Source organism: Anabrus simplex, chromosome 11 (genome assembly GCF_040414725.1).
Source record: "Anabrus simplex isolate iqAnaSimp1 chromosome 11, ASM4041472v1, whole genome shotgun sequence".
NCBI classification, from domain to species: domain Eukaryota; kingdom Metazoa; phylum Arthropoda; class Insecta; order Orthoptera; family Tettigoniidae; genus Anabrus; species Anabrus simplex.
The window spans coordinates 122,238,691-122,382,869 of record NC_090275.1 but is presented as its reverse complement, the minus strand read 5'-3'; the positions used below and the strand labels follow the sequence as shown (position 1 = coordinate 122,382,869).

Genomic DNA, 144,179 nt, shown 5'->3' with positions numbered 1-144,179 from the left:
TAGCACTGCTTCCACTTACTTGTGCCAGGATCCTCACTTTCATCTATCCTATCCGACCTCACTTGGTCAACTCTTGTTCTTTTCCGACCCCGACGCTATTAGGTTTGCGAGAGCTAGGGAGTCTTTCCTATTCACGCCCTTCGTGGCCCTTGTCTTCCTATGGCCGATATCTTCATTTTTAAGTGTCGGATACCTTCCATTTTTTCCCTCTGATTAGTGTTATATAGAGGATAGTTGCCTAGTTGTACTTCCTCTTAAAACAATAATCACCACCACCACATCTTACGCCAGCTACAATAATCTTTCATGTAAGGCAGCGTTTCGGAAAGTATTTTCTTAGTAGAGTTGTCAAAGCGCTTGCTCCGAAATGTAAAGTACGCAGGTACTCTTTGTCTTCTTAATTTAAATTCATATTTATTTTAATTCCCTGCCGATTTTCTTAACTCTCTTTACGCGCTTCCCTATACGCAAATAAACACATCTTCCTTATGGATTTATTGGTTTTGAGTATTCTATCTGCAGGCTTTGTGAAATGATTAAGATATATCCACGATCCTCTATTTGCAACTATCTCCATGACCTCGTTTAGTTCCACATGCTCGTATTTATTGATAATATATTTCATTCTAATGTTTAACATTATGAAGATACATCTGGAAGTTAAAGAACAAATTGGGGTAAATGTCCATTTATAGAAAGAGGAATTCGTGAATGGAACAGTTTATCAAAGAAAATGTCCGATAGATTTCAAAGTTCTTTGAAATAATTTACGAGAAGACTAGGTAAATAATTGATAGAGAATCTGCTACATGGACGACAGTGTTAAATACAGTCAATGATGAATGGAATTAAATTTGTTTCAAGCACACACATGTCTTATGGTGACGATGGGGTGTGGAAAGGCCTGGGAATGTGAAAGAAGCGGCCGTGCCATTAATTAGGGTACAGCCGCAGCATTTTTCTGGTGTGAGAATGGGAAACCAGGGAAAACCATATTCATGTCTGCCAGCAGTGGGGTTCGAACCACTATCTCTCGGATGCAACCTCCCAGTTGCGCGCCCTTAATCGCACAGCCAACTCGCCCGTTAAGATTGGAATTAATCATAGCATCAATTTCTATAAGTAGCACACATATAAAGCATGTTCCTAGTAGACATAATACTGTGATTAAATATTTAACTCAAATACATTGTCAACAAAGAAAAAAGAACGTATGCGAAGAGACACACAACACGCAATTATGAAAATTAAAACATTCGGCATAACGGGAAATCGAACCGTGGCCTTAATTAATTTGCCTGGTGTGAAAATGGGGAAACCATGGAAATCCAGTCCTATATGCAGTCAATGGTGTTTGGAATTACAATTTGGTTTACGTCACGCCGATACGCATATGTCAGGGCTGCCTTCAGTGGGAGTTCGAACGCATGGGGAAGCTTTTGTTGACCTCTACTTGAACTTTGCGTTCCGAAAGGTAGCTAGTTAGGAGGTTTGTATACAAAGCCTTGTCAAACGCGTGTATGCGGGAGTTTAACTCTCAGAATTAGGCTACAAGATCCCTTGGGGTAGCGGCCGGCGTGTAAGGACTCTCGGACAGTGTCCTCCCTACTTCTTCTCAATATTTGAAGTCAAAAACTGAACTCGAATAACGCTAAGAAAATTACATTTCATCGTAAAACTGTAAACTCTCATCAATAAGGAAGACTGTTAGCGCGCAGTTCGCTGGTAAATATTTTCAGGTTGAAGATAGGGCACGGACTCTCGAGTTTCCGTCCCAGGACATAGTGATGGTGAAGGGAGGGAGATGTAAAGGGGAAGCACGCCGATAGAAGGTTTCGGTGGGACGAAGGGTGCGGTAAGAGGCTTTAAGCTCGGCAGAGTCCGTAGGAGTAAAGGCATCTTCACAAACATCTCTACGACCATGCGCCAGCCATCGCTTCATGTAATGACATTAAATCATTAATTCATGACCTTGTTTTCCCTATTTTTAATTATATTTGAAGACGAAAAATGACAATGAGTGATAATGAAATGTAACGTTTGAGACCAGGAATGTCGATTCAAATTGCAATGGTAAAAAAAGTAACACAGGCCTCTGGTTTGCATCACCGGTTTCGCGAGAGTTGGCAGCAGTGAGCGAGTTCGTTTTCGCGCGGAAGGCGAGAATGAGTGCAGTGATACTGGTCTGTTATGTTCGTGCCTCGTGGTGATTATTCTGTACGCTATTAAGCTTTGAAAGTAGTGTGTGTTAATTTACCGGTGCGATTGTGATTTGAAACCACTTGAGGTGATAGTAATATCCTCGCGTTTTTTATCTGTGTTTATTGTGGTGATAATAATAATAATAATTAGGAGAGTACCAGGCAGGATTTAGAAAAGGACGCTCTTGTACAAAACAGATACTCAATCTGCAATCAGTATTTCATCAAGCAAAAATGGCCGGTAAGAAATACGTTGTCATTTTCGACGACTTGACAAAGGCGTATGACTCAGTAGACAGACCTACTCTTATGAAGATTTTGCAGGAACTAGGACTTGATGAGAAGACCCATAACCTAATCAAACAGACTTTAAGCAACACCAGGTCACGAGTAAAGTTCAGAGAAACCATATCAGAAAGTTTTGAAATTAAATCAGGAGTGAGACAGGGAGATGGTCTGTCCCCTCTCCTCTTTAACTGTGCCTTGGAGAAAGTAATAAGAGAGTGGCGAAAGGAGTTAGCTAGAATGGAGATTCCAAGTGGCATTTATTTGGGACATAAGCGCAATGAGATTAATGTTGACTGTCTAGCGTATGCCGATGATCTGGCCCTGATATCTAATTCAATAGAAACTTCAGTGAAACAACTAAATGTTCTCAGACAACAAGCAGCAAAGGTTGGGCTACATGTGTCTTTCGAAAAAACACAATTCATCACGAACATCGGTGAATCTCCTTGTACGTTGCATCTGGAACAGGGAGAGATCAGGAAGACCAACAGGTTTAAGTACTTGGGAGAATGGTTGGAATCCAATCTCTCTGAAGGAACAACTTTGTCAACTAGAGTTAACAGGCTTGAAATGGCCTACCAACTGACCAAGAATACGTATAATAAAAAGTGTCTCTCTCGTAATACTAGGATGAAGCACTACCAGACAGTCATCCGCCCTGAAGCCTTATATGCTTCAGAATGTTTAACATTCAACAGGAAGGGACTCGTGGAAAAACTTGAAATCCAGGAAAGAAAGATAATGAAGAAGATACTGGGACCAGTCAAGGAAGGGGGCAGTTATAAAAGACGGCCTAACCAAGAGCTCTACAAGTACTGTGAAAGAATAACGAATGTAGCAAGGAAGAGACGCCTAGCATTCTATGGGCACGTCTACAGGTTGCATCCTGCCAGGTTGACCAACCGGATTCTCAGCTACTGGCAAAATAGGAAGACCAAGTCACCATGGTTGATGGAAGTGGATAAAGATCTACAGGAACTGGGAATAACAGAAGGAATCTTAAAGGATCGTACAGCACTCAGGAAGATGCTTAAACATTAGAAGTTCCAGGACAGACTACCAACAAAGAAGACTGGCGCCTTTTGGACAAAGGAGAGGAAGGAGCAACACAGCCTGAGGATGCGCAACTACTGGGCAAACATCAAAGCCCATTCCAAAATGCAATAGTTGAATGTCGTAGTCCTTAGCTGGCTTATACGAAACAACAATAATAATAATAATAATAATAATAATAATAATAATAATAATAATAATAATAATAATAATAATAATAATAATAATAATAATAATAATAATAATAATAATAATAATAATAATAATAATAATATTGCTGCTGTGCTCTAGAGTTGAAGCTGGTGACATGACGAATCGTCATGCTGGTGAGTTGTACACACAGTACTTAAATTTTAAATGTCTTTCTTTTTTTTCATACTTATTCTGACAATGCTTACATCTTAGGGTGGTTAATTATTCCTGGTTTTGAAAATGAGTTATGTGGATGTGGACGCTATTTTCAAGAGCGAACGCCTTTCTTTTGACGGTAAATTAGAACTGAAAAGCTAGGACGTCTGAAACTCGATTTAAATATTATACATGTTCAGAATCCCTGCAAAAGTAAATCGCGCATCGTACAAGCATGCAGACTTCTTGTGTAGATGTGAGATAAGAAATGCGTTCTTTTGCTACACGGGCTTGGTTATGAATTCTCGTAATTTCGAGTGGACATTAACTGGTGTTACGGACCTAAAACTTTTGAATAAGTTTAAAAAACATAAATCTAATGAAAAGCATATAAACAATTTGTATTCAGTTCGCGATGCTTGGTAAGGTAGACATCAGGTGCCAGTTATATAGTGCGTATAGGTTGAAAATGAAGCACCTCAATGAGGACGTATCGAGAAACCCTTACATACTCAGTAAACTGATTGATTGCATTGAGTTTTATGAAATATCTGAGTTTGCACTGCAAGGACACAATGAAAGCAGTTAATCCGATAATCCTAGAATTTTTCGTGGGTTGCGTAATTTAATGGTCGAGCTAGACTCTACTTTAAAGAGGCACATTGAAAAAAGATAACAGTCGTATTTTTCTAGGACTATTTAAGACTATAGGGAACGAGATTTTAGACTCAATCTATTCCGCGCGCTTTCAGTTGATATGTGACGAGATTTATCTGAGACATCCAGAATAACCATTACTGTCATCCAAAATCTTTACTCAGTTAATTTAAGGAGACGAAAACAGTTGTTACGCATCCTGCCCTAAAGTTCCATCTAGTTGCGGAAATTTTCGGGACTCGTTTCCGAACGCTCTCATGAGTTCGACAGTCCGTTTGGATGATTTGGAGAAAAACGTCCAAAATCTTCTAAATCGCTATTTTTAAAATCTTTCACTTCCTTGTTAAGTTACCCAGCGCTTGATGGGGGTAACCAAGTGCACATTTTTGTAGGCCTATGCGGCCTGTACACTTGTGCGTTTCCCTCCTATCATATTCTAACCATTTACTGAGCAATTACTTTTCCAGGAGACTTATTTACTCCCAGTTAATCTAGTTCGGCAAATAAAGCTTTACTAATTCCGTATGTACGTAATTTTCACATCAGATCCTCAGCGATGGTATCAATTTAAATGTAATCATTGTATATTGAAACAGGAACGCCCGTACTTCAGCTTTGTGGAGAGCACGGATAACGCCAAGGCGTGTACGGTTCATGCTTTAGAGAGTACGAGAGAAGGGTAGTGAAATGAGTTCATTTTTAAAGTGGAACTTGCAGTTTATTAAAAAGAATGCATGGAAATTATATCACCTTTTTTACAGACGAATGGTTTGAATGTCCTCGAAGATGTGGAGAAGGCGTCGTCCCACGTCGTCGGTGTCGGCGTCGTCCCACGGCGGTTGTTAGCCCCTGATTTTGAAGGAGACTCGAACCTGAACCTGGGGTGGTCGTCTGATGATAGTGCAGCGTAGAATAGTTGTTGAGTTTTGTATTCCACTAAGTCCCATGAAAGGAGCAGAGAAACGTAAAACCTTCGAACAGAGTGTCAATAGAATCTGATACGACACTTCTCTACCGTACTGCACTGCAAATCATGGCGAGACACTGTTTACTGGCCGAATAAGTTCTACCAGGAATGGTGTTGGACGCACATTTGAAAAAAAAGATGAATTCAAAATCACAGTTCTATGAAAATAATTAATATTGTTCGTGCAATAGTCACTGTCGAACTCAAAGTGATAGGTAATGAAAATAATCGGGAACTTCCTGAGATACGATGGTTCACCACTTCATTTAATCTCAGTGCAAAAGAAAATAAATTAAGTCCTTCGGACACAGTTTCTGCACTGTTTGTAATGAATACATGCAATGTTCTAGCACACACACACACACACACGTAGAAATAAATTAAAGTTTCTGTGAAGACAGAAAAGAAATAGTTTATGACACAGTCTCGTGAAAAAGAACGAAGTTCTGTTACGACTCAGTCTTAACAAAAAAAATCACGTAGTTTCTCGGAGATAAATTTTCCACTGAGGCATATTTTTACACGTAATTTAATACAACTTTTCGGCGATAAATGTAGACACATTCCTTTATGAGGGGAATTAACATAGTCTCTTGAAAAGAAATTAGGTACCGCATTACACGAATCAGCACAGTCCTTGAAAGGAAATATCGGCACAATTTTATGAAAGTAAATGTTAGCACAGTTCTGTGAAATGGATTTAACACAGTCTTTTGAAAATGAAGGTTGACACAGTCTTATGATAGAAAATGTCGGGGTGAATTGGCACAGTCCTTAAAAGGAAGGTTGTCACCATCCTTTATGAAACAAATTGATACTGTTCATAAAAGGAATTGTATTTTCACTAGGGCACAATTTTACGAAATAGCATAACACAGCCTCTTGTAGAGGAAACAACTAAAGCACAGTCCTTATGCCCTGAGTCCTTTAAGCACAGTTTCAAAATATCAAGTTATTACTGTACAGTCTCTTCAATTGCAATATTCACAAAACGAAATAATGTTACTCGGCTCGATAGACGGATATTATCAGTGAATAAGCTTTCGCTTACACGCGAAGTTAGAGTCCACAGAGAAGGCTTTAGACACTCGTATTACGTACTTTCAAACCCCGGTCCGTAGTCGGACAGAGTAACGAACTGTATCACATCAGCAAGACGACTGGTTCATGACGAAGTACTGTGACACACACTGTGACACACTGACACACTCTGATCTCCTCGAGGCTGGCGACCCCCTTATATTGCTCAAGGTCGGATGGCGAGACTGGAAATATGAGCTTCTAAAAAATTCACATCTCGGCCATCCATACGCCGATTTTAACGAAACTTTGGGTAGTAGCTTTTGTTGTCCAGGCCTACTAGGTGACGTTCTTGAAATTACGATTTAACCTTCCGTTCGTGATGAAATGCCATAGAACTTTCGGCGTGACGTCACTTGGCCTTGGCTGGTACTCTGTAGCAGCGCTTGCTTGCATGCTGTCCCGCATGATGCCTGCGCGCTCGGCGCTCGGTTTGAATCTATACAGTCGTGTGTTAGTGCGTTCTTCTCAAGAAATACATGAACGCGAATGCTCGCAGGGAATTCCCGTTTCAATATCCAAATGGCAAAAACAGCTGATACGGGCAGCGTTAAGATCTCAATTTTTTATTCTCTTTTATGTCAAAGTTGTCATGAAAGAGGTGTGTGAAAAAGTACAAGGCCCCACCTCCACCACCGACCTAACAGTCCACCGGCTGCTACTGCAGTAAGTCATAGCTGATGTCTGAACACTGAAAAATAAAAGTTAGAAAATTAAAGCCCATTTGAGATGATTTCCTAATAGTTTTTTTATCCTTGTAAAGTTTCGTCACGAAAGCTAATATAATATCTCCCCAACACTATAGATGTGATAGGCTGATGTGACCGTTGCAATTGAAGGAAAGCATTCATGTTCAAAATCCTGCAACACACTACCGATCACTATTAGGGTGTCATGATTTTATCAATATACTAACCTAATTAAAGCTGCATATCACCAACACTGCAGCTGATCAAGTTCAGCTCTCAAAACTTGCCCGGCAGGTAAAGTGTTATCGATCCCTCGAAGAGATAGATAAAACACGCGCCGGGTAACTACGATTTATGCTGCCGACAGCGCTACGCGGGAGTGGTCGAACGGAAATATATTTTTACGCGGAGAGCAAGTTGTGCTCTACTTTACGCGTAGGTGATGGAACTGGCCCTGAAATACTGTATATAGGGTAGATAAGTCCACCCTGGGGGGACTTCCTGACCTCTGTTTGAAGTTTGCGTCCCGAAAGGTGGATAGTTAGGATGTTGATTGTGTGGGGGTGGAGAAGGAATTCCTAATAATTTTAGTTCGCATAAGGCCTTCGTGCCATACCTTGTCAAAAGCATGTGAAATACCTAGAAAGCAGACACCCGTGTCCGTCATATGGTTGAAGTTTTTAGTTATTTCCTTCGTGAGCTTAGGAAGTTTGTGCACCGTGGACTGCTCACTTCGGAATCCGAAATTTTCGTCATTCAGGAGGTTTTTAGATTAGGTGATTGTGTTGAGCCTATTGAGGAGTAGAGATTCGAAGTAAAATTATGAAGTAGATAGGAGTGAAATAGATCTGTAGTCCTGTGGGTATTTTGGATATGGGTGTGGTTTGAGGATTATGATGGCTTTAGGTAATTTCCAGGACTTGGGGAAATGGGAATATCGGAAAACCCCGTTAAAGGATTTTGTGATATATGTCAGGTCCTTCTTCGGGAGATTTTAAGGAAAGTAGGCGAAATATTATCGAGTCAACGAGTTTTCCTTTTTGAGCCTCTCGAAGGCGACGAACAGTTCACGATGGGTGATGAATTTGAAATCGTGTGGGAGACTGGAATATTCAAGTTTGTCAACTTCATCTTCGACAAGATCGATGAAGTCAAGGTCGTAGGGGTCAATGTTTGGAGTACATGCAGCCTCTATGGTGTCTGCAAGTGCGTTAACTTTATCTTAGGTCAGAGTCTACCAACCCTCGAATTCCGTGAAGGGATGGTATGCCAGTCCGCTTTCAGGTGAATTTTCTAGCCATCCTGCTGAGTGAGTTATCAGCCACGTTTAATTCAGCTAGTCTGTATTTCCTGAATAATATCCTGAGATGTTTAATTAATATTGCAAGGTTCCTCTTCTGGCGATTCATAGAGTCTTTAGGCAAGGATTGCCGGTAATGTACCAAAGCTTGCAGGTCCGTTTCTCGATTTTGATGAGGTCCAGGATCATTGAAGGCAGCGTGTCCACTGCCGGTTCTATGGCGGAAGATTGAGTGGCCAAAATAACGGTGTTGGTAATTTCGGTCGCAAGGTGTTTTCACATTGGGATTGCAAGCAAGTTGCTATACGTCACACCGACACAGGCAAATCTTACGCCGACGATGGACATGAAAGGTTTAGGAGTGAGAATGAAGCGGCCGTGGCCTTAATTAAGGTACAGCCCCAGCATTTGCCTGGTGTGAAAATGGGAAACCACGGAAAACCATCTTCAGGGCTGCCGACAGTGGGATTTGAACCCACCATCTCCCGAATACTGGATACTGGCCGAAATTAAGAGACTGCAGCTATCGAGCTTTGTCACACACACCGGGAATGCCATTGATGTGATTAGATATTTATTCTCTAAAGGACTGCCAGTTAATTGTACGGTTGTAGAAAGGTGTGGATAAAGGGAAAATTTTGGAGTGAGGAGAAGATCATGGGTATAAGGAGGTGATCTGAATCCAGGCCGTCAAGTGTAGTGTGTTGGATATGGTGAGATGGGAATATCCATCGTGTCAGGTCTAGCATTAGTGTTGTGGGGATAGTGATTATGACTATCCGGACGATATCGCAGATTCCCGTCGCATTATCTAGCCAGGAAATTACCTCTAGGATCCATCGGGGTCTCTGGACATTAAAATCTCCCGCAAGCAGGCATTAACTATCAGGTTAGATAACTTTATATAAGTCGGCTGGATCAAACGTGGTTGATGGAGGTATATATAAGTCGGCAGGATCAAACGTGGTTGATGGAGGTATATGATGTGACATTTAGGTCTATCGTAATTGACAGCGAATTTTATGTGACAGAACTACACGCCACGTGTTCCACGCTGAGTGGTCACCTGTGCAATCAAAAGGGTAACTTTATTTCTTCTTTTTCTATATAACCTGCTGAGGGGTGAAGAACAACATCATCACCGCAGGAAGAGACGGATAAATTTATTAATACTGCTGGACTCTCCATCCACGAGAAGGATTACATCTAAAACTTCCCGTAATATCAAAACTTCAGATTCAGCGTCTTATCAAACATTCTCCAACGAGCGTGTATAAAAAGATTTGATAACATATTTTAGGAAGGTATAAATAATATTGTGATATAAAATTAATTATGGAATTAATTAACTAATTAATTAATAAGAAATCATGGGACGTGTTATTTACAACATTGAGCAATTTAGGACATCAACTGAACCACGAGGTACGCTGAATGTCAGAGCTCAGAATATATGTGGTGTACTATACGCGAACTTTTACTTAAGCCCGATTTTTACGGGGTATGGGGTAAGGAGGGAGCGCTGACGGTTCCGGTTATACTGCCAACTGGATGGAAATGAAATCTTAATTGAATCGATAATATGATCGATCGATATGAATTTTCTAAACATTTATTATCTTACGCCAACAACTCTGTCGCACATACATTATTTAACATTATATAACATTTTTCGATGCGAATCTTGTTCCTAGCATGAATTGTATAGTTTGGCTTTGCTGTGTAAACAACATCAGAACTAGTTCGTAAAGTGTACGCCAGATGTCGCACAGAAATGCATAGTTTGTGTTTCAAAGGTTGCCAATATGGATGTCGAAGATAACCGAGGTCTACCGATTCAGCACTAGGGAGCTCAGGGCTCAAGAAAAGGTTCGCGTATAGTACACAGTGAAGGATACTCTCGCTTGCTACGCGTCGTTTTCTTGCTCACATGCTGTGAGGTCTTATAGACCTGGACAGCTGGTGCTCCGCACCACGAGGATAACAGTCTTATTTCACGATACTTTAACATACCATCTAGATTCATAGCAAATGTCAATAGTGTTCATGAAGAAAGTACGTATCATTACGTGTCAATTGTTAAGCCACGAGTTGAGAATCCATACTAATATTTTCGTGTGAGTTTCAGTGAACATCAAGAGGTACCATTTCGTAACCGGACGAGGCAATGAAGATCAGCATTAGGAAATTTATTTACCCCGAGGACATCACCCATATCATCATGCAGCACTAAGAAGGAGGACCGATGCCGACTGCGTCCTAATGCCAGGAATTCAGCCTAGATGGAAACCAGGGTCATTCAGACATCCAAGTTAAGTCGATAATTCATTTATACTGGGTATTAGCTGTTCTACGTAGCTGTAATAAGTTAACTTTCTTCTTGAAGGGATTATTGAATGAACTGTAGTTTGAGTAGATTTTTAGCAACTTTACCACGTCATTTTCGTGCGTTATACGACGTTGAGTCTGTATTTTCTTCAATTATGCGATTTTAATGTGGGTGATGACTTAATGTCAACATCATCGACTGTGCGGGTTTAAGTAAGTCATGTCATCGGACGAGTATCTGGTTTAAATATCAGCCATCGGCTAACCTTTAGTAAATGTTATTTTTCCATTCAATTATTAGGTACGGTACAATATTGAGGAATGTGTACATGTAATATTATTTATTTTTCGGAGTTTATTTTTCCTATATCTTCCCAAAAGTGTTTGCTACATTTTCTTAAGGGAGTAAGCTCCTCTGACGTTCGAACGCTACGCTAGTGATACGTATAGATTACTTTTGAATCCGATTTGATAATTTTAAGGGAGGAGATTGATTATACATTCATGTGTGGTTCAAGTCATTTATGTAATTTTATCCGTTATATTTTAGACGGATGTTGGGAATTATATCGATAATTTTCATCTCACGTTGTGCCATGTGGAGAGATGTTTAATTGGATTATGATAATTTTATGTGCTATTTGGGGACGAATCTTCGCGTTACTCTGATCAGAAGCACATGTAGTCTATTTTCTGCGATAGTAGATATAATGGAGAGTTCTGCGGCCTCCTCCGGCTCCTAGGAGCCTGCTCCTCCTCCCGCGGGAAATTTGAATTGGTAAACAACGCCACCTGCTTTTTGACAGACAACAACGCATCGCTAACCTCAGTACTGCCATCTTGACGGGCTTAAACCTCATTGCTACCAACTTAACCTAACTAGCGCGAGATTTGAATCGGTAAACAAATCCACGTGCTTTCTGACAGCCACGTGCTTTTCGACAGACAACAACACATCGCTAACCTCAGTACTGTCATCTTGACGGGCCTAAACCTTAGTGGTACCAACTTAGCCTAACTAGCGCGAGATTTGAATCGGTAAACAAATCCACGTGCATTTTACAGCCACGTGCTTTTTGACAGACAACAAAGTATGGAAAACCTCGGTGCTGCCATCTTGACGGGCCTAAACCTTAGTGCTGCCAACTTAACCTTACTAGCGCGAGATTTGAATCGGTAAACAAATCCACGTGTAGCTGTCATCCGCCATCTTTAAACTAGAGAACACCGTGCTGCCCTCATGCGGACAATTTCATCAGCTGTCATCCGCCATCTTTAATCTACAGAGCACCGTGCTGCCCTCATGCGAGCAATTTCGTTAGCTGTCATCCGTCATCTTTAATCTACAGAGCACCGTGCCGCACTCTTGCGAGCAATTTCGTCAGCTGTTATCCGCCATCCTTAATCAAGAGAGCGCAGTCCCGCACTCTTTAGTTGAAATGTGGTGGCGGCAAGTTCCACATCCGCCATCTTTAATCTACAGAGCACCGTGCCGTACTCTTTGTGGTGGCGGCAAATTCCACATCCACCATCTTTAATCTACTGAGCACCGTGCCGCACTCTTTGTGGTGGCGGATAATTTAAAAGAACATGTCAAGGAATACCTTTGTTCTAAGAGAAAAAAGGAAAAATATTAAGACTACAGTTCTGAACGGCTTGCGTAAGATAGCGATTGGTATAACCTCATTTTCCCTGCTCTGTCAAGGCATAGCTTTATCGAATACTTGAAGATTATATTACAAAAGATGTGATTAAGAATATAATCGAACACTGTACTCGATACAACATATGATCAGAACATCGATTGATGTGTTTGGGGTGCACCTTCGTTGTAAGAGAAAACAAGACTACAGTTCTGAACAGCTTGCATAAAATATTGATTGTTTGCTTAGCATAACTTGCACCTAACATGCTTTTGTAACTTATCTAGCTGTAAAACAGAAGCTTCTAACATTTACAGTGTTAAGCTTTAGGAACAGGCTATGTGCTCACACCGGGTTACATCATTTGTTGTTCGATTTTTGTTCCGCTGCTTAGAACACTGTCTTTGAAGTTGTATCAGTGTAGTCAGTCAGAGTGAGGTAAGGAATGCATGCGTTGACTGAAATTGTACGCTAGTCTTCCGGCTGTAGAAACCTTCAACGAGGACACTGCTTGCATGATAAGCTACTTGTAACTCAAAGAGCATTTTCTTAGCCGTGTTGGTAATTCCTTCTAGTGTAAGTTCCTAAGATAAAATATTATGATTGTACGGAGAGGGTAAAACCCAGTGCCCGCACATAGCCTACTCTTATCAAAAGAGCCTGCACGGTGCCGGCACATAGGCTACTCCTGTTGAAGGAGCCTGTACAAGGTTTAACATCCCCATCAACAGCGTTATATACACTTACTTAATGCTGGCTTTCTGCACACACTCTGGTTATTCGAAACTGCCTAAGAATGTAATATACAACAGTAGGGAGAGGGTAAAACCCGGTGCCGGTACATAGCCTATTCCTACCGATGAAGCCTGCACATAGCTTATCGCCTCCATCCGACAGGTGAATAACCATCAACATCTTGTACTCACAATCATTTTCGAAGGAGCCTGCACAAGGTTTAACGTCCCCATCAACAGCGTTATATGCTCTTACTTAATGCTGGATTTTTGCACACCCTCTGGTTATTCGAAACTGCTAAGAATGTAATATACAACAGTAGGGAGAGGGTAAAACCCGGTGCCGGTACATAGCCTCCTCCTACCGAAGAAGCCTGCACATAGCTTATCGCCTCCATCCGACAGATGAATCACCATCAACATCTTGTACTCACAATCATTTTCGAAGGAGCCTGCACAAGGTTTAACGTCCCCATCAACAGCGTTATATGCCCTCACTTAATGCTGGCTTTTTGCACACCCTCTGGTTATTCGAAACTGCCTCAGAATGTAATATGCAACAGTAGGATCACCTCCATCCGACACATGAATCATCCTCAACACTCTTGTATCCGCAATCATTCTCGCTACTTCGGGAGATAGCGAGTTTGAACCCCTACTGTCGGAAGCCGTAAAAATAGCAAATGCTAGACGGGGACCTGCGCGATCGTCACAACGTGTAATTACATGATCTGGCCGGATGCGGTCTTTGCTCAATACCTTTAAGTACCTACAGGCAAGGGATATCGCAGATGTCGGCTTTTTGCCTAGATTAGCACCCTCCCGTTTAAGTTCAGAGGTCGAGGATCGCGCGCTTACTTTCCTAGGTTCGATCCGCTGCAGAACTCTTAAATTCTGACACCTCGGCATCAACAGCAGGTTCGATCCCGGCTTAGTGTTTAAATACGTCAGCCTGCAGAACTCGGCGTAAGGCAGTCGGGAGAACTCTTGTTGCATAAAGATTTTATTCCAACTGTACTGCTGATGTCTGCAACTCCTTCATCCGCATAATGATAAGCTGCATATTTACTCGGTGCAGCCTGTGTCAAGCGCTCACAGTTCTCTGTGTGCGTTTATTGTGTGCGTATCCTTTACTTGCTCACCTACCGTCTAGTAGTAAAAAACAGAAGGTAAGATTAATTCCTTGAATACTATTATTATTATTATTATTATTATTATTATTATTATTATTATTATTTACGATTACGTGTTTTCTTTGTTTTTTATTATCACTGTCTGCTGTAAATATTATTCTCCAGTTTGCAACCTTCAACTTAAAATAAGCCTAAACTGTTAGTTAGTGTGTAACTTCAAACTCACAACAATGTCTGACCTCTATAGGTTGAAACTTGGTTTCTTCTAAACATCACAACTCTAGGCTAGCTGACTTGTCCTTTTGATATCCTATTATTACATTTGATTTTACACTAGGCGATAAAGGTCTTTGAATTAAAGATAGCTAGGTTAGCTGTTAACAAACCGAGTAACTTTTATAACATTTATTGTTGTTAGCATTTTACGATAGACAAGGTTAATCTCGTAACTTCAAAATCAGAACAGTGTCTGACCTCTATAGGTTTTAAACTTAGTTTATTCCGTTTTAGCATTCTAGGATAGGAGGATTAGAAGGCGTAGACAAGGAAGAGGTTAATCTTGTAACTTCAAACTCACAACAATGTCTGACCTCAATAGGCTGAAACTTGGTTTCTTCCGAACATTGCATCTCTAAGCTAGCTGACTTGTTCTCTTATATCCTATTATTACATTTGCTTTTACACTAGGCGATAAAGGTCTCTGAGTTAAAGATAGCTAGGTTAGCTGTTAACAAACCAAGTAACTTTTATAGCCTTCATTGTTCTTAGCATTTTACGATACGAGGATTAGAAGGTGTAGACAAGGACGAGGTTAATCTTGTAACTTCAAACTCACAACAATATCTGACCTCTATAGGTTGAAACTTGGTTTCTTCCGTTTTTAGCATTGTAGGATAGGAGGATTAGAAGTTGTAGACAAGGAAGAGGTTAATCTTGTAACTTCAAACTCACAACAATGTCTGACCTCTATAGGTTGAAACTTGGTTTCTTCCGAACATTGCATCTCTAAGCTAGCTGACTTGTTCTTTTATATCCTATTATTACATTTGCTTTTGCGCTAGGCGATAAAGGTCTTTGAGTTAAAGATAGCTAGGTTAGCTGTTAACAAACGAAGTAACTTTTGTAGCCCTTTCATATCCGATCATCACTATGTGCGATGTAAGTGCTAACGCTGCATTCATATAGTTTTGTTCTTTTCTAGGTACAACAAGAGTTATCGTCGACATTTATTCGAGTTACAGGCTTGAACGTGCACATTTTATTTATCCGAGTAACAGTTTGCGGTCTGCAACGTGAACATTTTAAGGTATGTTTCGTTCTTTTTTAATTGATCTTATATGTTTACATTCTTTCCTAAGAATCTAAAAAATAGTATTCCGCTCTTTTGTAGAAAAACCATGGAGAAGATTAACCAGATAGGTCATCTTTCAGCTCCAACTACCAAGCCACTGACAAGTCTACCGCTAAATGAGCAATTTAAAGTGATTTCACTACGAAGGTTAAAAACGAAATTTGGAGAAAGGATTTTATGCGTCTGCAAGGACTTTCAAGTTTTTTTACCTACTAGATTTAGTGTGCTAACTGATTTAGAAATAGAAGAACTAAATCAACGTTCTATTTGCATTATATATCGCGGAATAGAGAACAAATCTTGTGTTATTAGTTTAATTGAAACGTAATAAATTAAGAAACTACACCTCTTACACCTTGCAAAGCTCTTAATGCATAAATTACACTAAGCACTTCGAAGTATTTCTACATATTAGTTATATGCACATACAATTTTAATACAAACATACATCTATACCCCTACCGTTGTTAAAATGCAACAACTTCAGCTAACTTACGCTCTTTAGTTAAAATGTTGTTCTATTGCAGCAGGTTTAAGATATTGTCTTTCGAATGTTACACTACACTGCTCGCAGAATAACATAGTAGATACCTGATGATTTTTGATTTTATGTAGCGCGTGAGGCTATCCTGTCTTCCCTTTGTTACACTACACTGCTCGCAGAATAACATAGTAGATGCCTCATGTTTTTTATTTCATATGACGCTTGAGTCTGTCTCGTCTTGTAAAGGCTACGTTGCACTGTCCGCAGGGAAACGTATCGGATGCTACTCGATGTTTAGATTTTATGTGAAGTGCAAGGATGTCACGTTTGCAAACGTTTCGTTACACTGCGAGCAGGGAAACATCTGAAAAGTGAACAACCATTTATCAATAGAGATTAGGCGAAAGTTGTGATGTTCGGAAGAACCCAAGTTTTAACGTATAGAGGTCAGACATGATCACGAGTTCGGAAAAACCATGTTTTTACCTATAGAAGTTAGATATTATCGTAAATTTTAAAAAGCAGATAGAGAGATGAATGTTCTATACTTAACAAAGTAAAAGCACTCTTGCAGATAACGTTCGATAAGGGTGTTACTTAATGTCCTTCTCTCGAGTCGCAAGGTTAAAAACATTGATTTAATTAGTTAATTGATTTACTATCAAACAGTCTAAGTTTTGTATCGCTCGGTTGTTAGTTGTAGCATTGTTTACTACAGCATAACATGAACTAAACCTCATACATACAAGATTTGCATTATTAATTGTAAGATAAAGCATGTACATACAAGAATTGCATCGAGAAGGGAAAAGTACGCAAACATCATTACAAGTAAAATCATTCATGATAAAACTTGTACATACAAGACGTAAATAAATACTGTAGAATTGGCATATTCTTTTATTTTAGATTAGGTATTACCTTCTCCTCCTACTCCTTCCTCTCGAAGAAGAATATGAGCAAGAAAGAAGGTGTTGATTAAATTCGTAAGTATGTTATCGTCTAGCACAATAAGTATGTTGAGAAGAGATTTTTCTAAACAGTGCTTGATTCTAGTCTTGCAATACTGTGTTCTACAACATCGAACTATAGTATGTATATTTGTTTTTGGACGGTAGTATGTGTTCAAGTCTAAACTTGCACACTCTTGCTTTTGTAATGCATGTTCGATAAAGATGTACCTTAGCAGAGTAAGTAAAGGTAAAGGAAGTTATAAGAGTTGCTATCTTGCTCAAGCTGTTCAGAACTGTAGTCTTATTATGTTTTCTCTTTGAACGAAGGTGTACCCCCAGACATGTTCTAAACACATCAATCGATATTCTGATCATATGTTGTATGGAGTACAGTATTCGATTCTAGTTTTGATCACTTATTTAGTGATCCGAACACATCAATTAATGTTCTGATCACATGTTAAAGTTAACAACATCGCATGCAGTGTTCGATTCTAGTTTTGTTATGTTTCAATCTGATTTTCTTAGAACAAAGGTATCCCCTAGCATGTTCCAAATACATGTTGTATCGAGTACAGTGTTCGAATCTAGTCTTGATCACTTTTCTAGTGTTTTGAACACATCAATTAATGTTCTGGTCACATGTTAAGGTTAACAACATCGATGCAGTGTCCGTTTCTAGTCTTGCTATGTTTTAATCTGATTTTATTAGCACAAAGGTATCCCCTAACATGTTCTAAATACACGTTGTATCGAGTACAGTGTTCGAATCACATGTTGAAGTTAACAACATCGAGTGCAGTGTTCGCTTCCAGTCTTGTTATGTTTTACAACCTTGCTTTTGCAATGCATGTTCGATAGAGATGTACCTTGACAGAGCAGGAAGAGTTCGATTCTAGTCTTGCTATGTTTTAATCTGATGTAATGTTCTAATCACATGTTGAAGTTAACAACATCGAGTGCAGTGTTCGATTCTAGTCTTGTTATGTTTTACAATCACAGAGCAGGAAGAGCAGCTCAGTAAGTATGTTGAGAAGAGAATTTTTTTCTAAACACTGTTTGATTCTAGTTATGCAATGCTGTGTTCAACAACATCGAATTATAGTATGCGATCCTAGTTGTAATAGGTTTTCTAACAGCAGTACGTGTGTTCAAGTCTAAACATGCATCACTGCAGTTACGCGATACGTACGCTGTCTTATGCATAAGATCGCGTTGTATGTTCGATAAAGCTATGCCTTGACAGAGCAGGACGGTGCTCTGTAGATTAAAGATGGCGGATGAGGTATTTGCCGCCACCACAAAGAGTGAGGCACGGTGCTCTGTAGGTTAAATATGGCGGATGTGGAATTTGCCGCCACCACATTTCAACTAAAGAGTGCGGCTATGCGCTCTCTTGATTAAAGATGGCGGATGACAGCTGACGAAATTGCCCGCTAAAAGGTATCTAGCTAAAGAGTGCGGCACGGTGCTCTGTGGATTAAAGATGGCAACTTCTCAAATTGTCTGCCACCACATTTCAACTAAAGAGTGTAGCACGGTGCTCTCTTGATTAAGGATGGATGATGATAAATCACGTGGATTTGTTTCCAAACAAGAGCACGTGGAATTTGCCGCCACCACATTTCAACTAAAGAGTGCTGGACTGCGCTCTCTTGATTAAAGATGGCGGATGACAGCTGACGAAATTGCTCGCAAGAGTGCGGCACGGTGCTCTGTAGATTAAAGATGGCGGATGACAGGTAACGAAATTGCTCGCATGAGGGCAGCACGGTGCTCTGTAGATTAAAGATGGCGGATTACAGCTGATGAAATTGTCCGCATGAGGGCAGCACGGTGTTCTCTTGTTTAAAGATGGCGGATGACAGATGACGAAACTGTCCGCATGATAGCAGCATGGTGCTCCGTTGATTAAAGATGGCGGATGACAGCTGTCAAAAAAGCACATGGATTTGTTTCCAAACAAGAGCACGTGGAATTTGCCGCCACCACATTTCAAAGCTAAGTAGCTAAAGAGTGCAGCACGGTACTCTCTTGATTAGAGATGGCGGATGACAGTTGTCAAAAAAGCACGTGGGTTTGTTTCCAAACAAGAGCACCTGGAATTTGCCGCCAGTACATTTCAAAGGTAAGTAGCTGAAGAGTGCAGCACTGTGCTCTTCTGATTAAAGATGGTTGATAACAGCTGCACGTGGATTTGTTTACCGATTCAAATCTCGCGCTAGTAAGGTTAAGTTGGCAAAACTAAGGTTTAGGCCCGTAAGATGGCAGCACTGAGGTTTGCCATGCGTTGTTGTCTGTCAAAAAGCACGTGGCTGTAAAAAAGCACGTGGCTGTAAAAAAGCACGTGGATTTGTTTACCGATTCAAATCTCGCGCTAGTTAGGTCAAGTTGGTACCACTAAGGTTTAGGCCCGTCAAGATGGCAGTACTGAGGTTAGCGATGGGTTGTTGTCTGTCAAAAAGCACGTGGCTGTCAAAAAGCACGTAGGTTTGTTTACCGATTCAAATCTCGCGCTAGTTAGGTTAAGTTGGTAGCACTGAGGTTTAGGCCCGTCAAGATGGCAGTACTGAGGTTAGCGATGCGTTGTTGTCTGTCAAAAAGCACGTGGCTTTGTTTACCAATTCAAATTTCCCGCGGGAGGAAGAGCAGGCGCCTGGGAAGGCTCCCGGGAGGAGGAGGAGTGGGCCCCTGGGAAGGCCCCTCGGGAGGAGGAGGAGGAGCAGGCCCCTGGGAGCCGGAGGAGGAGGAGGAAGCGGCAGAACTCTCCATTATATCTACTTGCGATGTTGTGTATAATGATGAATTAATATTTAGAGATAATTTATCGTCATTTGATATATCTGCGAGTAGTTGTTTTTCGTGAGAGAACCAAGTATTATCGAACCACGAGGTAAACCACATGTCTTCTTATAAAATAAAATTGAGCATATGAGATCATTACAGCCTCGTGTCATACTGGATGTGCGTCATCACAATGATATTAAATCGTAGCAGTATGATACTACCCAATTCCTCAATATTCGACAGATTTTCGTAACGACTTGCGTTCGATGTAAGTATTGACGACCTTATCACTCACCAGACTATTTCTACCGGATTAATTACTGTTGTTCCGGCCATCAATTATGGAATCATTTCATCTCCATAAAATGGATGAAGAACGTGTGGACACGAGTTGTAATATTTGTAGATTGTATTTTTAATCGTAGTTGGTTACATTTCTTTCCTTGGTAGATGATGGTAATGGGAAACTTATTACGTGCATTTCTTTTCATTATTTCTACAGGTTGAGTGATTTTTATTTTATTGTAATTTATTGATGTGTGTGTTTTACTATCGTTGCCCTAAGTTTCGGCGTTGTGTTAAGGTCATTACACATGGTTAAAGATTTCATTTTAATTTTTTTTATCTTTCCTATTTTTGTCACGTGAAGTCACGTGTATTCTGAGGTTACGCTGTACAGATAACTGAAATGTCGAGTTAAATTGGAGGGGCATTTAATAAAGCAAAATTAAGTGTAACTTAATGTTTAGTGGGATTTTTTGTATTTTTATATTTTGACCAGTCATGTAACTTAAACATTTAAAATCTTGTTCCAGATTTTCCGGCATGATTTGACATGCGTACAAGCATCATTCTCTTAACAAATAAATAAAATTCATTAAATTCGAAAATAATTATTCAATGTAAAATTTTGTCAGAATTAGTAGCGATTTATTAACATGTACCATCCCATTTGTTTTATTTTTGGATGTAAATCAAGACTGAGCGTAAAATTTAAAATTTTAGTGATCAACTTACATAACCATAGTTTTCAGGATAACGAGAATTTTGTAATAAATCCCTACCATTGATTTGTATTTGAAGGTTCGTTATTTGCCGATATCTGCCCATTTCCTTGAATCCACACCCTTTTGTTTGGAACATGTCAATCTCTTACTGATCACCCCTGAGGGTGTCTTGTGTTTCTGATGTAGTTAGTCGCGGCATAAACTGGCAGAGTATACAGCAGTGAGCTTGAGAGGTCCTTTAATGGTTTTGGCATTATCTGTAGTGGCTTCGAGGGTGGTGAGGTCGGGAGGGGTTGAGATTCTCAGGTGGGAGAAGGTATGATGGGTTTAAACTGCTGTGCCTGCGTATTCTTGGTTGGGACGATCATTACGGTAGGATTTCTTGTCCGGTATATGTAAGAAATTACGGTGTTTAAGCGATTTCGATATTGCGTTCTTTAAGAACTTCACCGAATTCGACGTTCCAAAAAAGGACCCTCAATTCTCTTGGGTGTGCAGTTCTCTGCAGGCGATCAAGCAGTGTTGGCCAATTAGAATACAGCTTCAAGTAACATTTTCTTATCATTGAGAAGAGTGACAGCTAACATCCGGCTTAAGGTAGTTTTTGCAAATGTAAAAATTTTATTTAGGAAAGTATCAGAAATGAATTTGAGCAGTTCATAGTACTCAGAAGAAAGAGATGAAGTGGAGTGGAGGGTGTGTTCGGCGGTGCTTCCATAGGTGGCAAGGGGCCGTAGGGTTTGGCGAAATAGGGGGGAATCAGAGGGATCGACAGGGACAGATGCTTTTTGTGGATTGGTAGCATTAGGGAAAGTAACGTTAGGTCCCAGACGCGAGGGTGACTGTTGAAATGGTCCCTTGTGGGCGTTGTGGGCCTCGATAGGCAGCCTACTGTACTCTTCTCGGACAGTGATATTTGCCCTGACAGCCGTTGAAAATGCATCCGAATCTCTGACAACGGAAACACTGAGTAACGTACCTTTCAAAGGTTACGTCAGATATCGTAGATGTTCCGTTCTTCAATGGTGTCACCATTGTACGCGAGGAGAAACATTGAAAGCTTTTTCTTTGATTTTGCCACTTTATCTGATCAACTGAGGCGATGTTGAACCCAAGTTTATTGAGTTCCTCGCTGATATTATTCGAGTTCTGAGTACCATGAAACCTCTGACTACGATATTTCTCTACCTTCGATCATAAAGTGGGAGAGAGTGGAACTGCTCTTTGTAGTGGAGGAATTTCAATCCTCGCGCGTGCGTGTCTGGACTCTAATGACATCGTAGAGAATTTTCAGAGAGTAATCCATCTGAGTTTTTCTTAAGACAGTAATATATTTAACATCCATAACCTATACTGGTGGGATATTGAATCTTCTTCTGCTTTGGAGATTGGGGTCAGATTTGGACGGGTTGGGAGGGAGAGTCATGGTTGTGGCTGAGATGAAAGGTAGTGTTTGGTGGGGAGGGTGGAGGAGACTTGAGAAGGTTTATGCCTAGATTGGTCTTGGGGTGTAGGCCTTAGGATCGGTAGGGCGAGGGGCGCTGTCACGCCCCTTACATACCGTACTAGGCCTGGTAACAACATTAAACACGAACAAGACTAATTCACTCTGGCGGCCTCTCTACCTTTCGCAGAGAATTGCGATTCTACTCACAACATATCTGCCGATGGTTTGTACGAAATTCGATTGACATCCGCCGACCATTTCTTCTGGGTGCTCCAATTTCTTTTGTCAGGCTGTGCATTTGGTGACATCTCCTGGAATTTTCGGGATAGTAAAAGAATTGATTTGTATGTTTGATTATCTGTGGCCTTTCTTGGCCTTGGTGTTCAGAGAATAATAAATTGGTTCATGGCATTTTGTGGTGAAGCAGTAACAGAGTTACCATATAGCCTCTATTTGGTCAGATCTGGCAATTTCGAGTAGTAGTAGTAGCCATAAATTTCGTAAAAAGATATTAGTGGCACTTTGACCATTTCTAGTCATACATGGTTACAGGTTTTAATATTAGTAATTTGATGTGAAACCCAGTGAACTTCATAAATAACCACTAAGAATTCCGATTCGACTTTTCACATATTCGTTTCCCTTGTCTTGTTTATTTAGTTGAAAAAATCCGAATTTGTCACATGCAACTAAGAAGAATTAAATGAAGTGTATACAGTTTTCAGAAAAAATAGTTAAAGAAATTGAAACCACCTGGCTGACAACATTAAAATTCTCCAAAAATGTCAGTACCAGTTTATCATCTCTCAAAGGTTCGTTAGGATTATTGACAAATTTGTCAGTGGAGAAATATCATTTTTCAGAAGTGGGTAAATAGGTCTTCCACCACTAGCGAGAATTTAAACACTGGTTCGAATTGTTCTCGTTTGCTCCTTCAGCCCTAACTTTGCCACGTTTGCATATGTTAGCATCCTTATGAGCAAAAAAAAGCCGCATCGTATAAGGTCCATCGGAAGTTATTAGATTTGGAGAAACAAGTCATCAGAAAATTGAGCGACACTCTAAGTTCTTCAGGAAAAGTGTGCACTTGAGAAGGGATGATGATGATGGTCAATAACATTTAATACAAATTGTGTTTTTCTTCTTCTTCTGCGATGAGTGTGCCTACCAGTGTATTCTTTACTCCCTGGTGTCTACACTGTCTTATCAACCTACTCCGTTTAGCCTCTTTGGCAATCAGTTTTAGCTACTTTAATCAGTGTTGCCAACCTAGAGGTATTACAGCTAAATGTAGGGGGATTTAATTGTCCCAGAGGGAAATTTTGGGAGATATAAGAATCAGGGATTATTTTAGGGGGAACATTATATTTTAGGAAATCTGAGGAGCTATGGGGATGATATATTTAATATGAGTAGCTTATTTTCAAAATGACTCTTGTCCACTTTCCTAAATTTGTGGTAAATAACGAAAAATGTTTTCAGACCTAAAATCTCTACCAGACCACTCGGAAATACTTTCTTGATATTCTTTGTATCATCAGTTATATTTTTTCTCAATACTGTCTGTACAGACTCATCAGTTCTGCTATAATGTGAGAAATTAATTTGGACAAAGGTCATTTTGAAACTAAAGTATGGACAAGAGACAATTTGAAAACAAATACATTGGACAAGAGACTTTTTGATTCTAAAATGAGGATAGAAACACAATTGCACAATATTAAGCATGGTTAGTAAGTAATACGATTGCAATAAAAGTAATAATTGAGTTGAAAATTAAATTGAAGGATATAGTACTGAAAACAGCTTTTGTTAATGAATAAGCATACAAAAGTCAGATATTTATGTTTGTGTGGTACTCTCAGAATAAAGTTCAGGCTAATTTATTTAACACTTAGAAAGCGAGTTTCCAATCCTTAGAACTCAGCAGCATCCCCCTTCATACCCCCCTCCAAATCATCCTCTGACACTTCATCACTTGTATCTCGATTAATTACCGCACTGCAGAACTGCAAATCAGGATTTTCCTCCCACCGATCACCAAACTGAAGTTCCAGCAGCCTTTTTACATCAGAAATTTTTGATCCCTTTATTGGAACGGGAATCAATGGTAAAGGTAAACATGAAACATCCACACTTGATTTAAAAACCTCTGACATTCCTATGTCAGTAGTATACCAGGATTCACCTCTAACTAGAATAGGAGCAGATGGAGTCACCTCTTGAGTAATGATGAATCTCTTTGCTGTTGTAAATTTGAAATGCCACTGCCCAGGTTTCTTCATGCTTTGTTGTGATACAAGCTTCCAGTCATATACAGGCCAATCATTTCCCATTCTGAAAACTGTTCCATGGTTACCAAAGACCTCCCAATATCTTCCAGGCTTGATAATTGTGTCAATATCATGGAGTTCAAGTTCTATTCGTCCGAAAACCCTTTCTGGCGGTATGTAGGAATGTCCTGGCACAGGAAAAAGTACATGCACTTCCCTCATGCGGCGTGGAGCACAGTTTGCAAGCCGGTACATGATCATACATATCATTGAGGAATTTTTGTTCTGTCCCCCACATCCATCTGCTAACATACAGAGGATGGAGGAGCCTCCGAAATTCATTTTACTTTATTTGTGATACACAGCAGATGGAATCTGTGCTGATCCCTTCGCTCCATCTGCCTCAGTCCTTGTGTAAATGAAGACCTTGTCTTTGGGCTGCTTATCAGTGGAAGTAACTTTACATATTGTAAAATTATAGATGTACACCTGTCTACTGTAGTAGGCAGCCTGATCAGGTACCCTGGGGAGAACTTGATTTTTCTGACAGTCAAACGAAATTGTTTGAAAAAATGCATCACTTCTTTTCTTGTGTACTTCAAACTCTGCAATACGAGATTTATCTCCAGCTTGTATTTTATATTCATACCGAATACATTTTGAGCATTTATCAACAGCTGGTGAGCCAAAAGTTAAGTTGTATTCATTTACGAATACGTCATAGAAATAAGAATATGGGACTTTCAGTTCTACGGTAGTATTATCATTGTACATGGTACAGAGTTTCTGAATTGAAAGATAACTGGGCAAATATTGTCTCATTTTATTTGATGCACGACAATAGTGTTTCTCCAGTGAAACAAGTCTTTCGATGAAAGACTTCACGGCAGTCCTTTTGTTGACAAAGAGGTGAGATTCGTGGTCTTCACCCCTATTCTTTCTTGGCAACTGTCAACTTCTGACACTGTCTTCATTAGATTGTTCACTTACCATTCTGTAGGTCACCAGTTCTTGATCACTAACCTGGCAGAATAAAAAGAAAAATAGAAATTGAATAACTTTCACACTACAATCATTCATGGAGTAGACTGATGAACTATCTGATTCTTGAATAGTCTACATGAAAAATAAAAGTACTGTAGAATTTTAACTGTATTGCCTTATATCATACCTTCTCATGATTAAGATCTTCAAATAGAAAACTTTTGAATCCAATCACTGTTGAAATCTTCAATGTTATTCACTTAATCCACTAGAAAAGTGCTACTGTTGATCACCAACTTTCAGAGTAGTGTACAAACATATCCTATCATTAGAAAGTAAGATATTGATGTTCCAGATGATCGTCAGGCCTTCTACTCTGAAAATTTTCTATTATACAAGGAGAAGTCACTGAAATTTATATCAAAATGTGCTCTTTCTCCTTGGTCTGTAGGATACTTACCAGACGGACAAGGGACATTTTGAAAACTAACAGGCTGGATGCTTTCAATGTCATATGGGAAGATGAGCCATTTTGATCTCAAAATGAATGTATTATAAGTCAGACATTTTGCAATGGACAAGAGCCATTTTGATTCCAATAGCTGTATTTAAACAGCTCTTTTGGTAGTGTCTAGGACGTTTTGGTGCACAGTGATGGTAGTATTATGTATAAGGAAGCTGAAGGAATGCACTGAGACAAGAAACTAAATTTCGACCTAAGGTGGACATAGGCCGTTTTGAAACTGACCACCTCATATTATTTATTTTGTCGTTGCTATATCATGCTTGGTTGCGCTGGCGTGATGATTTTATCTTGAGGTTTATTTCTTTGCTGTTGGTGAGCTTGCCTGTCTCAGGCACTGAATTAATCATGCAACATCATGATTTTCTTTTCTATCAGCTCGTACCTTTCACGTGCTTTGGGATTCCTTCTTCTCGCAGCAGTCGCCCAATTCTACACTGATTTTACTGACTACCAGCTAACAACCACCTCGCACGGCGCAATGGCCCGCAGCAACCACTGCTCATCCCGATGGCCTGCATATTACGAGGTGTCGTATGGTCAGCACTACGGATCCTTTCTGCCGTAATTCTTGGCTTTCTAGACCGGGGCCGCTATCTCACCGTCAGACAGCTCCTGAATTGTAATCACGGAGGCTGAGTTGACCTCGAACCAACCCTCAGATCCAGTAAAAATCCTTGACCTGGCTTGGAAACGAACCCGGGGCCTCCGCGTAAGAGACAAGCACCCTACCCCTCACATCGCGGGGCCGGCATTGACTACTATATACAATCTACTGACTTTTTAATTAATACATTTACACACTACCGATACATCAAAACATTAGACATGCATATCTCCGTCTTCTCTCTCTGTCCCTCCTCCTCGATAACCGCAGCAGCATTTATTCTTTTTTGGTAGATGTTGAGGTGAATCATGCACTTCGGGTCTCACACATAGTTCGTTGGTCTGTTTGTAGAGCAAACGTCACTAGTTTTCAACGTCATGCTGGAGGGAAATCCCTCGCAATACGCGAATGCAGCAGTCTGATAACACAAAGCAGTTTTCACTGTGACTGCGCAGTTTATGCAGTTGTAAGGATATTTGCGAGGTGTGTTAACAAACTAAGGCGATATATATGAAATTCGAATATTTCGGCGGATTTATTCTTTTTGTCAATAATGGTACTGCTATTATTATTATTTCTTTCTTTCTTTGTCGTTTAGGCCTACTGAGGACCACGGGGCTCGTATCTACTCTTCAGTAAAGTAGTTGCTTTCTTTTTCTTCTTCTTCTTCCAACACTCCTTTATTTGCTGACTATGAGCCAGCTTTCTCTTCTCTGTCCACTTAGTTCCTGTAGTCTTCCTACTTGTAAGGGACGTTGGGAAAACTCCCTGTCGGATGGCTTGACGGAATAGTAGTTGGTCATGAGTTTGTCGCAGTGGGATATCTGGTTGTTCCATATCTGACTTAACTGACGCGATCCATTTGTTTCTAGAAGTCTTGCCTCTTCCGTTTACTGTGTATATCCTGTTGGTAAGTCTTTCGCAATCCAGACGGGCCACGTGTCCATAAAAGCCCAGGCGCCTTTTCCTTATAGACGTGACGATGTCCTCCTGGTGTTCATACAGTTCATCATTATGGCGGATTCTGTAAATGCCTTCTTCTTCTCTGATTGGTCCTAATATCCTCCTCAGGATCTTCCTCTCTTTTAACTCTAGTTTTCTGAGTGGGCCCTTCCTGGCCATTACAAGGCACTCAGAAGCATACAGAACAGATGGTTTGACGACTACAGATGGTAGTGTCTGAGTTTGACGTCCTTGGAGAGGCACTTAGATAAATAGATACTACGACAGGAGTGATAAGCCCTTTCAAACTTGGTATATCTGGCATCTATGGCTAGCTCTCGCTCTGATTCGCAGAGATCCATTCTCCCAAGTACTTAACTGCAGGTATTTTTCGTATGGTAGCGTCTGAGAGGAATTGTAGAAGGAAGTTCCATGATATTGGTCATAAATTCAGTCTTCTGGATGCTGATATTCAGACCAGTCTTAACCGCTACACTATAAAGACTCTGTAAGTTGTAGGTAGCCTCCTCTATATTGTTTGCCAGTGGAATGAGAAGAATGAAAGAAATAGGACAGAATATTTTGAAATGTGGTGTTACAGAAGAGTGCTGTAGGTGAGATGAATAGATCGAATCACGAATGAAGAGATAATGAATTGAATTGCTGAGAGAAGATTGATTTGGCTAAATTTAACCAGAAGAAGAGATAGCATGATAGAACACATCTTAAGACACGAAGGACTTGTGCAGTTGGTTTTGAGGGAAGTGTATGAGTTAAGAAAGGTGGGGATAGACCAAGCTATGAGTATGACAACTGTATTTGGTATGACAGCAGATTAGAGCAGATGTAGAAAGCAGCAGTTACGCAGAAATGAGAAGGTTTGCACAGATAGGAAAGTGACTCAAACAACAACAACAACAACAACAACAACATTATTATTATTATTATTATTATTATTATTATTATTATTATTATTATTATTATTATTATTATTATTATTATTATTATTATTATTATTATTATTGGGGGACGGGGTGATTGTCCCATTTAGGGCCGACATTATAATTGAGGTTTAAACTGATTTTTAGTTTAAATTCAGGTTTATCTATTAGTCGTATATTATAAAACTTAATCTTAAGTTTAACTAGAGATGAATTTTACTGCCACTCATCTACCGTTTAAACTGAAGTTTATGAATACATAACCTTACAACATGGCAGAACGAATGGATCTCGAAGATATTTCCGAGGTATTTGAAGAAATGCTAAGCGATTACGAAGAAGTGGTTAAATTATTAAACGATCACGGGCACTACGAGTTTTCCGAGCAAGGGGACGACACTTTCAAATATGGAATGAAAAATAGTTTTTAAACAGGTTTACGCTTACAAAACAAACTGTCATAACCGTATTTCAGCAAATCGGTGCTAGAATCAAGCATGCAATAAAAAGGTAAGAATTTAAAAATGACTTTTTTGAACTGTTTGAACGTCAAACGTGTAAATTTTAGAAAATAAAGTAACTTCCTTCTGTTTCAGAACCCCTCAGTGAGCTAATAATAGCATTTCGGTTTTATGCCTCCCGTTGTATGTTTATTACAATGGGAGATTTCGGAGGAATTCATAAGGCCACTGTTTCACGGACTACATAAATATTTATGTACTAATTGCATAAGCAATTCTATTTCCTTACAACTAAAATTAGGACAACGTGTATAGCTTTTATCCGCTAATTTACCTACAAAAAGTAATGTTACCACCATATATTGCAAGTGGAACAGCTCTATTCATCGTAGCTACTCCCCTTACTCCCGTATTTTTTTCTCGGTCGCGTGGCTCAGCATCTGTAATTAAGCTACCTCGCCGACTTCGTAAAGCACATTGACTGACACCTCGTTGGCAGTTAGCCACCCCACCATCATGTATTCCTGTGTCATCCGAGACGTCGACATCTTCTACTCCACCCAATCAATTCTAGAAGAACTTCACCTAGAAGGCGTCCCAGTCCACCAAGTATCCCGGATTACACGAGACTCTACACCGACACCATTCGTCCGACTATATCTGCCCACTGAAGAAGACGTCCAGTACCTCATCGCCAACGGTGCGCGTATTTTGTGCCATCTCCATCAAGTGGAACCAAGTCGTCGCCACACGTCACTGCAGTCCTCGTCTTCATCTTCCCTCCCCCCTATCCCTACTACTGCCACTACTACAATCCCATAACCACCACATCGGCATGTACCCCTTCCCAATTTCCTGTTACTACCATAGTCATGTCTCATTCTTCCTCTATCATGACGTCATACCTTCCTAACAGCAGATTACAACCCTCCAATGGCCTGAAGAATCTACTACCACGCCGCCAGTCACTGAAGTTTCCGCCGATATCACACGACCGCCATCGCCATCGCCACCTCAATAATTTAGGAAATTTGTTTAGAAGGGAAAAAGGGAAGTACATTCAGGGAAAGCGGTGCGGTGAAGAGGGTACAGGGATATGGAAGTCAAGTAGAGATGACATAAAAATGTTAGTGTTGAACTGTAGAAGTATTGTAAAGAAAGGAATCAATCAATCACTACTGACCTGCATTTAGGGCAGTCGCCCAGGTGGCAGATTCCCTATCTGTTGTTTTCATAGCCTTTTCTTAAATGATTGCAAAGAAATTGGAAATTTATTAAACATCTCCCTTGGTAAGTTATTCCAATCCCTAACTCCCCTTCCTATAAACGAACATTTGCCCCAATTTGTCCTCTTGAATTCCAACTTTATCTTCATATTGTGATCTTTCCTACTTTTAAACACACCATCCAAACTTATTCGTCTATTGATGTCCTCCCACGCCATCTCTACACTGACAGCTTGGAACATACCACTTAGTCGAGCAGCTCGTGTCCTTTCTACCAAGTCTTCCCAGCCCAAACTTTGCAACATTTTTGTAACGCTACCCTTTTGTCGGAAATCGCCAAGAACAAATCGAGCTGCTTTTCTTTGGATTTTTTCCAGTTCCTGAATCAAGTAATCCTGGTAAGAGTCCCATACACTGGAAACATACTCACGTTGAGGTCTCACCAGAGACAAATATGCTCTCTCCTTTACATCCTTACTGCAACCCCTGAATACTCTCATAAACATGTGTAGTGATCTGTACCCTTTATTTACAATCATATTAATGTGATTACCCCAATGAAGATCTTTCCTTATATTTATACCTAGGTATTTACAATGATCCCCAAAGGGAACATTCACCCCATCAACGCAGTAATTAAAACTGAGAGGACTTTTCCTATTTGTGAAACTCACAACCTGACTTTTATCCCCATTTATCATCATACCATTGCCTACTGTCCATCTCCCAACATTATCGAGGTCATTTTGCAGTTGCTCAATATCTTGTAACTTATTTCTTACTCTGTACAGAATAACATCATCTGCAAAAAGCCTTATCTCTGATTCCACTTCTTTACACATATCATTGATGTATATAAGAAAACAAAAAGGTCCAATAATACTGCCTTGAAGAATTCCCCTCTTAATTTTTACAGGGACAGATAAAGCTACACCTACTCTAATTCTCTGAGTTCTATTTTCTAGAAACAGAGCCACCCATTCAGTCACTCTTTTGTCAAGTCCAATTGCACTTATTTTTGCCAGTAGTCTCCCATGATCTACCCTATCAAATGCCTTACATAAGTCAATCGCAATACAGTCCAACTGACCTGAATCTAGGATATCTGCTATATCTTGCTGGAATCCTACAAGTTGGGCTTCAGTGGAATAACCTTTCCTAAACCCAAACTGCCTTCTGTCAAACCAATTATTATTTTACAAACATGTCTTATATAATCGGAAAGAATGCTTTCCCAGAGCTTACATACAATCATGTCAAACTGACTGGCCTGTAATTTTCAGCTTTATGCCTATCACCCTTTCCTTTATATACAGGGGCTACTATAGCAACTCTCCATTCATTTGGTAAAGTTCCTTCATGCAAACAAAAAATCAAACGAGTACTTCAGATATGGTACTATATCCCAACCCATTGTCTTTAGTATATTCCCCGAAACCTTATCAATTCCAGCTGCTTTTCTAGTTTTCAACTTTTGTATCTTACTCTAAATGTCATTGCTGTCATGGTTAAATTTTAATACTTCTTTAGTATTAGTCACCTCCTCTATCTGGACATTATCCTTGTAACCAACAATTTTTACATACTGCTGGCTGAATACTTCTGCCTTTTGAAGATCACCGCATACACACACCCCTTGTTCATTAATTATTCCTGGAATACCCTTCTTGGAACCTGTTTCTGCCTAAAGTACCTATACATACTCTTCCATTTTTCATTAAAATTAGTGTGGCCACCAACTATGCCTTGTCATCATGTTACCCTTGGCTGACTTCTTTGCAAGATTCAATTTCCTAGTAAGTTCCTTCAATTTCTCCTTACTTCCACAGCCATTTCTAACTCTATTTCTTTCCAACCTGCACCCCCTTCTTAGTCTCTTTACTTCCCTATTATAATATAGTGGATCTTTACCATTCCTTACCACCTTTAAAGATATAAACCTATTTTCACATTCCTCAACAATTGCTTTAAACACATCCAAGAGTCTGTTTACATTTTTATTTACCATATTCCACCGATCATAGTTGCTTATTAAAAACTCCCTTATGCCTGTTTAATCAGCCACATGGTACTGCCTAACAGTCCTAATTTTAATCTCCACCTTTCTTTCACATTTATTTTTAATTACCACAAAACAGCTTGGTGATCACTAATACCATCTATTACTTCGGTTTCCCTATAGAGCTCATCTGGTTTTACCAGCACCACATCCAGAATATTCTTCCCTCTAGTTGGTTCCATCACTTTCTGAATCAGGTGCCCTTCCCATAGTAACTTATTTGTAATTCGTTGGCCATGCTTCCTGTCGTTCGCATTACCTTCCCAATTGACATTTGGTAAATTGAGATCACCCGCTACGATCACGTTCCTTTCCTTATCGTTTCCCACATAGCTGATTATCTTATCAAATAATTCTGAATCAGCATCTGCGCTACCCTTTCCTGGTCTGTACACTCCAAAGACATCTAGTTGCCTATTATCTTTAGAAATGAGCCTTATCCCTAGATTTCGTGCTTGTCATCTTTAACTTTTCCGTAGTTTACAAATTCTTCTTTCACGAGAATGAATACTCTCCCTCCTACCTTTCCTATCCTATCTCTACGATACACCCTCCAGTTCCGTGAGAACATTTCTGCATCCATTATACCATTTCTCAGCCATGATTCAACTCCCATTACAATATCTGGTAAGTATATATCTATTAAATTACTTAATTCTATTCCTTTCTTTACAATACTTCTACAGTTGAGCACTAACAGTTTTATGTCATCCCTACTTGATTTCCAGTTCCCTGTTCCCTTAACACCGCTGCCTTGCGCACCCTGTTTCCCTGAATGCACCCCCCTGTAACCCTTCTAAACAAATTTCCTAACTTATATGTACCACTGCGGTTTAAGTGAAGGCCATCTGAGCGCAGATCCCTATCTCTTACCCACCCATTAAGATCTAGAAATTTCACTCCCAGTTTCCCACATACCCACTCCATAGTTTCATTTAAATCCCCAATCACCTTCCAGTCAGCATCCCTTCTACACAGTATTCCACTGATAACAATCTCCGCTTCCTTAAACTTCACGTGCTGCATTTACCAGATCCCACACATCCCCAACTATGTTGGTACTTATACCTGCTTGTCTTACGTTGTTAGTACCAACGTGAAACACTACCACTTTCTCCTTTCCCTCCTCCTTCTCTTCTACTTTCTTCAACATCCGTCTTAACCTAATTCCTGGATAACACTCAATCCTGATACCCTTTCCTCCACACACTTTCCCGACATGTCTAACGATAGAATCCCCCATGACCAGAGCCTCAACCCTACCCACCTCATTTGAACCCCTCCCCTCCTGGTCAGTCCTATCTTTCCTGACAGCTGCAGAAGCTACTTCCTCCTCCCTTTTCTCCATCCCATGACCCTGTTCCACCTGTCTTTTCCTATCCACTACTCCACATTTCCCTTTCCTACCTCTTCCCTTTCTCCTACTTCCAAACTTCTCGGCAACAGTTCCCTGTTCCTCATCTTCCCTCGGTTGTTCTACCTGCAGTGACTCGTACCGATTTCTCACCGACACCTGTCCTGAATTTTGATCCTGAATGGAGCCCTTAGCCTGCAATCTCCTTCCCCTTAAAACATTAGACCACCTGTCTTCCACAATTCCCCCATTTCCTTCCAATCCCTCTGATTCACCTACTGTATCCTGTACATTGTTTGGAGGCCTACTTTCCTTCCTGTCCTCTGAGAGTATCCTAATTATCTCCCTCAAGCTCTCCAACTACTCCCTCATACTCCTTAATGCCTGACCACACCCACAGTTCCTATACTCGCACTGCTTAGGCACTTTTTTAACTAAATAATGAAAAGAAAAGGAAAAATAAGATAACTTATTCTGTGCAAAATAAAAATGAAAGGAAAGAAATATTGTCTAGGTTAGTTCACAAAGAACACACGACAGTAGGTTATTTAATATAGGCTACTACTACACTACAATACTACTTAATTGTACTATTTTTATTCATACAACACGCTAATACGATGAAAATTGCTGTTAATTACTGGTAACAGAGAACAATACACAAGGATTACACAATTCTTAACTGCAGTTAAGTCTACCCTAATTACAACAACAGAATTTTAGTAAGAGAGTTACTACAGATACCACAGAAACGGTACTATACTATACAAATATTTCACAGTAATAGAATAAACACACTACTTTCTAATAAGATGCTATAATATACATGCATTTAGATTAACAGTATTTTAAGTCTTCAGATAATAGATTGAATGTAATCTAAAGTTGTTGTATAGGCTTTTGGGCTTGTGCTGTGTCAAGAAAGTTTATTGTTGAAGGCCTACGTTAATGTTAGATTTCTAGTTGAGCTAAAATTTTGCTTAGGTACCGGTATAGGTTAAAAACTTATCGCTGTGATGAGATTGAAACCTGGAATAGGCCTAGGTTTCTGTCAAATTGGTCCAGTTGGAACTTAAGAAAATATTCCCCATAGCTGTGAAGTAGGTACGGTAGTGTTATTGTATTTACATAAATATCTGGGGTGGAGAAGTACTACGTGTATTTTCGTTCGGTAAATATATTCATTTTACTTTTCTTCCCCCCATTCAAACTTAAAGAACCATGCGTTCCCTTCTGGGGAAAATTGCGAAGGGGTACGTTACCGTAGAAGTTAAATGTTTAAATATGACACTTCAGTTAGGCCTACTTTCTGTTCTCGTAAATTTCTTTTTAAATTTTGATTCGTTGCTCCGTATTAAGATTTAACAGTGTCATAGTGTAGGACAGGATAAAGTACTTCATAATCACTCCTTCGTGAATGGTTGTTGAAACGTTGAAGCAATTTTAAGTCATACCAGCCGTTCAATTAGCTATGCTGTCGCACCTAACCGAACGTAACCTAACCTGTCACTATCAGAGCTTTTCGGTGAATTACAGTTTTCGTAAGGGATGCTAGAGTCTTCGCCGTTTCGGGGCCCCAACCTGGGGGCTTGCTTGTTGCTTGTCCCCAGACCAATAGTTTTGCCACTAGCCGGATCTAACCAAACCAGACCAATGATTTTCGTACTTGCCGGACATACCTCATACTCAAGTTTTGGCCACGTCACGTCAGCCGCATCCTATCGGACAGTTAATGTCTCTTTTACGAACGAGCTAGTGCCTGTGAATTGTTACAACGCCTTAAACAGGCAAAAATAGAAGACCATAATTCATACATTTTAACTGTCTCTGCACATCCCTTCGAATTTTCCGCCATGGTTGCAAACCTCAAATTTCGAAATTTCTAAAGACGTCATACATGACGTCATATAGACGCACGAACAGCAGCCGCGGAGTCCGTGCTCGCCCGTTGCCGGCAAATCCTGCATTTACACCATATTTTGAGTAGTAGATAAATTTGCGATCTTCTTCGTGAAAACCACAAGCCTCTAGCTTAAAAACTGATCACTTTATGTAACTTTGAAGTTCTAAGACAGAATTTCTATGGAAAATGGCCCTGAATCTCCATTCCGGGTCCCCTTAATAAATATGTGTGACTGGCAACAGGGTTGGAAGACTTCCTAAATGCTAGTACACACCAAGCGACAAAGTTGTGGAACACGTGTATCGCGACAAGTCCCAGGAATGTCATGTGACATTTTTTCCGTGTTTGGGACTGTCGCGGTACAAAAATTGCATGTCGCAGGTCTCCCATTCGAAATGGGATACATGATACAAATGTTGCGCAACATGATGTAGTCTGGACGTGTCGCGAGACAAAGTTCCAGGACACGCCGACGCCAGTGTGCAGATAGCCGCCGGGCGTTGGTGTTTCGTGTGCTGTTTTGCGATGGAAAGTACTCTAAAAGTAATTGAGCGTTTACACACCCTCCCTTACGGAATCAAAAAAGTGGCTCTTCCCCCAAGAAGATTTTACTGAAAACTGTTCCACCTCAAAAAGAATTAGAAGTCCACCGATAACCAAAAGAATAACAGCGTTGATCAAAATTACATCGCGAAGGAAACTGTTAACTGCATGAAAACATTGACAGATGAATTTTCGGTTTACGGTGAGCATATTGCGTATAAACTAAGAAACTGCGGAAAGAGTCCAGTGGAAGTTTCATTAGATCAGCGTGAACCTAATATAACAAATTGCGAATGGGAAAGTACAGAACAGTCAACTTGGGCAACGTTGACTTATTAACCCATCCAATCAATAGTTCATCAACCCGTAACATAAATAGCAATCACGCAGTCTATTCGGGTTCCTTTTCACCATCTTCCGAAAGTGTCCCTACTCCAGATTCAGATGTGATGGGACAAGATCAAACAATACAGACCTTTTTAACCGCTTTTAAATAATGAAATACCACGAAACTTGTTACCAATTTTGCGTAAGTTGGGAGAAATATTTCATTGATTATCATGTTAGTTATGTTCAGCATTGTTTCTTCATTAGCACGGACAGAATTGAGTCAATTTATTGTTACCAATATTGTGTTATTTTGGGTACATATTTGTTTCATTATTAAATATAAATTACGTATATAGTAGGTAAATAAAATTTTTATTATATCTTAGCTTTATAAATCCTTTTAGAGAAGTAATTAGGGCCTCGCAGACTTCTGGAACGATACGTGAAATAGCTTGTTTTGAAATTCGAAAGGTATACATTAAGCTGGTAAAAGATTCACCACCTGCAAGGAACCGCATAGAAGCTGGAATGGTATCTCGAAATACAGTCCGATTCTTTGAAATCTTTCCTCCAACCATTTGCAAAAACATTTCAAAATCGGTTGAGTTCATCCTTAAAAAATTAAGATATCCTATGCCATCTTCTAATTTCAATCTTTCAAGAAGTTTAATGCCGACGGCAATGCCTCCCGAAAAAAGGTTTTTCCTCCAGTTCCGCTTACTTTTTCGTTTTTTTCTTTGTACGGACAGTAAGTTGTTTAAGCACAAATTAAAAAGCACATAAAGAAATGTCTTGCGCCATTTATCGCCGATTCCTGTGGTGCAACTGACTATATAGATGTGGACGCGGGACATTTTTTCGTAACTGTCCCCATACAATTCAACAATTCAACATGGCGCCAACTGCTGCTGTTGTGTGAAACGCCTCTCCAGTAATCTCGTTAATTAGCAAGATTAACAGCCAACAAGTGTCATTTGTGAATTTCTCAGTGTAACTAAACTGTCATTGACCTGAAGCATCATTCAGTATGTCCGCGAAAGAAGCTATTCGTCGTGTAGCGTCTATTGAAGATGTTATGAAGGACTTCCAAGGCCGCCTGGAACACGTCGCAAGCTGCACCTGCCGCGCGGATGAGCTGCAGCGGCTAAAGGCTGTGTTCTCCCAGTTCCAAGAAAAGGTGTCTAGTGAGTTGAAAGACATAACAAAAAAACTGGAATTTACTGAACAGCGCCTCGAACAACAGGGCGAACTGCTTGATGAAGCTGAACAGTACAGCCGGCGGAACTGCTTAGTGCTGCATGGTATTCCAGAGGAGCCGGCAGAGAACGTTTACGATAAAGTTATCAACACGATGAAGGGCAAGTTAAATGTAGATATAACTATGTCTGATATAGATCGTTGCCATCGTTTAGGAGTGCTAAAACGAACCACAGCTCAGGTTGTTGCTACGGGTAAGCGCCCTATAATTATAAAGTTCGTGCGTTACCATGACCGGGACAGAGTTTGGAGGGCCAAGCGGCTGTTAAAAGGAACTGGCCTTCTACTGACTGAATCCCTGACAGGTATCAGAAAAACTATTCTAAACAGGGCACGTGATCACTTCGGACTCCGACGGGTGTGGACACAGGACGGCCGCATTGTTGTTTTGAAAGACAATGGACAGAAAATGTTTGTTAGCAGCATGGCACAATTAATAAGCCTTATGTGAGCGACGAGATTGACTAGGAAAAACAATGAGTGATATAATAGCGTATAATGTTTGTGTATGTGAATGTGATAGTGTGTGTGAGAGTGATTGTGTAAATATTTCTGGAGGTGCTTATGAAACAACTAGGGTGAGTAGTTTGAATTTTTCTGTTGACAATGGCTAACGTAAATGAGTCAATTATTTATACCGAACAGCATGTCCGTGATGTCATTGACCCTATCCCTCTTCATTGTCGTCCGCCTTCACCCTTACCTTCCCCTTCACCAGCTGTGGCAGGAGACATTCTTAAGAAAATGTTAGCTCCCCACCAACAATATTTTCAGTGTTGTCATATCAATGCACAATCGCTTCTTTGTCACTTTGACGAAATACAGGCTCTATTTAGTAACAGTAACTTGCATTGTATTTGTGTAACAGAGACATGGTTACAGCAGTCACTCAAATCTGATCTCGTAAAGCTGAATAACATGACGTTGCATCGCCTAGATCGTTTAAATCGTGTAGGGGGCGGTTGCGCTATATATTGCCGTAGCGACTTAAAAAGTAAAATAATTATGACCTCAGATCCTAAGACTCCATTTCGACATGAATTCATGTTTGTTGAACTCTTGGTTAATAATCAAAAACTACTGATCGGAGTGGTATACAAGGCGCCGGACATACAACATATATCTGACCTAGAAGTGGCATTATCGAAGTTAACTCCGCTGTACGAAAACATAATCATTCTTGGTGACTTCAATACTAATCTCCTAGTTACAAGTAACGAATCAACATACTTACAAAACCTATTCCATGGCATGGATTACAATATACTGACACTAGACGCGACTAACCATGTTCACAGAATAAACCACACGTCTCACACACTGATTGACCTTATTATAACAAACAATCCGCAGAAAGTGGTAAAACATGGACAGCTTGATGTACCAGGTATTTCGACCCACGATCTCATATACTTATGTTACTCTCTCAAGGCACCAAAGTACAAAACCAGGTACATAATGCGAAGAGACTTCAACCATTTTAATACTGAGATAATACGAAATGAAGCATATCAATTGCCGTGGAATGACATTCTACTGACTAATGACATTGATGATAAGGTTGACAGACTGAACTCTCTAATATTAGGACTGTATGACAAACACGCTCCGAAGAAGCAAATTCGAGTTTCTCACCCTTCGTCTCCTTGGCTAACAAATGAAATTAAGTCGGTCATGGCAAATCGTGATGCTTGGTATAGGCGATTTAGAAGAACTGAAAGCACTAGTGATTTCGAAAATTACCGTATTCTCCGAAATCAAGTTAAGAAATTAATTCGTAACAGCAAGTATAAATATATTCAAGAGATAACAAACAGACGAAATTCAGCACTAATATGGAAACATTTGCATCAGATGGGTATAGGTCGCAGCCTGACCATGCAGACACCCAGTATACCACTTGATTATCTAAATTCTCATTTTACGAAAGCAGCATACACTAATAATGATATTACTGACAATAATGACTATGATGCTAACTATCCTAATAATAATAATAATAATCATCATCATCATCAACCAGTTGATGACCTAACTGATGATGATATTAACGCCATAAATGCTCATTCCCTAGTAAATCAAGTAAAATTCACTTTCAAAAAAGTTGGGGCGAACGATGTGAAGCGTGTAATTTACTCCCTCAAGTCTGATGCTCCGGGTAATGACGACATACCATTAACTTTCATAAAAAATATTATTGGTGCCATATTACCTATTCTGACGCATATATTTAATCATTGCCTTGTACAGGGAGTATTCCCAACTGTGTGGAAGCACGGTATCGTCATTCCTATTCCTAAGAAGAATTCTCCTAGTTTACCATCAGATTATCGCCCTATATCCATTCTCCCACCCCTTTCCAAAGTACTAGAACGCTTGGTACACGAACAAGTCCTCACTTACTTGACTAACTTCTCACTGCTTGACCCTTACCAATCTGGTTTCAAGAAAGGACACAGCACAACGACTGCCCTACTGAAAGTAACTGATGATATCCGACAGGTAATGGACACTCGACAAGTGACTGTACTGGTTCTACTTGATTTTTCTAGTGCTTTTGATACTGTTGTTCCTCAACTGCTACTTTCAAAATTGGATTCATTAAATTTCAGCAAGACGGCAATAAACTTTTTCGGTTCGTACCTCAAAAATCGCCGTCAGTGTGTCAAAGTAAATAATAGCAGATCTGAGTGGCTTAACAAACCCCTCGGTGTCCCCCAAGGGTCTGTACTTGGACCATTGCTGTTTGCAATTTACTTACACGATGTTAATGCTGATTTAAGTCTCATAAGTAATTTTGCATTCAGTAACAATCTCAAAATTAATCCTCTTAAAACGCAAGCAATAATCATTGGTACTTCAAAAAACTTACACGTCTTAAAACAATATGAAATTCCTCCTGTAGCACTAAACAATACCATTATTCCATTTTGTGAAACAGTTATGAATCTTGGTGTGGCTATAAGCGAAACACTGAACTGGTCGCAACATGTGATGAAAGTGTGCCAAAAGGTATATCAAAGCCTGCATCCTCTGAAGCGGTTTAAAAATATATTTCCTCGGTCCTTGAAAATAAAGCTCATTCAATCACTCTTGTTTCCAATTCTCTAATACTGTGATACAGTTTTTATTGATATCAATAACGAGCAAAGCATGAGACTGCAACGTGCCCAAAATGCATGCATCAGGTATGCATTCGACATGCAACCATACGCCCATGTATCCCCATTCTATACACAATTATCTTGGTTACGACTGAATGACAGACGTAGACTCCACGCAACTACTTTGGTGTATCAAGTGCTTTCTGAAAACACTCCTCCTTACCTATCCACCAGATTTCGCTACCTTAGTTCCCTGCACCTGTTCAATACCCGGTCAGGCTGTACGCTAGAAATTCCTGTGCATCGAACCGCAACCTACAACAGATCGTTCACTATCACCGCCACGAGATGGTGGAATGAACTCCCCAATGACATCAGGGAAGCTAAATCTAAGACAAAATTTAAAATCCTTTGCCAGCGTCATCTTTTAAGCACTTCCAGTCTTTCTTGAGTGTGAATGGGATGCATGAATGAGAGTGAATATGGTTGTTTATTGCAATGTGTTCCTGTATATAATTTAGTTATACTTTACTCACCTTAGTTTAGTTAGTGATACTTTAGTTGCTTTAGTTATACTTTAGGTTGTAAAGATTTCATATGTTTAAATTTTATGTAAAATATACATTGTATATACATGAAGTGGTTAAGTGTAAGAAAGGGCCGGGAGCCCTAACTTCGCCACAATAAAGACGCTTTAATAATAATAATAATAATAATAACAATGTCCCGCCACTTTGTCGCTAGGTGTGTACTAGCCTTTAGATCACATCTTTGTCATTTTACCGCGAAAAAGAGTATACCCAGGGTCATTCCGTGTCAACAAAAATTGGACTGTTCAACTGTAATTGCAAAGATTTGCAAGGCAGGTAACCTACCTAAGACGTTGGAAGTAAAAGGTATGACTGCAGAAAGGACGAGATATCTGTTCGACAACATTTGGGAGTGCTGAACAGCGGAAACAGGGGATTTGTTGTGCCAACGGCCAGGCGTCTTTGGGCGACATTAAGGCGTTAATTCTAAACATGTTGACACCATGGTTAACAAATTCAAGTCTCGTTGGTCGGAAAGCGAGTAGCAAGACTGATTGTGTTCGCAAAAGGAACACCCATACGAACATTCCAGAAAAATTTGCAACAATTCAGTACCGTATTCCTTTTACAGAATAAAAGGTATAATATGACTTAATATAAATTCTGATACCGCTGTTCCCACATGTGGATTTGACTCTGTTTTGTGGCCGGATGCCCTTCCTGACACCCACCCCATATGCAGGAATAAAGACTATTGCATGTTTCAGTGGTGGTTAGTGTATAGTCTGTATATGAAGAGGAAAGTGTTGACACACACAGTCCGAGCTAGAAGACTTAGACGCGATTAAAATCGCCGGCCCGGCCGGAAACTGAACCCGGGATCCTCTTAACGGAATGCCTCAACGCTGGCCGTTCAGCCGAGGAGTCTTGACATTAGTAATATAAAAATTATTAATTAATTGGGTAGACTGTGTAGTTTCAAAATGATCTTTTAAAATATCCAATATTATTATTAACATTAGCATTACTACTCTGTATTGTACTTATTGTATCTTAATCATATTTTGTACACTAAAGACAAAACTTCGTCATATATGAGTGCCGCAAGACAAACTTCTTTTTCATTTTCAAATTTTGAACATGTTTACATACTTAATTTGCAGAGTATAAAATTCCCAAATATTTATGAAAATATTTTAATAAGCAAAACTGATATTCTTTCATGCTGCGAAACGGTTGCTTAAATCACTAATCGGATAACTCCCACGTGGCGTGTCCTAGGTGGAAGATGGATGTGGGGAGGGTGGTTCCTGACCGGCTTGTCAGCGAACGTGAGCAAAATAAAATAGGTGCTGCAGACCAAACACACAGCTCCCTGTGGGTGGGGGGACACAGGTGTATACACCCACGGTATCCCCTGCCTATCTTAAGGGGCGACCAAGGGATGCTGAATTTTGAACAATGAGATTACCTGTTATTAGTACCATCATGCGATGAACACAAGTTGACTCTTCTTGAGATTAGTACACTATGTGCAGAATACCATGGGTCTGGGGTAGATCACTAAGCCTATGGATTTACAGGACCCATTTATCTGCCACTATGATGGAGGCTCCCCTCTGTATAGCTTCTGTTGGAACACCCCCAAGGACAAGAGGGCTACACTCGTCGGGATATTTCATCTGGTTGTAGACATCATGGGTCTGCATTCTCTGGAACACCACACGTCTGGGCGTTGCCTGTGACTAGTACCACTAGACATCGGTACGAGCCAATCCACGTAGAGCAACAGAGTGAAGATGAGGAACAGGGAACTGTTGCTGAGATGTGTCGAAGTAGGAGGAAGGGAAAAGGTAGGAAATGAAACTGTAGAGTAGCGGATAGGAAAAGACAGGTGGAACAGGGTCATGGGAAGGAGATGGAGGAGGAAGTAGCTTCTGCAGCTATCAGGAAAGATAGGGCTGACCAGCAGGGGAGGGGATCAAAGGAGGTGGGTAGGGTTGATGCTCTGCTCATGGGGATTCCATCGTTAAACACGCGAGGAAAGTGTATGGAGGAAAGGGAACCAGGTTAGTGTTATCCAGGAATTAGGTTGAGGCAGATGCTGAGCAAAGAGGGGAAGGAGAAGGTGGTAGTTTTTCACGTTGGTACCAACAGCGTAAGGCAAGCTAATAGAAGTACCAACATAGTTAAAGTGTGGGATCTGGTAAATGCAGCACGGGTAAAGTTTCAGAAAGCGGAGATTATCAGTGTGTAGGAGGGATACTTACTGGAGGCTGATTAGGGATTTAAATGAGACTGTGGAGTGGGTATGTGGGGAAACTGGGAGTGAAATTTCTAGATCCTAATGGGAGGGTAGGAGATAGGGATCTGCGCTCAGATGGCCTTCACTTAAATCACAGTGGTACGTATAAGTTAGGAAATTTGTTTAGAAGGGTAATAGGGAGGTACATTCAGGGAAATGTTGTCTAGGGAGTGGTGATGAGGGTACAGAGATCTGGAAGTCAAGTAGGGATGACATAAAAATGTTAGTGTTGAACTGTAGAAGTACTGTAAAGAAAGGAATATAATTAAGTAACTTAATAGATATATATTTACCAGATATTGTAATAGGAGTTGAATCATGACTGAGAAATGATATAATGGATGCAGAAATTTTCTCATGGAACTGGAGTGTGTATCGTAGAGATAGGATAGGAATGGTGGGAGGGGAGTATTCATTCTGGTGAAAGAAGAATTTGTAAGCTATGAATGTTTGATGAGAAACATGAAATTCTAGGTGTAAGGCTCATTTCTAAAGATAATAGGTAACTTGAGGTCTTTGGAGTGTACAGACCAGGAAAGGGTAGTGCTGACACGGATTCAGAATTATTTGTTAAGGTAATCAGCTATGTGGGAAATCACATGGAAAGGAATGTGATTGTAGCGGGAGATCTGAATTTACCAGATGTAAATTGGGAAGGAAATGCGAACGACAGGAAGCATGACCAAAAAATAAGCTAATATGGGAAGGACAGCCGATTCAGAAAGTGACGGAACCAACTAGAGGGAAAAATATCCTGGACGTGGTGCTGATAAAACCAGATGAGCTCTATAGAGAAACCGAAGTAATGGATGGTATTAGTAATCACGAAGCTGTTTTTGTCGTAGTTAAAAATAAATGTGATAGAAAGGAAGGTTTTAAAAGTAGTACTATTAGGCATGAGGCAGTTTTTAAAAAGTAATTATGATCGGGTGAAAAACGGTAAGTAAGAATGTAAAGACTGTGATGGGTTTAAAGCAATTGTTGAGGAATGTGAAAACAGGTTTGTGGTAAAGACTGTGATGGGTTTAAAGCAATTGTTGAGGAATGTGAAAACAGGTTTGTGGTAAGGAATGGTAAAGACCCACCTTATTATAATAGAGAAATAGACTAAGAATGAGGTGCAGACTGAAAAGAAATAGTTAGAAATGGCTGTGGAAGTAAGATGAAATTGAAAGAACTTAATAGGAAATTGAATCTAGCAAAGAAGGCAGCTAAGGATAACATGGCAAGCATAATTGGTAGTCATACAAATTTTAGTGAAAAATGGAAGTGTATTTATAGGTATTTTAAGGCAGGAACAGCTTTCAAGGAGGACATTCCAGGAATAATAAATAAATAAGGAGTATGTGAGGATCTTCAAAAGGCAGAAGTATTCAGTCAGCAGTATGTAAAGATTGTTGGTAACAAGGAAAATGTCCAGATAGAGGTGACTAATGCTATGGGAGTATTAAAGTTTAAATACGATAACAATGATATTTACAATAAGATACAAAAGTTGAAAACTAGAAAAGCAGCTGGAATTGATAAGATGTCTGGGGATATACTATATACAATGGGTTGGGATATAGTACCATATCTGAAGTACCTATTTGATTATTGTTTAGTTGAAGGAGCTGTACCAAATGGAGATTTCCTATAGTAGCCCCTGTATATAAAGAAAGGGGTGATAGACATAAAGCTGAAAATTACAGGCCAATAAGTTTGACATGCGTTGCATGTAAGCTTTGGGAAGGCATTCTTTCTGATTACATTAGACAGGTTTGCAAAATTAATAACTGGTTCGATAGAAGCCAATTCGGTTTTAGAAAAGGTTATTCCACTGAAGCTGAACTTGTAGGATTCCAGCAAGGTATAGCAGATATTTTTGATTCTGAAGGTCAAATGGATTGTATCGCAATTGACCTGTCTAAAGCATTTGATAGGGTGGGTCATGGGAGACTACTGGCAAAAATGAGTGCAATTGGACTAGACAAAGGAGTGACTAAATGGGTTGCTATATTTCTAGAAAATAGATCTGAGAATTAGAGTAGGTGAAGTTTTATCTGACCCTGTAATAATTAACAGGGGAATTCCTCAAGGCAGTATTATTGGGACCTTTGTTCTCTTATATATATATAAGTAAATGATTTGAGTAAAGGATTGGAATCAGAGGTAAGGCTTTTTTGCAGATGTTATTCTGTATAGAGTAATAAATAAGTTACAAGTTTGTGAGAAACTGCAAAATGACCTCGATAATGTTGTGAGATGGACAGTAGGCAATGGTATGATGATAAATGGGGTTAAGTCAGGTTGTGAGTTTCACAAATAGGAAAAGTCCTCTCAGTTTTAATTACTGCATTGATGGGGTGAAAGTTCCTTTTGGGGATCATTGTAAGTATCTGGGTGTTAATATAAGGAAAGATCTTCATTGGGGCAGTCACAAAAATAGGATTGTAAATAAAGGACACAGATCTTTGCACATGGTTATGAGGGTGTTTAGGGGTTGTAGTAAGGATGTAAAGGAGAGGGCTTATAAGTCGCTGGTAAGACCCCAACTAGAGTATGGTTCCAATGTATGGGACCCTCACCAGGATGACTTGATTCAAGAACTGGTAAGTCTAAAGAAAAGCAGTTCGATTTGTTCTGGGTGATTTCCGACAAAAGAGTAGCGTTACAAAAATGTCGCAAAGTTTGGGCTGGGAAGAACTGGGAGAAAGGAGATGAGCTGCTCGACTGAGTGGTATGTTACATATTACGAGCTGTCAGCGGAGAAATGGCATGGAGTGACATTAGTAGATGAATAAGTTTAAGTGGCGTCTTTCAAAGTAGGAAAGATCACAATATGAAGATGAAAAATGAAATGGCGTATGGCTTTTAGTGCTGGGAGATCCCAGGACGGGTTCGGCTTGCCAAGTGCAGGTCTTTCGATTTGACTCCCGTAGGCGACCTGCATGTTGTGATGAGGATGAAATGATGGTGAAAAAAATACACCCAGCCCCCGTGCCAGGGAAAGTAACCAATGATGGTTAAAATTCCTGACCCTGCCTGGAATTGAACCTGGGACCCCTGTGACCAAAGGCCAGCACGGTAACTATTTAGCCATGGAGCTGGACACAATATGAAGATAAAGTTGGAATACAAGAGGATAAATTGGGGCAAATATTAATTTATAGGAAGGGAGTTAGGGATTGGAATAACTTACCAAGGGAGATGTTCAATAAATTTCCAATGTCATTGAAATAATTTAAGAAAAGTCTAGGAAAACAGATAGGGAATCTGCCACCTGGGTGACTGCCCTAAATGCAGATCAGGATTGATTGAACACTGTATAATTCACTACGATAATTTTAAACTACGTTCAGACCAAGTACAGATACTACAATACACTACAATAATTTTAAACTACGTTCAGATGTATTCTAATTACAACAGGTTATTACCAATAAAAAACAGAAAAGAATTTTACCATTAAAGTTCGAAATTCGCAAAACTACTCAAAATGATAGAATAGGCACTCTAATTTCTAATAAGTTACTATACTACAATAATGTTTAAACTACGTTCGGACGTATACTAGCTTCTTACTAAGCACAAATAGAAATGAAAATTCCAGTTAGGCCTACATTGAGATATTCGCAAGAACTACCGGTAGGTACGGTACTCAAAGATTACCAACAATGTCAATCCCGTATACAGAATAATATTAGTACTACTTTGTCCTACTATGCTGTAACAGAAATGAAAACTGCCGTTTGCACAAAAATACACACGAATTTAACAGGCAAGATACTATCTAATATACTGTATCTACACTACAGTTCTCAACTGAAATGCGGTTATGTGATCTTTACAGATGGTGGATTACTGATATATTCCCTACTCCGCGGGACGGAGAATAAAAGTGTCCTTAAATGTTGAAATATATGAGGTTGTTTACAATAATTTCTCAAAAGTATTACTGTCTAAACTACGCCAGGGACTTGAATTGCAGTTATTGGAATGTAGGAACTGTAGGAATAGAATTAAGTCATTTAATAGATATATATTTACCAGATATTGTAATAGGAGTTGAATCATGTCTGAGAAATGATACAATGTATGCAGAAATTTTCTCATGGAACTGGAGTGTGCATCGTAGAGATAGGATAGGAATGGTGGGAGGGGGAGTATTCATTCTGGTGAAAGAAGAATTTGTAAGCTACGAAAATGTTAAAGATGAGAAACATGAAATTCTATGTTTAAGTATCATTTCTAAAGATAATAGGCAACTTGATGTTTTTGGAGTGTACAGACCGGGAAAGGGTAGTGCTGATACAGATTCAGAATTATTTGATAGGATAATCAGCTATGTGGGAAACGACATGGAAAGGAATGTGATTGTAGCGGGATATCTTAATTTACCAAATGTCAATTGGGAAGGTACTGCGAACGACATAAAGCATGACCAAAAATGGCAAATAAACTAATATGGGGAGGACAGCTGATTCAGAAAGTGACGGATCCAACTTAAGGGAAAAGTATCCTGGACGTGGTGCTGATAAAACCAGATGAGCTCTATAGAGAAACCGAAGTAATAGATGGCATTAATGATCACGAAACTGTTTCTGTCGTAGTTAAGAATAAATGTGATAGAAAGGAAGGTTTTAAATGTAGGACTATTAGACAGTAACATATGGCTGATAAAGCAGTCATGAGGCAGTTTAAAAAGTAATTGTTACGGAACCACATTTATTCCATGGACTGCCGTGTCATATCTTACTGGCATATCTATGAACATTACAAGTGACACAACACTGTTTATCTTGTTTGTGTAATCTTTGGTTGTGGCGTAGATCATGGCGTACAATGTATCTCTTGGTCAGTGCAGTGAATTGTAAACTTGTTTTATGTAAATAAATTGGAGCATTTGTGTTAAATTGTGTTAACGTTACATTATAAGCACTTTTCTCAACATCTGGCGACCGTGACAGGACTAGTTTCCGCGTAAATATGGCAGAAATTACGAAATTGAAAAGTGAACGAACACAATTGCGCCGATTGTTTACACGTGCTGGCAATGACTTTGAACAGAAGTTAAATGCAGAACAACCCACAAGAGAAGAGGTCTCCGCAGGATTCAAGATCTTCGAGGACAAAGCTGAACGATTATTCGTGCTCGATGAAAAAATTCGTGATGTTTGGTACGCCGGAGAGCACGAAGAAGAAGAAGAAGAAGAGATCGCTGCCGAATACGAAATCATGGAGGGAAACCGCGAAAGGTGGTTAACCTTAAGGACCAGGTATGAGAATTTTTTGCATGATGACACACTCAGTGACAATGGGGCAAATAGTATTGCTAGTACTAGTTCTAGTAAATCCAGGAGTAAAAGAAATTTAAGATTGCCGAAATTAGAACTTAAACAGTTCGATGGAGATGTGCGCAACTGGATAGCCTTCTGGGGGCAGTTCAGAAAGATACATGAGGATGACGAAATCGAGGAAGAGGATAAATTCCAATACCTTTGCCAGGCTACTGTACCCGGGACGTCAGCTAGAGAACTCGTGGAAAGTTTCCCACCCTCAGTTTCAAATTATCAGAAAGCTATAGAACAATTAAAATCGAGGTTTGCAAGAGATGAACTTCTGATTGAGATTTACGTTCGTAAACTCTTGCAATTAGTACTTCAAAAGAGTAGCATGCTAAACGATATAAGTCTACGGAGTCTTTTTGATAAACTGGAGACCCAGTTAAGGGCACTAGAGTCACTAGGGGTTACTAGCGATAAATATGCGGCAATGCTCTACCCGCTTGTAGAATCAGCACTACCAGATGACATTTTGAAAGCATGGGAGCGGTCTCGTATGTCGCAGGCATGTAAGAAGGGTGACCAATCTAATTATCTCGAGACACTTTTGAGATTTTTGAGACAAGAGGTAGAAAGTGAAGAACGTCTCCTTCTGGCTCGTTCTAATTTCCTAGGTGGCTGTGGGAGTGCATCGCAAAACAACAAAGAAAAGCTACCGACAGCAGCAGTAATTTTCTCGAGTGAAGAGAAAAGGGGTGATAGTTCATGTATTTGGTGCGATAAAGGGAACCACATGTCTCAGGACTGTTTTAAAGCTAAAGGTCTCACTACAGAGAAAGAACAAGAAGTTTTGAAAAAGAAAGGAGCATGTTTTCATTGCCTCAAGGTGGGCCATAGTGCAAAAAAGTGCAAAGTTGTACTCAAATGCTTGATTTGTTGCAAGGGGCATCACACTATTATGTGCAAGGGTTTAAAGGATATAATTCCAGTCGATAGCAGCAAGAAAAGTTCAGTTGAGAAAGGAAACGAACCAGGTAGAACAGAGAACTTACTGTCTCATCAAAAGGGTCAGACATTGTTGCAAACTTTGGTAGTTAAAGTGTCGGTGGACAAGGTTGTTAAGTTGGCAAGAGTGTTACTAGACTCGGGATCTCAAAGATCATACATCACGAAGGACAGTGTTCACAAGCTTGGGCTGAAGAAGATAGGGGAAGAGACGTTAATACATAATCTGTTTGGTGGAGTAGAGACAGGGCGAGAAGTGCATGGTATTTATGAAGTTACTCTTAAAAGTTTAGATAACAAATTTGAGTGCACCATTCCTATGTTGGACCAACAGAAAATTTGTGATTTTGTACCCCGGCTGGAGACACAGCGGTATTACCCAGTGCTCCTGGTGCACTGCACCTTGTTGAGAGTTGTGCAGCAGGAATGCTTTCGAGATCACGAGCAGGAACTTGAGAAGAAAGTCAGGGTATTCAAGGACGAAATGGGAGTTCTGAGGGTTGAAACAAAACTTACCTTTGGGGAAGAAAGTGAAGCATTCACGAAACCCGTCTTGTTGCCGTCAAACCATGCCATCGTGACCAGATTGGTTTGGGACGAACATCATCGGTCACAGCATGCAGGGCTACTGACGCTGTTAGCTAGACTCAGGGAAAGATTCTGGATTCTTGGAGTTAGGAAAGTGGCAAAAAGAGTTATTGCAAGATGTGTCAAATGCAAAAGGTACAAGGCTAGTCCTACAGCACCAGCTTTTGCTCCTTTGCCCAAGGATAGAGTGGGCTCAACAGCAGCTTTCGAGGTCTCGGGAGTGGATTATGCTGGACCGCTGTACCTAAAGTCTGGAGAAAAGGCGTGGGTTGTATTATTTACTTGTGCGGTGTATCGTGCGATACATCTGGAGCTGGTGCAGTCTTTGACAACTGATGCTTTCATTCTGGCGTTAAGAAGATTCATTGCCCGGCGTGGAAGAATTTCTGTGCTGTACTCAGACAACGGGACCAATTTCATAGGACTTAATAATGCCCTGAAAGCGTTGGATTGGGATGAGATTGTCACCCACTCGGCTGTGAGAAAGATTACTTGGAAATTTATCCCACCTACAGCAGCCTGGTGGGGAGGATGGTGGGAGAGACTAATCAGAACAGTGAAAGAACTACTGCGTCGAATCTTGGGACGAGCCTCTGTGTACTATGAAGAGTTATATACTTTGTTGTGTGATTGCGAGGCGACGATCAACTCTAGACCACTTACATACATTGCGGACCATTCGTCTGAACTAAAACCTTTGACACCAGCAACATTTCTGCAGGGTATTGCTACAAATGAGACTCCAGATTTGGATGCAGTTGACAAGGTTGACTATGTTAAACGATGTAGGTACCTCCAGAAACTACGTGAGGACCTACGACAAAGATTCAGGAATGAATACTTGGCGCTCCTAGTTCACCACGGCCAGAGGAAGACCAACAGCATCAAGGTGGGAGATGTGGTATTGATAGGAGCAGATTCCACAAAACGCATCAACTGGCCCCTCGCGGTCGTCGTGGAAGTGTATCCAGGGAAGGATGAAGTAGCAAGAGTAGCCAAACTGAAGACATCTGAGGGAGAGCTGATCAGACCACTCCAGCGTCTCTATTCATTGGAGGTGCACACAACTCCAGAGGATTGGAAGCAGCCTGAAACTGTGACTATCACTTCGCCTGAGACAAAGCCTCCGCATGAAGAATTCAAATTGTCAAAAGGGGGGCGGAGAATTAAAGTGCCATCAAGACTTGATTTGTGAATACTCTTGATGTGACCTTGCTTTTGTGTTCATTTATTTATTGTGTTCTGTGTTTTTGTTTCAGTTGTGGTACGGAGTATTTTGCAATTGAAAATAACAATTGCAAGGTGGGAGGATGTTACGGAACCACATTTATTCCATGGACTGCCGTGTCATATCTTACTGGCATATCTATGAACATTACAAGTGAAACAACACTGTTTATCTTGTTTGTGTAATCTTTGGTTGTGGTGTAGATCATGGCGTACAATGTATCTCTTGGTCAGTGCAGTGAATTGTAAACTTGTTTTATGTAAATAAATTGTAGCATTTGTGTTAAATTGTGTTAACGTTACATTATAAGCACTTTTCTCAACAGTAATTATGATCGGTGGAAAACGGTAAATAAGAATGTAAACAGACTCTGGGATGGGTTTAAAGAAATTGTTGAGGAATGCGAAAACAGGTTTGTACCATTAAGGGTGGTAAGGAATGACAAAGACCCACCTTATTATAATAGAGAAATAAAGAGACTAAGAAGGAGGTGCAGACTGGAAAGAAATAGAGTTAGAAATGGCTGTGGAAATAAGGAGAAATTGAAGGAATTTACTAGGAAATTGAATCTAGCAAAGAAGGCAGCTAAGGATAATGTGATGGCAAGCACAATTGGCTGTCATACAAATTTTATTGAAAAATGGAAGGGTATGTATAGGTACCTTATGGCAGAAACAGGTTCCAAGATGGACATTTCAGAAATAATTAATGAACAAGGAGAGTGTGTATGTAAGGATCTTCAAAAGGCAGAAGTATTCAGTCAGCAGTATTTAAAGATTGTTGGTTACAATAAAAATGTCCAGATAGAGGAGGTGACTAATACTAAAGAAGTATTGAATTTATATATGATAAAAATGACATTTACAATAAGATACAAAAGTTGAAAACTAGAAAAGCGGCTGGCATTGATAAGATTTCTGGGGAATGCTAAAGACAATGGGTTGGGATGTAGTACCATATCTGAAATACTTATTTGATTATCTTTTGCATCAAGGAGCTATACCAAATGAATGGCGAGTTGCTATAGTAGCCCCTGTGTTTAAAGGTAGGGGTGATAGACATAAAGCTGAAAATAACAGGCCAGTAAGTTTGATATGCATTGTATGTAAGCTTTGAGAAGGCATTCTTTCTGATTACATTAGACATGTTTGCAAAATTAATAACTGGTTCGATAGAAGGCAGTTCGGTTTTAGTAAAGGTTATTCCACTGAAGCTCATCTTGAAGGATTCCAGCAAGACATAGCAGATATTTTGGATTCTGGAGGTCAAATGGTCTGTATCGCGATTGACCTGTCTAAAGCATTTGATAGGGTGGATCATGGGAGACTACTGGCAAAAATGAGTGCAATTGGACTAGACAAAAGAGTGACTGAATGGGTTGCTATATTTCTAGAAAATAGATCTCAGATATTTAGAGTAGGCGAAGCTTTATCTGACCCTGTAATAATTAAGAGGGGAATTCCTCAAGGCAGTATTATTGAACCTTTACGTTTTCTTATATATATAAAATGATATGAGTAAAGGAGTGGAATCAGAGTTAAGGCTTTTTGCAGATGATATTATTCTCTATAGAGTAATAAATAAGTTACAAGATAGTGAGCAACTGCAAAATGACTTCGATAGTGTTGTGAGATGGACAGTAGGCAATGGTATGATGATAAACGGGTTTAAAAGTCAGGCTGTGTGTTTCACAAATAGGAAAAGTCCTCTGAGTTTTAATTACTGCGTTGATGGAGTGAAAGTTCCGTTTGGAGGTCATTGTAAGTATCTGAGTGTTAATATAAGGAAAGATCCTTCATTGGGGTACCGTAATCACATAAATGGGATTGTAAATAAAGGATACAGATCTCTGCACGTAGTTTTGAGGGTGTTTAGGGGTTGTCATAGGCATTTATTCGTCAACGAATATGTAGTATATAAATACAATGTCATTTGGACATATTAATTGTGTCGTCTCAGTTGGCTGAACAGTCCGATTCTGGATGCACAGATTTTATTGCAGTGACAGCACACACTAGTAGTTACAGCAGATGGTTGTGCAAGAATGCCATCCCTCGCATTCGCTCGTTCTTTCCTGCGGTTCCTCCTCTCAGCTTCTTATCTTCTCCTATCTTTTTCTAGATGTTCAACTCCATTGTATACAATGCTACGCCATTTGGGCCTATCCTCGGCTGTAGTTTCCCAGTTGATCGTATCAATATGACATCTTTTAAGATTATACTTTAGAACATCCTTATATCGTTTAAGCTGTCCTCCATGTTTACGCTGGCCATTCTTTAGTTGGGAGTACAAGATTTTCTTTGGGGGGCGTGTATCTGGCATGCGGACGATATGACCAGCCCAGCGTAGCTGATGTCTGACTATCTTTGCCTCTATGGCAAGTAGAGGTAAGTTTTAACTTAATATTAAGAAAACTTTACAATATGTGGAGTTTGAACTTTTTTTTTACATTTTAGGTTACAGACAACTCGCTGCAGATGAGATATTCGACATCATTAACAGTGGAGAGGTGTCAAATTTTGATAGTGACCCGGAGCAAGTTGATACTGTGGATAATTTAGTTATATGTGACGAAGAAATGAGTGAAGAAGAGCAGGAGGAGGAGGAAGAAGGTGATGAGTGCCTGGAGATAAATGTAATGGAAGAAGGAAGAAGTGAAGACTTAGAACAAGCAGAAAGTGACATTGTCAACTAAGTTCTATAATCAGAAATGCCAGTAAAAAGAAAGAAGTGGAGGAAAAGTGAATAATTTTCTTCTGACATACCTATCCGTGATGAACCCGTTACAGAGGCCGAAATTCGTAAGGATTGGAGACCACTACAGTACTTCTCACAATATCTGAGGGACTCAACCATTGATAATCTTACAGTTAATACGAACATAAGAAGTGTACGGGAAAAGGGAAAAATTTGGCAGTAACAAACTCTGAAACGAAGAAGTTTATTGGAGTGGGGCTTATGATCGGATGTTTACATTACCCAAGACTTAGAATGTACTGGGCGAAAAACACACGAATACCTGTTATTGCTGATAATATGTCTCGAGACAGTTTCATTGCAATCAGAAACTGTCTGAAAGTTATTAATGATTTAGAAGTGACTGATGAGTTGAAACGTAAAGACAGATTGTGGAAAGTTAGGCCATTTATTGAAGATATTAGAGGGGGATGTTTATCAATGACTAGGCAGGCACATCTTTCAGTTGATGAACAGATGATTCCTTTTTCTGGTACTACTTCTCTCAAGCAATAAGTTGCCAATAAGCCTAATCCTGTAGGTCTTAAAAATTTGGTTCTGGCTGATTCATCAGGCCTCGCACTAGACTTCTGTATTTACCAAGGAAAAGGAACCTTCCTGCTGGACCAAACTGATGCAAAATTAACAGAAGGTGAATCTGCCGTACTGAAATTATCCGAGTCAATCCCACCGTATACTGTAGTGTACATGGATAGATATTTCACGACAGAAAGACTCTTGGACCTATTAGCGAAAAAAATATCAGTGCAACTGGTACAGTTATGAAATCTAGGGTTTCAAATGTGCCATTTACCCCAGATAAGATTTTTGCCGAGCAGCCAAGAAGAACATCTGAACATTTTGTGGCAAATGACACAGATTCTGTTAGTATTTGTGTTACAAAATTGTTTCATAACAAGCCTGTAATGCTGATGTCATCACAGGAAGCAAAATGCCCAGTCGAAACATGCCGTAGATGGAGCAAAAAAGATAATAAGTATATATCAGTTCCTCGTCCGTGTGTTGTCGGACGGTACAACACTTTCATGAGAGGCGTTGACCTCAATGATAGAATGATATCATATTACCGAAACGATACCAGAACAGTGAAATGGACCCTGCGAACAATTTTTCATTTCATCGATCTTGCAGTAGTAAACTCCTGAATCCAGTACCGAGGTGATCAACAGCTTATGAATGTATCTCAGAGAAATAGAATGAAATAATGGGAGTTCAGGCTTCAACTCATTGAAGAACTGATTGGTTCTGGGTGCAGCTCATAAGAATTAAGTGATGACTCAAGTGAAGTATATTGTGAACCTAAGAGGAAGATTCAAAAGCTTCCATCTGTACATTATAGAATGAAGGGAGCAAAACATCTTCCAGAAGTAAAAGACCAGAGTTTTCCAAGTCGTTGCAGAAATGAAGGATGTGCCGAGAAGAGCCGTGTAAAATGTATGAATTGTGATGTATACCTATGTCTTACAAAGGACAGAAATTGCTTTGTTACATTTCATTCTCAGCAATAGATTGCTTACTTTACTTAATGTTAGTGCAACAGCGCAGTTTTTTTGTTAATCTTCCAATAAGATGATTCTAAAACCATCTTGACAGACAAAACATTTTAGTGACTTGTGACCTAACGTGCTCAATTGAGGACATTACAAAAATGTGTGTTATAATCTATTGAGATGGTATACTAATTTATAAAGTGATGTTGTGGAACATTCATAGGTCAATAAAAGATAATTTGATAAGAAACAATATATTTGTAACAAAAATATTCAGGTCTCAGGAGGATAAGTTTTGCAGAGACTGGCCATTGATTGTAATAGTCGGAGTTCTCTTATTGGAATTAGGCGCCGGCTGGTAAAGGATCTTAGTCTTATCAGTATTAATTTCCAGTCCGATATTTTCATGCTTGATTAAAAGCATTGAGGATTGATTGCATATCTTCCTCTGTGTTGGCTAAGATAACATTGTCATCTGCGTACTGAAGCTCTATAACTGACACTGAGGACACCTTGGTCTTAGCTCGCAGTCTGTTAATATTAAACAGATTTCCATCAGTTCTATACAGAAGTTCTACTCCTGATGGCAGTTTATCATCCACAAGGTGTAGTACAGTTCCAACAAATAGTGAGAACAATGTTGGAGCAATTCCACAACCTTGCTTGACTCCAGTAGAAATACGGAAAGGGTCTCCTGGTTTTGTATTAGAAAGAACAGTAGCAAACATGCCGTCGTGTAGCAGTCTGAGTATCTGTATGTGTTTGTTTGGACATCCGATCAGAGCTAGAATTCTCCATAGACCTTCTCGATTAGAATAATCAAATGCCTTGACAAGATCGATAAAAGCCATGTACAAGGGTTGGTTTTGCTCTCTAGACTTTCCTGTACTTGCCTTGAACTGAAAATCATATCAATTGTACTTCTGTTTGGCCTGAAACCACACTGAGTTTCTGGTAGGCACATTTCAGTCAATGACAGTAGACGATTAGACAATACTCTAGCAAGAATTTTTCCTGCAATAGAGAGTAATGCTATTCTTCTATAATTGTTACACAGTGTCTTATCCCCTTTCTTGAAGATAGTGATGATGGAAGCATCCCGTAGATCAGCAGGGATTGTTCCCATGTTCCATATTTTCACAATCAACATATGTGTATGCTGAATTAGCGAAGGACCACCCTCCTTGAAGAGCTCGGCTGGAATTCCATCTTGTCCAGGTGCCTTTTTATTCTTCAGCTGATGAAGGTCTTTCTTTTCCTTGAATAGAAGGGGCTTCACCTAAGTGATCTTGAATTGGCTGTTGTGAAATATCAGCAAACACATCTTCCTCGACATGTGAGTTTCTGTTCAGGAGGTCTTGAAAATGTTCTTTGCAACGGGAAGCTATCGAGTTAGGGTCTTTAAGAACTTCAGTACCGTCTTTGGATTTTAGACAATTAAGACCTGGAGGGACCATAAATTGCTTTGGTAGGACTGAAGAAGGCACTAGTGTTGTTGGAGGCGATTAAATTCTCCATTTCCTTTGATTTACCTATCCACCATTCATTCTTGACCATTCTGCATCTTTTCTGCACTTCCGTTTTGAGTTGTTGATATCTATGTTTCTTGGTAAATGAATTTGGATCATTTTGCCACGCGTTGTAGGCTTTCCGCTTTTCATCAATTAGGTCACATATTTCTTTGTCGTTCTCGTCAAACTAATCCTGATGTTTCCTCTTATTAACACCAACTGCTTCTTTGCCAGCTGCTATAATAGCTGATTATAGTGCTGCTCAATATCTTCTGGGTATTCATTTGGAAGTTTATTAGCCAATAGTTCTTGATAAGCAGATTTGATACTGTTGTTCCTAAGTTGTTCAGTATTTAGTTTGTGTTTTATCGCCGTCCCCTGAATCTACCGTTTTGGAGGAACCTGTATAGCCATCACAGATCGAACTAAGCGGTGGTCGGTCCAGCAATCATCAGCACCGGTCATAACTTTGGTTATATGAACAGTGCGCTTATCCCTGGCGCGGACAATAATGTAGTCGATTAAGTGCCAGTGCTTTGATCTGGGATGTTGCCATGTTGTTTTAAATCTATCCTTCTGGCGGAAGAGTGTATTTGTAATGACAAGATCATATTCAGAACACTTCGTGAGTAGAAAGGTTCCATTGGCGTTGATTTTGCCTACACCTTCTTTACCAATAGTTCCAGGCCAAAGTGATGATTCTCTGCCAACCCGCGCATTAAAGTCTCCCAGCAGAATAAGCTTATCTGACTTGGGTACATTCGAGAGGAGTTCATCAAGTTGGTTGTAGAATGCTTCTTTTTGATCATCTTCTGACTTCAGTGTTGGGGCATATGCACTAATTATCGTAGCTCTTTGGTTGTTCTTGAGTTTCAGACGGAGTGTCATGAGTCTTTCATTAATTCCAGTTGGGAGCTCATCAAGATTGTGAATGAGCTCATTCTTTATTGCAAAACCTACTCCATGAATTCTTAATTCGTTTTCATCTTTTCCTTTCCAGAAAAATGTATAGCCACCGCCATGTTCCTTGAGCTGTCCTACTCCAGCGTGCCTAGTTTCACTAAGAGCAGCGATATCAATGTTGTATTTCTTCAACTCACGACTTATTATTGCTGTACGTCGCTCTGAACGGTTATCTAGATCAGTGTCCAACAGAGTACGAATATTCCAGGTAGCTATATTCATGTTGCAAATCTTTCTTTTGTTTCTACCGCGAATTGGTGTACCCACTGATCGCGGTAATCCAGTCAGGTGAGAAGTTAGACTGCCTATGTTTAGGGCACCTTTTATAGCCCCTCTCCATTCAGGGTGAGCAGAGGGGACCCTAAATAGGACTGCTCAGTCACGGGTGTAGCACACGAGTTGCTCTACAGTCTGTCCTTGAGCAAAACGGCGATCACACACTCGCCGACTACGTGCCGACTCATCACTAGGAGCTCTCAGATTACACTATCCTGGCGCCGTCGCAACTTGCCGATCGCCGCAGGACTTTAATATTGAGCAGATGATGTTGCTTTCTAAATGACGCCTGTGCGTGAAACCTTTTTACGTGGGAATGCCGGTGCACATCAACAGTCACACGGCCCTTAACAGTTTCGGGACGCTGGCCCAGTGGCATAGAGTCTACGACGACTGGAGATCCAAAAACTGCTGAGGTTGTTAGACCCCATGGACATAATCAGGTGCAGTTGGAGTTTACCTTAATCGACATTTGGAGATTAAGATGGTATCCTTCAGGAGCGTCTTTCTAGTTGCCGACTATCTCTGATTGCGCTCCTATGGCTACAAGCTGTACAGCATGCCATGTATGCCATAGTAATCACCACACTTTAGTGGATGATAGAGTGGTGATCCTCCCGCACTGATCTGCCCACTGACCCAGTTTTCCGCTGGGGTTGGATACCCAACCTTCCACTGGGTTGCTCAGTTTAACAAGGGCTCCTCTTGTAGGTTACGTGCTTGGAGTTGGAGTAAGAGAAGCTAGAGAACTAAAACTTGCCGAGTTCTTATATTATTGTTGCTAGATGGACTGCAACGGCGCATCTTACTCATATTATTGTATTACCGGTATCGCAGACCACCAAGATGGCTCCCAGCAGTAGGCAAAGATCTGTTGCCTTAGAAACGCCTCAATGGAAGAGTGGAGCTTTATCTGACCTGTAATAACTAAGAGGGGAATTCCTCAAGGCAGTATTATTGAACCTTTATGTTTTCTTATATATATAAACGATATGAGTAAAGGAGTGGAATCAGAGTTAAGACTTTTTGCGGATGATATTATTCTCTATAGAGTAATAAATGAGTTACAAGATCGTGAGCAACTGCAAAATGACCTCGATAGTGTTGTGAGATGGACAGTAGGCAATGGTATGATGATAAACGGGTTTAAAAGTCAGGTTGTGAGTTTCACAAATAGGAAAAGTCCTCTGAGTTTTAATTACTGCGTTGATTGGGGTGAAAGTTCCTTTGGAGGTCATTGTAAGTATCTGAGTGTTAATATACGGAAAGATCTTCATTGGGGTAATCACATAAATGGGATTGTAAATAAAGGATACAGATCTCTGCACATGGTTATGAGGGTGTTTAGGGGTTGTAGTAAGGATGTAAAGGAGAGGGCTTATAAGTCCCTGGTAAGACGCCCAACTAGAGTATGGTTCCAGTGTATGGGACTCTCACCATGATTACTTGATTCAGGAACTGGAAAAAATCCAAAGAAAAGCAGCTCGATTTGTTCTGGGTGATTTCCGACAAAAGAGTTGCGTTACAAAAATGTTGCGAAGTTTGGGCTGGAAGAACTGGGAGAGCTGCTCGACTGAGTGGTATGTTCCGAGCTGTCAGCAGAGAAATGGCGTGAAATTACGTTAGTAGACGAATAAGTTTGAGTGGCGTCTTTTAAAGTAGGAAATATCACAATATGAAGATAAAGTTGGAATACAAGAGGAAAAATTTGGGCAAATATTCATTTATAGGAAGGAGAGTTAGGGATTGGAATAACTTACCGAAGGAGATGTTCACTAAATTTCCAATGTCATTGAAATCATTTAATAAAAGGTTAGGAAAACAAGAGATAGGGTATCTGCCACTTGGTCGACTGCCCTAAATGCAGATCAGTATTGATTGATTGATGGATTGATCTTCGACCCTGACATCAGTTTCAGTTGTGTCGTTCGTGGCGTCACTCCCGACATCTCTGCAGATGACATGTTGCGAGGACTCCCCACGGAAGGCTTCCCCGTCCGCCGAGCTTTCCGAATCTACAACGCACATGGGCCGACATACCTCGTACCGTACGCCTCCATCTCCCGCATCAAGAAGACGTCGATCACCTTATTGCCCTCGGAGCACGCTTCTATGGCCGCCGATATCACGTTGAATTACCTCGCTCCCCACCCCAACCCTTGACCCGTCAACCCACCCGTCGCCGCCCCCGGTCGGATACTCCTCCATACCAACCTAGCCATCACATCCGTTTTCTTCCTCATCCAACCGGTTTCTTTCCACCACCACCAACATCTGACGTCTTTCGACTACTTCTAAATTTCCTCGCACATTACGCTTCAACAGTTCACATCCTTGCCCTTCACCTGGCTCGCAACACTCCCGTATTCTTTTCCTTCATTAAAATGCTGGCTTTCTTTCATATCCCCAGCCAAGAGGCCTCCCCGGTGCACTCCACATAATTTATACACTTCGTCCTTCCATCCTAATCTCCCAATCACATCATCTTTCTCCACACAACTCTGACCCGAGAGATGGCGTCACCGTTTGGTGGGCCTGCCCCGCGCGGAATGAAACACGAAAACAAAAAAGAAGTAGTAAACAAAACATTATCGATAGTAATATTTTTCTTGCAAGTCACTGCAAAACATTATTATTATTATTATTATTATTATTATTATTATTATTATTATTATTATTATTATTATTATTATTAAGGAAAGAGCGCACAAACGTGCATAAAATTAGTATACACTGAACAAATAGATACAAAATACACTATTCTTTGCTGTATTCCTTTAGAGTCTTGTGTCTCTGTGTACAAATTGTAAAATGATAACGCTCACACACTTTGTTGCATTATCAACAGTCATCTTTTCTCGCAAGTCACTGCTACCAACATCGTATATTTCCTTCTTCACCTCAGTTTAACTTAGACCGGCCATTATAAGACTCAACTTCGGTTTAAACTCAAGTTATAGTTTAACTTAATCTTCAGTTAGACCATCATTATAATACTGGCCCTTAGGGAGATTTTAGAATTGATCTGGGGGAACTTTGACTTGGTAGTTGGCAACAAAGACTGTAGTGTTGGCGATACTGCCCATGCATGGCTTATTAATAGAATCAGTCACTTTGGCCTTTGAATTGAATGAAGGTATTGTGTCTGGGTGAAATAACGAGCCCAAATCAACTTCACGAACAGAACAGAATTGAATGAAGCGGGAATGAAGGACAAAGTTTGGTGATATTCGATGCATGGAACTTATCATTTGTTTAATCAGGTATGACCTAGTTGATACCTAACGTAATCGCTCTCACATTGTACAGTTTCACTGAAATGACGGTTTTCCAAATAATTGCAACTGTTGCATACGTACTAGCTTGCGTACTTTCATTTTTCACGTTCGTAGTAGTGATTTTCAGCATTTTCCAACTATTGGAAACCGTTGGAATTGTTTTTGAAGTTTACATCTCCAACATCAGCATATTATGACTGATGCTGAACAAATAATGTGGCCCAAAATTATGTTTACTTGCGCACCGCATAGTTCGAAAAGGAACGTTACTTCTCCCTATCCTCGGCGATAAAGTATTTAAGTAACAATCCTGTCAAACATTGTTACGACACCCAAATGAAGTAATAGATATTTACTGTATATTTCCTTTCAAGTATTAACCTCGAGGTAGCGGCAAATACTTTAATATGACAATACGGGACAGCTTGCTGTTTTCAGCGAGAAAGTCGATAGTGCTGCTACCTACACAGCTTGGTGTGACCAACTCTTCAATAACATATTGCTATCTGCATGATTCTTGACGCACTGCCGTGTTGTTTATAATGTATCAGTGTTTGTCACTAAATAATCTTACATTGCAGTTATATTCCAAGAAAAGTGTTATGCGCTGAACAAATTACCCAGCAAGATAATGGGCAAGGGAACTGATAAGGACCGCAAGTATTAAAAAAGTAATGACCTCGCATCTGTGTTGTGGTTACAATCTGTGCTCCTTATATTAAGAAAATCAATCAAATACTCTACTGAAATGTTAGTGGGACCTAAAACCAATAATCTTAACAAATATGGAACTCTAGTATACTCAAACTTGAGGGTCCACATTAAACAGTACCATAAATTTCACAATCGGAAACTTGTGGGCCTGTATCGTAATGGTTATCGTGGTAATTGAAATTGACAATTGAAGGACATGAGTTTTGAATCCAGTCACCTTTTTTTACTGTAAGAAAATAATAATATATTTTTTACATCCCACTAAGTACTTTTACGGAGACGCCGAGGTGCCGGAATATAGTCCCGCAGGAATTCTGTGTTGGACCTCTTCCATTTCCCTTCTGATTAGTGTTAATAGAGGATGGCTGGCCAGTTGTACTTCCTCTTAAAATAATCACCATGGAATAGTCAGCGTACTGGCCTTCGGTTCAGAGGGCGCTGTTACAATTCCCGGCTGAGTCGGAGATTTTAATCGCGTCTGTTAATTCCTGTAGATCGAGGGCTACGGATTTGTGTTCGTATTCATACGCATCTTCAAGTATATACAACACATCATACAGAAAACAACCACAAAAACACGCGATAGTGAGTACGGTATATATCCTTCCACATGATTGCTGTTAGGAAACACATCCGGCCGGAAAACTAGGCTAAGTCCATACAAAATCCTGCGCTAGGTAATTGAGAAAAGGCTGAAAAGAAGAGGAGAGAGTAGTTGTTAAATATTTCCCCCAGAGGCTGGGTGGATCCTCAAACAAATTCTGCTTTATAATTTTTAAGACAGCGAAAGGCACGGCTAACATAATGCTCGTTTGGAGGTTTATGAAGGAGGCATTTCATATATTAAAATTTCATTATTATTATTATTATTATTATTATTATTATTATTATTATTATTATTATTATTCAATTATTTTAACAAAAACATTTCCAATGAGTGTAGTGCATTCCTCTCCCGTTGGTCTTGACTGTAGCATAGACAAGCATGCAGTTCACACCAACACGCTAGATGTCACCACCATCGCTGTTCGCACTCCACTCAATGCTGTTGAGATAGAGCTGTCCGGTATTGGTGTATTAAAGTATTTGGTAGCGGCATTTGGTTAAATTTAACGAACAGGTTAAGAATCGCACGATTCCACAGCGTGCTATGCTTTCACGGCTCGTAATTGTAGACATGTAAAAAAAAGCGAGGGGGGGGGGGCTTTGCTGTGTCAGGAAACAAGGTGAAATTCTGGTTTGAAAATGGGGAAATCACGGGAAACCATGTTCAGGGCTGCTGACGAGTCAGAGAAGAAAGCTCATATGTAATGGTGGGTTATGCACCTTCATTGACCTTCAGTTATTTGTTTACTGAAGAAAAAATAGCCTTGCATAAACTTCCTGAGCCTCCTTAAACACTCAGCCCAAAATTAAGTTAATTATGCTGTTGCTGAATGTAATGAAGACCACAATGCAGTACTGACTCAACAGCAGACATTTCAGTCATTATGGAAAACACTTCAACTTCTGATTATCCCATTTGTATATCAGATTCAGCATTTTCAGACTGTTGAGTTCAAAGAATCTCTCTTCAAGAATAACAATAGCAAAAAACGTAAATCAAAAGAAAACTGGCATCAGAATTGTACAACCAGCACTACAAATCAACTGATAAACCCGAACAAGAACATTCGAAAGATAACCAATGTTTATTTCGCCATGTGGACTATAACTGTGAAATATGGAGGAAAAGAACAAAAACAAAAAGGACCATGGATTCAGTGCCAGTACTGCAATACATGGTATCCTGAAATACGTGTTGTGTGACCAGAATGGTACAACGAGCAGTACAATTCTGATCAAAGGCAGGCTGTTAATGAGGGTTTATTTAAATACTGAAAATGAAATGGCGTATGGCTTTTAGTGCCGGACAAGGAGAATAAGTGGCCGAGGACAGGTCCGTACACGGTTACTAGACTAGACGGTAGGGGTCACGCGCAGGCTCGCTTTGGCTGGTGACGTCATCTGATCCCCACTGCCGGACTCATTTTCTTTGCACTGCCGGGCTTGCAGTGAACACGACCCATTGTAATTGTGCGTTTCTATTAATGATTTGTTTATTTTTATTTAACCACTTGATAAATATTTTTCAGTTTTGTCAAATATAATTGCCAGTTGTTATGTGTAGGTAATTATGTTGTAATTTATTTCAGTATTTTTCAGAACATTACAAGTAATATAATAACACTGTGCTTAACACGAACTATTCCAGTAGCTTTCTCACTAATAAATTATCTTTCACCTCGCAAATAAAGTATTTACGGTTCGGTTTTTGTATTTTCTATCCATCCAGTGATTTTAGAACGATTTTATATGTAGTTTTATTTCTAAAACTAGTTACAAAGATTAAAGAAACATGACCAATCGCGTGGGATGCTTTTTACCGTTGTTTTGGTGGATTGTTGGTGTTGAGTAGTATTAAAAACATCTAATATTATATTTATGTATAAGTTATTATTTATAAGTGTGTATTGGCCGGTGGAATATTGGTAAAAATCCCCTGAAGAAACGTCAACCTCTTCCACCGTATTAGGAGTCACAATTTTTTGGTGAGGAAAGAGGTTTCCACAGGCTTAGGCCATATAGAAATGTGCTGCGGAGAAAACCCTCAGTCAGAAAATGCGATAAAATGTTCAATATTTAAAAACACCTAACGAATTCTCCTTATAATTATTATGGTAGTAAAACTGTATACATATTTACATTATATAGGTTCCACACAAAATTTTTACACCAGATTTTTACTTGGTTGTTTTACATTACTTCAAAATCAGTCTATCAAACAATTCTTAATTTTTTTCACACTACTTCTTTTTTTCATTAGGAGTTTGTTTACACCTCTTGCAAGAATTCATGTGCCTATGTTTGTTTATGTTTTTCATCCTTATGAACGTTCTGGTTCTAATGAAACATAAAACAACGAAATCTTCAAGATCAGGATGTTTTTCTTTTCTTTTTTTTCATTTTAAAACCTAAAATCTCCTGGTCATTTCTTAATGTAGTTTCCATGGAATGCACTAAATTCATTTTCCATTTTCTTCTTCTTAATCTGTTTACACTCCAGGGTTGGTTTTTCCCTCGGACTCAGCGAGGGATCCCACTTTTACTACCTCAAGGGCAGTGTCCTGGAACGTGAGACATTGGGTCGGGGGATACAACTAGGGAGAATGACCAGTACCTCGCCCAGGCGGCCTCACCTGCTATGCTGAACAGGGGCCTTGTGGGGGGATGGGAAGATTGAAAGGGATAGACAAGGAAGAGGGAAGGAATTGGCCGTGGCCTTAAGTTAGGTATCATCCCGGCATTTGCCTGGAGGAGAAGCGGGAAACCATGGAAAACCACTTCCAGGATGACTCAGGTGGGAATAGAACACACCTCTACTCATTTGACGTACGGAGGCTGAGTGGACCCCGTTCCAGCCCTCGTGCCACTTTTCAAATTTTGTGGCAGAGCCGGGAATCGAACCCGGGCCTCCGGGAGTGGCAGCTAATCACACTAACCACTACACCACAGAGGCGGACTGATGTTTACTTTTGTTATCTAATTCCTTCCTCAAGATTGCTTTATTAACATTTTCTGCTTCAATTGGCGCCTGCGATTGTAAAATTTGCCATCCTTACGATGATTTCACTTTTGTGCCCTTATTTCACGATCTTTACAGAACTGACTGGCTAAATCATTACCACTCAGTGGCAAATTTAAATGTCAGGCCGTAAATCACGTCAAATTTTAAAGTTTCACTGTTCTTTGGAAAACGTGGCAATTTAATGTCTAAGTCCTTCTGATGTCTATCGTGGTTAGAGCAACCAGCGGCAGCACAACACACCATGGCACAGCACAGCACAGAAAAATTAAACTCTTACACTGTTGAGTAGGTAAACACCATCACTAGACTAATGGTGTTCTGCTTCGTTTAGCGAACATGGGGAACGCGTGACGTCAGGAGGCGTGGCTTGCTACTGCGCACCCGATTGATGACCCCTACCATCTAGTCTAGTAACCGTGGGTCCGTAGGCGATCTGCGCATCATGATGAGGATGAAATGATGAAGACAACACATACACCCAGCCTCCGTGCCAGCAAAATTAAACAATGATGGTTAAAATTCCGAACCCTGCTGGGAATCGAACGCAGGACCCCTGTGACCAAAGGCCAGCACGCTAACCATTTAGCGATGGAGCCGGACTATTTAAATACTTACTGTGTGCCACTGTTACTTCGTTGTTAACATAAAAGAATGTTAATAGTTAATAAAGTGTGAGGTCACATGTAATTTTTTATATAAAATTACCAACTTATTTTGCAAAAAAGTTTTACTAGAGATATTGCAATACTGCAATAAAGATGAACAGTACAATATTTCTAAAGAAATTACTCTTTCGTAGTTTGTCATATTATGTGCAAGTTCCTAAATTATTAAATTTTTAAAGTAACTTTTCTTTGGACAAAATTTACTGGTTACTCTTTATTCGAGCAAATTCAAACATTTGGGGTGGGGGCTGACTGTAGGCCTCAAACATTTGTCTGGGTTGGTTATGTCAGACTAGTGACAAGAGCTTTGGGCAGGATTGTTTAGGTCTGGCTAATGACGAGACACTGGGCTGGATTGTTTAGGTCTGCCTAGTGCCAAGACATGGGGCTGGATTGGTTAGGTCTGGTTAGTGACGAGACACTGGGCTGGATTGGTTAGGTCTGGCTAGTGACGAGACATTGGGCTGGATTGGTTAGGTCTGGCTAGTGCTGAGACACTGGGCTGGATTGGTTAGGTCTGGCTAGTGACGAGACACTGGGCTGGACTGTTTAGGTCTGGCTAGTGACGAGACACTGGGCTGGATTGTTTAGGTCTGCCTAGTGCCAAGACACTGACCTGGATTGATTAGGTCTGCTGAGTGCCGAGCACTGATCTGGATTGCTTCCACATCAGTAAAGTGACATGAGGCAACAGGTGCCAGCTTCCCTCTCACCCACTCTACACCTTGCTCGGCGTGCTGGTGGCTACCAATGTAACCACAGTGTTGCTTGAGCAGAACTTAGTCATGAGATCCCTCTGTGAAAGTTTTTTTGGGGGGATGGCCATTCAGAATGGATTAATACTTCTAATATTCCTACCATAAAAGAAGTTAATAGTGCCAGGATTAGATCCTTCTTAAAGAAGTACACTCATATTCATAAAAACCAGAACACCTTCAAAAACTAGAGATAGGAAGTTAATATTCACAGGACATGTGCAATAGTATGTTCTGAAGAAATGATTAGCATTTGAAACATGCCAGCCCTCAGGTTCAAGGTCCACATCAATATCTCAGCACACCACCTCCGACTGGTAAATGTGCCTGCAACTCTTGTCTCTATAAACCGAAGGTAATGGTTCAAGTGTGACTTGAGCAGACGTGCAGGATGCCTCGCAGACATATGTGAGAACCGTACCGTTAAATGAGAGAGTTTTAAAGAAGGCGCATTAATTATTAACATGAGAGAACGTTATGCATCCATCCAGGAAATTGCTGCTCATGTGGAACAAAGTGTGTCGGAAGTGTGCGTGTACAGAATGGTTCACAGAAGACGGTAGAACACAACGAAATGGGTCTGGTCGCACCACCCAGACCACCCCGCGAGAAGACCGACACCTCATCCGAACGGCATTACAGAATAGATCTGCGTCCTCCTTGGCCCTGGTCCAGCAGTAAAACAGTGTAACACATCGTACACTATAAGGAGTGACAGTCCGTCGCCGTTTATTATGGTCTGGGCTACGGTGCATCGTCTACTTCTCCACCTACCTTTGACTAATGTGCATAAACATGCTAGACTGCAATGGTGTATGGAACAATGTCACTGGGGACAGGAATGGTAACCAATAGTGTTTTTGGACGAATCCAGGTTCTGTTTGTTTGAAAATAATGGCCGCATTTTGGTTCGCTGCAGACAGGGGAGAGGCATCACATTGACTGCATTCGCACAAGACATACAGCGCTAACTCAAGGCCTTATGGTGTGGGGTGCTTTTAGGTACAACCACAAATCACAGTTGGTGTGTGTCCAGCGCACTGTGATCAGTTTGACATATGTGAATGACATCCTACGACCCGTAGCCGTACCCATTCTGCATGATACCCCAGATGCCATATTTCAGGAAAACAGTGCGTGACCATATGTTGCTGCATGAACATGTGTCTTCTTGTTGTCACAGGATGCCATACTGTTGCCCTGGCCTGCTCGATCACCAGACTTGTCACCAGTTGAAAATGTGTAGGATATGGTGAAACGACAGGTGCGGCGCTGTGACCCAATGCCAACCACCAAAGATGAACTGTGGAACCAGGTGAATGCAGCATGGATGGCTATACCACCAGGATGCCATCGCCTTATACATCTCGATGCCACCACGATGGAACAAGTTATCACTGCCCATGGAGGACTCGGCGCTTGCTAGGCAACAGGACACATGCTGAACCTAGGTGACTGAAATGCTAATCGCTTCTGCAGAACATACTATACCAAGAGTCAATTCAAGACCTAAGTGGTCCCTTTGATATTTGCCAGACTACTGGTCATTGAAGAGGCTTTCACATTGGTGAATAGTTCCTAGGTTGCTTGTTTCTGAAGTCAGGAGCTTCCTTCAGTTTGATTAGATATTTTAGTAAGTTGAGTTGACCAATTACAAATTTATGACCTGTAACAATATGGAAAATATTTCACAAGTTGTATGTTATTCGGGTTCGTTACCAACTCTTATCTTTCATATGGAGATGGCTGCGAATAGTTGTTATTCTTGGTGGTATTTATATAAAAATATATAATTGTTTAACATGAGCTTGATATCGTACTGCATTCTGTACTTACTATGCTTTCTTTGAGTTCATTCCATTGCTATTTATTTCGCATAATTTTTACGACGTGAAGATGGATCCAAGAACAACGTTGGCAATGCTGGCTGTAATAGCATGCTCAGTATTCATAATGGCTGCCAGCTGTGAGCAACACATGGGTGATACTGTGATGCTTGAGTCACCATTGAAATACTTTGAAACTAATAGAAGTGGGGGGAAATTAAGTAAGAAGTCTAAACAAATTGTTCTGAACGTTTACAGTAGCTTATGAGATGAGAATCCGCTGTGGACTGTAGAAGAAGTGGTGAAAAAAACGCGCAGCTGATGGGCGGTCCTACGTACAGTGTTTACAGTGCTCGTGCGGAATTGAAAGGAATGCGTAAGTTTTCTTCTGATACTATATCCTATATGCTTTCCGGTGGTTGTTTATATATGTCGTGAGTGTTTCTCCCCAAAGTTGCTGAAAATTCAGTTTTGGTTTTAAGAAAGTGCGTGAATTATGTAAACAAGCAATCAAGGTGATAAGGAAAGTGAAACAAAACTCAACTCAACTAAGCTGCATGCCAGATTTATATAACAAAAAACGTTTATTCGTTTGGCTGTTCGTCAGTAGGCCTCTGTGTCAGCTCAGTTCGAACTATGCACTTGCCGTAAGTAAAACAGGAAGGGCTTTAACACAGAATGGGTATAGGATCATTAGTGTACTCGAAATAATAATAATAATAATAATAGTAATAATAATTTGTACTTTACATTCGTAACTGTCCTCTACCTGCAGAAATGTTTTCATGAGGAGATCATGAGTTCGTTCTTTACCTTCCGAATGACGAGACTACAATATTTACAACATTCCTGGAAACACTGTATTTTGCAATCCCACTCACAGGTGAGTTTTCAGCTTGTTGAAATTGGAGACTGCCACTGACAGTCGTTGCACGAGAGCTGAATTGTATACTCACGTCATCATACTTTTCGTTATAAGTCCCCATGTGCCTCACACAAATTGCATTATGAAATAAAAATAAACCTTGCTTCTCTTGCCTTGGTATTTGCCAGTAATATGTAGGTTGTACATGATCAAAAAAGGAACAAATAGGTATGGTACGGTACATAATCAAAGTGCAACGATGTGAAAGGAAGGAATTTCTTTTGATGTTACACTATTTGAGAATGAAGTATTTATCAGCTAGGCACTCAACTTTAATAATAAGCCAGTTGTGGCATAGAAGGAGAACACCGAGCTCGATAGCTGCAGTCGCTTAAGTGCGGCCAGTATCCAGTAATCGGGAGATAGTGGGTTCGAGCCTCACTGTCGGCAGCCTTGAAGATGGTTTTCCGTGGTTTCCCATTTTCACACCAGGCAAATGCCGGGAAGCAGGGCAAGTGCTCAAACTTGGAAGGATACTTTTCCTCAGCTCTTGAGTTAACTTTCACCATAATGAACATGTCCTGTGAATATGAACTTCCTATCTCTAGTCTTTCAAGGTGTTCTGGATTTTTATGAACTTGAGTGTACATTAGTCAGCCAGTTCCTAATGAATCAACAATTAGAAACAATTATATATCCTTTTGCTGTGAAGGTGTGTTAAAGAATATTAGATCTACAGCTCTCAACAATAAGACATGGGTTTTGGTCGATGTAGATGGGAGATGAGCTCACTGGACAAAACAGTCACCCCTGTAGAAATCATTATGAGCATCACTTAATACCGTGTAACTCCGCCTCTGGACTTGATAACTGCCTGGAGTCCATGAGGCTGTGCAGGTATGTTGCATCCAGGTTAAGGCACTCGCTGAGGATTTGTTTGCGCAATTCCACCAAATTGTCAGGATGCTGAAGTTGGCTTTTTACCCGCTATTCCAACTTGTGAATGATAAGAATTTAATTTGGTCCAAATTGAACTGAGATTACAATTAAAATAAAAATATATTGTGGTTCCACCTACTCAGTAAAAGAAAACTTATTAATGCAAGGTTACATTATAAGTCAAATCACAATTGGGACTGGTTTCATCCTCTAGTCAGGGTCATCTTCAGCCTCTCGTTCACCTTTTCTACGTAACAACAACAACCAGCTATTTGCTTCTTAATCTATAAAACATATGACTACAAGATCCAACATCGAGATGATTATTTATCTCCAAATCAAGATTTATAAGAGCTCTGAATACCCAGTGGATCATTTTTATGTGACATTGAACTTTCATCTTCTAAAAAAGTTTGTTTTCTGCATCTTTAATTTGCTAGTGAATTTTTTACCTTGCACCTTTTGAAAAATTTGAAAGTTCTTTGAATACCTAATGCATCTTTTTAATACGATTTTGAACTTTTGTCAGTTGAAAAAAGTTTGTTTTTACAAACTCTTGTTGCCGGTGAATTTTTACCTCGCACCTTTTGAACAGCAGGCTGAAGATGACCCTGACTAGAGGTCAAAACCGGTCCGAATTGTGATTGACTTACAATGTAACCTTGCATTAATAAGTTTTCTTGTATTGAATAGGTGGAACCACAATATATTTTTATTTTTATTCCAACATGTCTCACAGATTTTGAGTGGGGTTCAGGTGAATCGAATGTAATAGGGTGGGGGAGTGTTCATAAAACCAGTCACATTTGCATCCAGCCCGATGAGCTCTGCAGTTGTCATTTTAACAATAGCATACTCATCATTAGAGATGAGAATTATAGGCACAAAAATCAGTTCAAATAGGCAGCCATATAGTCTCTTAAATTAAAAATGGATTACTGGTGATAGATTATGGTAGAATAAGGCATTGCTTTAAAATTCAATAATATATTATGCAAATCAATATTTTCAATCAATCAGTCACTACTGATCTGCATTTAGGGCAGTCACCCAGGTGGCAGATTCGCTATCTGTTATTTACTAGCCTTTTCTTAAATGATAGCAAAGTAATTGGAAATTTATTGAACATCTCCCTTGGTAAGTTATTCCATTCCCTAACTCCCCTTCCTATAAACAAATATTTGCCCCAATTCGTCCTCTTGAATTCCAACTTTATCTTCATATTGTGATCTTTCCTACTTTTAAAGACACCACTCAAACTTATTCATCTACTGATGTCCTTCCATGCCATCTCTCCACTGACAGCTCGGAACATACCACTTACATGTAACTAATCTCATGATTAGACCCGTATTGAATTTGCTATAATATGCTTACAATATTGTGATTTTTTATTCCACCTTTTCAGTACAATTGATTTAATGTTGTTAGATCATAATGCTACAACACTATTTTATAGGGACATAAATACAAACTACTACCAACGGAAAATCTGATCATAAAAACAAGACTAGTTTGATGAAACTAACTAATTCAACATTTTAATGTTCAAAATTACAGTAGCAAGCTTAAAAATTAAAACTTGAAGCTGAATTCCAACGTATCCAAGATTTTAATCTTCAGACACCAGTAAGTTTTAACTATAATTACGACTCAAATTTTAACATAGAAGTCAAATTACAATTGTTTTTAATAAACTAGAACTTTGAGAAAACAATTTTAGCCAAATTTTCAACATTTGAAGATACTGTGTTTTGGACGTCAGTATCTTTCGATTAACGGTTATTCCAATTTTAGTATAGTCATTCATATTGTTAAACTATTAATGTGTTCATAAATTCCTATGTGTATATATTTTATTACTTAATTTTAGAATTATAATTAAGCACAAATTAACCTTGAGATGATTATATAGGCTGGGGATGCTTGAAATTCAAGTGAAATATATTCCTATAAAATAGTGTTGTAGCATTATGATCTAACAATATAAAACCAATTGTATTGAAAAGGTGGAATAAAAAATCACAATATTGTAAGCATATTACATACCTCTTAGCCGAGCAACTTGTCTCCTTTCTCCCAAGTCTTCCCAGCCCAGACTTTGCAACATTTTTGTAACGCTACTCTTTTGTCGGAAATCATCCGGAAAAAATCAAGCTGCTTTTCTTTGGATTTTTTCCAGTTCTTGAATCAAGTAATCCTGGCAAGGGTCCCATACACTGGAACTATACTCTAGTTGGGGTCTTACCAGAGACTTATATGCCTTCTCCTTTATATCCTTACTACAGCCCCTCAATACCCTCATTACCACGTGCAGAGATCTGTAGGCTACCCTTTATTTACAATCATATTTATGTGATTACCCCAATGAAGATATTTCCTTATATTAACACCTAGGTACTTACAATGATCCCCAAAAGGAACTTTCACCCCATCAACGCAGTAATTAAAACTGAGAGGACTTTTCCTATTTGTGAAACTCACAACCTGACTTTTATCCCCGTTTGTCATCATATCATTGCCTACTGTTCATCTCAACATTATTGAGGTCATTTTGCAGTTGCCCACAGTCTTGTAACTTATTTATTACTCTGTACAGAGTAACATCACCTGCAAAAAGCCTTATCTCTGATTCCACTTCTTTACACATATCATTGATGTATATAAGAAAACAAAAAGGTCCAATAATACTGCCTTGAAGAATTCCCCTCTTAATAATTACAGGGACAAAGCTTTGCCTACTCTAATTCTCCGAGTTCTATTTTCTAGAAACAGAGCCACCCATTCAGTTTCTTTTTTGTCAAGTCAAATTGCACTCATTTTTGCCAGTAGTCTCCCATGATCTACCCTATCAAATGCCTTAGATAGATCAATCGTGATACAGTCAATTTGTCTTCCTGAATCCAGGATATCTGCTATATCTTGCTGGAATCCTACAAGTTGAGCTTCAGTGGAATAACTTATCCTAAACCCAAATTGCCTTCTATCAAACCAATGATTAATTTTGCAAACAGGTCTAATATAGTCAGAAAGAATACTTTCCCAAAGCTTACATACAATGCATGTCAAACTGACTGGCATGTAATTTTCAGCTTTATGTCTATCACCCTTTCCTTTATACGCAGGGGCTACTATAGCAACTCTTCATTCATTTGGTATAGCTCCTTCATGCAAACAATAATGAAATAAATACTTCAGATACGGTACTATATCCCAACCCATGGTCTTTAGTATATCCCCCGAAACCTTGTCAATTCCAGCTGCTTTTTTAGTTTTCATCTTTTGTATCTTACTGTAAATGTCATTGTTGTCATAGGTAAATTTTGATACTTCTTTAGTATTAGTCTCCTCCTCTATCTGGTCATTATCCTGTAACCAACAATCTTTACATACTGCTGACTGAATACTTCTGCCATTTGAAGATCCTCGCATACACACTCCCCTTGTTCATTAATTATCCCTGGATTGTCCTTCTGTTAAGCTTTGAGCAGACCCCTTAGTGCTATTCGACAGGAGTAGACTGTGCCGTCACTGGGTTTCACCCTCTCCCTTCCTACTATCATATTCCTTTTATCTCATTAGCTCATCTGATGAGGTAAAATGAAATGTCGTATGGCTTTTAGTGCCGGGATATCCCAGGACGGGTTCGGCTCGCCAGGTGCAGGTCTTTCTATTTGACTCCCGTAGGCGACCTGCGCGTCGTGATGAGGATGAAATGATGAAGAAGACAACACATACACCCAGCCCCCGTGCCGTAGGAATTAACCAATTAAGGTTAAAATCTCCGACCCGGCCGGGAATCGAACCCGGGACCCTCTGAACCGAAGGCCAGTACGCTAACCGTTCAGCCAACGAGTCGGACATCTGATGAGGTTGACGTCAGGAAGGGCATACGGTCATAAAAACCCGCCATTACAGATTCATTTCACCTCACCTCATATCCGACCTGTACAGAAACGGGACAAGTGTTGGACAAAGAAAGAAAGAAAGAAAGAAAGAAACAAACAAACAAACAAACAAACATGTACATATTTGTTTTAAAGTGTTAATTTGATTGTATTTCCATTATATATTGTCAGTTTTAGTCCATGAAGTTCACTAGTGCTCTCAGGAAGGGTCGTGCAATCAACCAGCAGTAATAGGCCATCATATTTACATCCCAAGACCATATCATTTCACATTTAAAGAACATGTCATCACTTAAAGTCAGCATTTATTAAAGTGCTACGTTACAACATATTTGCTGCAGAAGTAGGTTTATTTCCAGAAGCACACATTGTCATTAATAAACATTTATTTCTAGTTTATAAATTAAGATATTATTCTATTTTTTATTATAATCAAAGCTCCTTAAGGTATTACTGTAGTTATATTGGTATTTTAATCCCATATTTTCATAGATGTATAAAATTCCTGATGTATTTTAGATTGTTATTTTCTCTATATGACTATTTTCTTTCTCTTCTTTTCTTCCAAATCTTTATTCTCTTTGTTTTGATTTTGTATTTGTTATGTGTTAAGAAGGTACTGTATTGGGCCTGCGTACTTTCAAAGGGACAAACACCAGCCTTCAAAAAACCTTTTTTGTGCTGTAGGTTACAAACTAAAATAGGTGGGTTTTATAATTTCGTAATGCTGAGTTCAAAAATGAATTTTGTTTCGCCATATCATGTCTGGTTATTTGGCAGTTGTACAAAACGTTATTTTGTTGTTACATAAAATTTTCTATAGCCTACTTATTGTTGATTGAATTACGCATGCAGAGTAGAGGAGATAACACATACTAAATAAGCAAGTTAGCAAGCAAAGTAAATGATGCATAAATCACTCACAGTTACTCGGTTGTATTTTGCCATTTCCCGTATAATTTGTGTGTTTTTTAAGTTCACGAGTGCTCTCTGGAAGGGTTGTGCAGTCAACCAACAGTAATAGGCCATCATATTTACATCCCAACGTCACTGGGAGTGCTATTCTGCATCTTTGAGATCCTGGTGGAACCTTTCACCTTGCTCTTCACTTACGGCTCCTTAATTTTTGATGCTAATAAATGAAGCTTTAGGCTCATATGACAAAGGAGTTGGTTAAACTTGTCCAACATGTTTCTTACAATTTTTTTGTGTAGATGTTACCAACAACATTTCTTGCTACTTCTTTGAATGTGATCCATGCATTTTCTTCAATTTTGGTCATAGTTTCTGTGAAAGTTTTGTCCATCATCAGTTTATGAATCTCTGGTCCATCAAATACTCCTTTAATTTTTGCATCTGATAATGTGGAAAATTTCATGCATAAATATTTGAAGCATGGACTATTTTTATCATAGCCATAACATACTGTTTCATGATTCCCAAATTGATGTGCAAGTATGGAAGTAAACATTTTTTCACAGTCTTTTTATTACTTCATTTGAATGCTTCAAGTAAAGAGTAATTGAGTGAAGTAGGTCATACGAATGAACTGGTTCAACCCATCGTTAATTCAAGACATTTATATTCTTTCTCTCCCAATTGATGCAGAAGATTTTGAACATTTGTACAAAATACAACTTGATCTTTTTGTTATAATATTTTCAAGATTCTTTCTCATGCTATCTGTACCAGGAAAATGTAGTCCCGGATGCCAGCATACTCTTTACACATAGTCGTGAGCCAAGTAATTCCCTCTGTTCTTTGGTTAACTCTAAATCCCTTGTCAAATAATTCAATTTGGATTGTGTAAATTTGTTTGTTGATGTGGCTTGAAATCTGCGTCCGATTGCAAGGACTGCTTTCAGTCTCACCCATACCAGTAACAAAGTCCCTCAACAGAGGTATTGCGTGTAATATGAGGTGCGAAAGATTTGTCTTGATCTCCAACTTTCAATTGGAAGTAAGAAAAATAAAGTTTCTTCACAAATGAGTCTATTTGACACACCTTGGAATCGAACACACACATTTCACAAATGTAGCAAAACTTTTGAGGACTTTGTTTTCACTGTGCACCTCTGATATACTGGCCATGATGGCCTGATTTAAAAAAAAAATACTATTTGTTTGGGGCATCAACCTAGAAAGATCTTTTGCCCCTACTTGCACCATATCCCTTTCAGACCTGAAAGAAAACTGGCGGTGTGAATTTTTGTTTGTATGTCAAAAACTGACTAAAATGCTCTTAAATACATATATTTTTAGTTTATTCTACAAAATAAAACTTAACATCTGAAAAAAAGCACCCGCACAATTGTGCGTGTCAGGACTTACTTCACTACTTACAAAAAAAGAAAAATTACCTCAATGCATGTGAATATACATATGTACATGATCAAATGTTCTATTTTACACTGGGAAATAATTTAAAACAATTAAATCTTCGTTCAAACACAAGTAAAAGTTACATTTTCCACATTGAGGAGGAGTTTTGCTATTACTGCCCTTTTGGCAACAACAGCTTGTCGTCAGACCTGAAGGAAATCTGGAGGTGTCTAAACGTCAAAAACTTACTAAAATGCTCTTAAATGCATGTTTTTACAGTTTATTTTACAAAATAAGAACTATCGGCTGAAAAACAGAATCCACACAATTGTGCGTGTCAGGACTTCATTCACTACTTGCAAACAATAAAAAATTACAAAAATTCAACTCAGTACATGTGAATATGCCCATGTACATGATCAAATGTTCTATTTTACAGTGTGGAACGATTTTAAACAATTAAAATCTTATACATTACATTTATCATGTAGAGTGCGAGTTTTTCTTTCACAGTCCTTTTTGTGACAGCACCCAGCACTCCTGCATTCATTGGCTGTAAGGAAACCTAGCCCGCACATTTGTGCGTATCAACATTCAAAACCTCATGGTATTACATACGATGTTGTAAGTTCACAATTTACATTTGCTACACAATCTACACACTTCAATGATTATATTCTGATATTCAGTAAAGCTTCTAGATTAATGTGAAAGCAATAAATAAATACTTAAGGGATTGAGACGCCCTCTATGTCCTCTATCAGTGTAGCATTCTATGACAGAGACTACAGGGAGTTGTCTATCTGTAAAACCAGAGAGTTTGTACTTACTAACAATAATAAAGGGATTTGTTTATAACTTGTAAACGGTCGTTACTGGCGAGGAACAAAATCTTACTTTAGGCATTACTGCTTCCCGCCATATTCCTAATGAACTGTATTTTTAAACTCTTCTTTCTGCCCCCTGGTGGTCAAGTACTAAATAAAAACAGCTGAAGTACATGCTACGTGCCCCGCACAAGCACTGCAGTCCGGTCTAGCGCCAAGAAAACGTCAAATAAGCTCAGACATAAATAAAATACGAACCCGCACAATTGTGCGTACACGGCCTGAAAGGGATATGTGAGGAACCTGCAAATGGCGGAAGTGTAAAGTGTTGAATGTGAGGAAAGGAACGTTATGGACGACACAAACACCCAGTCCCCATATTAATCATTTACAGTTAAAAACCTCTGACCCGGCCGGGAATCGAACCCGGAGCTGCCCGGTGACAGGCGGACTTGGCCTGAACAGTTTGAGGACTAGTGATCAATTGAAACACAGGTTTTATATACACATTAATGCACAGATACAAATATTAATGTAAAAGACGCACTAAACACGTACTTCGTAGGGTGTGTCTCCGGCACAAATGACTCTATCAACCTAGTTCATCGTGAAAAGAAATGAGAGCCCAACATGAAGTACACTTCTGTTAATACAAGTGGCCTGAGGTAGCAATTCTACTCCGCCTTATCTGCAATTCAACTTGCCTCATATTCTTAATATTGTGCATTTAAATTTCTGGAAAACAGAACTCAGAACTTCGGCCCTCGCTTACATCTCGGTCTGCCATCTTCACATACGGGAATAATCACGTGTTTCCCTTCCTTGATGCATAATATACTATTATTCCAAAGTGAGTTGCGTGAGAACATCTCTCATCGTTACATCGTTTGAATGCAGATACTACGAAACAGAATGGTGTCAGAACTAGATGTGATATGAAGAAAATGGCATTTTTGGAGTCAGGGCATTGATTTCCATAAAATAAACATATTTTCTGTTTTACTGCAGAATCATGTCGTCTAGTGTAATTGAACAGATCAGATGTAAGGCTTTTCAGGCGTTTGCTCTATTAACCAGCGTTTAGTCTTAGGTCTGACACTAGACTCATCAGAGTGGGATGTGTCAGACCCTACCCACTGACGCTGGGGTGTATGCAGGTGAACTTATCAGAAGCCCATTATAAGAGGCACAGTCTGATAACTGCATACGGGAGATAAATCTCCACAATAGAATTATTGAAGTTCATTGATCCTCGTCCAGCACATGACTTCGCCAGTGAACCTCCCCTGGCTCCTTTTATAGCCAAGCCTAGATGGCGTGTAGAGAGAGGAGGCACTGGCGAAGCCGTGAGCTGGCGAGGATACAGTGGTGATACCCAGAGACTGTGATGCCACTGTGCTTTTATTAATATAATTTACAAGGTTAATAACGAAACCACTTAGCAAAACAATAGAAACATAGAGAAATTAGACAAAGGTATAAAACGGAAAATATTACAATCTTGTTAGAATATGTACAGATCGGCACCGGCGCTGCTGCTGTAGTGGCTTCCTGCTGGGGCCGGAGGTTGGTGGTGAAGCTGGTGACAGTCCCGTCAGCCATCTTGTCACCGGTGCAGGTGTTGGTGCCAGGGTGGACAGATTGGTCCTGGCTTGGAGCACTGATTCCATCTTCCGGTGCTTCATTTTCCCGTGGTCCCGTCCACGGGCCCTTCTGCGGGTGATCGGGGTTGGACGCGGCGGTGGCTGAAAAGAAAATCCCTCGGGGGGTCCATGTGAGGGTCTCCGACGTGGCAGCATCAAGCTGTATCGCTGCCTGCCATCCTTTGGTGATTGCGACGTACAGAAGGTTGGCTCGTGTTGCAAAGTAGCTCTGCTGTGCGGCGTTGAGATGTTCCTAGGCGCTGAGACCCCAGAGGGCGGTCTCGATGTCGTGCCGATCCCTGCTGGCTGACGTCACTACCAGTTGTTGTTGAAGTGTTAGGGCCAGTTGGTGGACCCGTTGAGGATCCGGGTGGACCCATCCTGAAGTATATTCCAGTGGACGTAGTGGACGCCATTGTAACCCTTGGATGTGAGGGGTTAGAGGCTGTTGAAGTGGAGGTTGGTTTTCCTGGACGGTGTCGTTCATCTGCGTGTTGTCGTCCGTTTCCAGAGTAGTCACCCGTTGTGCTAAGGTGCTGTGGTTCAGGGCAAGAACGTCAAGCTTCTTTTGGATGGTCTGCAAATGCTGAAGAATGGCTAAGTCTGGTTTGCCCTGCGCCATATGAAACGGATTCTGCGGCGATGCATCCGTCTGGCGGTCAGTCGAAGCGTCGCGTGAGGAGGATTGCGACGTGCTCTTATCGCGTTTGGAGGAGCGCGATTTTATCTCAGGATATACTTATGCTACTGACTTCTGATGCTGCGGCATACCCTCCGATGCGAGACAGTCCCCCCGGGAGACATGGTCCGGGTAGGTGGCGAGGATATAGGAGAGAGAGTTGGTCACTAATCCTCGTATCATACTGTCTGACAACCAACTTGAAAATGCATGTTCTTGTACAATGTACTTACATTAAGAGTTGGAACTGATGCAAGGTACGGATAGTTAATTTTCATTTTTATAAATAATTTGTTGGTTGGACACAAATATTTCATCAATGTTTTTACTTTTTAGGGTACAAAACTTGTAGCAGAACATGAAGTGAGCCTCTGAAAACTGCTGTGTGGAATATTTCAGCTTAGAACTTTGGCCAGTCGTTTATGGTTCAATATTCCAAAGCATTGTTGCTCTTGCTGTGAATCTCCGATAATATTATCACATAGCCGAGCAACTACCACCTGAGCTGTGACAGCCATCAACACATGCTCTCGCATCTCGACTCAAAGTGAATTTTTTGCAAGCTCTATTTTTATTTATCGTATTGCTTTTGTTGTCGGGAGCATCTGAGGACCTGTTCGACGCCCAGCGGTGATCTGCATATCAGGGTGCGAAATGAACATAACGAATTAGGGAGAGGGTGAAACCTCCTGTCTGCTCAAGGGTTAATGTCTCCATCCGACAGGCAGATTGCAGTCCCTCACTGCCCATGAACATTGCGGAGAGGTTTGGAATTGAATCCAGTCTTTTGCCTCGCAATTAGTAATTGTTACCACCACCTCTCAGCCAAGATTGGCGCTGGGACCAGCTGACCACGGTGTCATCAGGTGGGCAGAATTCCTGTTATCACACGGTCAAGTAGGTGAATGGCATCTTGTCGCTGAAGAGTTTTGAAACAAGGTTTCTCTAAAGCAGAATTTCAGTTCATTTTGACATTTAGTGGCTTTTGAAGATCTGCATCGTGGAACAAGAGTGAATCAGCCACTATCGTAACATCTTCTGTTTCTTGATGTGGATAGTTTGAAAATTATTTTTCCGGTTAGGTTATAAGTTATTTTAAATATTGAAGCTTTGTCAATATCACTCTACTTCTGCAGTTTTCTGCACATTGTTAAATGGATTTGCTGATACCATCATGCTGTTTCTGGAGACACTCTTGTTTAGCAGAGATTACAGCATCCACGAAAGTTACTTTCACTTGTATTTTGTGACAAACTTGCTGTCCACATCGTACTGAGTATGTTCTCTTTTGAAAGTATACCATATGCAGCAAAACAAATGTTATTTAATTACATGTTCACTCTTTGTTCATAACGTTTCTGAACATGCCAGTGAACAAAGGTTCCTGTAGGTGGATCACATGGGACCGTGAGATCTGGGGACCAGGAGTTCGTGAGAAATAAGGCTATTTCCAAAGTGTCAAGGATAAATGACTCCTGCCATGGGGAGGGACTGTAACACCTGTTCGAGAAGTTATCCACGATTCTCTTCTGTGTAGGCGGTTCTTGGCACCCTGTTGTTCCCTTTCATTGATGTAAGACTAATCCTGTGTGGTGGAATTTGTCAGTGACTTGTTCTGTAATTTGGCAGCCCCTCAACCCTGTTCTGTAACTCCTTATTCTCTATTGTGATATCCATCAAACACAGCACTCAATTCACAACACGTCAAGCTATTTCTTAAGACTCGTCTGGTGGCATAAAATTTCACTTTGTCCGTATTTGTGATGGGAATTTGTTCACTCTACAAAATACTTTTGAGGACTTCTATATGTATAGTTTGGATATTCTGGGATGAACACCAACAGCCATTGCTCACAATTTGTTGTTAATGACTGTTTGGTGTGTTGACCACTGCCTGTAAACTTTCTCTTTCTTTGTTTGCAGATACATGTGGATGTGTTGTCAGTTTCATGTCAGGTTTCCTTGTGAGTGAAATAAGAAAGGATTCACCTCCTGGCAACGCAGGTATTAATTTCTGTACTGATGTAAAGTCTTCCTGACAGGTAAGAGAAAACTTCTTTTGACTGAGAGTTGTAATTTCCTTACGTGGGTAGTCCAGTTTCATCAGCTGAGGTAACTTGTATCTTGCAGAGGACATATGTGGTGTTGCGGTGTGCTTGTTTCAGGTGTGTCAACATGTGATCTGTGCTCAGATAGTAAAATGCTGATCTTCCTCATCTCCCTTCGGAGATACTCCTTCTTTGATATGAAACTAGGAGTGTGTTGATGTTCAAGAGATATTGATTGATTAACGTGCAAGAATCCCCCTTTCACCGAGCTCGATAGCTGCAGTCGCTTAAGTGCGGCCAGTATCCAGTAATCGGGAGATCGTGGGTTCGAGCCCCACTGTCGGCAGCCCTGAAAATGGTTTTCCGTGGTTTCCCATTTTCACACCAGGCAAATGCCGGGGCTGTACCTTAATTAAGGCCACGACCGCTTCCTTCCCACTCCTAGCCCCTTCCTGCCCCATCGTCGCCATAAGACCTATCTGTGTCGGTGCGACGTAAAGCAACTAGCAACAACAGAATCCCCTTTCGGCATGAGATGAAGTGTGGAAATAAAAAAATGTTTTAATCATGCTTTCTATCATTTGATTTCAATTAATTAATTAATTAATTGCTTTAGAGCATTGAGATCTTTGATGTATTTGTATTTGCCGAGTGCAGTAATCAATGCTTCGTTTAACTTTTTTTCTTTCTGGATGGCACTAATGGTATGTTTTTTCTTTTAATAGCAGGAATCTTGCTCTTAGAAGTGTCTGTAGGTAGTTTGCTGGAGGAAGACTGAGATAATTTTCCTGCTAGCGTGGAGAACAAGAAATTAGCTCAGTTTGATGAAATGAATGAAAATAATGGTGATAGTCTTCAAGCGCTTCATTATCGTGAAGGTGTCTAAATTTGACAACAGTCTAAGAAGATCGTATAGAGTATGCTCCATTTGCATAAACAAGACAGACTTTTACTGTGTGTACAGGTGTGATTGCTGTGAAGTGAAGTGCTACACAATTCAGTTCTTGTTGCTAGAAAATTGTCTTTTATTGTGGCAGTTTCTTTTCTAAAATGTAAAATGTACCACAACCAGATAAATTAGAGTATACAGTAGTTGTGAGACATTCTGTTTAGTACAAAACAGAAAATTAAGTTTCACAAGAAAAAGATATTTGTGTACTACAGAGCTGCCCAGCAGTGCTCATACATATCTTCAGTCCTACGTCAGACCTGGTCCAATGTGACTTTAGCTTGGATTGCTTGTAAATTTTGCAGTAAAATGCTGCGCATGGTTTATCCTGCAAATATCATACCTGCTGGATACCTCTCTACAGTGCTGATTGAAGTATAATCTCTGGAAATACATCACATGTGGAATAATGATTTACATTCGTCAGTTATGTCTTGGTACTGAAACATGCTGGTCAAGCATGATTTCCAAAATGTCTTACCAATGTTTCACTGAATTGGTATCAAACTGTTACTATATATGTTTCCAGCTTTTATCGATAGAGGGCAGCCCCCTCTGTCAAGAGCATTGATGATCTTGTTTCTACTAGGTCTTTTAATTATCTTCTCCTTGATATTTATTTTGTTCTGCTGATGGAGAAGAATAATAATATGGAGCCCTCACACACAGAAGCAATGTTATTACCTTTCAAATGGATGTATTTTAGATTTAAAACCGTGCTAAATCACTGCACAATTAACTTGTTCTGAAGATTGATATTGAGGGTAATGTACCCATTTGAATTTGCATCTCTTGTGTATGATCATTCTTCCTTTACTTTTCTTTTTATTTTGGGTGGCCGAAAACTCGTCTTGATACTCGGGGATTGGATTGTATGTGTTTGTGTGCGTTGTTGATATAAATGTAGTGCAACTAAATCTGAGCCTCTGTCTATTATAATGGGCTTCTCAATGAAACGTCTTTGCCCTCGGTTGAAAGTATGGTTCGTGTGTCGATCGGAAGATTTATTCTGGCCATACACAGCGATATTTGAGGATGATCGTGTGGCAATGAAGCCACGACATGTGCCGCTGACGTTCGCGGTGAATGGAACTATTTGGCCGCTAATGACGTTTGTCCTTATTAACTTTTGGTTGTGTTGCACTCTGCGAGTTGGCCGGATTTATCTGTTTGCATCGGTGGCCACTGTCATTTGCCTTTGAGGCGTTTTGTTCGTGTGGTTGAATGAATGAATAATTGAATGAGCCGAGTATTAAGATCTATTGAATTTATTTTTATCTGTTCATTATCGCCCCTTTTCTCTCGGATGCTGCCTCTTCTCCTTATTTGGTGCGCATCCCGATCGTTTTCGATCTGGATGCTGCCATTTTGATTTATTTCCTTCTTGGCCGCACGCTGGCCCGTGTTAATCTGATTGATTTATTTTCCGTTCTTTTCCCCAATGTATCTTTTTCTCTTTGCCCGCTTGGGTTATCTTTTTCTTGGGTCGAGCCTTTTTGTGTGCTCCTTGGTGTGTGGGATCCTAATGAAAAGAGATCGTGGTATTGTTTTAAAAAAAGGAAGGATATTAAAAATAATAACGGATAAGAAGTAAAGTAAGGGTGAAATGAATAAGGTACTCCCGACTTGTAATCATGTGTTGACCCTCAATAAATGGGAGCAATCGATTTAAGGCCTAGCCTAAAGCTATTCTCTTCGCAATTGTTGTATGCAAAATCTTCATGAGTAAAAATCCTAAGATCCCTTGCGTAATTATGCAACTGTGCGTGTATGTATTGATGAGTTCAGGATATCATGATAGGTTGTCATTCGGGCTAACTCATATACGTATGTATTACCCTATTATGATCTTACATTTTCTTTCTCAATTAATTATTTAATTAACGTTGCTTTTCAATAAACATTCATTTATCACTTGTTTGGATTTCGACTCTTAGTAGTGTTAGTTTAAGTTGGTACTGATTTAGGTGAATAACATTTCCAGTTCAGGGCAGAGTTATACGCCCTTCTTGGTCGCGATTCACGTGTAGTTTCCTCTTCTATCCTCCTCGTTGTCTATGTATTTATGTGAGATCGAGGGTGGGTGTGGCTCAGTACAGTAAAACTCTATTAAGAAGTTTTGGGCCCAAAAAAAATAAATTAAGCAGGGAACTTCTTAAAAAGGTAATGCCTGAGGCAGTGGAATGCTGCTGATATATGAACATTAACAGTTGTTTAACACTTGAATAATTAATACATTGAATAAACCCTGTGTAAGCGTTGCATGTTTTTCTTACTAATAAACATGGTATACTGCATGTATATGCTCATTCCAGGCTGTGGGAATCCCTTCCTGCAGTTCACTGGCATATTTCTTCACGTTTACCGCCTTTATGAATGCTTTTGCTGGTTACCTAGGAGCAAAACCTATCGAGAAGCCACGTGGTAGCACGAATAGAATAGAATGTTTGAATAAACAAGAACAGAACACCAATACACATATTTCAGCCATATGTTATTCTCAACAGTAATAATTATGTCACTGATAATAATTACTAACCTAATTCCGTGTCTGTACTGCTGTGAGAACTTGAAGTTTGCAAGACATAGCGCCTCCTCACCCCTCTAGGAACTCGCATTAAGTAATTTCTGACTATATTAATAACAATTCGACCATAGCCCTTTGTAAATCAACATTTAGCTTTAAAATTTCCATCATATTGGAGAAATGGGTCACTCCGCCCCTTAAAAAAGAGTTTTATTTGGCAAACGTTTTCAACCTACTTAACCTCTAAATGTTCTATGTCTTCTATGTTTAAAATATCATGGAGATCACCAATGTTATTTTCCGTTCTTTCTTGTATGCTTAATGCATAAGTTAAATTATTTTAAAACCTATATATCCACTTTGAATTTGACGAAATTAAATCCTACACTGTTTTCCTAAGACTTCATTCACGTCACCTTTTACTCTTCGGCCGGAGAAACAAATGCCTACAAGACCTGCCTAGCAACGACTTTACATAAGTGCATACTTGACCTGCTTATGAACTTAAACTATATTTGTTTTCGGCACAAGATAGTGATGTTCTGTTTACTCCCTTGACTGTGATTATTGTGTTTTGAACATTAACTGAATTGCTACGATATGATACAATGTTAATTTTTTGCTTGTGTTCAATGTATTAGTTGTTTTAAGATCTTCGCTAATTGGCTGATGATGACACTTGAAATGTGTTGAAACCGGTCCCAATAAACAGGTTGTAACTACTTTTTAGTTCAACTTACTACGGAGTATTGAAAGGTGGATCCTTCCCTATAATATTGTACATCTTCTTATTTCTCTATTCAATACGGAGCAATCATGAAGTTTTTAACCTTAAATGATAACGCTTACCAAGCAAAATCTAAAGCCTATAACTATTTAGGCCTTAAAATCAAGATTGCTAAGCTAGGCAAAGATATTAATTTTCTCAAACAGTGTATCGCGCAAAATTTAACCCCCAATTTTCTTAAACCTACCAGTTTTAGACATCGCATTTCTTATGATTGTTCAAGAACACAAAAGAAAGTTAACAAGATTTGGTTAACCAATGAAATTAAATTCCTTTATAGGAAGAAATCTTTCCTAAACAATCATCTTTACGAATCTCACCTCGAAGCAACTCGCCTACTATCAAGTGCTCAATGGGACTTATTTCAATCCCATATAGACGATAAATTATTCTTCACACTTTCCAAAAAGCAATCCACTCTAGACAGAAAACTTAACAATCTCAAAAATATCTCTACGACAAGGAAACCTTTTACTAAATTACCTAATGAACCAAAAAATCATGACAATATAATTAGTAAGTTCCACCCCCCTGTTGTAAACTTATCCAAAACAATCCTAGATGATAATGATAACTTAATCCTATCAAAAGGCCCTAAACATAACTGGCCTAACTTAAATAAAAATAACAGTGTTTTTAATACAATCACTGAATCTGAATTAGCTATCAAAAAATGCCTTTAGAACTACAGGACGAAATTAGACTTGATGTAAAAAGAAAACTTAATAAGATTTACACATCTAATGATATGGATTGAATGAGTGAGAATATGCACAAACATCAAGAACAGTGTTTTAATAGCACACGGGCAACCAGGAATGAGTTAGGTGGAAAATTTATAATGTCCAATAACGGACCATTTATGTTGGTATTATAAATTTACTCATTCGGACAAATATTCCAGGTTCCCTGCGGGAATCAACATCTATGTCATTTTAATGGACTGGTGAACTTTCTAGACCAGGGCCTCTCAGAGTACATGCGCCTGGTGCATGCACTGTGCACGGTGCAAAAGACGACTTCGCTTGGTTGACCAGAGTGCAGACCCCCACTCCTCGATTTGGAGCAATAGCACTGTCTCTCTCTTTCCCCACGCCTGTCTCACTCGCTCTGCCTGTCTCCCTCTTCCTCACTTGCTCCGTAACGCTCCAAATCCGAGCCGAGTTGAGCCGAGCTTAGCTGAGTAACTCTGCGCCCCAGTTTGCACGCGTGAGATTTAGGGTGTTTGAGAGACCCTGGTCTAGACTGTCAAGGTTACTTTATTATCATATTATATTATCATAACATATAATTATTTTAACATTAGTCATTTGCAACTAATATACTGTAGTAATATTTTACCAGCTCAACATTGAAACGTTTTCAAATTAGTGTCAACAACGCAACATTGGTTTAAATGAGTGGACATCAAGATCAGCATCAAAACGAACTTAATGAACTTTGCAGACTTTTAAAACCATTTTCCAATCATATTTTATTATCACAATATATCACCTTAAGTTAGAAGTCATTCGTAATTAGGACAAGCAGTGTTTTAGCATTATAAGTTGTTATTATTAAGACAATAGGTTCTTCAGCTGAAGATGACCCACTGAAGGGGTTGAAACCGGTACTGACATATTAGCAATCTTTAAGTACTTTATAATAGAATAAATGTATTGATTAGGTGGAAAGTTCCTGTCTTTATATTTGCGAATACTTTAACCATCAATACAGGCAATAAAGTTAATAGATTATAAATGTACATCAAGAGTCTTCCGTCAACCTGGAAGTTCTTGTAGCACATCTTGAATTCCCTCAGGATGAGTCGACCAACGGTGTTCATGGTCCTACAGGGCTTGTCTTGTTCTTGCCACTGTTTGATTACTCCCAGATCAAGTTCCTTCTTGATGGTCATGAGGATAGGTTCCTTGGGCTCACTCTGGTGTTTTCATGGAAACTCCCTCTCGACAGTGGTTCTCCTAGCCTCAGGTTCCATTGCCGGGTGCCCAGAGGATGCTTTGCCTTGAAGCTGCATTAACTGGATATCTCCCAGGTCTACATCGACTTCCGCATACTTATGAGTCCAGAGGTCTCCATCGTGCCAGGCAACTCTCAGATGTCTTTTCCCAGAACAACTTCATGAGTTGCATAGTCCAGAATCACCTTGTATTCTTCCAGAAAGTCATGACCTAATATGACGTCAGGTATTAGGTTGTGAATCATTGAGAAGTTGGCTACAATCGGCAGGTCCATACATTTAGCGGTTAGGTTAGTCTGTCCTTGGATGGAAAAGGTTACGCCATACGTTGCTCCCACTACTCTCCAGAGATGGCGAGACTTCATGGGTGGTAGTAATCTGGCAACAGCCCCATTTATAAACGAGTGACTTGCTTGGCTGTCGAGTATGGCTGAGAAGCTCTCATTGCCTATCCTCAAGATGATCGCTGGGCGAGGTTGGTCTGTTCTGACCACAATCTGACCAATCCCTCTCCCACTTGTTCAGGGTTGCTTGTCTGTTGTGTCTTGAGGCGCCTTCCTGTTCCCGGTCCCATCCCCCTTAATCCAGAATGGGCTGGACCTAGTTTTTCCGACGTCAACGCTGAGCACTTGTTCTTCAGGTGTTCCGTTCTTCCACACGGGTAGCACTTCCTAACTGCGCTGGTCTCTTCCGTAGCTTTGCTCTTGTGTTCCTCGTCCAGCTGGGTGATGATTCTGTGTAGATCATCAAAGGATCTCGGTTGTGATACTTTTACTAGGGGTCGAATCTTATCGTGGAGTAGCTCTGTGATGTCTGGTAAGATCTCATTTTCACTTCCTTCCGGGTGCAGACGTTTGATGAGCGCTAGCTCTCATGCCAGTGGATGGTGCCTCAGTTAGTAGCTTCCTTTTCACGGAGCTCTTCACCCCTTCAGAATCAAACCTAGGGAGGAATTCCCTCTTGAAGTCCGTCCAGTTTAAATTTAGACCCTTCAAGTTATTCCACGAAGTAGCGACTTGCCCCTTCAATTGCGATGTGATGAGTTGCAGGAAGATGTCCTCTGGTAGGTTAGTCCTTCCTAACAGACTGACCGATCCCTCGATGAAACTAGCCGGGTTCTCTTCCAGTCACCCGTGGAATTCTGGAAGGCTCTCTATAATCACCTTCGGGTCTAGGTGTCCTGTATTGCCGGTTAGGTTTGAGGGGGTTAGAGGTGTGGCAATATGTCCTGTTTGAGTTAATCTATTTTCTGCTGCGTGAAGGATGTTTTCCCTTATATTCTGCACATCTCCCTTGATGGTCGAAATCCAGTTTTCTAACCTTCCTTCAACAGCAGAAATACGGCTCCCGAAATTTCCCTCGACGGAAGAGATACAGATTTCAAAATTTCCCCCAACGGTAGAAATTCTCCCCTCAACCTGTTGCTTTATGCCGGAAACCTGGATTTCCACCTCCTCCTTGAGGTTCAAGATATCCCCTTTCAGCTTGCTTACTCTACTATCGATCTGGTAAACCTGTCCCAGTTTTGACCTGATGCCCAATATCTGCTGCGTTAATCGGTTGGTGACGTCACTACTTTGTGATGGAATTTCGTCATTTACGGTTGAAATTTTCGATTCTAGGCCCTGTTCAACTTTGTTAACCCGCATGTACACTTGTGATATTTGTCCTGTTAAAACTGAGTTAGCTTGAGAAATTTTGTCTGAAATTTGCCTGAAATTTTGTCATTTACTTTTGAAATTTGATCGGCAAGTTTGTCATTCTGTTCCGTTAAGGTGGAATTAACTCGTGAATCAACATCTGAGATTTTGTCATTGAGTGCCTGCATCATGGTCATTAAGTTAGAGCACATTTTGGGAATATTTACCTCATCTTCCAATGTTTAGTCGGAATCTTCGTCAACTTCGATGAAAGCCTTTACGGGATCTTCTTTTTCAGCGAGATCTTCCCGTAACTGCGTCTGGAGCGATTTCTTCTTCCTGTTCATTGGGAAATTTATCTTGGTGAGTTCGTCTTTGTGCTGTTTCACCAACATATTTTCTAGTATCACTTTCATTTTGATCATTTCACACTTCCACTCGTATTTACTCGTAAATTTTTACGACCTCGTCACGGTCGCCAGTTAATGTAACCACAATGACGGAGACAAAATGCTGTCAACTTGCGTACACGGATTTATTTCCAATTATTTACAAATTGAACACACATAACCTTAATCACTGTATCACAAAGAGAGCACTTCACTCCGAGAACACCAACAAGCCACCATTTTAACAACTGCCTATCACAAGCACATGGAGACTGCAACCACTGCATGTCAACTACCAACTTTACTAAGCCAATTCACATACTTCAAACACTCGTTAGCACGACGCATGCGTGGTCAGATCAACTCCTGTTAAACCATGACTCTTACTGAACAATAACTCGTCTCTACCATCAAGACCACCTCTTTATACTATATATTTGTCTGGCCAGGCTTCTAGAAAGATACATTTTCTTGTAAATTCTAGAGTGCTTAAGGTCCAGATATAACGTACAGGATATTCTATAGATGTTCATTCCCATACGGAATATGAAATATTTGTTCCGAATGAGTAAATTTATAATACCAATATAAATGGTCCATTATTGGACATTATAAGTTTTTTTTCCAGCTAACTCATTCCTGGCTGCCAGCGTTTCGCCCCCGTGTGCTAGGCTGGGCTCATCAGTTGGTACTTAGCACACCCACCAAGACGCTGGCCAGTGCATAGCGTGGAGGCCACTGCGTAGGCCAACTGCAGCCACCAGTAGCGCCAAAGCACTATGAGAGATTCCGTCTCGTTACCAAAAATTGATGCCCGCCTGGCCATCAGATGATATAGATGTTGATTCCCAAAGGAGTGAAGATGGCAGCTAGAGGAGACACGCGCAAGCTTAGTGCTGCTGCAGTTTGTGTTGTTTGTGTGGTAATAATCAGAGTTGTTGCGCTTTACGGTTCTCTGCACGGGTCTATTCGAGTTAAGGAATCGGTGTGTGCAAGTGAAAAAGTGAGTTCTCCTTTTGCATGGCTACTAGCAGAGAGAAACTACTACATTCCGGCGTTCTCTCTGACTGGATGCGCCATTTTCCAGACTTATAGGTGCCTCCCTACTAGCTTGGAGCCGAACAAGCCTAGGCCTGGTCGCTCAGCGATTAGGGGCTTGCTTTGCCTCCTACTACTGGCTGGAGATGTCCACTTAAACCCCGGTCCCACCACTTGTGAAATGAAAACAAGACATAAACATCTACCGTACTGTTAGAATGTGCAAAGCCTAAACAATAAGTTGTCTGATTGTGAACTATCCCTGCCAGACTTAAGAGAAGTTGACGTGATTGGACTTACTGAAACATGGCTCTCTTGGGCTAGTGACAGTGAACTACCACTCAATGCTAATTACAGCATATTCCGTCGTGATCGCGCTACTCTAGGTGGTGGAGTGATGCTAGCAGTGAACAGTGCGTTACCATGTAAACGAAGGACAGATCTCGAACCGAACTGTGAGTTAGTGTGGGTGGAGCTACTCTTTCCTCTACGCCCTGTACTTGTGGGATGTTACTACAGACCACCAAACAGCCCATTCTGTGACCTTGAACAGTGCCTGGACTCAGTCATTGCAGCTCTCCCTCACGGTGAAGTAATTCTAATGGGCGACTTTAACCTGTCTATAAAGTGGTCTTCTCCTACTACCGGACAGTCAGCTAACAACTGTGACACATACTTTATAGACAGTTTTATTAATAGCCTCGGACTGAAACAGTTCAATATGTACCCAACCCGTGGACCCAACACCCTGGAATTCATACTCTCCTCATTAGAACTTAACACAATAACCCCAGGCAGAAACCTTTTCCTGTGCGACCACCAGTCTCTCGATGCTACATTCCTCCTTCCCCACCCCTCCTCAAAGTCTCACAGCAGGACATCCTACCGCCCTACCTACATCTGACGCCGTGCCGACTGGCCTGCAATGTGTCGTGCCCTGGAATGCCTTCCCTGGAGTCTGCTCGAGATAGCTGATATCGAATCGGCTCTTGACCTGCTGTATGACTGGCTGCAAGCTGCAATTAAAGACTTCGTACCTGCACAACGGGATACTACCAGCAGATATCAACACTGGATATCACAAGAGACCAGACTGATACTATTTAATAAGAAGAGAGCTTGGCGACTGTGGAAAGACTTCCCTAACCCACACACTCACAATACCTTCGTTAAAATCCGCCGCCATGTGAGGTTTATGGTCAGAAGAGACTACACAACACACGTAGACACTGTCACTAAAAACATCCGCAGCAATCCCAAGCGCTACTGGAGTCTCATCAACACACGGAGAAGGACGGAGCGGATTCCTGTCAGCGTGAACCACAACGATGCAACAGCAGATGGCTCCGATCGCAATGAACTGTTCAGCAGGTATTTCTTCTCCAACTTCTTCCCTCCCTTACAAAACCAACCGCTCCCTCCCATTGATACAGCTTCAAACAGAACCCTATGAAGCATAACTACCACACCAAGTGAAGTTCACAACCTTCTTCAAACTCTTCGTACCAACAAAGCTACCGGTGCCGACACTATAGGTCCTCTTTTCCTAAAAAAAATTACTGCCAGCACTCTTTGCGTCCCACTCTCTAAATTATTTAACAGACGTTTTGCCGTGGGCTATTTTCCTATTACCTGGAAACAGGCAAATATTGTTCCAATTTTCAAATCAGGCAACAAATTTACTGTTTCATCTTACCGACCAATTTCTATCCTCCCCACGCTATCCTTTATCTTTGAAAAAATTATACACCAGCGTCTCCTCGCATTCACTTTGCCGTATATCTCAACCAAGCAGCATGGTTTTCTACCAGATGGCTCATGTCTAACAAACCTGGCCACTCTGCATAGCTTTGCATCACACGCCATTGCAGCTAAATCACAGCTGGATAACTGCTATGTAGACATTTCAAAAGCTTTCGATTCTGTAGACCATACTCTGTTGCTCCATAAACTCTCCGAACGATTTAATATACATGGCAGTCTTCTGACCCTTCTTGCTGGCTTCCTACATAACCGTTGGCAGAGAGTGGTAATATCAGGCACTTCATCCTCATGGTTACCAGTCACCTCTGGTGTCCCACAAGGCAGTACTCTTGGCCCCTTGCGGTTTTCTTTGTTTATGGACGATCTGCAGTCCGAACTCAACGAAACAGCGAATACCCTACTCTTTGCTGACGACTGCAAGATATTGAGGGAAATCAGGAATCCAGCAGATGCAGCTCTGCTACAGTCCTCACTCAATGCCCTCTCGAACTGGTGCCGTACTTGGAAACTTATCCCCAATCCAAAAAAATGCAGCCACATGACCATAACACTACATAAATCTCCTCTACCGACATCATATTACCTACTCGACAAGCCCATCACCATGGTTACGCAACAGTGTGACCTAGGTGTAATATTCGATACAAAATTACAATTTAAGACCCATATAGAAACATATACAACCAAGGCTATGAAATTACTAGGCATTTCTATCGCTTCACAGAAATTTCTGACCCCATTGCTCTTCGTCACTTCTTCCTCATGATCATTCAACCTCTCTTAAACTATTGCTCTCCGATTTGGACAACAGCCTATCCCTACAATACTAAGCAGTTAGACAGAGCAGTGTCCTTCTTTGCTGCAATTGTAAGGAACAGAAACTCCAAGCTCAGAAATCTGTCTATGCAGCAGGTATTAATGGCAATTAATATGTCACCACTGCACATCAGGCGACAGGTAGCTGACCTGAGTTTCCTTCACGTGATCTTAAATGGGCATTACCGCTCGGAACATCTTGTCTCACTCTTCTCTCTCCGCGTTCTTTCCCGCTCCACCAGAACCAAAGACCTTCTCCACATTCCCCACACAGCACTCAATACTTCAACGATCTTTCGTAATCCGCCTCCCAACACTCTTTAACAATATTAATAGGAGACAAGAGCTTGATATAGCATCAAATAAAAGTGTATTCGAGAGGTGTGTAAATAGTCTCTTAAAGATAATAATGATGTGAAGGGATTATACCGCCATCTTGACCCACGATGACTTGGCTATGAACATGGACATTCTCATGGTTTTCGATTTGGACAGTTGTTATTAGTAGACTGTGTACCTGATCTTGTTATATTTTATTATGAAAGTTTATGTTTGTTAAATAGTCTGTTGACAGTGCAAGTGAAATTTGCTCAGTGTAGCTGTATCTTGTGCTTTGTGAATAAATAAATAAATTATAAATATGAAATATTTGTTCTGAATGCGTACATTTATAATTCCAATATATATGGTCCATTATTGGACATTATAAATGTTTTTTTTTTTTTTTTCCAGCTAACTCATTCCTGGCTGCCAGCGGTTCGCCCCTATGTGCTAGGCTGGACTCATCAGTTGGTACCTAGCACACCCACCAAGACGCTGGCCATTGCATACTGTGGATGCCACTGCATAGGCCAACTGCAGTCACCGGTGGCGTCAATGCACTATGAGAGACTCCATCTCATTACCAAAAATTGATGCCCGCCTGGCCATCAGATGAATATGAAATATTTGTTCCGAATGAGTAAATTTATAATACCAATATAAATGGTCCGTTATTGGACATTATAAAAAAAAATTTCCAGCTAACTCATTCCTGGCTGCCAGCGGTTCGCCCCTATGTGCTAGGCTGGACTCATCAGTTGGTACCTAGCACACCCACCAAGACGCTGGCCAGTGCATACTGTGGAGGCCACTGCGTAGGCCAACTGCAGCCACCGGCAGCGCCAATGCACTATGAGAGACTCCGTCTTGTTACCAGAAATTGATGCCCGCCTGGCCATCAGATGATATACACTGACTGACAGTGACAATGCAACACCAAGGAGGAGTGGTTCGAAAGGGATGAAAGTTGGGGAAAAAACAGAGACGGCACGGATGAATAATTGATGTTTATTTCAAACCGATATGCAGGTTACACAATGCGCACGGCATCGACTCAGTAGGATGTAGGACCACCGCGAGCGGCAATGCACGCAGAAACACGTCGAGGTACAGAGTCAATAAGAGTGCGGATGGTGTCCTGAGGGATGGTTCTCCATTCTCTGTCAACCATTTGCCACAGTTGGTCGTCCGTACGAGGCTGGGGCAGAGTTTGCAAACGGCGTCCAATGACATCCCACACGTGTTCGATTGGTGAGAGATCCGGAGAGTACGCTGGCCACGGAAGCATCTGTACACCTCGTAGAGCCTGTTGGGAGATGCGAGCAGTGTGTGGGCGGGCATTATCCTGCTGAAACAGAGCACTGGGCAGCCCCTGAAGGTACGGGAGTGCCACCGGCCGCAGCACATGCTGCACGTAGCGGTGGGCATTTAACGTGCCTTGAATACGCACTAGAGGTGACGTGGAATCATACGCAATAGCGCCCCAAACCGCCGCGTTGTCTAGCGGTAGGGCGCTCCACAGTTACGGCCGGATTTGACCTTTCTCCACGCCGACGCCACACTCGTCTGCGGTGACTATCACTGACAGAACAGAAGCGTGACTCATCGGAGAACACGACGTTCCGCCATTCCCTCATCCAAGTCACTCTAGCCCGGCACCATGCCAGGCGTGCACGTCTATGCTGTGGAGTCAACGGTAGTCTTCTGAGCAGACGCCGGGAGTGCAGGCCTCCTTCAACCAATCGACGGGAAATTGTTCTGGTCGATATTGGAACAGCCAGGGTGTCTTGCACATGCTGAAGAATGGCTGTTGACGTAGCGTGCGGGGCTGCCACCGCTTGGCGGCGGATGCGCCGATCCTCGCGTGCTGACGTCACTCGGGCTGCGCCTGACCCCTCGCCCGTGCCACATGTCCCTGCGCCAACCATCTTCGCCACAGGCGCTGCACCGTGGACACATCCCTATGGGTATCGGCTGCGATTTGACGAAGCGACCAACCTGCCCTTCTCAGCCCGATCACCATACCCCTTGTAAAGTCGTCTGTCTGCTGGAAATGCCTCCGTTGACGGCGGCCTGGCATTCTTAGCTATACACGTGTCCTGTGGCACACGACAACACGTTCTACAATGACTGTCGGCTGAGAAATCACGGTACGAAGTGGGCCATTCGCCAACGCCGTGTAACATTTATCGTTCGCTACGTGCGCAGCACAGCCGCGCATTTCACATCATGAGCATACCTCAGTGACGTCAGTCTACCCTGCAATTGGTATAAGTTCTGACCACTCCTTCTTGGTGTTGCATTTGCTCTGTCAGTCAGTGTAGACATTAATACAGCAATTCATAATAATAATAATAATCAACATCTATATCATCTGATGGCCAGGCGGGCATCAATTTTTGGTAACGAGACGGAATCTCTCATAATGCATTGGCGCTGCCGGTTGCTGCAGTTGGCCTACGCAGTGGCCTCCTCGGTATGCACTGGCCAGCATCTTGTTGGGTGTGCTAGGTACCAACTGATGAGCCCAGCCTAGCACACGGGGGCGAAACGCTGGCAGCCAAGAATGAGTTAGCTGGAAATTTTTTTTATAATGTCCAATAACGGACCATTTATATTGGTATTACAGGATATTCTACAGCGTTCTCGTCTACCCAGTACCATTCTGGATGTTACAGTGTGTTTCACAATTCTGTAATGAATTACAAATCATTAATACAGGTAATAAAAATTATATACAGGTTCTTACCTTAACTAAACTCATATAAATATCTATATGCAGCAATTGTTTCATGACATAACCTCACAAATAATGCGATCGTAAACTAATAATGATACTAATAAGTGGATGTACATCACAAGTCATAATAATAATAATAATCATAATAATAATAATAATCATCATAATGATAAAATAATAATAATTTGAGCTCGATACTTGCATTATTTACTCATGGGAGAGAATATTGTTTTCAAGTTATATCAGTTTATCACACCCGTCAACTGTAGGAGATGTTATACATGGTTTATTAGTAACAAATTGCACATAAACAGTGTATAGACCTGGTATAAAAGTTATATACCATTTATTAATAATACTATACAGATTCGACTTGACAGCTTCCCAGAAGTTGGAGCGGTGGCGCCAAGTTGTTAACGAGAACGATCAGCTGATAACACACCGCTAGAACAGAACCCCACTAAGCCATCCTCTTGTTCAGAATAACTTTAACATCATAAAATACAAAATTGTAATTGTATTTATTAATGAACCAAACAGGCGTTCAGCCCCGAATACATGTTCACAATAATAATAAATAAATAAATAAATAACTAATAATAAACGCAGTCCAACCCAAGCCACCACTCTCCACCACATACAAAATAAAATGAAATGAACACCTCATCAGCCTGTTCTATGTTTACAATCTGCTGCTGGTGTTGCAACTTGCTGCTTGTTATCACTCACACGTACCCACTCATCACGCGACCTTCTTGCTTCAGCATTTTCATCACCTCTATTGTTCCCTGACCTACTCCAAAATAAGCTACACCAGCAACATTACACTATTGCATACCAAACCAGCCATGACACTAACATTGCATTCAATCTTTCAGATTCCACCTCCTATAGTACAAGTCTAAATAATAACAACAATATTCCGTCATTGCATTCCAATCCATCATACCACAGCTTTTACCAATCAGCGTTAACATTGCTTCATATCATTTCACTCCGCCACAACACTCCATAATAAAATCACCTCTCCATCCCCCAAAAACTTCGACCATGCATAACAAATACCAATCACGCCTACACCAACACCTCTCCAACATCACACTCCTTCCTCCTCTCCATACAAACAAACCACAATTTACAAAATTGTAATAAAATCACCTCTCTCCAGCTCCAAAAATTCAATACTCATACCAGACACCAATACAATAATACCCCCTCCCAACTTCCACGAATTCGGCCGTAAATAAACCATCTCAATACCATACCATACATCACCTAATCATACATACTAAGCCTCCAATGCTTCCGACACCATATCTCAGCAATACAACACATACCAACACCTCTCCAACATCATATTTCTTCCTCCTCTCCATACAAACAAACCAAAATTTACAAAATAACAATAAACTCACCTCTATCCAGCTCCAGAAATTAAATACTTATACCAGACACCAATACAATAATACCACCTCCCAACTCCCACGAAGTCAACCATAAATAAACCATCTCAGTACCAAACCATACATCACCTAAATACTAAACCTTCAATACTTCCCACACCACATTTCAGCAATACAGCACCAACTCCGCATTATATACCACCTCTACTTATATCACCACTTCTCTCACACTACATTCCAACGATATAACACTTTTCCAACACCACATTTACCACCACTCCTCCAACTCCAAATATCACAATAAATATATCACTTCGCCATCACCACATCTCAGCCTTCACAAATTATTTACCATCATAACCTAATGAAATTACAATGAATAACCAATACCAGTCACGCATATACCAACACCTTTCCAACATATTTCTTCATCCTATACCACTTCTCCATTACCATATTTATACCACCACTCCTCCAACTCCACATATCAACAATAAATATACCACTTCACCATTACCACATTTCAGCCTTCACAAATAATTACCATCATAACCTAATAAAATTACAATGAATAACAATTACTAACATATCATAAAACAAACAGACCATGCAATCCTGTCCTCTTACCCAACTCCGCCTAACTAAGTACTCAGTCCCTATATTCCCTAATCCATTAGAATTTTAACATACTATCCCCTTCCCTTATACAGATAACTATTCCACCCCCCTATTCCCCTGCCCACCCTCTAACTCACTCTCCTTCATTTTACTCTCGCAGGCCTTTTTTGTCGCACAAAAATACCTGTTCAATTCACCCCCTTTTTCCCATTGTTTAATAATCCATCTCAGTATTGCGTTCTCATCCCCTCTCCCCAGTATTTCCCGATGCTCGGCACTCAATAATCCATGTCTTAACCCCCTCGTTACCTCACAGTCTCTTAGCAAGTGAAACTCATCATTCACATCTCCACAAAGTACACACCTTGTCTTATCCCTGCCCTGTAACCAGCCTTTATTCCTTGGCAGACCTAAAAGCCACCACATCATCCCATATCGTTTTGACCTATCGACGTATCTAATATTCAACCCTGCTATCTCCTCTATTTTCGTCAAAACAGTCAGCGAATTTCTTAGTTTGCTTTCCCCCAATAATTTCTGCCTATGGATATCTCTAATTCTCCTTTCCAGTATATTCATCCCTCTCACTTCTGTCTTTGACCAAACCTCCCCCCACAGGTGTCCTAATCCTATCCTCTCCAAATATCCCTTTATTTTTTCTAACCATCCACCCTTATACATGCTCTTAAATTGCTGTACATATGCTGCCTGTAAAACTCTCCCACCTTCCTGTCTTTTTAGATTCATCCAATATCTAACTATTCTTTTCACACCCTCTGATTCCAAATCCTCCCCACACATTAATTCCGCCCCTACATTTGCTGTACACCTCGGTAAGCCCATCACTAACTTGGCAAAACTACTAACAATCCTTCTTAGTTCCTCTCTTTTCTCATCCAGCCCCCAAACTTCTGCTCCGTATAATACCCTCCCCACGATTACCGACCTGAACATGAGTCTCAGTGTTTTGTAACTGATCCCCGGGTACTTGAGTAGCAAATTTCTGACTGAGGCTAAGGCTGCCAATCCTCTATATTTCACTCTTTTGATCTGGTCACTCCAAGTTCCTTTATCATTAAAAATAACTCCTAGATATTCCAGCTTCCTTACCTGTTCCAATCTTTCTCCCTGAATTACCCAATTCCCTTCTATCTTTCTTCTTTTGTTCACCTGTACTACCAATATTTTAGACTTATTTCCATTAATTTTCAATCCCCATTTCCTCGCAAATAGCATCACTGACTCTAAGGCCCTGTTCATCGCCCCTGAAGTTAACGTCATCAATAACACATCATCCGCAAATATCAGTCCTGGCACTTCCAAACCATTAATTACTGGTACAGCCCAATTTTCTGCCCCAAACCCCTCTAAAATATCGTTGATAAATAAAATAAACAGTATGGGCGATAACTTGCATCCTTGTTTTAAACCCACCTTGGACTCTAATGGTCCACTCATTCTCCCTTCTCCCAATTTTACACAAAACCTGACGTCCCTATATATTCCTTCCACTGCCCTCAACATCTTCTCCGAAATCCCTAACCTTCCTAATTTCTCTAGCAGGGCCTCTCTATTTACCTTATCAAAAGCTTTCTCAAAATCTATTGCTGCTACATAAACCGTACTTCTAGCCATATTCTTATACTTTTCTAAAATAGTCTTTACTATCATTATATTATCCACCGTTCTTTTATTTTTCCTAAATCCCCCTTGGTAATCTGTCAAAATTTCATTTTCTTCCGCCCACCCGCTTATTCTGTTCGCTAGCACCCCAGTATATATTTTACTCAAAGAATCCAACAGAGATATACCCCTATAACTGTTCACATTGTTCCTACTACCCTTTCCCTTGTATATAGGGCATATAATTCCTGTTTCCCATTCCCTAGGGTAATTTCCTCCCTCGAATATCCTATTGAATAGTTTCACCATGCCCTCTATCATTATCTCATTTTTACTAATTTCCTTCCAAAACTTATTATTTATACCATTACACCCCCCGGCCGACTTCGCTCTGGCTCTGCTTATCACTCCCCGGATTTCCTCTCTTGTGATTTCTTTATCCAAGTCATAAATTGCCACTCCCCTATTCCTCCAAATTACTTCTTCTCCCGAACCTCTCCATCTATCACCCCCCTTTTTTCCTAGTAATTCATCGAAGTGCCTGACCCATTGCACTTCCTCAATACTCGTTCTCTCCATATTCCTTCCACCCTTAATAATTCTATTAATCTTATCCCAGACTCTCTCAAAATTGTTAGTCTTGCAGTCATTATTTATGGCTTCCATTTGTTCCTCTAACCACGTCTTTTTTGTCTCAGAGATTTTCTTTTTATACTCCTTCCTCAATCTACAGAAAAACTCCCTTTCTTGGCTCCCACCTTTCCTTCTATATTCTCCTAACGCATCCATCACCTTCCTCCGCAATCCTTCACACTCCCTATTAAACCATTCTTCTCCCTCTTTCTTATTTCCTTTTCTAGCTTTCACCTTCTGCGCTATCATCTTTATTGGATGTAGCAACAATTCCAAGGCTTTATCAGTATTATTCTCTTCTAACGCCCCTTCCCACCCATATTTCAGAAGATGTAGCTCCTCCTTTACTACCCTATTCCAATCCCGGCCCACCTTCTCTGTCCATTTATACTTATTATAACCCCTCCCTCGTTTATCCTTTGTCTCATTTTCCTTCATTGTACACTTCTCTTCCTCTCTTTTCAGCATAACCCTCACCGGGAAATGGTGTGACTCAATCCAATCTCCTATTTCCATACTTACAACTTCCTCAATCATCCCTTCCGAGCTCAAAACCATATCTATCACACTACCCCCTTTCTCCGTAACATATGTCAATTTCCCCGTCCTGTCACCCTCTATCCACCCATTCAGAATATACAAGTTTCCCACAGCACACATCTCTAGGAGCTTCTCTCCATAACTATTTGTAATTTTGTCCTCACTCCTTCTGCTTTCTAACAAACACATTCCATCCTCCCTACTATAAACTGGGCTCTGTTCTCCTATTCTCGCGTTCCAATCCCCAAATAACAACATATCCTCCTCCCCTGGATACATTCCCCTTATCCTACCAATATCCACCAATAACTCTTCAAAAAAATATTTATTTGCATATTCTGAATTACTAGGGTGGCAGTAAACAAAAGCTAGATTTATTTTCTTCCTCCATCCCTCTCTCCCTCCCAAATTCAATCTCAGCCATATGGTTTCCATCATATCGGTCTCTATATCCTCTACTCTTTCACTAATTTCTTCCCTAATTAGAACTATCATCCCTCCTGGTGCTCGTCCCTTATTCCTCTCTTTTCTTCTATATTTATATTTTATCTCAAACCCCTTCCATGCAATCTCCCTCCCTGTTTCCAACCACGTCTCCAAGAGTGCCACAACATCGAAACTTTCAATTACTTCCCTAACTTTCTTGTTTCCTAATTTGCTCCTTACTCCTTCAATATTCACACATCCTATCTTCCAATATTGTTATAACTTTCCCTCCCTCCCTTCTAGGTCTCCCCCTCTATTCTTACTTCTAGTATTTATCGACCTCTCTCCCTCTGTATCCTCCATCCCTTTACGTACTTTTCCCCATATGTCTTTTAAGCTCTTACTCCTGACTTTACTCATAATTTTTTTACCTTCTTGTCGATCTGTCTCCTCTTGACCTTTGTTGTTCACTACACCACTGCACCCTGTACTCACCCCTTCTTGCTGCTCACCCCCACTCACCCCCTCACTATTTTGGACTTCTGAATCCACCTCCCTTTGTCCTTTCTTGCTCACTGCACCTCTACACTCTCCTCTCCCAGTTTCTTGCGGCCCACTCTCACCGTCCACTTCACTATCTTGGTCTTCTGTCTCCCGGCTGCACTGCCCATTCTCTTCCGAGATGCCCTGCTCTCCTGCCACGTCCCTCCTCCTCTTCTTTTCTTCTTTCTTCTTCCCATCTTGCCTTGTCCTCTCACCACTCTCAACCCTCTCGTTTTCGTCCATTTCCTTTAGCTTAGTCACTGAATGAACTCTGACCCATCGCCCGTTTGTCACCTCCAACCTCAGACCTCTTATTTGGGCCTTTAGCCCCTGGTTCCTCGCTCTCCTAAAATACAAAATAATAATTATCACGAATAATATCGCACTTTGGATGAGAATGTGAGATGAAACAAGGAGTGAAATACCAGAGAACTTCTACATCCATGAAGGAGACCGCCTTTATTAAGTGTACGGTGTTCTTTTCTGTGGTAATTGGAACAAATGTGCCTACGGATAGTGTCTTGTTGAAACGAATCCAATTTTGTAACCGTCTTAGACCTATTTCTATTTTTCCAGGGAGTTTCAAGTCTGGATGATCCCATTGCTCATTCCTCAGCAAATAATTTTTTTTCCCTATGTTAGTTATGGTACTGCTGTTGACTGAAGCTGTTCAGCTGTTCTCTGAACCATTTGAGCAACAAGTAAGAAGGGCGCCCTGTTATCTTTATCCCTCTCAAAAATATTACCTCACATTGCACACTATTTCACGAGATTGGCTGCTGAGAGGAATTCCGCGACCGAAAGCCTTCTTTTTTCTTGGGTACTATACTCTTAGCATTAGGTGTTGACAAGGTAAAATAACTGCATACTCAGGGCCCTGAAGATAACCTAAAGACAGTTAAATAAATACTGATCTAATGTTATGTATTATGTTAATAATTTGAGCATTTATATACAATATATTACTCTACACTAAAATGTATTACATAGGCACTCTACTTTATCACTAAACAATAATAGAAACACTACAAAAGGCAATTGTTAATTCACATTTTCTCTACCGGTCTGCAGCACTCAAAACATCAAGTCAAAACATAAAATGCACGTAGTGTAAAACTGTACATTACGTACAAGCAGTGCTGTCTGGCAGGCCTGTTAAGTTTTATTTTCCCATTTTAATCCTTTTCATTCTATGGATAATGGAGAAAAGAAAAGCAGGTTCAAAGTTATTTACAGAAATTAGTGCATGAGAAAGTTTTGGGAATATTACATGTGGGTGACTAGCTCGGTGACATCAGGTACACAGGGAATGGTGGAACACAGAGTGGAGATGGGAGAGTTCTAAGCATGAGCTGCATTGCACAATAGTTTTCTATGTCCAGGGGCTCTATAGTCTGAATTGTTTAAGTGGGAAAACTTTGTATACCAGAACACTTTAAGTGTGAAAAATATATGTATATCTGCATGGGACCGAGAATATCACACGTCTTAGGCGGGAACTTCTTAACAGAGTTATACTGTCGTAAATCTGATGTTGATTTTTCGTCTTGATGGGACAAGAAAATAAAGGACACGAAAATGATGGGTGGTAAAAGTGGAACCCATCCAAGGAACACTGCAAGGAGTGCTTCTTAAAATACCACACTAATAAAATATTGTTAGGAGTGTTTTTGACAATATAAAGGTTTGTATGGATTTGCTTTCAAAGTGTTAATAAATATCTGTGCATTCTTTCCCATATTTACCTGACTTTAAATTGGAGTTGCAGATATTGAGTGGTCTGGGAAGACTTAATTGAACGTTTTCACACTTCCTCTTAAAACAATACTCACCAGCACCACCACCACCACCACTACTTATGAACATTTATCCAGCACTCTGCATTATGAGCGTAGTACTTTTAACATTCAGTAGAGCCAAGTGTCTATGTGGTGAGAATGTATGCCAAGATGTTTGTAAACGTGGTGAAATAAAGTATTTGGTGATTTCAGGAGACTTTATTTCAAGTACCATTACCTGCCTCTCCCACCTGAACAGAGCCCTTGTGGTTTGTGTCTAACTAATTGATTGCATTTTCTTTTTTCAGACCTCATGCTCGGCCATGCTTCTTGCATCGTACATTTGGCAACTGTGACATTAAGATTATAGTTTTAGTTACTCTTAAGTAAATTTTTTGAGATGTTGGTATTGACACACTTTTGTTTTTAGATGTGAGCTCTCCTGATGTGAGGGACAGTGCAACCCTCGCCAAGCACAAACTGGACTTGCCTGACTCGTATGATAAGTCTTTGGATGTAAGTGTAACCTCCCTTGGGTTATATCACTTGCCTATTTTAAAATTAATCTAATAACTTGATCTGGCGGAAAATTAAATTCCAATACCAAGGAGCAGTTATACTAGATAATCGACATTCGGGAGGCATGTTTGTGTTGACAAGGAATGGTATTAGTAGTGCTACTATGACCTTGAAAACCAAGTTTGCTTTAAATACGTGCTGTACCATTGTGAGCATTCGTTATCATCCAGTGTTGATGTGTGAGTCAAACATGCCTCTAAGGAGACGAAGAAGGCAGTATCAGCACCTTACTGAGTTTGATCGTAGCCATGTATAGGGCTACAAGAAGGTGGATGTTCTCCCGATATTGCAGAAAGACTTGGACAGTGCTTCAGTGCTGGCAGCAGTGATCCCAGGAAGCGACTGTCTCAAGAAGACCGGTCGCACATGGGCCGCTGCAGCAACCATTGGAGCTTCAGTTGGCACCAGAGTGATGCAGAAAATTGATTACTTGACGGACAGCTCGGAGCCAGACATCCTGTAGCGTTCATGTCGCTAACTCGGAATCAGTGTCATCTGCGACTGCAGTGGTGTCAAGCTAGAACTCATTGGAGGGCGGACTAAAGATGTATTGTGTTCTTAGATGGGAGCCATTTCTGTCTTGGTGCCAGTCAAGGCTGTAAGTTGGTAAGAAGAATGCAGGTGGAGCACTTGGAATCAAGGTGTCTATAGACATATGAACATATATAGGGTATCATGGGACGAAAAATGCAGCGTCATTGAATACTAGCATTAACTGTTGCTGATTTGACGGACCAAGTGCAACAGGCATGGAACTCCAGCCCACAAAATACATATGGCACCTGTGACCTGGAAACCTAAACAATTGCTTATTCTAAAGTCGTGTCTTCTTGGTGGTGGGATTTTATTTCTGCCAGTGTAATAATAATAATAATTGACTGCTAATACTGTGAACAGACACCAGGATGTTAAATAGAGGCAGGCAAAATATGAAAAATAATTCAAAATAAGAAATGGCTACATCATCTATAGTGCAGAAATAAATAAACAGGTTGAAATTTTCACATAGTTTTCTTTATTTATAGCAAAGTTTTTCAGCAATAGTGCAAACTTCATTGAATAACGTGAGAAATCAGCACTGCAGTTTTCTTATCGAGTCTGTTCTCCTTCTGCATATATTCTCGACAGGCCCACATTAATTTTCAGTCACAAAACTTTCAATATTATTTTTATTTACAGTCGCATTTTAATACTTCCATACTTTTTTAGCGATAACTACCATTATGAGGGGCCGTTGACCTGGAATTTGTACCCCTTTGGACAACGAGCATCATCGATTCAGGATTGTGCTTTGGTAGCAGCTCCTTGGTCAGTAATACTATTGTCAGAGGTGACCTTTGAAGTGGGTTATCAGTAATTCCCCACCCCGACCCATTCAGAAAAAGTATATCATAATACACAATAAAATTACTGTAGTTTATTTTTCACCCAGCAGTTACTTTCCAGTTTAGGTTTTCTTGAAGCGTACTCCCCCTGTGATGGTAATTTTATCTTCTGGACCCTAAGCGATTCTAGTGCTTAGTGTAGGCCTAAATTCTGTCCGATTTTTCCTAACAAACTGCAAACTACTTCTGTGGGATAGTTATTGTGAGGTACACTTAATACAGTACTGCAAGTACACCATTACTCTATAGTGCAGAAGAGCAGAGTGGAACTCCTTCATTCACAATTAATTTCACAACGTTCACGAGTAACAAAAGAAACTCTAATAAGTTTAATTGCCAACTCTCAAGCACTGAAACGAGGAGGGTTGGGCAGTGTTGACTTTGAATACTGAGCAAGGTGCTTTAGCAGTGAAGCTTTTTATTATGTACTATGAAGATTTCTGTAAAGTATGAACATTTTACAAAAATACCATGTATACATAAATAATCCTTGCAGCCTAATTTTAGGCAGGGAAATTTTTTGAAAAAGCATTTTTCTATTTGTACAGCTTTGAAATATATTTACCAGGACGGTTTGAAAAGTTCTCGGAATCACCGCTAGATGTCAGTGCTAGAACAACAAGGTTCCCGCGCAATAATCACACATCCTTTGTGAGTGAACACGTGGCGCGTCAGTGCTCTAGCTGCAGGAGTGTGGTAGTGACGACTCTTTGTTGTTGTTCCCGCGTAGTGATTTGTGACAATGGAAAAAACTGAGATCCGAGCAGTGATTAAATACTGTGTAAAGAAAGGTATGAAAGCAAAGGAAATTCATGCTGACTTTCAGAACGCACTGGGGGACTCTGCTCCTTAATTTTCAACTGTTGTCAAGTGAACCAGCGAGTTTAAATTTGGTCGGGAGAGCTTGGATGATGATTGCGTAGTGGACGGCCAGAAAGTGTTACGACCCCAGAATTTATCGCAAAAGTGCATAAAATGGTCATGGAGGATCGTCGACTGAAAGTGCGGGAGATTGCTGAAGCTGTAGGGATGTCTTCTGAATGGGTATATTATATTTTAACCGAAGAATTGGGTATGAAAAAATATCAGCAAGACAGGTGCCGCGGCTCTTGTCATTGGACAATAAACGCACCAGATTGGAAATGTCCGAACAAAGTCTGGCCCGTTTTCAGTGCAACCAACAAGATTTTTTGCGCCGGTTTGTGACTACAGATGAAACTTGGGTCCACTACTATACCCCAGAGACAAAACAGCAGTCAAAGCAGTGGAAACATGCTGATTCACCACCACCAAAGAAAGCAAAGGCAGTGCGTTAGGTCGGAAGGGTCATGGCCTCAGTTTTCTGGGATGCAAAAGGCATTCTGCTGATAGATTATCTTCCTACTGGCCAAACAATTACGGAGCAATGCTATGCAAACCCCCTAGACCAACTACAGGAAAAGATACGCGAAACAAGGCCTGGTTTGGCAAGGAAAGAGGTCATCTTTCATCAGGACAACGCTCTGCCGCACACAAGTGTTATTGCCATGGCAAAATTTCATGAACAGGGGTACGAATTGTTGCCACATCCACCTTATTCACCTAATTTGGCACCATCAGACTTTCATCTATTCCCCAAACTGAAAATTTTCCTCGGTGGACAGAGATTTTCTACAAGGGAAGAACTTACAGCAGAATTGGAGAGGTATTTTGCAGGCCTGGAGGAATCTCATTTTCGAGATGGGATCAAGGCATTGGAACATCGCTGGACCAAATGCATTAGTCTACAGGGAGACTATGTTGAAAAATAAAAGCAGTTCCACCGAGGTAAGATACTTAATTCTAGTACATTCTGAGAACTTTTCAAACCACCTATGTATACTGAAAAGACTTGTTGTGCTGCAATCTCTTGCTACTTGTCATTGACACATGTAGGGACAGGAAAGTGGTGACCATGGCCTTAATTGAGGTACAGCCTCATCTGAAAATTGGAAACCACAGAAACCCATCTTCAGGGCTGCCAGCTGTGGGATTCGAACCCACTACCTCCCGAACGAAAGCTCACAGCTGTGTGACTGTAAGCGCACAGCCAAATAACATTTATCTACGAGTAAATAGGAATTTCTCTGTTGCAAACCAATGGCAAATTGTGGAAATTCACAATCTTTTCTTCAGAATTCTCTGTGAAACATTGCATTTCATAAAAAGTCTGAAAAGAATGCTATTGCTGTAGTTTTCAACACACACATTCAAACTCTCTTTTCACATACACATATCTTGTTTTTGATTTCTGGAGACTTTGCTTTTTGTCCATCAAATGCACTGTGGTTATTGTTTATTCAAGACAATTACATTGCTCGACTCTCAGCCTGCTCTGCCCTGCCTCTTCAATGATGTGGAACTTTTCTTTAGCCCTGAACAACCTATAATGAGAACTCACAGCAACCATCTTAAACGCTTGCCACCAACGGAAATTATGTGATATGTACGCGGCACGCTTCTCGCTTGTAACGGGAACAGAGTTGCCAGCAGAGTGGATGGAGAAATTTAAACTCCCAGAAGCACCGTGCCAACCATATCATTCCAAATTTTGAAAAGATTATGTGGGGATTATTGGTGTATATATGATATTATATAATATGAACGTTTTCATCTCGACGAATCTTAAAACATCCTTGTTTCCATAGCGCTAGCAGCTGTGGTTTGGAATATGTGAACTTTACGAGGGGGTTCCCAAAAAAAAAACCAGAATTATTTTTTAACAGCTATGTATTTTCATAATCTTTACAAAACAACCTTATTCCCTTCAAAATACTCTCCATTACAACTCCCACTGGTGTTTCCACTGTTCAAAACATTTTTTGTAGGCATCTTTAGAAATGGCTGACAGCTCATGTTTTTCTTGACCTCTTCATTGTTGTCAAATCAGTGTCATTTCATGCCCCTTTTCATGAGAAAAACTTGCACGGAGCCAGGTCAGGCATGGGGCTGCAAAACCATGCCATTTTTAGCCAGAAACTAACAGAGATGGCTGTGTGTGCAGGTGCGTTGTTGTGGTGGACAAACCAGTCTCCTGTCTGCCACAAATCAGGGTTTTTTGATGAACACTGTTGTGTTCTTAAAACTTACCAATAAAAGGTTAGCATGTTGCTATAATAAAAAACAAAACAAGAACAAAACAGCGCTAGCAAAAACAATCACTGCAGATTAACAGAACAAGCCAGGTCGACAACACAGGCAGCATTGAACTGGCAATGAGTTGCGCTATACACGCCTAGCAGCAGAAATGCGTACTACACAAGCTTCGCTCACGGCAATGTTATTCTGGTTATTTTTATGCACCCCGTTGTATTATTTTGCCTGCCCCTACTAACACTACATAGTTGTTGTAACCATAAATGACATCAATCTGAGCTGATGATCTTGTAACTATGGATCACCAAGTAATTGATGACTTGTATGGTTTTTCATAGAATTAGCATTATCCTTAAAATTTTTTTTTTTTGAATGTATTCATTATGGTAACATTGCCCTCGTGGGCCTTTGTAATAATCAGATTGTTGTCATAATTACAATTTGAATGAGATATCGCAAAAGATCAACATCTTATTAGAAGAAGTGTGAAAAAAAAAGAATTTAATGTTAGTCATTCAATGTCTTAATGTCTCAATATAGACACTGAACACTAACACTGTAGTTCTCTAAAGGAGATAAGTCAACTTATTAATGTCGTAATATATGTACTGATGATGGCCTAAAAGAGTTGAAACATGCCTACAATATTATAGATTGAATTACGGAATGTTGAATAGCTGTCATACTACAGTCAATACAGACTATCTCTGTGAAATTTGATGAGAAGAAGACACCCAGCACTTGTTCAGTTGGTGTTTGAGAGAAATGTGGGGATGACAAACAGATTAGAGTAGATGTAGCACAGGATATGGTGGCATGGAAACTGCATCAAACCAGTCTATGGACAACACAGCTGAAGTTGATGAGCAGCTTGCGAGGTCAGAGAACCCATCACAACCCCTAACAACTCTGAATATTCCAAGAAGGGGAAGAAAATTGTTGCAGCATGTTGTGGTACAGTGGTTGTGAAACTAGGAACAAGCAAGCAGCCATCTTCAGATTCTCAATGTTGTTGTTAGAAACAAGGAGACCTCCAGACCACTGATATGAAATGTCATTCAGAGTGGTGTGGGGCTCTATGGTGAAAAGTGATTAAAGATTATACATGGGATTTTTCCTGTGATGTTCACAATTAGAATGTTAGGCACAGATTGAAAATGTAATTGTTTTACGCAGGTCCCACCTTGAGGGTTCCTGTCGCTATTGTGGCAGTGACCAATTTCCTTGTCATCAGTATGTGAATTTCTTGCTCCAATATTCATAACTCTAGAGGCCAATGGTTATTACTTCTTGAAACGTAATGCACAGATTTCAACGTCCGCACTTTGTTATGTGAAGTTATAAAAATGTAAATCACTCATCTGAGTCATCATCGCACATTGTAGATCACATCAGTGAGGTACATGCAATCTTTTACTTAGTCACGCTAGTTTCACTTACAGTTATGAATTTCATTGGTTCCGTATTGAAGTGGGATTACAGTAAAATTAAATTCTTTCAAGGTCCACCTATTCAATACAATGACGTTTTATTGTGATTTAATCACATGTCAAATAGTCAAATGGTACTAGTTTCGGCATCTATGTGCCATCATCAGCCTTGAGTACAAATTAAAACAAGATATATATCCCTAAAACATCTAAAACACATTTTAACTCATTATAAAATAACATACAATTAATGTGGTGATACATGAAATACGATAAAATTATGATACAATTGGTGTGATATAAAATTCTTAAAATTCCGGCTGTTCGTTACATAATTCAGTCTGTGTGCATCCGGGATAAGTGAATTTTTTGCAGTTGTATGCTGTCTATGTGAATGACATTTGTTCCTTTAGATATTAGGTGGTTCCAGGGAAGTTTACTTTGATCATATAAGATCGTGATGTAATTAGAGATGAATTCCCACTTCAATTTGAACCTGAAGGAGAAATAGCCAAGTTAGACGTTGGAAGCAATGTGTGGAAATTACTAGAAACATTAGAATCGTTGAATGATGATTGACTCATCTTGAGCAGCATGTAAACGTGTTGTTACACAGACGGAGCCGGACGAAGTGTGTGCGCAATGGTAAAGGAGGCGAGGGGAAGGAAGGAGGCGGAGCTCTTGTGGGGGAATGGAACTAAGGCGGGGCGGAAGGATGGGGTAGTGGGGGTAATTGACGGGAGTGTGTATTCCGGATTACTTGGAAAATCGAACTGTTTTTCGATAGTTTGGTATTTTTAAGCCAATCGATTAAAAGATCGAAAAGAATATTGGGTTTCTCGTAAATCTCATTTAAATTGTAATTGGGGTTAAAATATTGGTCGCAGTTGATGTAACAACTTTCAAATATATTCATTATGGGTCCCTTGTTTACTGTTTGAAGAACTTCCATATCTTGTTCAATGTCGGTAAATTTGTGATTAGTGTCGTGCATATGTATACCCATGGCGGAGAACTTATTGTGTCTCATCGCGTTGACGTGTTCCGAATATCTAATCATAAAGTTGCGTCCTGTTTGACCTATGTAGGAGCTGTTGCATTCATTGCATTTTAGTCTATATATTCCAGATTTGGAGTAGATACTGGGGGTATTGATTGATGCAGAGTTGTGTAAAATTTCAGAGGTTCTATTGTTAGTTTTGAATAAAATTCTTATATTGTGTTTTCGGAAAAGGTTGGTGATTTTGTGGACGTCATTATTATAAATGAAGGTGGTTGAGATAGGAGTTTTTTCTTTTTCTTTTATGAGTTTGGTTTTAGGCCGGTACCTATATTTATTAATTATTTGTTCTATAAACTGCCTGTTGTACCCATTGAACTTGGCAATCGCTCTTATGGTATTAAGTTCGTTATTAAAATCTTTCTTTCCCATGGGTATGGCGAAGGCTCGATATACCATGCTATTGTATGCTGCACGTTTGTGCATTATGGGATGTATGGAATCTTTGTGTATAGTGTTAGCAGTTTGTGTAGGTTTCCTGTATATTTTGTAAGACAGGCCAGATGTATTTCTAATAGTGGTTATATCTAGAAAATTGATTGCTTTATTGGTTTCCGACTCTAATGTGAATTTAATGTATGGGTCAATACTATTCAAGTCTTGAAGAGTGGATTCCGCGTTCTTGATTGATTCATCCATGATGACGAATGTGTCGTCTACATATCTAGCCCACATGATAATATTTGGAAAATTGTTATTATTGATTTTTGTATGTTCTAAGTTATCTAAATAAATATTAGCCAGAATTCCTGATGAAGGTGATCCCATCGCCAGTCCATTCTTTTGATATTTAATTTTGTCGAAAACAAAGAAGTTATTGTTGATGACCAGGTTTAGAAGCTGAATGAAATCTTGTATTTGTAGTTTGCTAAGAGAACTATGTTTACTTAGATTATTTTCAATGATTTTTGGAAGTTTAGTAATTGGTATGCTCGGGTACATATTTTCTACATCAAAGGAGTGGAGGGAGTGGTTAGGTTGTAGGTTTATTGCCTTTAATTTCTCAATCAGTTCAGTAGTGTTTTTAATGGATTTGTTGGAGAGAAAGTGATAATTTTTTATTAGGAAATTTTGAATGAATTGGGATGCTTTGTAGAGTGGACTGGGTCTGTAATTGATAATGGGTCGGATAGGAATATTAGGTTTGTGAATTTTTGGAAGGGCTTTGACTGTAGGAAGGCCTGGATTCATGGTTATCAGTTTAGATTTTTCATGGTCTGTAAAAAGAAAAGTTAAATTCTTTAAATTTTGCTTTAGTTGCCTCTGGAGTTTTTGGGTAGGATCTTTCTTGATTATTTTAAATGTGTTGTTGTCGAAAAATTCTTTAGTTTTGGATACATAATCAGTTTTATTCATTAAGACAGTAGCTTTACCTTTATCTGCCTTTGTAATTATTAAGTCATTATGTTTTATTTTACTTTTAAGTTCTGTGATTTGGTTGTGTTCAGAGGTAAATTTGTCGTCATTAGAATTAGTGGAAATAGTTTTCCTACTTACGTTTTTAGCTGTGCCTATCTTATCTAGTTTTCTTTTTTTTCAAATCTAATTTCGTCTTGTTTCTCCAAAGGCATTTTGTTTATTGTAGCTTCTGATTCTATAATCATGTTAGTCATTATGTTTATTTTATTCATGTTAGGCCAGTTTTGGTTAGGGCCTTTTGATAAGACGGCGATTTCTTCTTTATTAAAGTTTACATTGAAAAGGTTAACTACAGGGGGATGAAATTTCTCGATTATATTTTTTGTCAAATTGAATTCTGTAGGTTGATTTACAAGTGAAACCGTTTGTTTCTTCCTTTTTAAAATGTTTAATTTTCTATCTAAAGTAAGCTGTTTTTGCGAAAGAATATCAAACAATTTATTGTCAATTTGACTTTGAAATATGTTCCATTGTGCTGTAGAAAGCAGATGAGTTGCTTCAAGGTGAGTTTCATACAATTTGTTATTTAAGAAGGATTTTTTCTTATGTAAAAAACAAATTTCGTTTTTTCAGCCAAATCTTGTTCGTTAACATCGTTACGCACCACATTTGATCAAAACTCAGCAAAAACTCACAACCAAATCACAGAACTTAAAAGTAAAATAAAACATAATGACTTAATAATTACAAAGGCAGATAAAGGTAAAGCTACTGTCTTAATGAATAAAACTGATTATATATCCAAAACTAAAGAATTTTTCAACAACAACACATTTAAAATAATCAAGAAAGATCCTACCCAAAAAATCCAGAGGCAACTAAAGCAAAATTTAAAGAACTTAACTTTTCTTTTTACAGACCATGAAAAATCTAAACTGATAACCATGAATCCAGGCCTTCCAAAAATTCACAAACCTAATATTCCTATCCGACCCATTATCAACTACAGACCCAGTCCACTCTACAAAGCATCCCAATTCATTCAAAAGGTTCACCGAAAACTGTTTTATACACCTTGACCAGTTTTTCAATCCAAATCTTAATCTGAATGATATTTCTGAGAAACCCAATCCCCTTTTCGATTTTCTCATCTCCTTTTTAAATAACCTGAAGTCAACAAATAAGGAATCAATCTTTCACAATTTACACAATACCCTCTCATGCCATTTCCCCCTTCCGCAACACCCCCCTTGATCCTCCTCAGTTCTCCCCCTTCTCACCCAAGGGGCTCTGAACTTCGGAGCGTGGGTTGGCGACCACGGGGCCCTTAGCCGAGTCCTGGCATTGCTTCCACTTACTTGTGCCAGGCTCCTCACTTTCATCTATCCTGTCCGACCTCCCTTGGTCAACTCTTGTTCCTTTCCGACCCCGATGCTTTTAGGTTTCCGAGGGCTAGTGAGTTTTTCATTTTCACGCCCTTCGTGGCCCTTGTCTTCTTTTGGCTGATATCTTCATTTTTTCGAAGTATCGGATCCCTTCCATTTTTCTTTCCTTCCCACCCTCCATCCCCCAGAGGTTCTGAACTTCGGAACGTGGGTTGGTGACCACGGGGGTCCTTAGCTGAGTCCTGGCATTGCTTCCACTTACTTGTGCCAGGCTCCTCACTTTCATCTATCCTGTCCGACCTCCCTTGGTCAACTCTTGTTCCTTTCCGACCCCGACACTTTTAGGTTTCCGAAGGGCTAGGGAGTCTTTCATTTTCACGCCCTTCGTTGGCCCTTGTCTTCTTTTGGCTGATATCTTCATTTTTCGAAGTATCGGATCCCTTCCATTTTTTCTTTCCTTCCCACCCTCCATCCCCCAGGGGCTCTGAACTTCGGAACGTAGGTTGACGACCACGGGGGCCCTTAGCTGAGTCCTGGCATTGCTTCCACTTACTTGTGCCAGGCTCCTCACTTTCATCTATCCTGTCCGACCTCCCTTGGTCAACTCTTGTTCCTTTCCGACCCCGACGCTATTAGTTTTCCGAGGGCTAGGGAGTCTTTCATTTTCACGCCCTTCGTGGCCCTTGTCTTCCTTTGGCTGATATCTTCATTTTTCGAAGTATCGGATCCCTTCCATTTTTTCTTTCCTTCCCATCCTCCATCCCCCAGGGGCTCTGAACTTCAGAGCGTGGGTTGGCGACCACGGGGCCCTTAGCTGAGTCCTGGCATTGCTTCCACTTACTTGTGCCAGGCTCCTCACTTTCATCTATCCTGTCCGACCTCCCTTGGTCAATTCTTGTTCTTTTCCGACCCCGATGCTATTAGGTTTGCGAGGGCTAGGGAGTCTTTCATTTTCACGCCCTTCGTGGCCCTTGTCTTCCTTTAACCGATATCTTCATTTTTCGAAGTGTCGGTTCTTTTTCTTTTTTCTTCGAATTAGTATTATATTAAGGATTGTTGCCCAATTGTATTTCCTCTAATAACAATAACCACCACCACCACCACCACCACCACCACCACCATCACCACCCTCTAATTAACGTCCCCCCCTTTCTCTATTTATCATTTCTTTATCAATTACTACGGCAAGTTGTTTCGAGTTGAACCTCGTTTTTCTTTCATTATTTCTTCCTATTTTTTAAATATATTTTTTATTTGGCTTTATTCTTTTTTAACGTTTTAAATTATTTTATAAAACCTATATATCCACTTTGAAATTTGACGAAATTAAAATCCTACACTGTTTTCCTAGGTCTTCATTCACGTCACCTTTTGCTCTTCGGCCGGAGAAACAAATGCCTACAAGACCTGCCTAGCAACGACTTTACATAAGCGAATATTTGACCTGCTTATGAACTTCAGCTATATTTGTTTTCGGCGCAAGATAGTGATGTTCTGTTTACTCTCTTGACTGTGATTATTGTGTTTTGAACATTTACTGAATTGCTACGTCATGATACAATGTTAATTTTTTGCCTGTATTCAATGTGCTAGTTGTTTTAAGATCTTCGCAAATTGGCTGATGATGACACTTAAAATGTGTTGAAACCGGTCCCATTAAACAGGTTGTAACTACTTTTTACCATCTTATTACGGAGTATTGAAAGGTGGATCCTAACCTATAATATTGTACATCTTGTTTATAAGGAAATCAAACCGGTATTGAGCACAGTTAGAAAGAAGCGCATCTCATTTACTAGAGCACCGGAATCTAGAATTAGTAGAATACTTATGGGATAACAATACCAGGATTAAGTGGATCACAGAAATTAAGAATGACATTAATGAAGTACAAGAACAAAACAGACAAACTCACATATGAGACTACAAACCAAAATTAATAAAAGGACAAAAGGTAGAGTGGAGATGGGATATTGGCACCTGAGAGGATGACTCGAGTGATCCTCTCTACAACGTGTAAACGTTGCACCTCAAGTTGCGAAGTGTAACGTGATTGCTGTTATCTCGTTCTGCTATGCAGAAATACTGCTTTTCTTGTTGCGTATTGGAACTTTATGGATCACTAATGTGTCAGCAATATATTATTGAAAGTGTTTGAGTTATTCCGAGAAATATACATGATTGTTAGATTTTTCTAACAGCACTGTCATGCCATCAGCCAGCAATGACTTCTCTTTTTCATTTTGGGATGTTTCATATTTCTCTTTTTAAAAAACCTTTTAAATGAGTCACCACACTTTCCTAATTGCCTGCTCACTCTTTTTTAGCAGACAAATTGTACGCACAGCACAACTGAGGTGAAACCCGGCTGCAGTTTGTATTTCAGAAACACATGTTATCCTGATACACTCGATGAGGGATACTCCTGGTGCACAACTAATGAGACGGCATTTACAAACTTGTTTTTAAAGTACTCATGCATCGGCTGTGACTTTGTGTGTCAGTTGGTAAGCATGAGAAAACAATGTCTGAAGTATCCCTGGTGTTTACTGGACAAAACCCATCCCACATGATGTCAAATTATAATACCTGATGCCATGTTGTTGTTGTTGTTATTGTTATTATTATTGTAGACTAATCTCAGTTTAAAAAAATATTTTAAAATTAATGTATAATTTCTGTTTTCCTTTAGCACTCACAACAAAAACTGAATAGACGTGCAACTCGCAAACAATTTCTGCCTTTCTCAAAGTTCGAGTTTCAAGGGGAAGATGAGGTTAGTATACCAAGAAAAGTTCTTTACGCTGTAGTCCACCAGTCCATCCTTTCAGAGTCTACTCCTACTGTGGAACAGGGCTGTTGAGGGCTGCAAAGGGCTTCTTACATGTTGCAAACATGTCAATAAGAAAACAACAGTTGACAAAGGAACATCGGATAGGAAAGATGAAAAGTGCGAGGCCTGGAAAATGCAAATCTCAGCCAGGGCCCCCTGGTCTAGTATGACAGGCAGGATGTACAGTGAAACCTTGTTAGTGCGTTCGTCATTAACATGTTTTCCCGCTTAGCACGTCGTAAATTCGAAGTCTCGATTCTCGTCATATTAAATCTATATAAAAATACCTCACTTATTGTGTCATGAATTTTTCCTATTACTGCTTAGTACAATCACATTTCTCTTAGCCCTGAAAATTTTGTCATCCCTTGTGATACAAATGTGATTTCCAATGTCCAATAACGGACCTTTTATACTGGTAAGATCTGTCGCACAGTTGCATGATTATGGAAAAAGGCCTTAAATTCCTGAACTTCACAGTATAAGTTGCAAGCGGGGAAAAAGCTGTCGGCCTCACGAATGTTCAATTTTGCTTGCCAGTTAGCCGCAAGATTGTTGAATAACACAGCGAGTCTATTTGTGCTTGTATTTCCCATTCCATTCAGAAGTTTGAAATTTATTTTGTGTTGAGTGGTACAGTGAGGTTTTTTTCACGTGATACGGTAGTCTATATCTGGCTTAGGAACATAATCCTATGAAATTGACTAGTGTAGTGCATATTTGTCTTGTGATAGCCTAGGTATGGATACGGAAAAAGTGAAACTCCTTTCTAATGAAGATCATCAAAATCTTTCAGAAAGTGGAATAGCATCCATTTCTTTAAGCGCGCAGAGGTCACGAATGTTGAACTTGGACATTTGAGTTTCGACTCGATTGATTCCACATGGTCGAAGTTTTCAAATTGGCGGCCAAAGTAATTCTGTTGCAGTTGCATATGGCCGAGTATATGCCGCAATTCATTGTCTAAGAGTGTGACCAGAAAACAATGCTTTATAACGCACTGCTCTGAAATAAAAGGCTTCTACTAACATTTGTTTTAGTACGAGTGTGATCTGCAATAATACTTGGACATTTTTATTGACCCATGTGTGTATGTTTTCATATTTGTTGTTTGGTGTTTTTCACACCGTTCAGTGCACTTATTATTTTATAAGCCCCAGCAGAAAAGGTTTTCATATTGGTCTCTATGTGTTAATCACACCTTTTAATACTTTCCTCTCATCTTGAGAAATGGTAGATATAGTTTTCACTATACACACGGATACACGATGTAAAATGCCTTCATGTCAGAAAAAATTGTATCTAGTGTTTCCATATCCCTGTTGGATAGTTTTCATTCGTATATATAGTAGTACATTTTCTCACTTAACACATTCATTTTTGTTGTCCCCTGCAAAAACGTCTTAACGAGGTTTCACTGTATTCTACTGCCTACATGGTCACTAACCTTCACTCCTAAGTCTAGAGTCTCTTACGACAGGCAGGATGTATTCTACTGCCTACATGGTCACTAACGTTCACTCCCAAGTCTCTTACGACAGGCAGGGGATACTTATATTGAAATAACAGGAATTAACTTGCCTAGATTCTCCTATAATCCTAAACAGCATGCAACTTTCTCTCATTATTAATAGTAAGTACTTTATCTTTAAATGTTTGTTTTGTAAATAATGATATAAGCCTTTCTCTTTCCAGTTGAAAGAGGAAATTATTATCGAGCATCATGACGTTGACCAGCGAGATCCTCTGGCACACGACACTGTGTGAGTATCGTACATGTGTCAGCATTCTCCATTCACTATTTTATGTTGACTGCCATTTCGCTTTCTGGCCGACTTTATTATAACTCTAAATTTAGTAGAAATAAATTACCGGGCGAGTTGGCCGTGCGCGTAGAGGCGCGTGGCTGTGAGCTTGCATCCGGGAGATAGTAGGTTCGAATCCCACCATCGGCAGCCCTGAAGATGGTTTTCCGTGGTTTCCCATTTTCACACCAGGCAAATGCTGGGGCTGTACCTTAATTAAGGCCACGGCCGCTTCCTTCCAACTCCTAGGCCTTTCCCATCCCATCGTCGCCATAAGACCTATCTGAGTCGGTGCGACGTAAAGCCCCTAGCAAAAAAAAAAAAAAAGAAATAAATAAATTAAGTGACGTGGGAAGTGATCTGCTCGCCTCTAAACAACAGTACATACATGCTAAGGTCGTGAGTCAGAATGGAGAGCATATTTGATATTCTATATTTGTCTTCCTCTAACGAGATCAAGTTCATTGATGTCTGTTCCTCATCCATGGCGAAGATTATGTCATTGATAATGTTGTGCACGATTCCCAAGATCACTCTAAAATACTCAGTTTGGTAAGCTAAAAGTCTGCCAGGTAAGACTGTTACTCCTTTAACTCGTGAACGATTGGCCAATGGATGTACTATCCATGCCCTGGGGATATTCTGTATGATTTGTGTTGCATTACTATTGAAATGAAGGAATTTAGAAATCTGTTCCAGCATTGCAATCATTCTAGAACTGCTGGTGTTTCAACAGATCTGCAAGTTTTGAATTCACGCTCTTCCATATAAATTCAGAACCAGTTTGAAGCTGATTCTGGCTTGCTGCCGACCAATAAATGGCATGATTTCTTCTCATTTCAATACTACTTCTACTACTAATCACATCCCGTACTTATAGACGTGATGTAGGCTTTTGGGCTTATGGCGTGTCAAGAAAATAAGGTTACATTTCAGAGAGAACTTCGCTCTGAGTCATCAGAAGAAAATCTTGACTGTCCACGAGAAAGGCTTCTCAAACAATGAGGTTTGAATTTAGACGTAGGGAAACCACGGAAGTCCTAAAGCAGAGTGGCGTCAACAGCAGGAACGAGACAGTTCTACTTGAAGAAGGAATGAATAAAAAATGTTTGTCCAGAATTGGGTGTTTATTTTATTTTTGACAGATTTCTTACAACTGTATCACAGAGCAGTTTTTCGGCACTTTTCTCAAGCAGACAGGAATAGAGTCCTGAGAGTTTTCAATATTCCTTAGAAGATGTCTCATGTCTTATGAATGCTGTGGTTGGTCGTAACTCACTTCTGAGTAAGTGGGAGGAAGTCTTCACACTTTTATTCGTTTCACAGTTGTTGAACAAGTCTGTCTTTTGGCACCATCAGGCATTATGTACGATTGTGTTCTGCTTCTTAAAGCCATAGGAAATTATCGTATTGGCCCGAATATAAGACGGGAATTTTTATGTTTATGCTTTTAAGTTAATCTGTAGAAGCTACAGTCATTTTATATGCGCAGTCTTTAAACATTTCAAACGTTTGTATCATTTCCCACCTGTAGCCTACTGGCTTGTGCAGAGTGTGTCTCAACCGGCTTCTCAGCTGAGCTCAAGGTCACAAATAAACCCAAATTTCTTGAGTTTTGAGAGAACTTTGGAGAATGGATACATGTGTTTAAAACCATATTTTCGAGTACAACATAACCTTTAAATTGGAAGAGTCCTAAAGATAATTTATCAATTACAAGACTTATTGAACAAAAACTTGCTTCTTATACAGGTGACCAAATAAGAAGTAACAATTAAGAAAAAAGTAAACAATTTCAACATCATTTCATGTGCTTTTGTGTCAGATGTGCTTTATATTCTTCATCTCCCGATTTTGACCTGTTTTGGACTGCGGGGAAAAAACTGGTTTACTGGTTCATCTTTTCTGCTCCCAGAATTTTTTCAACCTTGACTGTTGTGTTTTATTTAATTAGAGAACTAGAAAACTACTTGTGATCGATTGTTGTTTGGCTTGGCATTATTTAGTAGCATATCTTTGACAAAGTTACTGACCTGAAGTGACGTAGTTTCCACGGTAAAACTAAATTTCAAGTATCGAGATCTTTAACTCTTATAATTTTTGTACGAGTTTTTGTAAGCTTATAATTGCAGTGTGGTGTTAAGCAAAATTTTTTATGGTTTTATTTCATTCTGGGTTTTTCAGTTTTCTTCTGTTATACTTTATTTCCCCCCCAATGGTCCCTCCAGAAATGGACAATTGAGATTCCGCAGTACAAATAGCCTTATGCATGATTCCAGATCTTTATCCACATCATTTACAGTGACGTTTCTGCAGGGGACGGAAAAAGAATGTGTTAAGCGGGAAAATGTACTAATGGATATATGAATAAAAACTATCCAACAGGTATATGAAAACACTAGATATGGATTTTTCTGACATGAGGGCATTTCACCTCGTGTATCCACAGGTACAGTGAAAACTATAGGCCTATCTACCATTTCTAAAGATGAGAGGAAAGTATTAAAAGGTATGGAAAACACAAGACAAAAAATATGAAAACATATGCACAGGTGCCAACAAAAATATCGAAGTATTATTGCAAATCTAAAACAAATGTTAGTAGAATGCTTTCATTTCGGAGCACTGGGTTATTTAACATTATTTTCTGATCACACTCTTTGACAATGAATTGAAGGTTACATTCGACCATGTGCAACTGCGATCTGCAAGGAAATTTTGGCCGCCGTTTTGAATTGAACGAAACTTCGACCAACTTGAGTGATCGAGTCGAAACTCGAAAGTGCGAGTTTCAACATTCGCTACCTCTGTGCGCTTATGTCAGTCGACTTCCTGACAGATTTTAATTTTGATTTTTTGATTAAGGAATTTCACAATTTTTTTCATATCCATAACTGGGCTATCATAAGACAAAAGTGCACCACCACGCTAGTCAATTTCGCACAACTATGTTTAATTCAGATATAGGTTATCGTATTACGCATTAAATATTAACCACACTTCACTGTACCGCTCAACACAAAATACGACCTCACGAATGGAATGCGAAATAAAAGCATAAAAATTTTGCTGTTAACGGGCAAGCAAAACTGAACATTCCTGAAAGTAACGGTTTGCTCCACGAAAGTGCAACTTGCCCTTTGAAGTTCAGGAAGGCCTTTTCCCGTAATCACGCAGCCGTGGCAACGGCTCTTACCTGAGTTGGAAATCACATTTTCCTTCACAAGGGATGTCAATACAGTAACATTTTCAGGTCTAGGAAAAATGTGATCGTACTAAGCGGTAATTAAGAGATAAAAATTAATATTGTTCCATATTGAAATGAGTTCAATATTAAGTTAAAAGAAGGTATATAATGGTTCCAGCTTTCAGTAATATTAACATAAGAAATGTAAGTTTACATTCTTATTTAATTAAAATTGGTACCAGTTTCGACCATATTCATGATCATCATCAGCCTATTACAAATAAGTGTAAAACAATGCATAGGAAAATAAAATGCAAAGTTTAAATAATTCTGGTTGGTTTCTGCTGGAATATTGAATTGAGTTTGTAAAATTAGCATTTTTGATGAAGCAGATAAGGAAGTTGAATAAAATATTAGGTTTTTCAGAAATGTCATTTAAATTTAAATTGGGGTTGAAGTATTGGTCAAGATGGATAAAATGATTTTCAGTAGTGTTTAGAAGGGGGCTTTTCTTAATAACTTTAAGTATTTTTAAGTCTTTAGCAATACTGGTGAAATAATGAATAGAATCTTGTATATGTTGTCCTATTACAGAGAATATGTTGTATTTTATGGCATTGATGTGTTCAGAGTATCTGATAATTAAAGTTATCTGATAATTAAAGTTACGTCCTGTCGGTCCAAGTTATTGCATTGGAATCTGTATACTCCAGATTTAGAAAAAACATTAGATGTATTAATTGATTTAGAGTTATATAATAAATCAATCTGTTATTTTCATGTTATGTTTTTTAAGAATGTTAGTTATTTTATGAGTGTTCTGGGAGAAAGTAAAGGTGGAATATTCCAGACCTTATATAGTTCCTACCAACAATTTCCAGTTCCTATAACCCATCTTTCTAATCCACCTTAAACTACTTGACTTACTCATTTACTTCCCTTTTCTTCCCTTTATTTATTTCTCCTTTATTTTTCTACCTCAACTTTTTCTTTCCTTATTACATTATTTTTTCCACTCTCCTAATTGATTCACATTTTCTAACATCTCTAATGATTTTGACCACTCTAACTTTCACATTTATATTTTACGCTATTCTAAGATTGACCTTCAAGATATATCACGCTATGTCATTTACGCTCCTCAACTGTTCCAATATTGCACTTTTTAGTATTATTTTTTCTTCACAGTTGTTTTTTCTATGTCATAAATTTCAATCACTTCATTAATCTTAACTTATATAACTTTTGGAAGCACAGTGCCGATCTACTCTTCAAGAACTTCTCCGTGCTTCAAGTACATATTTGATCTACGTCTTTTAGATAATTTTTGGATCTATTGATACATAGTGCTAATCTCTAAAATTATACAGTGCCTCATAAATTGCAACTGAACCCTTCAAGTACTTACTCCATACTACATTTAAGTGCGTATAAATCTCAACAGACAGTGCTCTCTTATGTGTTATAGTGCTCCATAAACTGCATCTGACAGCATCATCTGATCTTCATTTTTACCTGTGCATCTTATTTGTGTTTTTGGCTATATTTCAAAGCACAGTGCTTCTTAAAGATTTTAGTGCGTCATTAGCAGAAACCAAACAGAATTATTTAAACCTTGCATTTTATTTTTCTATCCATTGTTTTACACTTGTTTGTAGTTGGCTGATGATGAGCATGAATACTGGTCGAAACCAGTACCAATTTTTATTAAATAGGAATGTAAACTTACATTTCTTATTTTAATAGTATTGAAAGGTGGAACCATTATATACCTTCTAAGGTATAGCAAAAATTTGTGATGTGATAGGTGAGGTATTTTTATATGGATTTAATACGATGAGTATCGGGACTTAAATTTGCGATGTGGTAAGCGGGAAAACCTGTTAATGAAGAATGCACTAACGAGGTTTCATTGTGTATACAGGTCCAATAATACTGCCCCGCAGGATTTGTCTCTTAATCATTACAGGATTAGATTATGCTTCACCTACTCTGAGTTCTTTTCTAGAAATTTAGCCACCACTCAACCACTTTTTCATCTAGTCCAATAGCACTCATTTTCATTAATGGTCTCGTACGATCTATCCTATCAAAAGCCTTGGATAGGTCAATAGTGATATAGACATCTAAAATATCTTGCTGGAATGCCACAAGTTGAGCCTTACAGAAATGACCTTTCCTAAACCCAGATTGTCTTGTATCAAACCAGTCAGTAACTTCACAAGTGTGTCAGGGAGAAGTACTCGTTCCTCTTGAATGTGTTTACAATAGTTTATGATCTATTTAGACTGATCTGGTCACCAACGTATGAAAGTATGACAGAGTTCTCTGTCTATTAAAGAAACTATTTAAAATAGTTTATGTTGGGTCCACCTTGTGAATACACTTTAAATACCGTATTTACGCAAATAATCTCTGCCGTCGAATAATGCCCGCACCCTCATTTTAGGAATGGTCATTTTGAAAAAAAATGAAATGAACTCAAATTTTTTCCATCAAAAGAGTAACGTAGGCATAAACAAACATTTCATATCACTCCGCGAGGTCCATGTGGTCTTTACGCAAATATGAACATGTAAAATTACGGATATAGCTGCTTTGCCCGAGATGATAGAAATACATTATCACTGCTATGAAATATACTTTTCATGAAAATGAGTAAGTAGGCCTACTTACGTGACAGGTATTTCATTAATCTGAACTTGCAATAGGCTCTATTCGCTGTAGATCGGAAGATTTGTTATCTCTTGCATCACTAGAATCCTCTCCTAAATTACTTACAAGTTCGTCACAATCCACATCTAAAACACTTCTCACACGTGGTCTCCTTTTACTGGACAGTAACACGGCCGGTGGTGGATAATTCTTTTCGTGCAATGTAAACACCTGAAATAGACACACTGGCAAAATCTGATGTTAGTTTTACGATACAGTAAAACCTCGTTAATTCAAAGTCTTTGTAATACAGAAATCGCACTTCCAATTACGTGATTTCAAATTAACAGCCATCTTGTAATTCAGAAATGCCAACCCTCGCCAGTTTTTGCAGATTCTGCTTTTCCACGTACTGCCTGCTACGTGATATTGTGGCATTCCTTATAACACTGAATACAAAAGAATTACAATCTCCCTCTATTTTCAACTGTGAAACACACTATAGACACACCGAAGTGAGTGAAAGTGCGGAAAGCTACCCTTGCACGTTCCGGAAGACACGTTCTATTGTGACGTGGAGAAATTTTGTATTTAAATTACTCGTAAAATACGGTACTATTTAAAAAAAATTTAAAGTCAGTTTAGAATTAAAAGTCTGAATTGTTTTCTGTTTAAATATGACATATGGGAACAGTTTTCTTCCATCTACGGTTGCACAAAGCATAACTGTACACTCAGCATCGAAAACTAGGTGAGCCAGGAGCATGTTGGCAACCTTGATGCAAATAAAACCCGCACCCCAATTTCATTCCTCAAAATTTTTAAAAAATATGCAGGGATTATTCACGTAAATATGATACTTACTCACTTCGTAGGCTTCTGAGGGATGTGAAGGTCCCATGCCAATCTCACAATCCTCTTCCATCCTTTTCGATCTTGAACCTGCATTTCCCAATTATCAATTTGGAGTTGATCTCCTTTATTCTATCATTCATGTTTCAGGAACAATATGCATTCCCTTCATCAGTGAAATCAAGTCAAGGAATAAAAGAAACAATATAACGCTATCTTTTGTTTAGCCCACAGTTTAAAGAAGTACAGTAGAAGTCCGCTATAGTGAGTACGGCATATAACAAGAATCCCGTTATAACGTCAGTTTTTTTTTTTTTTTTTTGTCCCTTCAAAATCCCTATATTAAACTGTGTATTATCCTTTGGTTACAGCGAGAGCCTTATCACTGATGCATCCGTTATTATGAGCAATTTTACCAATATTTATGCACCCACCCAGCCATTATATTGCATGTGATCGATCATCTTCGGTATCGTTTGCTTACTTTGTCCACTAGCAAGCTCTCTCGTCTACATTCGAAGGCAATGTCGGAGTTGATTAGGAATACCCATCGACTGCTGTTCCATAAACAAAAATGGAACTGAAATAGGAGAACATGTTTTTGTAATAAGTGCGTAAATGTGTCCGATAGCACTTGTTAACTTGCTAAAAAAAAAAAAGGCTGAAATAAACAATTGGTTAATTTTAATGCTAAATACTGCAGTTAAGTAAGAATAGGATACACCTCAAGATATGGCGGAGTGAATAATTGATTTCCGAGGTTAGTTTATATTTTCTCCCATATGTTTAAATTTCGGAGAGGCTATTCCCATTTAAATTTATAGTGAGATGTTATCAATTCTCTGCTGGTGCTTGGAATATGTTTTGATGATACATTTACAGGGTCTTTCACTCAAAGTGGGACTGGCCGGCACAGCGCAGCGGGTAGATGGGCAAGCGAGGTCAGACAAGCACATGGCAAGTCGCTGAGCTTGAGGCTGGGAGAGCGCCCATGTGAATCACATGTAAATAACAAGCACACATAATAACGCACAGTCAAAGTAAAATAATTTCTCACCTTGTCAAAGAAGATGTTGAAAATGTCCTCCACCTGCATCTCCACATTTTTGGCTTCATCAAAGGAAATTTTTATTCATACTCATTAGTTCATGCACCGAGATAGCCTCAATTTCTCTCGTGATATTTTGTTTGGGTTTATCTGCAGTGTGTAGATAAATGTAGAAACCTGAGACTGCAAGACCAGTAAGCCAAAATGGTATGGTCATGTGTTGAGAATGGAAGATGATAGAGTTCCAAAGAAAGTATGTACAGAGAAAATCATAGGAGAAAGACAATGGGGAAGGAGACTATATAGAAGAAGGGAGTCAAAGTATAAGAAATATTGGCGGAAGGAAGGGAGTGGTGAAGAGATAGACAACTGTGGACTTCCTTGAATCACAACGCTATGCAGAAGACTGGAAACAGGATGTGAAGAACAAATGAGGCCAGTGGTTTCCTGGTCCTGAAATGGAAGGGTTGTTACCACAGAAGTGCCAACTGTTACGGATTGTCCGTTAATATTATGGATTTCACCTCACGATTACGGCATTATGGACAAAGGAGAAATTATTACAGAAAAATACTTTATAATGAAAAAATAATTTTCTACGGAAAAAAGAAAAAAAATGTTTCTAACATTACTGCTCAACTCTCCTGGTTTCAGTGCTTGTGAGTTGGCAACTATACTTGTTTAGTCGTCATTTCCTTTTGCTACCCATGAGCATTGTGAAATTTATTGTAAATGAAGGATCCCTATTCCACTATAGAACCTTAAGTGTACCTTTCTCCCACAGAAAGAGTTTTCAATGTTGATAGGAAAATCAGACATTTGAGGCCTAGATTAAGCAAATCTAGACTGGAATAGCATATAATTGAAAAGAGGAAAATTTCATCACACGGAGAAGGATGCTTCAAGACAACCTACTTTGTAAAGCAGCTTGTCGCTGCGCAAGCAATACACATATCTTACAAAGCTCTTCCTGTCCACAGGAAAATGAACCTTACCGCACAGCACTGTAGAAATGTACGTACTCCTACAGTAGAATGCATATAAGGTTCATATTCCTTTATACATACAATATGATATAAGAATGGATTGTTGTCGGGAAGCGCGAACGGGTGCCATTATCGAGAGAGGAGAAGCATGCTTTGGGTTTGACTCCATTTTCTGACAGGGTGGAGATTACTGATAACCCACTTCAAAGGTTGCGACCTCTGTTACCGAATGTTGGGGATTCGAGATGAACAGATAAAGACATTACTTTCCAAAAGTGACATATCTTTGTACATCCTTCTCTTATGTATGATCTGAGCAGTGGCCATTTTGTAAGGTAGGCAGCATTGTAGGATCTTCTTAATGGTGTGGCGTGATTGTAGTATCCAGAAGTTCGTTCCGAGTTCTGACAGAACTATTCGCACTCCCAGATGATTTAGGCAAATGTGCGTGTCCTTAATCAGCAATTGCGTAAAGTGGTGATCGCCATCAAGAATTATGGGATGACGCTGTTCATGGGTAAGTTCAGCATTTTCTAGTCGTCCACCAAGCCTCACGATTCCATTTTCCAGAAAGGGATTGTAGGAACGTAGTTTGGATCCCTCTGGAAGAGGGCGTTGGCTTGTAGCGCTTTCAGTTCAGCATGAAAGTAGTAGATTTGGGTGGTTATATCCAGTAGTTGCATGCGACAGTAAATTCTTTAGCAGTGAGTTCTCGAGTTTCATGGTCTTTTTGACAAAAGACACATTCCAGGTGAAGTACCCAAGCAGTGACATGCAAAAGGCATATGTAAGAACTGAATTTTGTGCAGTTGATTATGGATAACGGCAAATCCACGTGGAGGACCTGTTGGGTAGTGCTCTTCATTTCTGGAAGTGATGAAGGTGACAGCAGATTCCAAAGCCAGCAAGAATCTGCCTTTGCTAACCAAGATGACCCATCCCACCATATGTTTAGGGACTGTATCTGATCTGCAGGGTTGTCAGATCCTGGGCAGTGTCACCATTGCGATGGCACTGTGTAAGATTGCATCTCCATCACGCGGTTTCAGGCGAAGGTCTTCCATTGATTTGAATTACCACGTACCCAACCCAAGGTCACAGTAGAATCTGTCCATAAGATGGCTTGAGAGATGTCACAATCAGTTGCTTTGTTGTACTATCATAGAAGTCATGCTCCTACTAACACTGCTAGGAGTTCAAAGCGTGGTAGGTTTACTTTGGGTTTCTTTCTCCACCGTAGTGAGTCATTCCACAGAAAGCATCTGCAGTAACAGGTATTGATTTTGCCAGACGATTATACGTAAAGCAAGCGCACACCACAGAAAAATGTTACATTGTCCTCTTCACATGTGCGAGGACCGGAGCGCTGCATTTAGAATTATGCCAAGATCTCAGCACCAACAAGTTTATACAGACACTACAGAGGTTTGTGGCAAGACGTGGCATTCCGCACACTATCTACTGTGACAACGCCCAGAAGTTTCAGTGTGCAAACAGAGAACTGTCAAATCTATGGACAATGATCTTGCATGCAAAGGGCTCACTGGTATTTATAACAGCGTAGCATCATATGGAAGTTCATTGTACCATGCGCAGCTTGGTGGAGAGGCTGGTGGGAAAGGATGATTGGCTCCACCTAGCGATGTCCGAGCAAGACTCGGATATGATCCTCAGTAGATCAAGACAGTTTGCAGATGATACTGACATCTATAGAAGCTGTGCTGAACTCCAGATCACTGACTAAGGATGATGACATAGATGTTCTTACTCCAGCACATTTCCTCGTAGGCGGACAACTCACTGCACTACCCTCTGGAGTTGAACCGCAGGCAAGCTCTCCCATTAAAGAATTCAGGCTCCAGCAGCAACTGGCAGATCATTTCTGGAAACGATGGAGTAAAGTGTACCTGCTGCAACTGCAAAATTTCCACCAGGTACGATGCCCAAGAGGAACGCGCCCTGTCGTTAAGAGTGGGAGACGCCATCCTTTTGCAAGATCACCGACCACGTCATATGAGAAATAAGGCTCATGTCGTGGAGTTTCGTCATGGATGAAATGGACACGCTCAAGAGGAAAACTCCCTGTCATTATAGTAGGAGACATCGCCCTTTTGCAAGATGATCACTGACCACGTCCTATGTGGAATGAGACTCGTGTCGTGAGTTACATCATGGACGAGATGGACATGTCCAAGAGGAACACTCCCTGTCGTTAGAGTAGGGGACATTGCCCTTTTGCAAGAAGATCACCGACCACGTCATATGTGGAATAAGGCTCGTGTCATGGAGTTACATGATGGACGAGATGGACACGCCCAGACGCTCTTCAAGATGGACGGTGCTCGCATTGTCGGGCCTCTTCAGCTGGTCATACCTCTGGAGGTTGATCAGGTAAGGATGTTGGGGATTCGAGATGAACAAATAAAGGCATTACTTTCCAAGAGTGACATATCTTTGTACATCCTTCTCTTATGTATAATCTGAGCGGTGGCCATTTTGTAAATAATGTATTGAAATAAAACAGTGTGTAATATAAGGTATATGGTAACTTATTCCCCGTGTGTTCACAAAACCAAACATCCTCATTTCTGCAGGTATGTTCTAATTCATTGTTATGTCTTCAGTTTGTTGATTGGAAACAAACTGATCACTTTTCAGAGTGAAGTTCTTTTATGTTGGTGGCAGCATTTGAAATCTTTGCTCGTATAGTCTCGATATTAAATCAGTAATACTGGCAGTACTGTAGCAAGTCTCCGAAAAATGTCAGATCATCTGAAAAGTATTAATATAACTGAGAGGGTATCGTTGCAATTTTAGTTTTGTTTCCCGAGTTTATAGCATGTAGCATGTTTTATGTACAGTAATAAGGCACACGATTTCTTGTGATCAGTTACTAATTATCTGTATTCGTAGCTGAGAGCAGTGTTATAGTTTCACCAACTCTACATTTTATGACAACACAGCAGGGGCTTGCTAAATGTTGCTTGTCATATATCTCTCATTTTGACCCACAGATCTCAACCTCCACTTGGTTGCCCACCTTCAAGAATCACTGGTAGACATTTCATTGAGAGGATTCCCCAAACAGGGAAAAAAGCAAAACCCCAAAGGAGATGCCCAGTGTGTGCCATTCAAAAGAGGAGGAGGAGGGATACAATCTACTGGTGCCCAGACTGTCGGGTTGGTTTGTGCCTTCAGTACTGCTTCAAAGAGTACCACACGAATGGCAGCCTCTCTGTATCCACTAGGAGATCGTAGGTAAGTCCGAGAGATCCCCATCTGGTCACCATCACAGTTGCATACAATTTCTAGTTACTAGATTGTGTGCCAAACACAATCCTTTCTGCAGTGTTCATGTGGCCATTAGACTCTGAGGAGTAGGCTGGGTTTCACTGCCTCGTTATCATCACCAGGCGACACTCCACCAGCAGTAAAATAACTGATTTGGAAAATACACTAGTGTTATGCTGTACTTAAAATGTATTTGTTAACAACCTGCAGTGATTTCCTAAATTGCCAACGAAAGTTAATGTACAATAACGTAAATAATACAAGTTTCTCAAACTGATTCATAGTGCAAATTTTGTATTTTTCTTCTTGTACAGTAGAACGTTGTTAAATCACCTTCAGTAGCGAGGATGTCATTGGAACGCAAGAAAGGTGGGATCGCCAGAAAAGCAATAGTATTTAGTGTACATACTCAGTCCGAAAGGGGGTAGCAGCCTTGCGGTAGTTGCAAGGGCGGCAGTCTAGATGATTGACTGATACGGCCTTGTAATAATACTCAACATGGCTTAGCTGTGTTGATACTGCTACACGGCTGAAAGCAACGGGAAACTACAGCCATCACTAACTCCCGAGGACATGCAGCTCTTTCTGTATGAATGATGTACTGATGATGGCTTCCTCCCGGGTAAAATATTCCGGAGGTAAACTAGTTCTCCATTCGGATCTCCGGGTGGGGACTACACGGGAGGGGGCGATCATCAGGAAGAAGGATACTGATATTCTGCGAGTCGGAGCGTGGAATGTTAGAAGTTTGAATCGTTGTGGTAGGTTAGAGAATCTGAAAAGGGAGATGGATAGGCTAACGTTAAATGTAGTTGGTATAAGTGAAGTACGTTGGCAGGAAGAACAAGATTTTTGGTCAGGCAACTACCGAATTATCAACACAAAATCAAACAGGGGAAATGCAGGAGTTGGTTTAATAATGAATAAGAAAATAGGGCAGCGGGTAAGCTACTACGACCAGCATAGTGAAAGAATTATTGTCGTCAAGATAGACGCCAGACCAATGCCCACCACAATAGTGCAGGTCTATATGCCTACTAGTTCAGCGGATGATGAAGAAATCGAAAGAATATATGAGGAGATAGAAGATTTAATACAATATGTAAAAAGGTGACGAGAATCTAATTGTGATGGGAGACTGGAATGCAGTGGTAGGCCAAGGAAGAGAAGGTAATACAGTAGGAGAATTTGGATTGGACAAAGGAACGAAAGAGGAAGTCAGCTGGTTGAATTCTGCACTGATCATAATTTAGTCCTTGCCAATACTTGGTTCAAACACCACAAATGATGGCTGTATACGTGGACGAGACCTGGAGACAATGGAAGGTATCAAATAGACTTCATTATGATTAGGCAGAGATTCAGAAACCAGGTGTTGGATTGCAAAACTTTCCCAGGGGCAGACGTGGACTCTGACCACAACTTGTTGGTCATGAAATGCCATCTGAAGTTGAAGAAATTGAAGAAAGGAAAGAATGCAAAAAGATGGGATCTAGACAAGTTGAAAGAAAAGAGTGTGAGGGATTGTTTCAAGGAACATGTTGCACGAGGACTAAATGAAAAGCCTGAAGGAAACATTATAGAGGAAGAGTGGAGAGTCATGAAAAATGAAGTCAGTAGGGCTGCTGAAGAAATGTTAGGAAGGAAGGAAAGATCAACTAAGAATCAGTGGATAACTCAGGAGATACTAGACCTGATTGATGAACGACAAAAATACAAGAATGCTAGAAATGAAGAGGGCAGAAAGGAATACAGGCGATTAAAGAATGAAGTGGATAGAAAGTGCAAGGTAGCTAAGGAAGAATGGCTGAAGGAGAAGTGCAAGGATGTCGAAGGCTGTATGGTCCTGGGAAAGGTAGATGCTGCATACAGGAAAATTAAGGAAACCTTTGGAGAAAGGAAATCTAAGTGTATGAATGTTAAAGAGCTCAGATGGAAAGCCACTTCTAGGAAAAGAAGACAAAGCAGAAAGATGGCAGGAACATATCCAACAGTTGTATGAAGGTAAAGATGGAGATAATTTGGTTCTGGAAGAAGAAGAGGCTGTTGATGCTGATGAAATAGGAGACCCAATTATGAGGTCAGAGTTTGACAGAGCTGTGAGTGACCTGAATAGGAACAAGCCACCTGGAATTGATGACATTCCCTCTGAATTACTGATTGCCTTGGGAGAAACCAGCATGGCAAGGTTATTTCATTTAGTGTGCAAGATGTATGAGACAGGAGAAGTCCCATCCGATTTTCGGAAGAAATTTGTTATACCTATTCCCAAGAAAGCCGGTGCTGACAGGTGTGAGAACTACCGCACCATTAGTTTAGTATCTCATGCCTGCAAAATTTCAACACGTATTATTTACAGAAGAATGGAAAAACAAATTGAAGCTGAGTTGGGAGAAGATCAATTTGGCTTCAGAAGAAATGTAGGAACACGTGAAGCAATCCTGACTTTACGTCTGATCTTAGAGGATCGAATCAAGAAGGACAAGCCCACGTATATGGCATTCGTAGATCTAGAAAAGACATTCGATAATGTTGATTGGACCAAGCTATTTATGATTCTGAAGATGATAGGGATCAGATACCGAGAACGAAGAATTATCTACAATCTGTATAAAAATCAGTCTGCAGTGATAAGAATCGAGGGCTTTGAAAAAGAAGCAGCAATCCAGAAAGGAGTGAGGCAAGGCTGCAGTTTGTCCCCTCTCCTTTTCAATGTTTACATAGAACAGGCAGTAAAGGAAATCAAAGAGAAATTTGGAAAGGGAATCACAGTCCAAGGAGAGGAAATCAAAACCTTGAGATTTGCCGATGATATTGTTATTTTATCTGAGACTGCAGAAGATCTCGAGAAGTTGCTAAATGGTATGGATGAAGTCTTGGGTAAGGAGTACAAGATGAAAATAAATAAGTCCAAAACAAAAGTAATGGAGTGCAGTCGAACGAAGGCAGGTGATGCAGGAAATATTAGATTAGGAAATGAAGTCTTAAAGGAGGTAGATGAATATTGTTACTTGGGTAGTAAAATAACTAACGATGGCAGAAGTAAGGAGGACATAAAATGCAGACTAGTACAAGCAAGGAAGAGTTTTCTTAAGAAAAGAAATTTGCTCACTTCAAACATTGATATAGGAATTAGAAAGATGTTTTTGAAGACCTTCATGTGGAGCGTGGCATTGTATGGAAGTGAAACATGGACGATAACTAGCTCAGAAAGAAAGAGAATAGAAGCTTTTGAAATGTGGTGTTACAGAAGAATGCTGAAGGTGAGATGGATAGATCGAATCACGAATGAAGAGATACTGAATCGAATTGGTGAGAGGATATCGATTTGGCTAAATTTGACGAGAAGAAGAGATAGAATGATAGGACACATGTTAAGTTACCCAGGACTTGTTCAGTTGGTTTTTGAAGGAAGTGTAGGTGGTAAGAACGGTAGGGGTAGACCAAGGTATGAATATGACAAGCAGATTAGAGCAGATGTAGGATGCAATAGTTACATATAAATGAAAAGGTTAGCACAGGATAGGGTGGCATGGAAAGCTGCATCGAACCAGTCTATGGACTGATGACTCAAACAACACAACTCAGTCCGTAAGCTTCTGAGAGACGTGAAGTTCCCGTGCCGATCTCACAATCCTCTTCCATCCTTTTCGGTCTTGAGCCTGCTCTTCCCAGTTATCAGTTTGGAGGGTCCGGCATACCTTGTTGATGTCCTCCTTCCAGGTGCTTCGTGGTCTTCCTGAAGGTCTTTTTCCATTTAGAGATCCCTTGTATAGATCTACTGGAGCTCTGTTATCCTGCATCTCAGTACATGTCCAGCCCAGCGCAGTCTGTTGGATTCTATCACACCCATTACAGTGTGTTGTTGAGAGAGGGTGTAAATCTCATAATTTGATCTTTTCTACCAGCTTTGAGAGACAGAGATTTAGTGTACATAGTACTAAAAATACATACAGTACAATAATAAGTGCTAAACGCATACGAATGAAACAGCCACAAAATGTCCAGAGGTGTGGAACAGGAATTGTGTTCAGTTTGCAGAAAGTCTGCATGGGATATTCTACCTGGAGATCTGTATCATCTGCACTCTGGATAGCAGCTGCGATGATCTGCTTGTCCTTCTGTTTCAGTGTAATTGGTTTGAAGATCAGCAAATCTTCGTCTTCGTTTTGATAAATTTCATCTGCCATTTCCTGGCCAAAATTTGTTAAGAATTTTTTGTGTGGTTATGTTTTCACTTCTTCCGAAGCATCAGTAATAATTTTGTAAACAGCATCCTGACTCAAACAGAGCTGTCTTCTCTTCTCTTACTCGTTTATTCATGGGTTGGATGAGAGAAGTCATGTTTCTTTCTTCCTTTTCTAGTTCCTCTTCAGATGACACGTCTTCAGAGTACAGTTCCAAAGAATGGAAATATTACTGCTATAGAAGCAATCTGTGCCTTTGTTGGCAGGACCTAGTGTTTACAGTGCACTATGTCTTCTAGTATGGGCTAGAGCAATTTTGTTACTTTCATTGATCTGTCTCTGTCTGTCTTATCCTTGGCTTTGACAATATGAAAGTGACTGAGGTATGAGCGATGCTAGTAATGCCATTCTTTGTGCAGCCAGTCCCTGCAATGAATGGTGTGAAAACGTTGCTTATAGGGTCAGTTGATGCACGCATTTCAGTGGGCTTGGCAGACTGATATGTAATAGCAACTTCTGGCTCGGTGAGGAAAGCAACGGGAAACTACCTTACTCCTCATTTCCCTAGTACGCCTCTTCAGTGATGCCTAGGCCATCTATGACAGCTGATGGCAGAGCTGTTGAGGATCCTACCAGCCTTAGGGCTGAAGACGGAACACAGAACCAATCTTATTTTTGACTGGAAAGCAAATTTGAACATTCCTGAGGCTAACGGCTTATCCCAGAAGGTGCAATTTACCCTGTGGTTCAGGAATTCAAGACCTTTTCCCGTTATCGCGCAACTTTCCCCAAACTGGCTCCTGTAGCGAGGGCACTTCTCTGTGTTGGAAATTACGTTCGTTTTAGAAGGGATGATAAGGAACATTTTTAGGGCTTGGAAAACTTGATCGTACTAAGCGGAAATACTGAAAATTCATGACTTAGATAAGTGATCTATTTTTATGTGGATTTAATAGGATGCGAATAGGGACTTTGAATTTATGATGTGTTAAGCAAGAAAATGTGTTAATCAAAATGCACTAACAAGGTGTCACTGTAATGCTATTAACGGAAGTATTGATGTATCCACAAAGACGCACACGAAATGCTGTCAGTTGGTATACTTATTTTTCACCTTAACTTCACATAAACATACACATAACCTAATCAACTGCTGTCACCAAACAAAATACACACACCAACAAACTGCCATCTTTAACAAATGCCTACCACTAAGCACATGCCACACGGAGATCACAACCTTAAAACAATTGACTGCTTACAAGCATGTGGTCACAAGTATAACTCCAACTAAACAGTAACTCGTCTCTACCATCAAGCCAAAAAAGTCAACTTAAAAAAGAAATAAATTGATAAAACATCCCACCTCTTTATATATGTACCTGGCCAAGCTTCTAGATAGATACATTTCTTGTAAATTCTGAGTGCTTAAGGCCGAGATATAATGTACAGAATATTCTACAGAGTTCTCGTCTACCGAGTGCCATTCTGGATGTTACAGTGTGTTTCACAATCCCGTAGTGGATTATAAATCATGCATACAGGTAATAATAAATTATATAATAATAATTACAGGTTCTTACATTAACTAAACTAACAGCAAATGTTTCCTGACATGACCTCATAAATAAAGCGATCGTTAACTAACAATGATGCTAATAAGTGGATGTACATCACAAGTCATAATAATAATCATAAAATAATAATAATAATTCAAGCTCGATACTTGCATTATTTACCCATGGGTGAAATAATATTGTTTTCAAGTTATATCAGTTTATCACACTTGCGTCAGCATTCATGATAAAAAGCTGCAAACCTTAAAGTCTGCACTGTTATGGTATCAAAATATTGATCTAATTTAGCTGCCAGTAGCGCTACCTGGTCAGGCGGAGATAACATGAGTTATCTACCAGGAGATGGTGACAGAAAGGGTCCATGGCAGACCTTGCTTGTTGAACGTGTTTTGTTTTTGTAACGGTGAGGTTCTTCAGTGTAGAAAATTACTGAAAAAGAAAACCTGAATACCATTCGGTTTAAGAACCTCATAGTTCAGTCGAAACTTCCATTATAACCGGAAGTGCTTTGAGCACAAGAGGCACGAGGTTATGGATGATCACATCATGCCTCATATACAACATAATACTTTAGATTCCACTGTAAATGATACAGAACTATTATTCATATACTGTCTGTGTTAGTAAAATACAGTGTAAAATTATGTTGATGTCAAAATCTTATTTTCTGTATAAAGTGTTTTATGTTATTTTAAAATATGTCTACAGCTCCAGTATTGCTGTTCGTTATTACAGTAGATGAATGAGGTGCTTAAAGGATGGGCCGGGAGATCGAAGCAGATGGTGGATTCTGAAACAGTCCATTTGAAAGTTGGGAAGTGAAGCCAACAACTTTCAAGTTTTGTTTCTTCAGACAGTGCCATCAAACAAGCACCACTCTGTTTATCAAGGAAGTGTGATGGACACAATAAACTGGAAGAGGCTAGCGGGAGCGATGTCAACACATGTTTTTGCAGCCAACTGGCCACTTCCAGCAAGAAGTTACATAATCACTACCTGCCTGATCCCCAGCTGTAATTACTTTCGGAGTTATTAAACATTGAAATTCTTTTGAAAATACAATCTTTTTGCCAGTTACAAAGAACATTTTTAATATATATTTTTTCCTTAGTGTCTGGATGTTATGAAAGGTGGTGGTATTACCAGCCTAGTTCCTTAAAATCAGCTTTAGCATGTATTCTTCCATTGCCTGTTAGCCGTCATTCGCTCGAATGTGACTGCATATCAGATGCCTGTGTTTTACCACATGTGAACTTTCCATAATACAACAAACAAAACACGAGAGGATGCAGAAAAAATATACATATTCCCAGCGTTGGTACAACTTTGCTACAAGGATGAGAAGGTCCACCTATAGAGTTAGTAAATAATACACTAGAGGTAGCACTGACGTTGCAGTCGCGTGCAAAGTTGAACGAGCGTGCTGTTTGGCAAAAGCTGGATTGTTTGGCACTGTCACTACTGGAGTTTCTCAATAAATTGAACTCTTAATACTTCTCTTGAGGAAAATGTCAGTCTCCTGGGCAGCTTATGGCTGCGCTGGGAGGTTCATAAAGGACAACTGTGTATCATTTCATATCATCGTCATGTGTCGTATTACTCATAACGAGTGTTATGACCCCATTGTTTTGTTTCTAACATGCTGTACAAAGTGTCGCCATCCAACTCGATCTTCAGCTTTTCTTAGGACATTCTGAAGAGGAAGGCCAGTTATCTTTCTAGCCTGATGTAGCCACCTGCTTGTTGTCCTTCCACGTGGTCTTCTGCCTTCTAGTATAGACTTTTCCAGGTTGTCTCCATCCCTCCTTAAGATACGTCCAAGGAACTGAAGTATTCTTTCACTGACACGTGTAGAGAGACGTTTCCTTGTCTTCAGCTCTTTAATGATGTACTTATTTGTTCTCCTTTCAGTCCAAGCTACACATAGCATTCTATGCCAATACCACATCTCAAAGGCATCGATGTGGTCTTTGTCCTTTGCCTTGACGGTCTATGTCTCACAACCGTAAAAGAACACGGAATCTTCTTGATTTTGGATATTGCTCTGTTCTTCCAGATCTTAGTTTGCTCATGCTTGCACGTCCCACGTCCCTGGACAAGACGTTTCTTTATCTCTTTCTCGCAATTTTCTGTATCACTTATACATGACCCAAGGAATAAAAGGTCATTAACCAACTCCAGTCTCTTTAATCGACCTGTGAGGTGCACTTGATTTCCACGATCAAGTTTGGTCTTCTTCAATTTGATTTCTATTCCATAAATGAGACTTGCATCCTTTACTCTTGCAAGTAAAGCTGCAAGGTCATCTTCACTACTGGCAAGGAGTGTGGTGTCCTCAGCAAAATGCAAGTTGTTGGTTTTTCGTCCAGCAGTTGAGATACCAACCATCAAGCGCTCTCCTCATGATGTGCTCGGTATAGCTGGGGAGACAATACACAACCTTGTCTTACACCTTTGGATACACTGAAAAAGTCCACCCTTACGTCGCCAAGTTAGTCATAAAGGCCTTTCAGCAGTGATGTGAGATATGCTGGAACACCAAATTTATCTAATACTTTCCACAGTTTGTCCCACTCAGCACAGTCAAAAGCCTTTTTCTAATCTACAAAGCAGATAAAAACAGGAACACAAAACTTATGATATTTTTCAATTATTTGCCTCATGTTCAGAATTTGCTCCACAAAACCTGCTTGCTCCAGGAATATCTGGATGTTGTAAGAAAGGCTTCAAGCGTCGATTCAGTATTGTAGTAGGACTTTGCTTGCATGGGATACAAGTGCTATGGTCTGGTAGTTAGAGCAATCCCTAACGGACCCTTCGTTGTGCAGGGAAATTAAGATAGAACTTGTCCAGTCTTTTGGCCACTCCCCTGTTCTCCAAACCTTGTTGCATAATGAGTGCAATACGTGGATGCCTTCCTCGCCCATCTCTTTAACCAGTTCTTCTGAAACACCATCAATACCTGGGGATTTGTTATTCTTCAAATGTTTAATTGCATTCTCTATTTCACTGAACAAAATATCAGGTTCCATTTGAGGTTGTTTCATTATTTCCTGATTTAATATGTTATTTTTAGAATCTAGTTTTTTGTAGTATTGTTTCCACCTTTTTGCAGCTTCCTTTTTATCTCCAATGAGATTGCCATTTTCATAATTTATTACCCATCTGCGTGGAGAAGACCTGGGGGAGTCATTAATTCAACCTTGTGACTCTGGCTAATAAATGGGGGTGAGATGCGAATATAAGAACTCAACAAGAGAGTTCTCTTAGCCTCTCTCACCCCAATTCTCCACAATTCTACCTACACGTGGTGCCCCTGTTAAGCTGAGCAACCCAGCGGAAAGTTGGGTATCAACCCCAGCGGGAATCTGGGTCAGCGAGCCGACAGGATGTGTAGGACAGTGGAAGGCAACGGGAAACCACCACTGGCAGTATCTTCCAAGACGTTCATGAGATGGACCTCTTTGTAAAAGATTCCGGAGGTAAAGATTCCCCTCATTCGGATCTCCGGGAGGGGTGTACAACGAGGTTTTTAAAATATGGAAGGAAGGAGAAGAAAGAAGAATTATTGCGGATAGGGACATGGAATGTTCTAACCCTTTTACAGGAAGGAAAATTAGAAAACGCTAAATATGAGATGAAGAGAAATAATTTGGATGTACTTGGAACGTGTGAAGTGAGATGGGGTGGATGTGGAGAACTAGAAAGCGGTGACTTCCGAATGTACTATTCGGGTGAAGATAAAAATGGATTGCATGGAGTGGGAATACTGATTGGAAAACGACTGAAGAACAAAGTTATGAAGGTTGAATATATCAATGGAAGGATTATGATGATAAGACTGAACGGGAAAAGAAAAGACTTAGTGATCATTCAAGTTTATATGCCGACTTGTAATCATTCTGATGAAGAGGTAGAAGAGTGTTATGAGAAGATAGATCAATTCATTGAGAAAGAGGAAAAGAATGCATGTATTGTTGTAATGGGTGATTGGAATGCGGTTGTTGGTGAAGGATCAGATGGTAAGACCATTGGTAAATTTGGATTGGGAGACAGAAATGAGAGGGGAGAAAGGTTGATTGAATTCTGTAATGAAAATTGCACGGTGGTTGGAAACACTTTGTTTGACAACCACAAAAGGAGAAGGTATACTTGGATATCTCGATTAGATGACAAGAAATATCAAATTGATTATATAATGATACAACAACGGTACAGAAACTGCCTAAAGAATGCTAAATGTTACCCAGGAGCAGACATTTATTCTGACCATATATTAGTTGTAGCAGAGGTAATGATTAAATTGAAAATAGTATGGAAAGGAAAGAAGAGAGAAGAAATTAATATTGAGAAACTGAAAGATAAAGACAAGTGTAGAGAACTAGAGGATGAGTATTGTAACAATAATACATTAGGAAATGAAACAGAAAATGTAGAAAGGAGATGGGAAACTTTAAAAAATGGGATAAAAGAAGCAGCTAAGAAAACACTTGGAGTCAAGGAGAGGAAAAGGGCAAAGAAGGAATGGATAACATCAGAAATGATCAGTAAAATGGAGGAACGCAGGAAATGGAAAACAGTAAATACAGAAGAAGGAAAGCGTAACTACAGGAAGTTAAATAATGAATTAAGAAGAGAAACAGAAAAGGCAAAGAAGAAATGGTTGACAGAAAAGTGTGATGAGATAGAGCAACTGGAGAAAGAAGGGAAATATGACTTGATGTACAAGGAAGCAACAAATATAGTATTCAGAGAAAAGAGAAGGAACAACAGCAATAAGGAAATAGAGGCTACAGATGGCACAATGATATATGAACCCCAAGAAATAATGAAAAGATGGGAAGAATACATAGAATGGCTATATGATCGGGACAATCGACCAAATGAAGAAGAACTTGAATTAGAGGAGGAAGATATGGTTAAAGAGGATGATAAAGGGGAAACCATAATGAGAAGAGAGATCGAAGCATCACTGAACGAGATGAAAAATAGAAAAGCAATGGGAATAGATGAGATTCCTGTTGAACTGTTAAAAGCGTTAAATAATGAAGGGAGAAAGGAGTTGATTGGATTATGTAATCAAATATACATGACAGGAAAATGGCCAAAGGACTTCAGTGAAATCATCTTAATCCCTATGGAAAAGAAAAAGAACAGCAAAAAATGTGAAGAACATAGGACATTGAGTCTAATTTCACATGCAGCCAAAGTCTTACTGCGGACGCTCAACAGGATATATGGAAAGCTGAATAACTTTATAGGTGAAGAACAGTTTGGTTTCAGGAGAGGAGTTGGAACAAGAGACGCCATTGGACTTCTGAGGGTGATAGGAGAGAGATACATAGAGAAAAACAGGAAGGTTTATGCTGTATTTATTGACCTTGAGAAGGCTTTTGACTGTGTCAGACGGGACAAATTGATGACAATCCTGAAGAAACATGGAGTTGATTGGAGGGATAGAAGGCTAATAAAGAATTTGTATATAAACCAGAGAGCAAGAGTGAGAATAGGAGATGAGTTGAGTGAAGAAATTGAATTACGAAGAGGTGTAAGACAGGGCTGCTCTTTATCACTGACACTGTTCAACATCTATCTCGAAGAAATAATCAATGAAAGTTTTAATGGAAATAGTGGAGTTTGTGTTGGAGGTAGGAGAGTAGAATGTATAAGATTTGCAGATGATATGGTTGTGATGGGAAAAAGCGAACGTGAAATGATACAAATGTTAGATACACTCAACATGAAACTAGAAGAATATGGAATGAGAATTAATAAGAAGAAGACCAAAAGTATGATAATTGGAGGAAAAGGTAGAAGTTGTCATATTAGTATAGGAGGAGAAGAAATAGAGCAAGTCAGTAACTTCAAGTATTTGGGAAGTATGATCAGAGATGATATGTATTGCACAACAGAAATTAAGAAAAGAATTGCCATAGCAAAAGAAGGCTTTAGGAAAAAATCAAAATTATTTTGTGGACCA

The 144,179-nt window shown here is 39.9% G+C and overlaps 1 protein-coding gene across 4 annotated transcripts; it reads left to right on the top strand.

Moving 5' to 3' along the window:
• The first annotated feature begins 62,032 nt into the window (after window positions 1–62,032).
• Window positions 62,033–139,267, top strand: LOC136883069 (uncharacterized). Of its 4 annotated transcripts, none has more exons than XM_067155224.2 (7): window positions 62,033–62,137; window positions 82,847–82,927; window positions 105,897–105,982; window positions 118,471–118,554; window positions 120,307–120,374; window positions 132,159–132,402; window positions 138,935–139,267. In XM_067155224.2, the coding sequence occupies exons 2-6, from the start codon at window positions 82,873–82,875 to the stop codon at window positions 132,400–132,402; spliced, it is 537 nt and encodes a 178-aa protein (XP_067011325.2). In that variant the 5' UTR covers window positions 62,033–62,137; window positions 82,847–82,872; the 3' UTR covers window positions 138,935–139,267. The 4 variants fall into 4 exon arrangements, with proteins under 4 accessions (XP_067011325.2, XP_067011324.2, XP_067011327.2 ...); XM_067155223.2 differs by having other exon boundaries at window positions 138,908–139,267; XM_067155226.2 differs by lacking the exon at window positions 132,159–132,402 and having other exon boundaries at window positions 138,908–139,267.
• Window positions 139,268–144,179: the final 4,912 nt, after the last annotated feature.

Coding starts and splice junctions, on each gene's coding strand:
- LOC136883069 (XM_067155224.2), top strand. CDS start 82,873: ATGTCAGGTTTCCTTGTGAGTGAAATAAGAAAGGATTCACCTCCTGGC. Junction 105,983..118,470: donor CGTATGATAAGTCTTTGGAT/GTAAGTGTAACC, acceptor GTTTTCCTTTAG/CACTCACAACAAAAACTGAA. Junction 118,555..120,306: donor AGTTTCAAGGGGAAGATGAG/GTTAGTATACCA, acceptor TTCTCTTTCCAG/TTGAAAGAGGAAATTATTAT.